At 43.6% G+C, this 144,179-nt stretch overlaps 2 protein-coding genes across 2 annotated transcripts; both read right to left on the minus strand.

Annotated features, from left to right (window-relative positions):
- Positions 1 to 7,397: 7,397 nt before the first annotated feature.
- On the minus strand, positions 7,398 to 112,773 carry piwil2 (piwi-like RNA-mediated gene silencing 2; the record flags this gene model as incomplete). The annotated part of the gene is made up of 20 exons (XM_084321990.1): positions 7,398 to 7,554; positions 9,443 to 9,550; positions 20,277 to 20,530; positions 29,512 to 29,617; positions 33,587 to 33,675; positions 35,364 to 35,480; positions 35,760 to 35,861; positions 45,157 to 45,345; positions 63,892 to 64,005; positions 68,532 to 68,672; positions 68,799 to 68,888; positions 74,144 to 74,228; positions 74,597 to 74,785; positions 77,543 to 77,656; positions 77,760 to 77,840; positions 94,479 to 94,603; positions 97,215 to 97,332; positions 97,458 to 97,557; positions 111,682 to 111,775; positions 112,315 to 112,773. The coding sequence occupies 20 exons, from the start codon at positions 112,771 to 112,773 to the stop codon at positions 7,398 to 7,400; spliced, it is 2,832 nt and encodes a 943-aa protein (XP_084178116.1).
- Positions 112,774 to 140,608: 27,835 nt separating this feature from the next.
- On the minus strand, positions 140,609 to 142,425 carry LOC311234322 (ependymin-1-like). The gene is made up of 6 exons (XM_084321457.1): positions 142,385 to 142,425; positions 142,223 to 142,254; positions 141,982 to 142,119; positions 141,390 to 141,576; positions 140,944 to 141,025; positions 140,609 to 140,801 (listed from the first exon to the last, which is right to left on the minus strand). The coding sequence occupies exons 1-6, from the start codon at positions 142,422 to 142,424 to the stop codon at positions 140,675 to 140,677; spliced, it is 606 nt and encodes a 201-aa protein (XP_084177583.1). The 5' UTR covers position 142,425; the 3' UTR covers positions 140,609 to 140,674.
- Between the last annotated feature and the right edge of the window lie 1,754 nt (positions 142,426 to 144,179).

Below are 144,179 nucleotides of genomic sequence, written 5' to 3' on the forward strand. Positions count from 1 at the left end.
TCGTGTATTCTGCTATCCTGCTCTATGTGTTCTCGCAATAAAGAGGACACATGTTTTGAAGAGCAAACCACTTCTCCGTCTCTTTCTTCCTCGACCATTGGAACTCTAAACCTACCTGCAATCGTAACATTAGCATACTACAAAAACCTAGGGGTCCGCAAAGACGAATTCAAACAACGGAAGAGGTACTCAAAAAAACTGAGCGCCCTCCAACTTGACAAGGCCACTAGTGGCCATGACAATATCCCCTCCAAATTCCTCAGAGACTCAGCAGCCGCCATCACCCCAGTCATCACACACATAATAAACCTATCCATAAGGGCGGCTAGGTGGTGTAGTGGGCAAGGCGCTCGCCACCAACGCTGGAGATGCTGGGTTTGAGCCCAGCTCTCGGCATTGCTACCAGCTTGGCTGGTCGTTCATACTAACACAATTGGCAGTGTTAGGGGTGGGAAAGCTGGTGGGTGGGTCCTGGTCGTTGTAAACAGCGACTCCTACAGTTCGGTCGGGGCACCTGCTCAGCGAGGAAAGGATCTAAGGGGGGTAGTGTGATCCTTCCACACGTTACACCCTCTCAGTGAGATTCCGCGCTGCCAGGTGAAAAGAAGCGGTTGATTGGCTACACATGTGTCGGAGGAAACATCTGATAGCCTCCACTCTCCCAGACCGACTGTAGGGGGTAGGTGCGCAGCGACCAGGAAGGGGATTGGGAATTGGCATAACGACTAACATTGGGATGGGAGAAAAACGGAGGAAAAAGGAGGGGGGGAAAAGATAAAAAAAAATTAAAAATTAAATAAATAAACCTATCCATAAAACAGGACACGTCCCCAAAGACTTAAAAATTGCGAGTGACCCCCCTGCACAAAAAAGGCAGCAAATAAGGCAGAGGCAACTACCGCCCTGTTTCTATTCTTACCTCCATCTCGAAAGTCATGGAAAAAAAAAATCTACGAAAAGGTCGAAAAGTACCTAGCAGAAAAAAAATCTAATCTAGGAATTCCAATCTGGCTTCAGAACATCCCACTCCACTGACACATGCCTTCTCTATTTGACATCAAACAAGAGGTGGACGCGGGCAAATACTGCGGCATGGTCATGCTGGACCTCCAAAAGGCTTTCGACACGGTCAATCACTCCATTCTGATTGACAAGCTAAAAGCTATTGGTTTTGATAGTCTATCAGTGAGCTGGATGCAATCCTACCTGGAGGGGAGAGAACAGATGGTAGAGGTAAACGTTACCCTATCCCCCCCCCTCCCAGTGAGCTGTGGTGTTCCACAAGGAAGCATACTAGGACCCAGGGTTTCCGTTGTCCGGTAATTACCGTTTTTTTACAGGGGAAATCTGTTGAAGTCCGACATATTTAAATATCTCCGGTCATAATGTCCTGTGAAAATAATTCCCTCTAAGCACAATTTGAATGTATTAAAATACCGCAAATCCTCAAATATAGGACGGTCTTCTATTTACCTCAGCTGCAAAGAGCACCAGGCCTTTATTAGAGAGAGGCTTATATAAGAGGCAGGCCTTAATTTCTAAAAATGACACTCATGGACATAATCCCTTCATTTTCAGACTTTTATTGCATTATTATTATTTTTATTACGTACATTGTCTGTCTACATTTATTTAGACTAGCATTGGTATTTAAATATTGAGTGCAGTTGAGTAATTGTGGGATTAACGTAATTCACACACTGAAGTTGGAACTGTCTATACTAGGTTGTGGGGTCCGGGGACCGTTTAGCGTGTGTTACCTTCTCGACTTCCTCAATCGAATCGACTTGTTGACATGCAGTAGCTTTAGCTACTAACGTTATCATAGCCATCATGGTCTGTAATGTGTCAACTGGACAACGCCAGCCTCGTCTGCCAATGCCATATAGATAGCGAACGTTAACGTTTGCAAACGAAGTCAACGTCATCCAGCTGACACCACAGATCTAACGTTAGATATTATGACAACGTTAGCTAGCGCTAAAGCTAACCAGAGGGAAACGTTAATGTACGGTAGTCAGTGTAGCGGGAGGCAGCACTTGATTTCCATTGGCAAGAGTTTATCTCATTCTATATCACGGCACAAAAAATTTAAAAAATACTTTTTTTTGCGACCTTATATTAGAGACCGGCCTGTGTTTGTCTAAATGCATCAACACCCCCGTCCATTATAAGAGGCCCCTCCTTTATTGGAGGTCCCTCCTCTATTTGAGGATTTACGGTAGTTACATTTGTTTCATTGTTGCTTCACCAAGCAGGTCTAATAATGACAACGATGTGTGTTCCTATATATCATATCACGCGCACAGCAAGTTTGCAGCGCGACCTGTGGTTTGCGGATGAGAATGGCGGGGCGGGAGCTTGATGCTGGATTAGCGAGAAGCATGCAACTGCAGAGCCGCAGAGCTCACAGTTGTGCCCGCAGTGCAATACTCCAATTCAGCCACTGGGTGGGTGGCGCTGCTGAGCGGTCCCCAGACCAGACCGGACCTGAAAGCGCTGCTGGCTCTGCAGTTGCATACTATTGGGATTAGTTTATCGCTTCGTTGAACGTTTCAGCAAACCCCACGATAATGTTGCCGTTTCTCTCTGCCAAATTTCTCAGTTCTTCGCTTGATATAATTAATAAAAATGTCCAATAACGGAATTCGTTAGCTCATAAAAATGTGATTATAACAGACTGCTGTTTAATGTCGGGCCGACTGCCCACAGACACCTATTTGATTTCAAGTCAGCAGCAGCACGGAGTCACGAGGGACTTATTTTATTTGGAATATAATGACTGTATACGCAAAAGTAGCCTAGTTTTAAGTTAAAATATTATAAATCTACATGCCTTGAGGATGTCATTCTTTATATAGCCTGCCTATCAATTGTTTTTAAGCTCAATAAACGGACCGAAATCTTCCAGGACACGGAGACCGGCAACAATATTTTCTAACGGAAACCCTGCTAGGACAGTTACTGTTCCTAATTTATGCAAATGACATGTCATCAGCTTGTGACTGCAACTTGTTCCTGTTCGTGGACGACTCAGCCCTGCTGGTCTCTGACAAGAACAAGTTACAGGTTGAACAAACCCTCAGCTCAGAACTCAGAATCTGCACCTGGCTCGCTGATAACAAACTCATTACACCTGGTGTAGAAGCAGAAACAGACTTGGTGGATTTGTATTGCTAGAATATCAGAATATCATATCGTTTAGACTAGTGTCTTATTTATGTTTAAACACTAGGGGGCACACCACTTCCATTATAGCCCCACTTCTATAAGTAACCTGGGTGATCACTGTAATGTCATGCACCTGCCCGAGGATTTACTTTCAAACCTGTCTCACTGTTGGAACTGCTTATCCGAAAACAAACAATTGACAACTGTTCTGTTCAACATCATTCACCTTTGGACAACAATAAAACCCTGTAAACCGTGCCAGCAGCAACTCGGGACATTCAACTCATTTAACATCCACAACTTTGGTACTGAGTAGAGAAGTAATTGCGGGTGCATCGTGGTACTCTGTCAGCACACCCAGGAATGACAGTCGGCCACTACACCTGGGTAAAACAGAGTCCATTCTATTCCGATCAAATAGCAAACTCAGCAAGACCAACGGCTTCTCTGTTACAGTGGGTGACAATATTGTCACAAGGAAAGATGAAATTACATACACGGGTTGCCTATATTCTAATACCAACGCAGTTGTGCGTTTTGCGAATCCGATTGGCCACTGACGTTTCTGGTCATGTGATGGCAAGTTCTTTCGACGGTTAAGCTTAGGCACTCTTTCGAAGTTGGTTAAGGTTAGAGTTTGTCTTAGAGCATGGCGATAGAACGCCAGGTACAGTAGTTTGCAGGCTGTTCCGACGCGGAAATGGGCAAAGACACAGCTCGTCACGCTATTGGGTGCACGTCACATGACCAGAAACGTCAGTGGCCAATCAGATTAGCAAATCGCACAACTGCGTTGGTATTCGCATAGACGCACCTGGGTTCCATCCTAGAGGCAAATCTTTCCTGTGACAAGATGGCATCCAATGTAATAAAAAGTCAACCAACGAACAAGATTCTTGTACAGGATCTCCTCTCTGGTAAACAAGAATACCACTAACAGGAGCACTCATTCAAGGGTACTACGACTATGCTTGCACCTCATGGTACCAAAGCACCTCAAAGGCACTAAAAACAAGATTACAAACATCACAAAACAAACTGGTCAGACTACTGCTTGACCTTCGTCCTAGAACCCACCACACCCCTGCCCATTTTGACAACCTAGGATGGCTTAGAGTAGACAGCAGAGTACAGCAACTTGCAATGGGCCTGGTCTACACTACACCACTAAGGTACCCATGTACATGTCGAAATACTTCCCAAATGTCAGTGAATACCACGACCACAACACGAGAGGGAGTTCCACAAATCATGTTCAACCCAGATTCGGCTCAAACAAGGGACTAAACACGTTTGAAATTATGCCACATCAATGTGGAACGCCGTAAAAAAAAATTTAATCCCTACCCACCTTCAAAACTGCTCTCAAAGAGCACCTACGGCCCACGGGAGGCTGCAATTCTAAACTGGCCCCTGTAAATGTCCAAACCTCCCCTCCCTATGCTTGCACTTTTTTCTTTTTTTGCCCTCATTTTCCAATGACATTTCTTTTTAGGGAAATGTTAAATCCTTGTAAATAGTTGAGCTGCAGACCTTTTTTTCCACTGGTGAACAAAAAAAGAGAAAATAAAAACAAAACACCGGTTGATGACAACCTGCCTCAAGACTATTTTGTTCTACCGCTTGACCACATCCTAACACTGAGTCATTAAAGATATCTTCAGAACGTACACTTGGCTGACCATTGAGGGGAAATAAAAGGCTTAGAGCCAGACAGGATGAATGTAACTTGGTTGTGATGTTTTAATGTCCCATTAAACCTTGTCCAGATATCGATTGCATTAGACATAATGGGGGTCTATACATAGGTGTAAGGATCTCATATATTGCAACCGGAAAATAGAAGATCCTGCAAACCTTGTTGTGTAGTGGAATCTTCATCTCAATGACAAGACCAGGTGTAATTCAAAATGAACGATTTATTCTCCAACACGCTGGTTTTACATAAAGGAGAGAAAACAGAGGACCACACACAGACAACAGGCACATACATTACTTCCTGTATAAAACAAGACATAATATATAAAACCAGTTGATCTTATAGCCAGAATAACAAATTCTTCAAAAATAGTGAGCCAGAGGAACAGAATTGTTAAAATACTGACAATACACCACACCATTCCGTCTCCAAGTCCCACTTTTTTATTGCTGTGATGTAGATGTCGTCACTAATCTTTTGAAGTATAGTCAAGGCGATATAGTATAGCGTAAATCCACCGTTGTCCTGTTCTGCCCCGGTCTCTTTGGGGCTGCCTGGTCAGTGATTGTGTACTACTGAAGAATAGTAATGCAGTGAATGTTTTTTTGTAAAGCCATAAAATAATTGTCTTTTGAGCATGGTACCCCTGTGTATATAGATTTGTCTTATTGTTTAATTGTACACCTGTATTAGTTTGTCTTGAACAAATAATGTACACTTCTTCCTACTCATTTTCAGCCATGTAATATTCACATCTTTATTAATGAAGAACATTTGCTATATGCATTTTATTGTTTCACGTTTGAAATAAAATAAAATCAACAATAAAACAAATATTATTGTGTGGCGGACTCAGATCGTTGTCAGGTAACCAATCAATTAACACCTTTACAAGATTAATTAGGAACAGCAACAACACTTAACTGTAAAAACGTAACTTGAGGGAAAAAATGTAATCATAACAAGAGGTGTAACGGTACACAAAAACCACGGTTCGGTATGTACCTCGGTTTTGAAGTCACGGTTCGGTATGGGTTTTCGGTACAGTGGGGGAAAGTTTGGTTTTCCATGTTCCACTCAGGGGTGATGTAGTGTGCAGTAACTAATAGTACTTGTAGGGCTGTCAACGAATATGCTATATTAAAATTAATAATCGACTTGTAAAGAATTATAATAATAATAATAATTATATTAGATTGTGAAAAAAACAGCCCCCGGTGGGCGGTTGTTAGTGGTTAACATACCGTTGTATTCGTTCGGTACACTACACAGCCGTTCGGTACGGTACACACTGAAACGGTTCTGTTCGGTACGGATACATGTACCTTTACACCCTATAACAAAACAATAAACTGGGTTTACAGGTCACCATTTTCTTTGTATTTTTTCTTTCCACCAACCCTACATAACAACACCACACATTACACAAATAGAAAAGGTAGGGAGGAAAGAAACAAATATTGTTTCAACTTGTTTATTATTGGCCATGATGAAATTTTTTTATTAGAATTAGAAGGATTCTCGGTTTGGCTTTAGGTTACGGTACAGTTTCCTTCGAATGAGCAACAAATGGGTCTAATTTGGCATTATATGCAGTTTCTATTTACAGCATAATTGAGGTGTATGGTGTCTAATTAGGGTAGCATACATTTACTGTCAGATATTATTTCTAGCTTTTGTCTACTTACAAAAGATACAAAAGTACAGCTTATTACGGGTTATTAGTTCTTGTTTTTGTTTAATTTGATACAAAGTACGGGTTATTACTAGGGATGTCCGATATTGGCATTAAAATGTGATATCAGAAAATATCGGTATCGGTTATATATTAAAAAAAAAAAAAAAAAAAAAATATATATATATATATATATATATATACCGGTATATATACTTTTTTTTTTTTTTTTACTTTTTACATGTCTATAACCTTTATTTACCCAAGTAAGCAAGTAAGAACAAATTCTGATTTTATTTATTGTCAAAAGTATGCACAATGTTGTGTTAATTCCACAACAAGAGATATGTAATGTTAATTACCTGAAATTATTCCGTTTTGGGGGGGGGGGGGGGGGGGGCCCTGCATATCTCGGTATCGGTTGATATCGGTATCGGAAATTAAGAGTTGGACAATATCGGTCGGTATCGGTAAAAAAGCCAATATCGAGCATCCCTAGTTATTACGTATTATTACCATGTGTACCATAAGTGTACCGTGAGTCTGCCTCAGGGCAGCCCTGTCTGCAATTGTAGCTTACCACCACCGGTATGACTGTGTATGAACGAATAATGGACTCTGTGAAGCGCTCTGGGTCAGTGAAGAGCGCTATATAAATCCAAGTCATTATTATTCATTATTATTATAAAATAAAGTGCAACTATTTAATAGTGCTGGTGTGTTGTTAATATTGTTGATGCTGTGTTTTTTGTTTTGTGAATGTTTAAAATAAAAAACATTTGATTAAAAAAAATAAAAGAAAAGTGCAACCACAATTTGCATAAACATGCCTTTTCCACAAAATTGTTCAGCTCAGAGGAAGTAAAGCTTGTCCGACAGCTGGATGGCTGGCTCTGAGTGCAGGTACTGACCAGCCAGGAAGGCCAGCTTGTGGGCGTACTTGCATGGTGCTGGCACTCTGATGGTCCCAGGCCAGTTCCAGTACATGTGGCACATCTTATAGGTCAACCTGGTGGGGGCGGGATGACATGTTGGACTTGAGTATCAACTACAGTAGCATATCCAAACAGGGCAGTCATCAAGGTCTGTGCAGTAGATATGTACCTTTGCAAGTGGTCTGGTGTTAGGTTAGCTGAGTTGAAGATGTGTAAATGGCTGCTTTTTTATATAGCGCTTTCATCCAAAGTGCTTTACAATTTGTTACTCACATTTTACCCATTCACTCACACATTCACACACTGACGGTGGAGGCAACCATGCAAGGTGCCAACCTGCTCATCGGGAGCAATTAGGGGTTAAAGGAAAACTCCAACATTTTGGGAAATTAGCTTATTTAACATCTTCCCCTGGAGTTAGACAAGAAGATACATACCTTTTTTGTCTCCGTGCGTGCATTTAGCTTAGGGAACAGTCGCTCCGTTAGCATAGCTTAGCTTCATCACTGGAAGTGAGGCGGGGCCGGAGCCTGGCGTTCCCTTACAGTGTATAGTTTGATTGATTGATTGAAAAGTGTATTAACAGATTGCAGAATACACTCCAAATACAACTCCAAAACGTTCATGTAAACATGTTGTGACCCGTGTATTCACCACGTGGAGAAATAAAAAATAATTGAATTAGACAATTACGTTTTATAAGCAAATATACTCTGAAATTTTTTTTTGCCAACCACTCCTCTCTGAGCGCAGCCAGTGATTGAAATTTATGGATACCATGACTTGAAATCCTCTTACCTTGACGATTAAAAGCCTCCCCAATTTAGAAAACAGTAATCCAATGGCTGGTATTGTTATACCGGACGCTCTGAGCTAACCGGAGCTAACGCAGATCAGGATGGTAAAGCATATATAATGACTTCCTTTCTGGGGTTGTCAAAATAAAAGTGCAACGTTTATAGCAGCGGAAAACGTTTATTTTGTACATTATCTAACGTTAACACGAACCTAAACTAACGTTACAACTAACCTAAAGTTAGCTTAGGTTCGTGTTAACGTTAGATAATGTACAAAATAAACGTTTTCCGCTGCTATAAACGTCGCACTTTTATTTTGACAACCCCAGAAAGGAAGTCATTATATATGCTTTACCATCCTGATCTGCGTTAGCTCCGGTTAGCTCAGAGCGTCCGGTATAACAATACCAGCCATTGGATTACTGTTTTCTAAATTGGGGAGGCTTTTAATCGTCAAGGTAAGAGGATTTCAAGTCATGGTATCCATAAACTTCAATCGGTTCGGATCATTTGAATGAATGAGAATGTCAACAATCACGACGACACGTTGAAATCACTGGCTGCGCTCAGAGGAGTGGTTGGGCAAAAAAATTGTTCCGAGTATATTTGCTTATAAAACGTAATTGTCTAATTCAATTATTTTTTATTTCTCCACGTGGTGAATACACAGGTCACAACATGTTTACATGAACGTTTTGGAGTTGTATTTGGAGTGTATTCTGCAATCTGTTAATAAACTTTTCAATCAATCAATCAAACTATACACTGTAAGGGAACGCCAGGCTCCGGCCCCGCCTCACTTCCAGTGATGAAGCTAAGCTATGCTAACGGAGCGACTGTTCCCTAAGCTAAATGCACGCACAGAGACAAAAAGGGTATGCATCTTCTTGTCTAACTCCAGGGAAGATGTTAAATAAGCTAATTTCCCAAAATGTTGGAGTTTTCCTTTAAGTATGTTGCTCAAGGACACATCAACACGCTGCCCGGGAGGAGCGGGAATCGAACCGGGAACCTCCGGATTGCCAGACGACTGCTCTACCTCGCGAGCCACTGTGCGTTACCTTTGCAAGTTGTCTGGCGTTAGGTTAGCTGAGTTGAAGATATGTGCGTTACCTTTGCAAGTGGTCTGGCGCTAGGTTAGCTGAGTTGAAGATATGTGCGTTACCTTTGCAAGTGGTCTGGCGCTAGGTTAGCGGAGTTGTACACAGTTATGTAGTGGGTGGGAAGACCACAACCCTGACGGATATGATGGGCCATCAAGAAAAAATCCACCCTGGGTTGGAGAAGGAAAAAAACATGTAATGCATCATCACAATGAGGCTCCATAAACTTTTTAACAGATTGAGTGCCAACAACGAGAAATCTCGTTGTTGGCCGCCATGCGTTCAGTGCCAATGACGAGAAATCTCGTTATTTAATCGTTATTTCTTTTATTAGCGATATCCATTCATTTTTCATCAATCCAGCCTCACGTTATGATTGGGACCGTCTATGAGCTCGAAAAGGGCAAATACCGCCCCCTATCGTCTCCCGGATGGTATTGCACCCATTGGAATGGACTCAATGAAAATGTATGTGAAAAGAAAACTCCGGATTCCACATATTACTTCTCAGGCATGTAACCGGAGACTATTTCATTCATTGGGGCAACTGAAAGCAGTGTGGATTATCCGTTTCGAGGTCTAATGTTGGATCAATAAACGCGATCGATATTTGGAATGGCGATCAGGAATTGGAATAATCTTTTTCACATATTTCACAACGTGTCTGTGTTGTGAGACAGTCAGCGAGCTGAGATTTTGTGTCTGACCAACGCACCTGCTTGATGCGCTTGTTCTGAATGAGCTCCTTAATGCTACTGATTTCCAACCCGAGTCTCTTTTCTGTGACTTGTTTCGTGGACTTGAGCGCATCGAACAGAGAGTGATTATCGGTCACACAGATTACAGGGAGTGTATTCAGCCCAGCATTTCCAGTAGTGAGCTCAGAAAATAGTGTGGCTAGAAAAATTGCATTGTCTACCCCATCTGACATGGCAAGTGTTTCCCCTGCAAGGGTACTGCGAACCACACGTCTGATTTTCTTTGAATGCCAACAGAGGGGGGAAAACTTCCCTCTTTCTCCCATAAGTGTTATAAAAGTACCTCCCTGTGTACCTCCGTCTGGGAGGTTTCCAAATGAAGCATCACTGAAAACTATCAAGTTCAGAGCATCATTGTTTCCCAGATGTTGAAATCTGAGTGTCACCTTTTCAGACTTTAGCTTACGGATTATCTTATTAGCATCATGAACATGTACTGTTGACCCTTTTATATTAGAAGCCAAACAACATGAATCAAACATTACATCAGGTCTCGTCTGTTTAGCAACCCATAGGATCTGTCCTATTTTTGATCGTAGCTGCTCTCAGTTTCGTTGAGGGGTTCATTTCTCTGTGTGGCCCGACTTGCTTGTATGGGAATAGGCTCCAGGTTCTCAATGTAACTTTGTTGATGTACCTGAACTTCACCTTTAACAGTTACAAAATCCATTCCTACATAGGAGAACTTTTCATGCTCCTCACTCCCAACCTTGAATGCAGACTGCAGTTGGGGGATCACATTGGATGAAAAGTTTGATGAGCCTGCCCAAAGAAAATCATCTACATGACATGCAAGCACCCCAGTGACCTTACATTGCTCATCCAACCAGTAAAAGACTGCCGGATCCACCTGTGACACTCTACCACCAGTACTCAGCATGATCTCCTTCACGTTGTTGTACCAATATAGTGATGCATCTGCAAGACCATATACACATTTCTTTAGTTTCCATACAACATGTTGACATCCTGCCTCTAGAGGGGGGCGGATATAAATATCCCTGGATAGCTCAATACCCTGCAAGAATGCAGATTTGATGTCCATAGAATGGACTTCCCACTGGTTAACATATCACTGATGTTATGTACCAGGAGCCTGATCACTCCTGTGTCACTGTTCAGGCAGGCCTGATCACTCCTGTGTCACGGGGCATGCAGGTGAGGGCTGCCAATTATCCAATTAGTGCTGATTGGTTACCTGCTGGGAGCTTTAAAGCCAGGCCTAGTAACACACATGCAGGTCTGTGCTTAGAGGAAGAGCTGTCAGGTTCTTCCAGTCCTTGTCCGTTGGGTTTACATTAGTACATTAGTTTACAATTACATTAATAGTTCCTTGATATAGTAGCACTTTGAGTTAGAGCACAGGGTTTTGGTGTCTTTTTTTCACATAGGTTGCGTGCCCATGAGCCAGGGTCGTAACAGTTGGGCGCTCGTCCGGGATATTTACCCCTAGAAATTTGTTTGGTGGTTTTTTTTTGTGTTACACGGGGTGTCATGGTATTATGGTTTGGGTGGTGTTCGTTACATATGGTGTAACGTGGGGGCTTGAGCCATTTCGTCAAACAGGTGAGTATGCCGTATTTGTTTGTAATTTGATGGGACTACTTATGCTGTTAAAATATAGTTTAGTGGGCACCACATGTAGATAGGGACATTATTCTCTGGTTGTTGGTTAGCGTCCTGTGCACCACGTACTCCTGGGGCAGTCAGGGAAGGGATTAGCACCATCTGCTTGTCTGGTACCGTATCATGTACTGGACGGGTGGATGGTCAAGTATGATCTTTGGCTGGTAGCAGGTGTGGTTGAAGATGGTTAGGTCTACAGGGCATTAGTTTAAGGGTAGGTAGATTAGGGCGGCCGGAAAACACAGGTAGTGTGGTAGGGCTTGATTTAGTGTTTCTTAGGGTAGACATGTGGTGGGCCGTTTTTTTCTGCAGTTTAGACGTAGAAGCATATGTAGTCATATCAGGTTAGAAGGCGCACCTGTTTGGAATTGTTTGTTGGATTTATTTTGTTTGTTTGAGTGTTTGGTGAGCATACCTGGTAGCACCTAACACCCTGCATGTATGACACATCTATTTAGGGTGGGTGTGTTTTATTTTTTATTTAATTTTTTTGCAACCTAGAAAGGTGTGCTCCGTAGAGCTCACATTTCCACCGCGTTCCCTTCTGGTTGTTATTATTGGCATTTAGCAATAATATTAGTGGCCTGATACATGGTTCTTCAGTGGTTCTTCGTGGTTCTTCAGTAGTTCGTTGGGGGGGGTCTTCGTGGTTCGTTAGTGGTTCTTCGTGACTGTGAGGTAGGGTGTGTAGCTTGGGGTGGCTGGTTCAGTGACAATGGCTTCCATCAGGGACTTTGTTGATCGCCCGTCTCATGACTTGTTAGAGAAGTTTTCCAAAGAACAACTGCTAGAACTTGCTGTACACTACAGGGTAGAGCTTTCTGCAGGGGAGAAACGTTTGAAGCCGTCTGCCTTGAGTGCGTTAAGGGTAGGGCTGGGCGATATAACGATAAATATCGCGATATATTTTAATAATCGATATCGAATATCGAAATAAAAAAATAAATCGAATTTTTTTTTTTTTTTTTTTGTGACCTGCAACAGGGCAGTGGACAGACTTGTCTTTCTTGCCTGCAACTTAACGTAATGGCTTTGCTTGTCCAAATGACAATACTGACCAAATTGAGATTTATTTTTCTCTTGTCCATTTATTTTGTTTGCTTTCTAATTTAAAATACATTTTGAAACCGTCTGTACACAGTAGGCTATGTGTGCTAGCAGAACTAGACTCCAGTCACGAGTCACAGTGCACATGTGCGGTGGTTTGTCCACCAAAAAAGCGCCAAAAGATCGAAAATAAACTAACAGAGCCAGAACTGTTCAACTTCTCTGGAGCCACAGCCAGCAGAGAAGCCGGTTTACTTTAGCTTTTAAACCAGCTGCAGCCTGAGAACTGGAGCGTGAGGGGATGTAACACTAAAGATGGCGGCAACGACAAAGAATTGCTGCAAAATAAACATACATCTGTTGTTAAATTTTTTTTATTTTTTTTTATACTTATAACAATTCGATAATTATCGATATCGAGAAATAAAATAAAATTATCATATCGTTATCGCGATATGATTTTTTTCCATATCGCCCAGCCCTAGTTAAGGGTGTTACTCGTTAGGGAGCAGGTGCTTGAGGAGAGGGTGGAGGAGCCTCCTTCGTCTGGCGCGTCTCCGCTATTACCTGGTGTGGAGGGTGAGTGGAGGATAAGGGAGTTGGAGTTTAAGGAAAGGCAGCTAGAGCGAGAGCGTGAGGAGAGAGGAGCGTGAGCTTAAGGAGAGAGAGAGGCGTGAGGAGCGTGAGTTTAAGGAGAAACAAATGTTGTTGGAGCACGAGCGTGCACAGAAGGAGCTTGAATATAAGCATGCTGCCTTGCAGGCGGGTGCTCTGCATCCAGAGTCACGTTCCGGGTTTGATGTAGGCAGGAATATTAGGATGGTGCCACCATTTTTTGAGAAAGACGTGGAAAGATATTTTCCCCTTTTTGAACGGGTGGCAACCACATTGAAGTGGCCTGATACCGCCTGGACACTGCTGCTGCAATGTGTTTTAGTTGGTAGGGCACAAGAAGCCTACACTGCTCTGTCCCTTGAACAAAGCGCTGATTATGAGCTGGTTAAAGCTTCCATTTTGAGGGCTTATGAGTTGGTCCCCGAGGCCTATCGTCAGCGTTTTAGAGGTTATCGCAGGTCGGAGGGGCAGTCTTATGTTGAATTTGGAAGGGAGAAGGAGAACCCGTTTGACAGGTGGTGCACTTCTCAGAAGGCAGAGTCAAGAGAGCAGCTTAGGCAGTTGATTCTCCTAGAGGAATTTAAAAGATGTGTTCCTGATACTGTTTCCACACATCTAAATGAGCGTAAGGTATCGAAGATAGGCGACGCCGCTGTCTTCGCTGATGAGTTTGTGTTGACACACAAGTCCGTGTTTTTGGAGGACTACCGTGTTGAGTCCGGGGATAGGCGTCCTGTTCAGGGGGGCCGTTTCCCAAAACCTGTGTCTGCTGGTCAGTTAACTTCACCTCCTAGGCGGGGTGGTTCTGCTGGTGCATTCCCAGAAGGGATTATCCGTTTCTACTGTAAAGAACCTGGTCATATCGTTGCTGGGTGCCCGGTGCTTGAGCAGAAAAATGTCAGAACCGTGGCTCTGGTAGAAACCATATGCAGAACGCCTATGCCAACGTTAGATGGGGATGGGGGAAGTATCAAACGTGTGGACAAAGAGCTCGAGGGTTCCTCAAGGTTTATGATGAATGGATTTGTTTCCCTGACTAATGCACTAGAGTCCAAACAGGCTATAACAATTTGGAGAGATACCGGTGCTTTTCAGTCCCTCATTCTGGAGGGGGTTTTGCCGTTTTCAGAAAACTCTTCTTTGCATTCCGGTGTCGTTGTTCGGGGCTTTGGGGGTGGATTTGTGGATGCACCTTTGCATGAGGTCACGCTCAATTCTCCCTTAGTATCAGGCAATGTTGTTGTGGGGGTATGTTCTCACATTCCCATAAAGGGGGTGTCCTTCATTCTAGGGAATGATTTGGCTGGTGACAAAGTGTTGGCTACTCCGGTTGTAACTCCCATTCCTGTGGTTTCTGAGGTCCCTAATGAGCTGGCACAGAAACATCCAGGAGTGTTTCCTGTGTGTGCTGTGGCTCGGGAAATGTCAAAGGACAAAAGTGATGTTGTTGATACTTCGACTTGGGACATTACACTTAGTGACAGTCTTTGTTGAATTAAAATGTGTACCTGTTGAGAATTTTGGAAAGCACACTGTGGATCTACCTCTGCATAATGATTCTCTTGATTGTGGCTTTGTGTTAGGCCCGGTGGTGAAACCAGAGTTGACATGCGTGCCGGAGAAGCATGTGGCAGGAGATGGTATGGCAGCGCAGTGTCTCAGAGTCTTCCCAGCCTGTATGGTGGCTGAGGCCACGAACGAATTGGAGGAGTGTGGGAAGGATGCTATGAGAGGTGCTGTTGTTTCATGTGACACCGTTCTAGTTGGAGAGGCTACTAAGCCTGACTTAGGCTGCCAGCCTTCCCACAGTAGCTCTATTGTCCCTAATGTTTCACTTGTGGGCAGGGATGGTCCCAGTATGTCAGTTGATGATTCTGACATTGATCCACATGTCCACACTGATTCTCTGCCATGCACTAGGTGTGATGGTCAACCTAGTTACCTGTGTCCTGTGGAGCAGGAGCCGCCTTCGCGACCTGGTCTGTTGAGTGGCAGCCATTTTGATCAGGACAATGTTATTTTGGGTGACGCCATTTTAGATGGTGTTCCAGACGTTTTTGTGACTGTCGTACTGCCATGTTCCAGGGACAGTGGGGCTGTACCTGAGGCGGTACATCCTACTCTGGATGTTCACGGTTTGCAGTATCCTGGACTGCCAGTGCCAGGTGGGATGGATATGGGCGCGGTGGTGGTATCAGTGATCTATGGTTTTTGTTTTGCCGTGTTCTGTTCTGTTGAGCACAGTTCTCAGGTTGATTTTGGTTTGCAGTCTATTTTTGACAGGTCGGTATCGGTGGAGGGGCCTGTTGAAAGGGAGCATACAACACGGTTGGTGGTCGTGTTCGACAGGGGCCGACCCGCTATCACTGTTGTGGTGGTAGACTGACAACTAATGGGTCACAGTTGTTTTTTTTTGTTTTGTTTATGGGTTGTTGTGTAGTGGTTGCCTCTGGGGCAACCAGTTTGGTGAGGGAGGTGTTATGTACCAGGAGCCTGATCACTCCTGTGTCACTGTTCAGGCAGGCCTGATCACTCCTGTGTCACGGGGCATGCAGGTGAGGGCTGCCAATTAGCCAATTAGTGCTGATTGGTTACCTGCTGGGAGCTTTAAAGCCAGGCCTAGTAACACACATGCAGGTCTGTGCTTAGAGGAAGAGCTGTCAGGTTCTTCCAGTCCTTGTCCGTTGGGTTTACATTAGTACATTAGTTTACAATTACATTAATAGTTCCTTGATATAGTAGCACTTTGAGTTAGAGCACAGGGTTTTGGTGTCGGTTTGCACATAGGTTGCGTGCCCATGAGCCAGGGTCGTAACACTGATAACATAAGTCTAAGTGAATCTGTGGCACATGTGGGGGAATCTTTCGGTAACTCTTGAATATTCCGCTCTTCAAAACCTCTGGCAACCAGTCGGGCTTTAGGCACGATACCCTTGGGAGTGTCTTTAAGACTACAAACCCATCTGGTGGAAATGCATTTCTGCCCTGCATCTTCAACTTCCTCAAATACATTATTATTGTGCCAGTTCTTTATTTCTTCCTGTTTAGCTACATCAAATGAGATGTCTTTGGTTACAAGTACATCAGCTTCTCTGTCTTCCGTTTCTTTTTTTTTTTAAACTTTGGCCATTCCGCTGGCTCTTTTTTGCGTTTATCGCATTTTCTCTGGTCAAGAATGACCGACAGACAGAAACAGGTTGAATGGGGGTACAGATGGGGGGAAGACACTCTGAGAAAGGCACGGCTGCAGTCCGGGAATCGAACTCGCTAAACCCCAGATCCGTGACGAGCACGGTTGTCCCCGGCGCCGAAATAGCGCTCGAGGTACGCGGTGAGCTACTGGAGCTCCCCCTCTGTCTTCCGTTTCAATGTTGAGATTATCAACCTGTGAGATATCAACTGATTCCTTTTGCCCATCACTACCATCATTGTCTAGATGTTGCATGTTATACCAGGTTTTATATTTCCCCGTAGCCTTGCCTGATCTCCCTAAGACTCTTGCTTTAAGTAGAGTGTTGTCACCTCTGTTCATATATGTTACCGTCTGTCCCGTTTTTAAACTCACACCTGCAGAAGGGGCAGGATTATTATGGGCATTAGGCCTATGCTCCATTTCAGTTAGAGTTACACCACTCAAAGTGTTTGGTGGATCGATCGCTTCACTTGTACTGGCTTCTTGTTCATGTTCATTCTCTGTATTTTGCTCACTGTCTAAACTACCAGTTGCATTGTTTATACCTTGCTCACTTCCTGCTTCTGTGTCAGCATCAGTTTGTACCATGTGCTCTTCACTAACCTTTGTGTTCACCTTAGAAAGCCTAGAGTGATGCACTCTCACTAGGCAACCACCATGCCTCACAAAAACAACAGCCCCATCCTGACCAATAACTATCCCTGGTCCTTTCCACTCAGTGCATTCAGCTCGTTTGTAATACACCTGGTCACCCATCTCATATTTCTCATCTGTGGATCTGAGCTGCTTACGTAGTGCTAGTCTTATCCTTTCTGAGCACTCTGCTTCAGTAAATGCTTTTCTAGAGGCATGCAAAGCTGAAATGTGTTCTCCTACTCTAGCACTCATCGTGGTACCTTCTAACGCATGTGGTTTATCAACCAGTACAGAAGGTAGGTTGGGGTTCTGGCCAAACACCAGTTGATGAGGACTGTAGCCGTGCACATTGAGCATACTGTTCTTAGCCATGAGAGCCCAGTCCAGGGCTGTTTGCCAGTCACATCCATTTTCCCGTCTGACCTTCAGGATGATGTCGGTTAGGGTCTGATTGTGTCTCTCCAGTAGCCCATTGCTCCAGGGGCTGTATCCTGCCGTGGTTTTTGTCTCAATGTTAAAGTTCTCTGCCATGTCACGGAACTCTGCATTGTTGAATTCTCCTCCATTGTCACTGTAAAGTCTCCGTGGCGGGCCGTGGACGCTGATCCATGTATGAAGAAAAGAGTTCACTATCACAGAGGAGTTCTTTGTTTTCACAATGCTTCCAGCGCTGAAACGTGTAAATTGGTCAATGATGTGGAGATACCATAAACTTTGTTCCAACTCGTGCAGGTCCACTGCCACTGTTTCATTGTACTCTGAAGCCAGAGGCAAGCCCACAGCAGGCTTCGGCTTGGTCTTGCTGTACCTCTGGCATATGTCACATTCCTGTACTATTTGTTGTAAAATAGTGTCACAATCTTTGTCTTTATTTCCCGAACTGCGAAGGAGTCGCTGTAGTCTTTCTGCAGAGGCGTGACCAAACTGTTTGTGTAGTTTCAGGAGAACTTTGTGTTTCTCATTTGAGGTCATATTTTCTGTGACTGTAAGGACCTCATCTTCATCTTGGCTGTTTTCTGTGACTGTAAGGACCTCATCCTTAATCTCAATTTGGTTCATTCCTGTGTCCTTGTCTCTGATATCTATACAGTAGTGTCCTGAACTGGTGAGTTCAAGAGGGATATTCTGTTTAAACATCACAGCGCTATCATTCTCCATGTCCAAGATGGTTCCTGCCCTTTTCAGTGATGTCTTACTCAGAAGTAGTGGGATATCAGCTTTGACTACTTCAGTTTCCACTCGACATTTTGTCAGTCCTATTTTGGCAGGCAGTTTCAGTATTCTGGAGGAATGCACTATATTTCCATCTCCAAACCGGAATGGTCTGGAGCTTGGGGTTTCACTTTTTACCATCTGGTTCACTTGACTTTGACTGAGATCAGCGACGAAGCTGTCCAACCATTTTTCTCCACACACTGTGCGGGTACATGCAGTGTCAATGATAGCCGTCCCTAAGGACTCAGTTAGGAATACCTCTGTTTCAGACAGTGCGGCAGTAAGCAGTGTGATGTCACATTCCTCTACCCTTGTTCGATCTTCAGTTAGCTTTACTTGCTCACTACTCTTGTGAGGACAGTCTTTAGCCCAATGGAACGTGCTCTGACATATAGCACATTTTGATCTCTTACCGAACCTATCCAGTGGGGGTTGGTACCCTGTGACTGTTGCCTTTGTTGTCCAACTTGTCCAAACTGCTGCGTCGTTGGACGTCTGAATCTTCCTTGCGAGCGTTGCTCCGTGAATAACGCTTCATAGTTAACGTGTATTCCGTTTGATGTGCCGCCGTGCACTCTCCCCCCAAAGATCCTCTTCAGCGCGGACTTCATTGCAGCAAACGTTAAATCTGTACACGCAGTCAGCGCCATTTGTCTGTTTTTCTCGTCTAGACAAGCCGTGTCTAAAAGTTTAAAAGCTAACACGGCGTCAGGAAGAGTCATGTCGTACCTTTTCATTCGGTTGTAACGCTGTTCAAAGTCAATCACATAGTCCGCCATGGACATGGAGCTCTCCTTTTTGATACAGTCAAAAAAGGAGTATGCATCGTATGCGCGGTCTCTCTCTTCTTTGAGAAATATGCCATCTAGTTTTGCTAGCAGCGTGTCCATACCATTGTTGGTGTTCAAGTCCAAAGCTGGTATTTCCATAGCGATGTCCCTTGCCCTTCCTTCCAGCCCCAGGACAACGGCGAGGGCTTGTTTCTTCTTATCAAGTTCAGTAACCAGCTTCCAAATGGCGATCTCATTTTTCCAACACTCGTATGGTCGAGACTCGTCGAACTTCGGTGGAACTTTGTAGTTAGCAGTAGCCATCTTCTGCTAACGATCCTCTGCTACCAATGTTAGTCTACTATAAATAAACACGACGTTTATCTTCAGTTTACTTGGTTTATTCAATCAACTTGCATAACACCATTACAGAGCCATTAACGAACAGTAGAACTCCAGCTCATGGTCGACACAGACTAACTGCGCATGTGTTTCACAGCCTCAAGAGGGCAACCTAGACTACCGTATTGCCAGTAGTAGATGCAAAGAGATTACATGTTAACAGTCTGTGTGTGCATGTATGACGTTAGTGCTGACCAGGTCATAGATAATCGATTTTTCAGCCCGCTTCTCTAGCGTGCATAAGTACACATATACTATCGATAATCTAGCGTTTATTTGAAAACGATTCATAAATCAGCCGGAAAATTACAAAGTGTTGTATGTATTCCCCTAAAGGGCGATTCCTGCGGAATATATATATATATTTTTTTTTTAGAAATTTTCAAAACTATACTCTTATTCAAAACGGCATAAAACGGAAATGTACAGATGAAAAAACAATCCGTTTCGTACATGTTGACCGCAAGCAAGTCATTGATAAGCAACAGGCGTATTAGACGCATAGCCATAATTTAAGATATAGTTTATGCGTTCACAAATGTGCTCGCACTCTCATTGACTAAAGCACTGGCACTCAAGCAATAAATAGCCCACCCCATGCTGGCAATCAAAGTGTTAATAGGGCTAGACTTACCAGTCCCTTGTAGTGACAGTGTGGTCCAGGATGGTCCCAGGTGGAGGAGTGCCAAAGCGGTCTGCAGAACAGGAGTAGAGAGTGGTGCTGATGCGCTTCTGTACCACGATGAAGACCAGTTTGGGCTCATAGTTGGGGAAGGTATCAAAGCATTTGAGCAGCTGTGGGATCTCATAGAGCTCCACCGTCTTCAGCTGGCCATCCGACACGCCGTCACGGTACACCACGATCTTCTCTGGGAAGTTGTGGTTCACCTGGAGACAAGGACACAGCACATGCTACTATAGACATAGTCATATATACAGTACCAGTCAAAAGTTTGCACACACCCTTCTCATTCAGTTCAATGGAACAGAATATTGACCAATGAAATGCTGTAGCCAGGTCACTGTATATTGACCAATGAAATGCTGTAGCCAGGTCACTGAATATTGACCAATGAAATGCTGTAGCCAGGTCACTGAATATTGACCAATGAAATGCTGTAGCGAGGTCACTGAATATTGACCAATGAAAGCTTTACTGCCATCTGCAGCGCTCCAGACTGCAACCATTTCGTCACATGTTTTGACCTTTTTTGAGATAAGTGAGACAAAACATTATATAACCGGTTTAGTTTTTTACATGATCGGATATTACATTCATTGTTCATCAGCAGAATGGAGAGAATATTTGTGTTAGAGAGACAGAAGGAGAGCAAGAGAGCCAAAGACAGACAGACTCTAGGCTCTCAACACAAATTCCTGGTCAGGCACACTGACAAAATGTGAAATGGAATATCTTGGCATCCTAATAACATGGACTACCAATACATTTTGATTGACTGCAATGAACAGTCAGTCCATTTCAATAGAATACATACATTATTAAAAAAAAAAAAAAATGAATTGGTGCTACTAAAACTTTCAGTAGCAGGGTTCCCACTCTTTTTGAGAAATAATTTTTCAGGACTTTTTCTTGACAATCCAGGATAGATTTGCTCACAAACGATCACATAATTTACTAGTATCGACACATTTAACCCCAATTTTTATTTATATATATATATATATATATATATATATATATATATATATATATATATATCTTTTCTTTTACTTATACTACTCTCCCCTCAACAAACAAACACCAACATGTTCTGTGTTACACTCAATTGAATTGTGGCAGCTACAATACTCCCTCCAAACAGACACTTTTCTGATATAAGTGTTGCAAACCACATGCCATTGGTATAAATTCATCACTCACTCAGCTCAGAGAATACTGTAATTCCTTGTAAAATACACACATAATTGAATAGTTAAGTAGCACTGTACAGTGTCATGAAACTCAACATTACAGTTAGTTTTAAAGCACTTTAACTCATTCTGCACCAACCATGTAATATTACGTGTTTGCGCGCCAACCTTTGAGCGCCAAGTAATATTACGTTTTTAGATCGTTTAAAAGAAATCGATTATAATATCCTATACACTCTCACAGACCTCTGTGTTATCATTGGAACTCATTCTGAGACCCCGAGAGTGCAATGCCGGCTGAATCCTGCTAGGTGGCAGTATCGCCCCCACCCTTTGAAACCTTATTTCACACTGTTACATTATATATGGTCCGGGCAGAGAATTTGGACTCAGGCAAGTTAAACGCTTCATCCGAGCACCTTGTAATGCGTTCAGCACACTTCATGCATATTGTGTGCCATTTCATGTCAGGGACCCGATGGACATTAATACTGGAAATCACGATCAGACAATTGGAATATTCTTTTTGGGATACCTCCTAGTAAAGGTAATGACTATATGACATCAATCCTACTTTGATCCAACAATGATTTCACATCGATTGCAACGATCATAATATGTAACATACTCGAATGTATGCTGTTGCCAACGATCATGCATTCATTTTTTTTATCTACTTTTTCTCCCCATTTTTCTATTTTTCTCCCTTCCCCAATTTCGTATCGTCCAATTCTACCCTCCCCTGTCTCGAACGTTGGTAGGCCATGCCTCCCACAAGCCAGCTGCAATGTGGACGAAGCCTTGCATCACGAGTCCCCTCCGGTACTCGAGGAGGCAGCCGTCGCATCTTTTCACCTGCACAGCGCGATCTCTCAGCGGCGAGGGTCTGCGTGGGAGGGACACGCCGCCCTCGTTGCTTCCTGATTCTACTGCGCAGGCGCCAGGGTTTCCGTCAGAAAATAGTTGCCGGTCTCCGTGTCCTGGAAGATTTCAATCTCCCGGACAAATGTGAGAAATTCCGGTCAGTTTATTGAGCTTAAAAACAATTGATAGGCAGAATAAAGAATATATAAAGAATGACATCCTCAAGGCATGTACATTTATAATATTTTAACTTAAAACTAGGCTACTAGGTGTCTGTGGGCAGTCGGCCCGACATTAAACAGCAGTCTGTTATAATCACATTTTTACGAGTAAACGAATTCCGTTATATTGGACATTTGTATTAATTATATCAAGCGAAGAACTGAGAAATTTGGCAGAGAAAGACGGCAACGTTATCGTGGGGTTCACTGAAACATTCAACAAAGCGATAAACTAATCCCAATAGTATGAAACTGCAGAGCCGCAGAGCCAGCGGCGCTTTCACGTCCGGTCTGGGGACCGCTCAGCAGCGCCACCCACCCAGTGGCTGAATTGCCAATGGCTGAATTGGAGTATTGCACTGTGCGGGCACAACTGTGAGCTCTGCGGCTCTGCAGTTGCATGCTTCTCGCTAATCCAGCATCAAGCTCCCGCCCCGCCATTCTCATCAGCAAACCACAGGTCGCGCTGCAAACTTGCTGTGCGCGTAATTATGATATAGGAACACACATCGTTGTCATTATTAGACCTGCTTAGTGAAGCAACAATGAAACAAATGTAACTATTTTAATACAATTCAAATTGTGCTTAGAGGGAATTATTTTCACAGGACATTATGACCGGAGATATTTAAATATGTCAGACTTCAACAGATTTCCCCGGTAAAAAAACGGTAATTACCGGACAACGGAAACCCTGGCAGGCACACCAACCGACCTGTAGGAGTCGCTGTCCACAACGTCCGATCCCCACCCACCAGCTTCCCACCCCCTAATACTGCCAATTGTATTAGTATGAACGACCAGCCAAGCTGGTAGCAACGCCGAAAGCTGGGCTCGAACCCAGCATCTTCTGCGTTGGTGGCAAGCACCTTGCCCACTGCGCCACCTAGCCGCCCTCCATTAATTCATAATCCCATGGGACAATGCATTGGTAACTTGTTTCAAATGACAATATATACCCCTGTGAATATTATTGCACGGATTGGAATACGGGCACGCGCGTGCACAATGATATTTTTGCAGCAGGTTGAGTGATATGCGAGTGCTCCCGACTGCGGTGTTTCCCCGCGCGCGCGGGGGGTGCTCCGTGTCCCCCCCCCTCTCCCTCTCTCGTTCTCTGCTTTCTCTGTCGGCACCCGCGCCACGTCAACCCGTTTGAGTAAGTGTCAGTATTTCCACTCGCTCTGTTGTTGAGTGCGCTACAACCATAGAGGGGTTATGCAGATCAGCAGCACCTACTGAGGTCAGGGAGCGAGTCAAATCAGAATGGCTTAGTTCAGTGAGGGAGGATCTCGTGAACTCGAGACTGGACTGATGAGCCAAAATGAGAATTAGAGACAGACCCCATTGATACAACCCCATATTGCTAGAAAACAATGCTAAACACTAGAAAAGGCAATTTATAAGACATGGGACCTTTAACTCTTTTTTAAATGTTGGACGAGAGATAGTGACTGTCAAATGAGCCATAGTATTGTCTCCATAGCTATAATATAGAATATAGATATAGCTCTGCAAACATCGTGACACATCGTGAAAATAGGCAATGGAAAGCTGGCACATTGACTACAGGATGAGGATAATAGCTGGCGCTCAAAGTGTTAATAAGCATGAGCTTGTCTAATGCCATGGTTGGCCAAAACATAGGATGCGTGGGCCAAACTTGGGCAGCGCTGCTATAATCCTACCAACAGTCAAGTTTCAAACTAAATACACACCTAGGTTTACATACGTAATCTGAAATTAAAATACAATTAACTCATTGGGCACCCAAAACTAGTATACTTGTGTTTCGTCGCCAACTAAATATGTGACAATATTGTCACAAGGAAAGATGAAATTACATACCTAGGTTCCATCCTAAAGGCAAATATTTCCTGTGACAAAATGGCATCCAAGGTAATAAAAAAAGTCAACCAACGAACTCGATTCTTGTACCGGATCTCCTCTCTGGTAAACAAGAATACCCTGAAGACTCTGGCAGGAGCACTCATTCAAGGGTACTACGACTATGCTTGCACCCCATGGTACCAAAGCACCTCAAAGGCACTAAAAACAAGATTACACATCACAAAACAAACTGGTCAGACATCTACTTGACCTTACCCCTAGAACCCACCTCACCCCTGCCCACTTTGACAACATAGGATGGCTTAGAGTAGACGACAGAGTACAGCAACTTGCAATGGGCCTGATCTACAAGATACACTATACGACTAAGTATAGTCTCCTCCCCACCCCCTCCTAATGTACAGTCTCCTCCCCACCGTATGTATATTTTCTCTCCCCACTGTATGTATATTTCTCTACCACCCACCCACCCCCTCCTAATGTACAGTCCCCTCCCCATCATATGTATATACTGTTGTCAGGATCTATGGGTAACAGTACTGTATATTTGCATATTGTATGTCACAAATGTAACAGTACTAAATACCTGTATGTCATGTATGTCCCCATGCCATAAATGCCATGTATGTCATAAATGTCACTATAAATTGAAAATGGGGGACCCTGATGTAAACAAGACAAACGTCTTTCTCTGGTCTGCATCCCCTTAACAATTGTGTGTATTGAGCCATACTGTATTGTACCCATTCTGCAATCTGTTAAATAAAGTTTTTCATTGATTCATTCAACACTTGAGCACCCAAAACGAGTTCTCGTTTTTAGATCCTTTGATATTTTTCCTTTGATCCCCATTCTAAACACTCGCGCGGACCTCCCTGTATCTCCCTTGCACCGCTGCATACGTTACAATTGCAATGACGATTGAATCCCCGCCAGGTAGCAGTATCGCCTACCTTTTGAACTGTGATAGTTTAGTGGGGCCACTTTAGTGTGGGGAGTGTCTGCAGGAACTCCTCCCCCTCAGAGGGAATCAGGACCGAGCAATCGGTAGGAGATTTTATCGCCTCAAACCTATTCTGACAGCATTTACTCTGACACTCAGGCCTTATGCTGGGGAGCAGACAGGGAAGACGATAGTGCTAGAACTCTCCATGTGGGTTAACCCCCTGAGGTCTAAAGTTTCTAGCTCCACCGTCTCAGAATATTATCTTTTTTTTGTTACTTAATGTAAAATTACAGATTCATACCTTCAAAATAAGCCATCAATTGTCAAATTTGAGACGATAGTTTTCAATCAATGTCCTATCAAACATTCTGGTAAAATCCGAACTACTTTTCAGGATAGGACTTGAACTTGATCCAAGTTCATTCAGCTATCTGATGAGAGAACTACACTCCCAGAATTCAATGTGATCATTGTCACTAGAACCATTTCACACCTGGAGCAAAGGCCCAGTCATTCCTTTGTTATTCCAGTGAATGGACCCAGCAGGAGGCCTAGCCTAGCGACAAGCGGCCACTACATAGTTGGGTATTGAAAAAATGCTCATATCCAAAAGTAGTAGAGAGAGAGAGAGAGAGAGAGAGAGAGAGAGAGAGAGATGGTATACTATTTACAGTACTGTACCATATCCAAAAAAAAGAAGCAAACCAATAACAATTTGTGGTTGTATTTCGCTAGAATGACTAGAAGACCTTCTGTGGTGGACGCCAAGCCTGTTCACACAACAGCAGGAACTTGCTGCACAGCCGCATGAATTTATTTTCATTGATGAGGCTGGATTCAACCTAAGCCAAACAACACACATTCAAATCCAACCCTAACTAACCTTACTGTCGTGCACTTGTCCTAATATACTAACCTACACTGTAGCACTCAACACTTTGATGAACATTGTTAGTTACTCAGCTGATAGAGTTGTGCCCTTCCTGATGACTTGTCGTACAGAACTTGTAAGTCGCTTTGGATAAAAGAGTCAGCTAAATGACTAGATGTAAATGTAAATGTGTAAATGTAAATGTGTGTGTGTGTGTGTGTGCGTGGGCGCGTGTGTGAAAGTAAGACATCCTTGACTTAGTAAACTCACTGACAGCACGTGTGGCAGATTTATATCCAGCTTTTAATTTGATCGTTTGTTTGTGTGTTTCTGTGTGTCTGTGTCTGTCTGTCTGTATGTGTATGTGTGTGTCTGTGAAACATGTCTTGTACTCATTTACCTCACTAAATACAGCAATGTGTAACTGTAGATTTCAAGAGAGAGAGAGAGAGAGAGAGAGAGAGAGAGAGAGAGTGAGACATTTATAATAATTATATTATTAATTAGTTTTTTTACACACACACACTAATAACATGATCATAACCAAACCAATTTCAAATGTATCATCAAGTACAAAATAGATTTGATCGTAATATTTATGAGAATGCATGTTTTTTCACACTACAGGAGGAGTATGTCACAGTATGATATCATAATCGAACATTCTAGAACATTTGTGTTCTATATATGCAACAATTCTCTGAGCATTTCCTGGCATTTTTTCAGACTACAACATCAATCCAGACTGGTTTGACCCTACTCAGATGGTATTTACAGTACTGTACCAACCACCGTTATAGTTGATCATGACACTGCCAGAAAGGATGTAGTATTCCTTCTAGATGGTTCTGACGGCACAAGGAATGGATTCCCAGCTATGCGTAATTTTGTTGAGAGAGTGGTGGAGAAACTCAATGTGGGAGAAAACAAAGACTGCGTCTCTGTGGTCCAGTACAGCAGAGATCAAGAGGTTCATTTCTATCTGAACACATACACCACAAAAGAGGATATTCTTGCCACGGTCAGTACTGTAAGAAAAAGAAGCAAACCAATAACAATTTGTGGTTGTATTTCTCTAGAATGAGAGAGAGAGAGAGAGAGAGAAAGCTCCCGTCTGGTAGAGATTTGGGCTCTACTGAGCCTACCTTTCTAGTTGAAACGTTGCAATTTTTACATCATGCGTAAGCTGTCAACTAGCGAGATGCGTTGTTACAGAGCTGGTTACAGAGCTGGTCCACACTGCTATTATGAAATGACCCGAAATGTATGTAAGCTTGTCAACTAAAGCGGTCCGTGTTTAATAATAATAATAATAATGACTTGTATTTATATAGCGCGACAGCGCGGGTGAGCAAACTCGTCACACAGCAGCCAGTGATCATTCATACCTCGTATACACAGACGCACTCTGCCATACAGTAGTTAATGTTAAATAAAGCCCATTTGAATTGAGAGAGAGCGAGAGTGTGTGTGTGTATAGTAAGCTTTTTTTTTTTTTATCCGAGAGAATGTCCGCGAATGTCCTCAGACTCCTCACGCAGGAGAAACGACTGCAAAAAGTCGAGTCCCGTGGATATTATTGCAACAAATAAGAATTAGAATAATTTGGATGGGGGGGTAGGCTCTGATACCAGTCTCACGCCTCTGCGGGGGTGTAACACCTATTCACAGCGCACACGCCGCTATTGTGTGTGTGCGCGCGTCCATGTATGTGCGTTTCGTGACACGATGTAGTTCTTATCGCAAATGGAGATTATTACAATCATACCATCTAGCAAGAATTAAACGTATTTACAAGTCATATTAGGTTTAGCAAGTTGGGGGACGTATACCTTACATGTCAAAGCACTAGAAATGGCAATTTTTCTATTTTTATCGATTTCTGAAAAGATGTCCTTTTTGAGCATTTAAGAGGGATTCTAATTCTTTTGTTGTCCGCCGACGGGTTCAAAGCTCCAGCGTGACCCCTAAGGGTTAAGTGCAGAGCTCAATCGCATCGGCGACTGAGAAAAGACAATGCAGATGTGTGTGTGTGTATTCCAGTGTGTGTGCCGTTCCATTGCATGTCCCAGTTCTTTGCATGCCGAATAAAGACATCTAAAGAGGTCCTGCATTATTATTATTATATTATTCTTTCCCGTTCTTTTTGGAGTACCTTCTGGCTAAGGTAAGGTCTATTCTGTCTATTTTACCGAACCTAAAACATGCTTTTGGTAATTATCGCAGTTTCGAGGTAAAACGAGTCAATGAGTTAAAGATGTCCAGAACAACAGATTTATTTTCCAAAATATTTAGACATTTTTGTAAGTTTCCAGGTTTTCCATGACTGGAACTCTTGTCTCAGAATGTCCAGGTTTTTTTCCTAGATGAGTGGGAACCCTGAGTAGGCAGCACCAGTGCTACTAGTGGAAAAAGAGCCCTTATTGCTAGGGAACATCAATTTAATTTAGGGATGCCCCGATCACGTTTTTTGCCACCGATACCGATCACCGATCGTCTTGAGCCATATCGGCCGATACCGATCGTTTTTGATAAAAATTTAATTATTTTATATACATTTTATTTAAATTTTTTATAAAATATATATATTATATAATTAGACTTGTACTTGTATTATCTGTGAGACATCGCCACCACGCAACAAGTCAAAATGCTCGCTATCTGCAAACAGCTCCACTGTCTGTGTGTACTCGAGTAGCCTCCAGCTACGGCCAGGATTCTCCGGCGCTGCAGCTGGACCCTAGTATTGGTATAAATCACATTCAGCAAGCCCTTAGCTCGAATACGTATCGAATCAATGTTATAAGACATTGATATCAGGAGCTATCTGTAGCATTTGTCTGGGCATTTTTAGCATGGTGTTATTCACAGTCAAAAATGCAAAGAAAAATCATAATTCATATTCTCCTTTGTTTCATCACAATTTAAGCAAGCCTAGTAATAGACACAATATTTCTGACACTGGGAATACATTCACTGAGGTCCATAGATGTCCCTAGATACCAAGAACATGCAAATAGACCTTGTAGAAGTGGAGCACTCTTCCATTTACTTAGGTATGTATTTTAGGTGGATTTTCAGAAAATAGGGCTCCGGGAAGTTAAAGAGAGACTTGTTCATGTTCACAAACTGAAACTAGTATAAAACAACAAAAGATGAATTATATTTTAGGGTAGATTGTCCCATTAAACATGCAGTCTAATATGATAAACATTGACTGGATTATCTAACATGGGTTGGTTACCTCGTAGTACTTCTGCAATGCAGCCAGCAGACACACTCTGAAGCCATTGATGATCTCCTCGTTAGGCATCTGGAAAGTTACCCTGGAATACCACCTGGTCAGCAGGCTGGAGAAGAACATGTCTACAGTGAGCTGCAGATGCTTTGGTAATCAGACAGTCTACGTCACCAGATACTATATGCGCACATTATATGTCTCTCTCCTCTCCATCCCGGTCAATCATTAGGGGCATCAAAGTACGTCTACTAAAAGTGTTTTTTTTTTGCCACTGACCGGTTCAGATTGTTATTCTCTTGCTCAATACAATAAGCGTGAACAATCTTTAACAACTGTCCCGCCCCTTAACACATTCGGCGCCAAAACCTGAGATAAGTCGTGTTAACTCGCCATGCGCGTTGGATGCCAGACAAGAGATATCTTGGGTTTTGGTCGTTATTTCTTTTAACTCATTCAACGCCAGTCACGAGTATAGTTGGGTTAACTAGCCAACCATTCAGCGCCAATCACGAGTATAGTCGGGTTTTAATCGTTATTTCTTTTATTAGCGATATCCATTCATTTTCATCCATCCAACCTGATGTTATCGTTGGGAATGGGTCTGAGCTTGCAAAAGGGCAAATACCGCCGCCTATTGTCTCCCGGATGGTATTGCACATCATTGGATTGGATTGGCTGGGACTGCATCAAAAAAAAAAGTCCGGTCCGGGTCTTGCTTCTCGGGCATGCAGTATCGTTGTACCACGTTGACTGGGGGGACTGGGAGCAGCGTGGATTATGTGTTTTGGACTATAACGTTGGATCAATGGACGCGATCAATATTTGGAATGGCATTCAGGAATTGGATTAATCTTTTTGCAGAACATCTGATGTGAGTAAGGACTCTATGTTACCAGTATTGGGTTAATCAGATGTTTTTTTCATAGCGATCACAACGTGTCTGTGTGTGTGAGCGTGCCGTTGGCGCTGAGCAAGGCACGGATAAGCGATATTTCAGCCCGCTTTTGTATCGTGCATAAGGACACATACCATCGATAATCTAGCGTTTATTTGAAAACTATTCATAAATCAGCCGAAAAATGTGTGTTTTGTGTATTCCACTAAAGGGCTATTATCGCGTCTTTCTCTGGAATTACTAGAAATCTCCAAAACTATACTCGTATTCAAAACGGTATAAAACGGAAATGTACCGATGAAAAAACAATCCATTTTGTACATGTTGACTGCAAGCAAGTCATTGATAAGCGACGGGTGTATTTAGACCCATAGCCATAATTTAAGATATATTTTAAGCACTCGCAAATTTCCCCGTCCTCCTATTGATTAAAGCGGTGGCGTGCTAGCCCTAATTTGGTCATATGGGCGTGGCGGTCAATGAGTTAATCGATATTTGTATTCATTATTCATCCACTGACCTCTGTGTTGCCATAGGAAAGGATTTTTATTTATTTATTTGTTTTCACTTTTACTGTATTTTTGCTCCCATCCCAATTTAGTCGTTATGCCAATTCCCTTCCTGGTCGTTGCGCGCATTGTCCCACTGTCGGCCTAGGGAGGGTGTAGAACTACCACATGCCTCCTCCGATACATGTGGAGTCAGCCAGCCGCTTCTTTTCACCTGACAGCGAGGACTCTCACTGGGGGAATGTAACGCGTCCAGAGGTTCGCTGAACAGGCGCCCCGACCGACCAGTAGGAACCACAGTTTACAACGACCAGGACACATACCCCGCCGGCTTCCCACCCGCTAACACTGCCAATTGTGTAAGTAGGGACGACTGACCAAGCCGGAGGTACCGCTGACAGCTGGATTCGATCCCAGAGTCTCTGCGGTGGTAGGAGAGTGCATTCTCCACTGCGCTACCCAGCCGCCCTTCATAAGAAAGGATATTAAGTGACAAAAAGTGCAATACCGGCCTCGTGAATATTAAAGGCAACAAACTTGTGTTCGGCTTTTCTGATTGGCCGCGCCCCCCCGCCCCCACGCGCAGGACTTCGTCCCACGTCCCAAATGAAATCCAAGGAGCGCGCGCGAGCGGCAGCGCGGGCAACCAACTTGTGGCTGCTGTTCCAACGCACTTGTGTTGGGCTGCGGTAGCAGTGGACTGAGCGCTATGAAATGCGCTGAACTAGAAAGCGTAACGTTATTATGTTTCGCGTTTTTAACAACCAACTACCAGATTCACTCGTGTATAAACAAAGCCCATACAGTTATGAAATGCGCTGAACTAGAAAGCGTAACGTTATTATGTTTCGCGTTCCATTGATTAACGCCATTACCTGCTGTGCTGTAGGAAGCAGAGGTACAGTAAGTTACAGTAGGTGTAGGTTACATGTTTAATCAAAGCCCATACAATTTTTTAGATTAATGATTGTGGATATAATATAGAAAACACATCATTATGATATTGTCAGAGGGAGAGGCATGACTTCGCGACAGCCATATTAGACACTCACTGTACATCAGTGTGGAACTGTAACGTTATATGTTATTTCGCCCGTGGAGGCTGCTGAGCCTGAAGCGCCAGCGGGGCGACGCGGTGGTTTATACCCGGCTTTCGTGCGCCGCCGCCGGCTTGATACAGCTTCAGCAGCAGCAGCGGCGGTGCTCTGTTGTAGGAAGCCCTTCAATGACAGCGGCGCGCTCTCATATTTTGCGAATGCATAAACTATATCTTAAATTATGGCTATGTGTCTAATATGGCTGTCGCTTATCAATGACTTCGCGACAGCCATATTAGACACATCGCCATAATTTAAGATAGTTTATGCATTCGCAAATATGAGAGCTCTGTCATTGAAGTGGGTGGTGGCAGCATTACTAACAGTAGCGATTTTTATTGTTTTGTCATGACCAAACATAATCCCAACATAGATAGGAGGTGTACTGTATGTCAAATGTCGGTCATGTGGTGGAAGAGTTTAGTACAGTCACACAACAGAACACCTCTGTAGTACTACAGTCACACAACAGAACACCGCTGGTTCGACCAGCGCTTCTGCCGCGCCGCAAGGGCGTGTGCTAGTGGATTGATTGATTGGCCGTGTGGCCAATCAGAGAAACGCTGAACGAAAAGCTGAACACAAGTTGGTTGCCTTTAATATTCACGCATACCGGCCGGATCATGCCAGATGGCAGTGTCGCCCACCCTTTGAAACCTTATATCTAACCCTGTGTTACACTCAAATGTCTCCGGGCGATATATTTAGACGGAGCAGAGTAAGTCGCTTCATCCGACCACTTCAAATCTGGCACACTCGATCCATAAGTTGTGCCAAATTATGTCCGGGACCAGATGGACACCAATACTGGAAATCGCGATCAGACAATTGGAATATTCTTTTTGGAATACTCCCGACCAAAGGTAAGGACTATCTGACATCAATTTCAGCTTGATCCAACAATGTTTTGATATTGATCAGCTTCTGTAGTGTTCAACACGAATGCCGTTACTGGCCATCAAAGCATAAAAAAACGCATTCATCATGAAACATAATAGCCATTATATACATTTGATTTGGAAATAGTAGCGTGTCCAGGCAATAAACGCCAACACTTATAGTAGAATACACGTAGCGCCCTATAACTCAGCATTTCAGGAATTATCCTGGATCACTCCTAAACTATAATTATATTCACCACGGGATAACGGGTGAATGTATGCATGAAAAATTCTCTTTTTTGCATGTTCAACGGAAGAAAGTCACTGTCAAATGACTATAGTATTGTCTCCATAGCTATAATATAGAATATAGATATAACTCTCCAAACATAGTGACGCACAGTGAAAATATGTTATGGAAACGTGGCACGTTAGCCACAAGGACCCAACTAATCCCTGGCGCTGAATGTGTTAAAGAATTATTTTTATTTTTTGTAATGTTTAAATTTTTTACCATTTTAGAAGTCACACCCCTAATATGCCTACAGTATATGTGAATATCCAATGTTTATTACAATTAGGGCTTTATATACAGTATATGATGGTCACAGCTACTGCTTAGAACACCTTCATTTAATCCTGAGGGGATTAATAAAGTACATAGACTTATCCAGATATACGAGTATAATGGTTTACTTGTTGAGACTTGCGACAAAGCCCATGACTGATCTGCTCTTGTTCCTGGCGTCATGATGGACATCAACTCCAATCACCATCAGGTGTTTCTATTGAAAGGAAGCAAAGACCCATTAGTCACCATTACTTTGCCATGGCCTGGTTTACCATTCTATATACTACTTTTCTCTGTGTTGCTTATTAATGTAATGTCAGCCAGCTACCTTTTTGAGGGTCAAATCAAGTTTTAGTTAATTTAACAAGAAACCCCAACTTTATAAATTCACTTTTACAGTCCCACTTGTAGTTGAAACATTTACTTCCATGTTATTTTGTTCTACTTTTATTTGATAAAACTACCACAAAGAAGTAGATGCCGTTTCCATGGTAGCACAGAATAATTGGTGGAAGCGAATGTTTAACAATAAATTGAGCTCTGAAGAGGATTTTTATAAAGTCAGGGTGATTTTCTTCTTTGCATTTCTTAACAGGAATATATACAGTATAATACTAATCATATCATATGGCACATTCTGTGGGCCAGGTATGCGCTAGCAAGCGACTAACTACAGGCAAAAAAAGCTGAAGTCAATGTGCATCATACGTGGCGGAAGACTCACCAGAGGGTAGAGCCATATGAAATCCGCGTTCACGGAATCGCGGACGGAATCGCGGAATTAACCAATAAAAATGGAATCAACTGCAAAACGTGGAATATTGCAGAATTTGGCCTAATCTGGACTGAAATTTCGTTTTTGGGTGGAACGTTTGGTGCACACGCGACCGGGGAGGCGGGGACGCTACAGCGTGTTACACACAACACAGCCGCGGTGCTCAAGCGTCTGGCTGCTTCAGTGTTAACATCGTCAAGAAGCTAAACAATTCCACAATAAGCCCTCAATTCAGAGCAGAACAGTATCCTAATGACTTTTATGCCTCCGGTGATAAGGTGTTTTGCTAATTCTGTCAACGTTCCGTGGACTGGACCCGCAAAAACACTTGCGACACTATTGTGATTAAATAGCTATAACGTTAGGACGTTTAGCTTCTAGCTAAATCTAGTGCACCCATCCATTTGTTTAATGCAAACGACTGCCCTTTATAAACTAAATACACTTAAATAGCTATGTAACGTTATAGGACTATCTATGGAAATGATAGCTTCTAGAAGTTCTAGCTAAATCTAGTGCACCCATCCATTTGTTTAATGCAAACTATTGTCATTATACACTGCCCTTTATAATCTAAATAAACTTAAATAGCTATGAAACGTTACAGTACATAGGACTATAGATGGAAATGATAGCTTCTTGCTAAATCTGGTGCACTCATCCATTTGTTTAATGCAAACGATTGCCATTATACACTGTCCTTTATAAACGAAATAAACTAAACTAAAGGTGCCTAAATTATGCATTACTATATTTCATCACAATATAATAGATATAGCTAGGTTACTGACATTGTCATTGTGATAATGTCAGTAGTAGCTAGCTGTATCTATTGTTTACACTTGAAATGTGTATTTTTATTTTGTCACAATATTAATTGAAAAATATTGTGTAAAATTGAACTGTATTTCTGAGTTGAAGCACTTAAAAACATTAAATGGACTGTTATATCTTATTCAATTGTGGACATTTATTCATTCCCACTTATTAGACACTATTTCTGATGGTAAAATGAGCATAAAAGGCAAAATACAGAATTCTGAAATATTAAAACGGAAAAAAATGGAATTTGGGAAAAAATAAAATGGAATTTGGAAAATAATAAAACGGATTTCATATGGCTCTACCAGAGGGACATTGACCGTCCACAGCTCTCCTCCTAGTTTGCAGTTTATCTGCAAGAGGATCTTCTGGGCAATGCTCCTCAGCTTCAGGGGCTGGGAAATGGTCCGAACATTGATGACCTTCAAGTAAATACAAACAAAATCCAGCGAAGAAAATATAAATACAATGAATGGTGATATTAATATAATGGTAATTCTCTCAAAGGCCTTTCACACCGGCCGGGCTCCGTGCGAGTTCACACCGGGAATAATCCGTTCAGAACATGACGGAGGCTTTAGTTTGGCCCTCTAAGAAAACACTGAGCACAGATTTTCCATGTTCCGAACCAATTATTCCCGGTGTGAAAGGCCTATCAGTGGCTCTTTCTCTTGGGAACCGGGCCGACACTAGTGACAAACCTGGGAGGGGACGGGGCTCTGGACACAGCAGAGCTTCTTGATGGCGCTGTAGAGGTCGTCTCGGTTCCCAGTGATGATGCATACTACCATCTGCACGTTGGGCTGAACCACAAAATGGAAATGGAATGAAAAAGGCAGCAAAACTAAATAAACAAATGAGAAAGTCCATTGAATCCTTAACATAATAAAACTAAGTCACTGCTGGGGTCCAGATTAACCTTTTCACTACCACACTACAAAGAGTTAACGCTTTCACTACCACACTACAAAAGGTTTAACACTTTCACTTAGGGGTGGTCGGTATGAATTTGCGCTACGGCCATTCTGGAATGCCCACGTCGCGCTAAAAACGTATGTAATGTTAACTGTTGATCTAGCCTCAGAAAGCTAACGTTAGCTGGCTCCACTCCTAGCAGCCTGTCGATGTACTAGCCTCAGCAAGTTAACGTTAGCTCCACTCTAGCAGCCTGTCGATGTACTAGACTCAGCAAGTTAACGTTAGCTCCACTCCTAGCAGCCTGTCGATGTACTAGCCTCAGCAAGTTAACGTTAGCTCCACTCTAGCAGCCTGTCGATGTACTAGCCTCAGCAAGTTAACGTTAGCTCCACTCTAGCAGCCTGTCGATGTACTAGCCTCAGCAAGTTAACGTTAGCTCCACTCCTAGCAGCCTGTCGATGTACTAGCCTCAGCAAGTTAACGTTAGCTCCACTCTAGCAGCCTGTCGATGTACTAGCCTCAGCAAGTTAACGTTAGCTCCACTCCTAGCAGCCTGTCGATGTACTAGCCTCAGCAAGTTAACGTTAGCTCGACTCTAGCAGCCTGTCGATGTACTAGCCTCAGCAAGTTAACGTTAGCTCCACTCTAGCAGCCTGTCGATGTACTAGCCTCAGCAAGTTAACGTTAGCTCCACTCTAGCAGCCTGTCGATGTACTAGCCTCAGCAAGTTTGTTAACATGTAATCTCTTTGCGTCTATACTACTGGCCATACGGTAGTCTAGGTTGCCCTCTTGAGGCTGTGAAACGCATGCGCAGTTAGTCTGTGTCGACCAGGTGCACGAGGTCCACCTTTTGTTAATGGCTCTGTATTGGTGTTATGCAAGTTGATTGAATAAACCAAGTTAACAGAAGATAAACGTTGCGTTTATTTATAGTAGACTAACATTGGTAGCAGAGGATGGTTAGCAGAAGATGGCTACTGCTAACTACAAAGTTCCACCGAAGTTCGACGAATCCCGACCATACGAGTGTTGGAAAAATGAGATCGCCATTTGGAAGCTGGTTACTGAACTTGATAAGAAGAAACAAGCCCTCGTCGTTGTCCTGGGGCTGGAAGGAAGGGCAAGGGACATCGCTATGGAAATACCCGCTTTGGATTTGAACAACAACAATGGTATGGACACACTGCTAGCAAAACTAGATGGCATGTTTCTCAAAGAAGAGAGACCGCGCATACGATGCATACTCTTTTTTTGACTATCAAAAAGGAGAGCTCCGTGTCCATGGTGGACTATGTGATTGACTTTGAACAGCGATACAACGAATGAAGAAGTACGACATGACGCCGTGCTAGCTTTTAAACTTTGACACGGCTTGTCTAGACGAGAAAAATAGACAAATGGCGCTGACTGTGTGTACAGATTTAACGTTTGCTGCAATGAAGTCCGCGCTGAAGAGGATCTTTGGGGGGAGAGTGCACGGCGGCACATCAAACGGAATACACGTTAACGATGAGGCATTATTCACAGAGCAACGCTCACAAGGAAGATTCAGACGTCCAACAACGCAGCAGTTTGGACAACAAAGACAACCGTCATAGGGTACCAACCCACTGGATAGGTTCGGTAAGAGATCAAAATGTGCTATATGTCAGAGCACGTTCCATTCGGCTAAAGACTGTCCTCACAAGAGTAGCGAACAAGTAAAGCTAACTGAAGATCGAACAAAGGTAGAGGAATGTGACATTACACTGTTTACTAAAGCCTCACTGTCTGAAGCAGAGGTATTCCTAACAGAGTCTTTAGGGACGGCTATCATTGACACTGCATGTACCTGCACAGTGTGTGGAGAAAAATGGTTTGACAGCTTCGTCGCTGATCTCAGTCAAAGTCAAGTGAACCAGATTGTAAAAAGTGAAACTCCAAGCTCCAGACCATTCCGGTTTATAAAAGTACCTCCCTGTGTACCTCCGTCTGGGAGGTTTCCAAATGAAGCATCACTATATTGGTACAACAAAGTGAAGGAGATCATGCTGAGTACTGGTGGTAGAGTGTCACAGGTGGATCCGGCAGTCTTTTACTGGTTGGATGAGCAATGTAAGGTCACTGGGGTGCTTGCATGTCATGTAGATTATTTTCTTTGGGCAGGCTCATCAAACTTTTCATCCAATGTGATCCCCCAACTGCAGTCTGCATTCAAGGTTGGGCGTGAGTGAGGAGCATGAAAAGTTCTCCTATGTAGGAATGGATTTTGTAACTGTTAACGGTGAAGTTCAGGTACATCAACAAAGTTATATCGAGAACCTGGAGCCTATTCCCATACAAGCTAGTCGGGCCACACAGAGAAATGAACCCCTCAACGAAACTGAGAGAGCAGCTACGATCAAAAATAGGACAGATCCTATGGGTTGCTAAACAGACAAGACCTGATGTAATGTTTGATTCATGTTGTTTGGCTTCTAATATAAAAGGGGCAACAGTACAATCTGTTCATGATGCTAATAAGATAATCCGTAAGCTAAAGTCTGAAAAGGTGACACTCAGATTTCAACATCTGGGAAACAGTGATGCTTTGAACTTGATAGTTTTCAGTGATGCTTCATTTGGAAACCTCCCAGACGGAGGTACACAGGGAGGTACTTTTATAACACTTATGGGAGAAAGAGGGAAGTTTTCCCCCCTCTGTTGGCATTCAAAGAAAATCAGACGTGTGGTTCGCAGTACCCTTGCAGGGGAAACTCTTGCCATGACAGATGGGGTAAACTTTTCTAGCCACACTATTTTCTGAGCTCATTACTGGAAATGCTGGACTGAATGCACCCCCTGTAATCTGTGTGACCGATAACCACTCCATTCGATGCGCTCAAGTAGGGGTGGACGGTATGGTCTAAAATTTATATCACGGTATAATTTGAAGCATAGACGGTAACGGTATATATCACGGTATCAGTGTTTCCGTTAGAATACTTTTTTTTGCCCGATAGGCAGGCTATATAAAGAATGACATCCTCAAGGCATGTAGATTTATAATATTTTAACTTAAAACTAGGCTACTTTTGCGTATAAAGTCATTATATTCCAAATAAAATAAGTCCCGAGTCCGTGCTGCTCCCATTGCAGCCGGGCTGGATGCTGGATTTTGCTAGAAGCATATGTAGCTGCAGAGCCGCAGAGCCAGCGGCGCTTTCAGGTCTGGTCACAGCTTTCAGCCGTTGGGTGGGGGGGGGGGGGGGGGGGGGGGGGGGCGCTGTTGAGCGGACCCGACCTGAAAGCGCCGCTGGCTCTGCAGCTGCATGCTATTCGCAAATCCACTGCTGCAGCCGTCCTCCCGTCCTCTCGTTATCATAACACTACACGCATATCATAATGTTTACAGCAAACTGTAGTTGATCACCAGGTATGTTTTATTAACGTAGAATAATTCATATAAGAAAAACGATAGGGACATCTCTTACCTTTCTCCACTGGTTAAAAATGCCAGGAACTGAAATTGAAACTTGCTGTGCGCCGCGGTGATATGTGTTTATTATGACATGACAATTGCGTGTTGACACGCCCACTGCGCGAAGCCTCCTAAATAACTTTTTCCAGTTTGCACATATCTATTATCTATGACTAATTCTATCTATTTTTAGGGGCAAATGCGATTGAAATAGTCGCGCTGTGGTTACATGACGTCATTGCTATTTTAGAGCTACTCTACCGGTTACACGGTATAGTCAAAATCCATACCGTAGAGCAAATTAATAGTTTATACCGTATACCGTTTATACCGTCCACCCCTACGCTCAAGTCCACAAAACAAGTCACAGAGAAGAGACTCAGGTTGGAAATCAGTAGTATTAAGGAGCTCATTCAGAACAAGCGTATCAAGCAGGTGCGTTGGTCAGACAAAACCTTTGTTTATGTATTTGTTTCTCAAATGTTTCCTTAAAGGAAAACTCCAACATTTTGGGAAATTAGCGTATTTAACATCTTCCCTGGAGTTAGACAAGATACATACCTTTTTTGTCTCTGTGCATGCATTAGGCTTAGGGAACAGCCGCTCCGTTAGCGTAGCTTAGCTTCATCCCTGGAAGTGGGTCAGAGTTGTAGCCTGACGTTCCGTTCCCTACAGTGCCCTACAGTCACGAAATACACTCCAAATCAGGGTTTCCGTTGTCCGGTAATTACCGGTTTTTGACCGGCAAAATCTGTTGAAGTCCGACATATTTAATCTCTCCGGTCATAATGACCAGTGAAAATAATTCCCTCTAATGTATTAAAGGGGAACTATCTTATAAATGGCCTTTTTCAGTGTTTAGCATTGTTTCCTAGCTATGTGGACTTATATTAATATGATCCATGTTAGGGCTGGGCGATATGACCAAAAACGTTATCGCGATAAAATGATAAAATTATTTTCATATAACTCGATATCGATAATTATCGTCGATATACATTTCTGTCAGTAATTAACTTCTTATGCCGGCGCCGACGGACGGGCTATTAATAGACTCACTTTGTTTGCTGCGCCGGTCACTACGAGACGAGTTGGAGAGCCGTTGCGACTCGCGTGTCGAGCCAAGTCAACCCTTTGAGAAGCGTCGTGGTCTCGGCTTGAATTCTCCATGAATGTGTCCAAGTCCATAATCCATATAAATCCATTTTGTTATATACAACTGTTCCAACACAGTCTGAATGAATGTTTTTTCTCTTGTGATTATGCCGCGTGATTTCAAAACACCAAAACTGAATGTCTTGTCTCGAGTTGATGTCGTCATCACGGTCATCAGTCCGCGCACCTTCTCCTACGCTGTACACACACGGCCCAGTGCATAGATTATTATATTCCACCAGGGGGCAACCTACCACCACTGGATCATATGCATAGAATGGAACTCTGTTTGGTCCAAGCTTGGGAAATCGATATATCGAAACTTTGCGACCACGTTTCATGTTTATTTCGAGGAAATAATTTATCGCGATGATTATCGTTATCGTTTTATCGCCCAGCCCTAATCCATGTCTCTAATTCTCATATTGGCGCATTCTTCCAATTCTCCTCTCACAATATTCACCCTCACTGAACTGAGTCATCTGAAAATGTGATGATTTGTGATGTCAGAGAGACTCAGCTGCATGATAATGTGGCAGATGCCACCAGGCCACACAGTGGTTTAGGAGCCCAGCCTCAAAACGGCTCGAGATCTTGAGGTAGAAAATGCTGTTTTTGAGGACTTGATTAGAAATACAAAAAAATTAATTAAAAATAATTATAATTACAGAGGTGTTCCATAAACTCACAGGAATTGTGTAAAAGTGCCCAAATAGTGAAAGAAATAGTAAAATAGTTCCCCTTTAAAATAGTTACATTTGTTTCATTGTTGCTTCACCAAGCAGGTCTAATAATGACAACGATGTGTTCTATTGTGATATGTGTGTAGTGTTCTGATAACGACTATTGGTGAAGCGATGTCGAGATTCATTTGCGAGAAGCATGCAACTGCAGAGCCGCAGAGCTGATGCAGTTGTGCGCACACAGTGCAATACTCCAATTCAGCCATTGGCAATTCAGCTGTTGGGTGGGGGGCGCTGCTGAGCGGTCCCCAGACCGGGATGCGCGTACCACTTCCGCAACGGATTTGATTTCCGGGGTTGCCCTGATTGGCCGCGACGGCCGTGTGACACGCGCGGCCCCGCAGCAACGCCAGGGCTGCTGTGTTTCACTGCCGCTTTCGCACTTCACCGCCGCAGCAAGTGCAGAGCTGTTTAATCACTTTTCCCACTGCGTTACCAGTGGCGCGACGATGGAGTTCACTTCGCCTTGCTGAATTAAAGAATGAATAAGTTAAACGTGTCAATTCAGCAGTCAAAGTGTACTGTATAAATCTAACTTCATTAGACGGCCGACGTACGGCTCTCTTGTCCATTAATGGATATATAATGGATATTTTATTTATCTGCCACCGTGGTGTAATGGTTAGTCCTGATACCTCTCACGCGGACGACCCGCGTTCAATTTCTTTTTTTTCTTTTGCCATGTAAATGCTTCAATCTGGTGCACTTTTAGAGCTATATAAAGAATGAGGCCCTCAGGCCTCAGGCGTGTCACGCGGCCAATCAGGGCAACCCCGGAAATCAAATCCGTTGAGTGGAAGTGGTACACGCGACCGGGATGAGAGCGCCGCTGGCTCTGCAGTTGCATACTACTGGTATGTTCTTCGTTGGGAGGGGGAGGGGGAGATATAATAGTCATCACGCAATGTTTATATTTCACGATAATGTTGCCGTCTCTCTCTGCCAAATTTCTCAGTTATTCGCTTGATATAATTAATACAAATGTCCAATATAACGGAATTCATTAGCTCATAAAAATGTGATTATAACACACTGCTGTTTATTAATGTCGGGCCGACTGCCCACAGACACCTATTTGATTTAAAGTCAGCAGCAGCACAGAATCTCTGGACTTATTTTATTTGGAATATAAAGTTTTAAGTAAACATTTTATAAATCTACATGCCTTGAGGATGTCACTCTTTATATAGCCTGCCTATCAATTGTTTTTAAGCTCAATAAACTGACCGGAATTTCTCACATTTGTCCGGGAGATTGAAATATTGCCGGACACGGAGAGACCGGCACCAATATTTTCTAACGGAAACCCTGCTCCAAATACAACTCCAAAACGTTCCTGTAAACATGGTGACCTGTGAATTTTCCACGTGGAGAAATAAAAAATAATTGAATTAGACAATTACGTTTTCTAAGCAAATATACTCTGAATTTTTTTTTTGCCTAACCACTCGTCTCTGGGCGCAGTCAGTGATTTCAACGTGTCGCCGTGTTTGTTGACATTCTCATTCATTCAAAGGCTCCGAACCGATTGAAGTTTATGGATACCATGACTTAAAATCCTCTTACCTTGACGATTAAAAGCCTCCCCAATTTAGAAAACAGTATTCCAATGGCTGGTCTTGATAGGCTGCTAGCTAACGGAGCTAATCAACAAACACAGAACCGGGCGGACACTAAAGTAAATAACGAGAGCAATGACTTCCTTTCTGGGGGGTTTCAAAATAAAAGAGCAACGTCTATAGCAGCGGAATACGTTTATTTTGTACATTATCCAACGTTAACACAAACCTAAACTAACGTTACAACTAACCTAAAGTAAACTAACCATAAGATATGCTGATGACACCGCTAGTCTGTAACTGTCAAGAAGATCTCCAGGACATGATGATTAAACTGAATGCCGAATGTAAAGAAATGGAATGTCGCTAAACACAAAGAAAACAAAAGTAGTGATCATTGAAAAAACACCAGGAACAGTTTGTAAAATACAGGTGGATGGAGAAAAACTTGAACAAGTGAAATAGTACATGCACCTTGGAAACTGGATCAGTGAAGGTGGAAGAGCTAACATGGACATCAAGAGAAAAACCGGAATTGCAAAGAGCGCGTTCTGGAACCATAAAGAATTATTGAGACGAAACATAAGTTGGAAAACAATGACCAGGATTTTGGAAACGTATGTTATGTCAGTCTTTTCATATGAAGCAGAGGCATGGACACTGAATAAAGATGCAAAGAGAATGATAGACTTTTGAAATGTGGACTCTGAGGAATATGCTGAAGATAACATGGAAGGATAAGATCAAGAATGAGGAGGTACTGAGAAGAGCGGGTATGCAAGGAGGACAGCTGCTTGAGAGGTTGAAAAAGAGAAAGATGGAGTTGTGCGGGCACGGGCTGAGAGGATCCAGTGGGGAGGCCTGAATACTTTTACCAACGGATTTCCAGTTCCACGTTCGCGTTCTGCGCTCTGATTTGGCCACTGACGTTTCTGGTCGCGCCAATCGTGTGACAGCAAGTTCTGCCACCGGTTAAGCTTAGGCACTCTTTTGAAGTTGGTTAAGGTTAGTTTGTCTTAGAGCAGGGCGATAGAACACAAGCTCTGATTCCAAACTCTAACCTTAACCAACTTCGAAAGAGTGCCTAAGCTTAACCGGTGGCAGAACTTGCCATCACACGATTGCCGCGACCAGAAACGTCAGTGGCCAATCAGAGCGCAGAACTGGAAATCCGTTGGTAAAAGTATTCAGGCCTCCCCACTGGATCCTCTCAGCCCGTGCAACTCCATCTTTCTCTTTTTCAACCTCTCAAGCAGCTGTCCTCCTTGCATACCCGCTCTTCTCAGTACCTCCTCATTCGCCTAAGCTTAACCAGTGATAAACTAGGCATTAGGTAGTTTGCTGCTGTTCGAGGCGGTAATGGGCGCGTCACGCGATTGGGCGCACAATACATGTCACATGACCAGAAACGTCAGTGGCCAATCAGATCGCACCAGAAACGTCAGTGGCCAATCAGATCGCAGAACTGGAAATCCGTTGGTAAAAGAATAGACGCAGTGAGGAGATGTTCAAGAAGGTGGTGATGGGGAAGGTGGAGGGAAAGAGAGGAAGTGAAAGACCAAGAAGAGGCTGGGTAGACGACGTCTGTGATTGGAGCGGAGTGAGAGGGAGAGTCACAGATTTGGAGAGAAGAAGTGGGGACAGAATGGGTTGGAGAGTGATAGGCAACCTTCGGAACGAAGATGCCACCTGATGATGTTATGTCCTAGACATTTTGGAGTGTTTGTATGTATGCCTTCTGTCTGCCTGCTTGTGTGTGAGTTTGTGTTGCAGGGAAACTGAAGCTGCTGTGGCCTGGTCAGCTAATCAATGAGGCACCTGTTGAAAGGTTGTTACAGTACATATTATCAATACTCTCAACCGACATTTAACACTTACTGGTTCTAACAATAGCAATACATAACCAAGCCAACGCACTGTCATTTGTAAATGTATTGACTGCACAACCTTCTGGGACTCGTTAATATACATTCCTAGCTCACTTTTGTCTAACTAACTGACAGAAATGTTCAATGTAATTTGATTGTAGTCTCTTTGTAGTGCCATTAGAAGCCAATTCAGATAAATCTACCCCCTTTCTACCCAGAAGAAAAGACCGTCTGCTTCTTCCTGAATTTGACACATTACTGCCAACTAGTGGCAAATGAGGGGATAATTTACCTCACTGCAGAATAAATCAAGAGCCTCTAGGTGAGAACAAGCCCCTACACATGTTGTAGAAGATCATGTTGAGGAACAGGCTACTTCAGAAGTGCACACCCTAGGCATATCTATAGTTGTACCTCTGAGGTGAGCTGGGAGTGGATGCTCTTGAGGTAGGTCTCCGTTCGATCGTCCCTCAGCTCCATGCGGATGGGCCGCTCTAGCCGCAGACCCATGGGACCGGCCACCTTGCCAAAAGTGGACACCAGTTCCTCGGCCTGCTCTGCACAGCGGCGTGGGTAGAAGATGGCCCAGATGTTCAGGGGGATCTGAGAGGCAGAGGGGGTACATTCTAATCACACAATAGGTGTATGTGCAGCCAGGGCCTTTTGAAGTGTACATGGTCACAGCTCATGAGGGCCATAAATCATAATTTTCCTTTTTGCCAAAATAGCAAAAGTGTAGGTTACAGATGTTACAACAAGTTTGAGTTACAGCTGATGTTAATGATTAGGATTAAGATACCAATAGTCACAATGGACCAATTTAAAAGATACAGACGCTATGATAATGCTCATAAATATTGCAGTTTATTGTAAATCATACATTAGCCAATACAAGATGACAGGTCAACAGGGGTGAAGTACTTTACTCAAATATGGTAATTATTGAGGTAGTTGCATTCGTTGTATTTTCATTGTTGGGGAACTACTCATACTCCCCTACATTTCCAAGGAAATATCCTACTTTTTACTCCTCTACATTTATCTGAACCTCAGGGGTAGGGCTTAGGGATGACCCCCGTATAGTGGAACACAGTCAGACAGGAAATTAAGAAACAAATCAAATATAACATTTTAAAAAAGCTGCAAATAAAAATGATCTAGCAGGCCTGCAGGTCAGCAAGATACAGTAAGGCAGCGGTTCCCAACCTTTTCAGACCCGTGGTGAACTTGAACATCTCAAATCTCAAAAATGCCCGACCACACAGTAAGTAATGCGGGAGCCAAACGGTGTGTTCTCAGAACACAGGATCAAACAAACACAGTGAGGGCCAGCCTAAAATAATTTCAACAGCATCAGTTGCATTCTCACACATAGCAGTTTTGACATAATAAAGGCTCGCAACTCGATCATAACCCACATGTCAAAACAGCAGAATCAAATGGCCTACCCTGCACAGTGAGTTTCATCCAGCACATACAGTAGGACAAGTTGCCAGACTAGTTATTTTAATACAAGCCAAAATACATAATTTCAACACAAGTCAAAATGCATAATTTCATGGCAGCTTATCAAGCTGCAGTGGACGAAATAACACAATGATGACTCACCTAATGAGGGGGCTGATGTTGCATGGCAGACACCAAAATGCTCAACCCCTCCAAAACCATGGAAATTGCCATAGACTTCAGGACTTCAAAAAAAACACCCATACTCCCAATAACCATCGCAGACCAACCCATAACCCTAACTGATTCATTCAAGTTCCTCGGCACCCACATCAGCAACAAACTCGAATGGGACATTAACACCACTGCCATCATCAAAAAGGCCCAGCAGCGCCTGTACTTCCTCAGACAACTGAGGAAGTACAGAGTCCAACAACACCTGCTGGTCCAATTTTACACTGCCATAATTCAAAGTATCCTCACCTCATCCATCACAGTCTGGTACGGTTCCACGGACAAACACACTAAACACAAACTCCAACGCATCATCAAGACAGCCTCCAAAATAATTGGCTGTCCCCTCCCCTCTCTGGACTCCATCTACACCTCACGCACAGTCAGCCGCTCTGTTAAAATAGTCAACGACCCCTCTCACCCAGCACACCACTTATTCCAGCACATGCCCTCAGGTCGCTACAGGTCCATCCTAACCAGACACACACGTTTCACAAACAGTTTTTTCCCTACAGCAGTCCGAACACTGAACACCCTGGCCCGCCTATAACCAGTGCTCAACATCTGTACCGAAATCAATTACCACCAACCATCGTTGTGTGGCATTAAAGTATCTTGAAAGTATCTTGTTGTAAGTCTTGTATGATGAAGATATGGCTCAACATCGTTTATTATTTCAACTTTAATACCACAAGCGCAGAAAATCCAGTCTCAGAGATATGTAGTCGGGAAGGGCATTCAAAATCTCACAGCTCTGTTGGAGTATGGATACTGAGGAAGCAACATGAAGCCAAAAGTTTGGTAGGTACTTGGGGAAATCAGTCGCATGCTAGATCTGCACGATCTCTTGCTCTTTTGCGCTCAGGTCTGCGAGGGCCTCGTCACTGTGGCTGGCGAAGAGGTTTTCTATCCAGTTGCGCTGCACATCTGGGATAGGGAAGTACTGGCGCAGCTTGGTCCTCAAACCTTGGAGGACTTCGGCTCAGCTTCTTCCCCCAGGCCATCAGAGCCTTGAACACCGAACTCTCCACACACAAGCACACATGAGCACACACACAACTAGTGATGCACAGATGTGAAAATTGTGGCCGATACCGATAACAGATATTAATATTGCTGTTCTGGCCGATACCGATATTTACCGATGTCAATATCTCTGTATAGAGAAAACTTTTTTATGATAATCAAATAAAGAGCTATTTTCCAAAATGCTTTTTTTTTTTTTTTTTTTTTTTTTAAGTTATTTTCAGAAATTACTGATATTTTGAAACGATTTAAGGTCAAAACATGTAAAAAACCTTAAAAAATAATTTTTTTAAATAAAAAATAAAGTATATCGGCCCTATATTGATATCGGACCGATACCGTTGTGTAAAAACGGCCATATCGGCCGATATTATATCGGCGGCCGATACATCGTGCATCACTACACACAACACACACACTGTACACACTCACACACTAGCAGTCACTTTAACATGAACACACACACATATGCTGCTCACACTATGGTCACTTTACACAATGAAAGGTCACTTTAAAAACAAGAACAGGAGTGGTTCTTGTATAGTAAATAGATGGATAGCAAGCTAGCATAAGGACACAATAGTATAACTGTAGATTGTATAGTAGTGCACATAAGACCCAGTGCCCCATACGCAGGGCTCTACGCTAACCTTTTTCACTAGGGGCACAGGTGCTCCTAAATGAAACGTTAAAAGCACACAAAGAAATTTAGGAGCACCCAAAAATATTTAGTAGCACAGTGAAAATATTTCAAGTAAGAGTTTTTTTTTCCAAAAATAAATGTATATTTGTACTGTGCGTGCATGTGTGTAAATTAGCTCTTGCTACAACCCTGCATGTTTACATTTTGTATTGTGTACTTGATGTTCATTAACATGTGCTGTCCCTATCAAATAAACTATCAAATCAAACTACTGCTACAAAAGTAAGTCACTTAACTTTAGCTTTTACCCCTTTTATGCATACAATGCCTATGTTTTGGCTGTGTTGCTCTTCTAGAGAAATAATCCTTTCAGGGTTGCCTATTGAAATACTGTACACCTGTAGCACCCACTCCACACACTTTATAGCACACACCCACTTTAAACAAACACACTGTAGCACCCACTCCCCACACTTTATATTTATTGATGAAGGATTGCACTACAACTCGTACACCTTACTGTAAATTGTACCTAAATTGTACCTAATCCCATTTCTGCTTTGCACTAGATAGTACTGTACATTAGTACACTGCATAGTATTGTATATTATATGGTAACTCAGAACATTGTACATATGTCTATACCGAACACTGTGACCTCATTTTCTTCTTCTAAATTACATGCTATACTATGTTATTTGATACTATCTTGTCTAGCACAGTCTCTGGAGCGTAACAGTAAGAAGCATTTTGTATGAAAGTATTCTGTACTTCTGTATGACAACTATTAAAGAAACTTGAAAAACTTGAACTTGAACCTCCAGTACAGAAACATTGTTTATGAGTTTGCGTGTCAGGCAGACTATTGATTGACAGTCGAGTCTGCCAATTACGTCACACCGCTTGCACTCCGGCCGTCCGGCGCTGCAGCTGGACCCTATTGCCCACCTCTGCTGTTCATAACGCTAGCCAAGTTAGCTGTACACACATACACAGTGGGCCAGTTACTTTGGTGTAGGGGTGTAACAATGCATCGATCCTAAGGGGAAAATTCAACTGCATCGATTTGAAAATGTTTTCGATTATCGCAATTTGAATGTGTACACAGTGTTATGTTGTTCAACTTATCATGTCCGTTACAGTCAACACAACGGCATACGCTACTGCATCAACGTTATGATTAACACTTTCTCTGCCAAGGACGCCTAAACTCGTCATTCCCCGCCATGCTAATTCTGCCAATGACGCCGTAACACGTCATTGAGATCAATATTTCAAAAATCTGTGATCGCAATCATATTTCTCCCGCAGAGACTTGAGATCTACTGTTGATCACCTCTCAACTCTCCAACGGTTCAAGAGCGCCATCTGGTGGCCGATCGGTGGATCGCCCAAACCGGAAACGGAAACTGGTGCTCATCCAAATTCGGTCCGATCACTCGCTATAGGTCCCGGGACTCAAGCTAGACACAATGGATAGCAATCCGTTACCAATAACTCGATAAACAACATGATTTGGACGTATATACTATTATACAACCTGGAGATGGATCGCATATTTCAACATCCCATAATAGGAATATTTTTGCTCCACACTCATCGCCCAACGGCCCGAGGAGACTGGGGTGAGTTTCAGCGTTTTTTTTTTTACTGTGTTCGATACAAACTGCTCTAATGATTAGGGATGCCCCGATCACGTTTTTTGCCACCGATACCGATCACCGATCGTCGTGAGCCATATCGGCCGATACCGATCCGATACCGATCGTTTTTGATTAAAAAGAAATTAAAAATTATTTTATATAAAAAGTTTTTTTTTTTTTTTTTTTATAAAATATATATATTATATAATTAGACTTGTACTTGTATTATCTGCGAGACATCGCCACCACGCAACAAGCTCCACTGTCTGTGTGTACTCTAGTAGCCTCCAGCTACGGCCAGGATTCTCCGGAGCTGCACCTGGACCTATACTCGAGTAGCCTCGAGCAGAGCTACGGCCAGGATTCTCCGGCGCTGCACCTGGACCCTATTGGCATAACGTTACTTAACTGTGCTCAGCAAGCCCTCAGCTCGAATACACATCGAATCAGTGTTATAAGACATTGATATCAGGAGCTATCTGTAGCTACTGCTAGCCGGATATATAACGTTAATACAACGCCTCAGTGAATTATTTAGTTCAATGGGACATTTCGTTTTGAACGGTGAACTAACTTGTGCTAACGTGAGCTAACGGGTAGCATACACGTCTCTACTAGACTTTGTGGAGCGTTTGTTGATGTCAGGAGCTATCGGTAGCTGGCCGACTAGATGTTATAAGACATTGATAAGACATTGATATAAGACATTGATATCAGGAGCTATCTGTAGCTACTGCTAGCCGGCTAGATGACGTTAAGACAACTATTTAGTTCAATCGGACATTTCGTTTTGAACGGTGAACTAACGTCAGCTAACGCAAGCTAACGGAGATATCAACATGGACCACTAGACTTCTGGGGCATTTGTTGATATCCGGAGCTATCAGTAGCTAGCCGGCTAAATACCGTTAGACAATGCCTACTAAAAGTGAATAGTTGACTGGGTAATTTTGTTTAAACAGTAACGATAGCTAGGTAGCTAACGTTAGCTCAGGTCGAATGCACTATCTAGACTCAGCAGAGGAGGTCCGCCTCCTCTGTGTTTACAAACTCTACACGGGTACGGGCGGGGCTAGGGAGGAGGAGCAGTTTGCAGGTCCTGTGCGTCTGAGACAAGCGAGTGAGATATCCACTTGATCAGTTTCCGCGATCGGCGAATATGACTAATTATCGGAATTCCCCGATCGCATATTTATACTAATTATCGGCCGATAACGATCGGTGGCCGATCGATCGGGGCATCCCTACTAATGATCATATCACCCACACTAGATGAATCATCTAACGTTGGCCACGGAATTATAAACGACCCCCCCCCCCCATCCGGTCAACATCAGATGATAAGTAGTAACTTCTAGAAGCACGTCCATTTGACATTTTTTATCTCACGCCGATCGCTATCAAACTGTATACAATAATCAATATAATGCATTTAGGGCTATAAATCACGTTCTGCAGAAAGCTGCAGAAAACGATAAAAACATATTTATACTTTAGACCGTATTTTAGTATGAATATGTGAATGAAAAAGTATAACGTTGCTACACCCTGAACAATAGATACTTGATGTTGAATGGGCCATAGTAATGTCAATTTAGCAATACAATTAAAAAAGTTATAGCCCTGCAAAGAAGGGGAACTTCTCCATAGACAAACAGAGCTGGCAGAGGATGGTATAATGATGTACATAAGCCTGGCGAAGAAAGTGTTAACAAAGCAAGGCATTCGTTTTGTTGCATTAACGTTATATTACTATTGCCATCGCTAAATCTAGGTGTTCTAAAATATATTGCTATTGTTAAGACTAGAAGTTACATGTCTCGGGAAACTCTCGCATATGGCAATGGTGGCGTTTCAGGAAGTAAACGAGCCAAATGAGCTTCCGATTGGTCATTTGCTTTCTTTCTCATGAAACCAGTCACGTCACTCTACTGTGATTGGACCGTTGGCTTGAGTGCAATGTGGGACTTGTATTTTTTTTTTTTTTTTTATCTTTCTTCCCCTCCTTTTTCCCGATTTTTCTCCCATCCCACCCTTCCTGGTTGTTGCGTACTTTCCCCTACTGTTGGTCCGGGAGACCGGAGACTGTCACATGCTTTCCTCCGACGCATGTGCAGCCTGGGGCAGGCCAACCTGGCCGCGCAGGTTCTCACCGGGGAGAGTGTAGCGTGTGGGAGGCCACACTATCTCTCCTCAGATCCAACCCTCGCTGAGCAGGCGCCCCGACCGAACTGTAGGGGTCGCTGTCCACAACGCCCAGGACCCACCCTTCAGCTTCCCACCCCCTGATACAGCCAATTGTATCAGCGTGAGAGGACAGCCAAGCTGATAGCAACGCCGGGAGCTGGATTCGAACAGGCGAATCCTAGTGTCTCGGGACTTGTAGTTTTTTAACGATTCTCGCGGCGGATGAAAAAAAAGACGAGAGGCTGTAATCTATACTCGCACAGCGTGCGCGTAATTGATTTTTACGGTTCGCACACATATTTTTAGGGGCATATGCGAGCAATTTGGTCGCACTGTAGAGCCCTGCCCATACGTAGCTAACAGTGTATTGCACTATCACAGGACCTAGCATGTCTTACCATGCTCATGCTTTTGAAAAAAAACTCATGTACATATTAAGGCTGAGCCCGAACCCTGTTTTTAGGGTTCGAACGTTCGCCAGGGTTTATCGAACGAACGTTCGTTTTTTTTAAATTTTTTAGTCATTTTTTTTTTTATAAAATTATTTCTCATTTTTTTAAATATATATATATATATATATTTTTTTTGTATTATTATAGATCCTGGGGCGGCTAGGTGGTGTAGTGGGCAAGGCACTCGCCACCAGTGTGGAGACGCTAGGATTCGCGTGTTCGAATCCAGCTCTCCACATTGTTTTCAGTTTAGCTGGTCGTCCGCAGTAATACACATTGGCCGTATTACGGGGAGGGAAAACTGAAGGGTGGGGATCGAACGTTGTGAACAAGCGACTCCTACAAGTCGGTTGGTGCGCCTGCGCAGTAGAATCAGGAAGTGTCGGGGGCAGCGTGAGCCTCCCACGCGTTACTCCTCGACACAGAGATCGAGCTGCGCAGGTGAAAAGATGCGACTGCTGTTACCTCAAGTACCGGAGGGGACTTGTGCTATGTATGACTTAGTCCACATTGCAGCCGGCTTGTGGGAGGCAAGAAACAGCGTTCGTGACAGGGGAGGGTTGAATTGGATGATACGAAATTGGGATGGGAGAAAATATAGAAAAATGGGAGAAAAAGTGGATCAAAAAAAGTATTATTATAGATCCTACGGAGGGCGGCATTGCATAGTCTATTGGTGAAAAACATGTTCTTTACAGTGGTGGCTGTTCATGTAAACATGTAATTAAACAAAGCACTCAGAAGAAAATAAACAAGCTACTGCATCAAAAGTTACTACTTATGATAAACAATAGCCCTTGCAGTCACGTAAGGGGCTAGATAAACAAAGGCATTCGTTTTGTGGCATTAACGTTATATAGTTAGTGTTACACGTTCAATAACGGGTATTCACTCTTGGTCGACGGGGAGCCGGGAGGAGAGGCGCACGCCTCGGCTCCTCAACAGACCCGTCCACCGGCTCCCAACACGCCTGCCGCCCGACCGCCCTACCACCGTTCCGAGGTAGACTGTGGACGGGTCTGTTGAGGAGCCGAGGCGTGTGCCTGCTGTTGTTTCCAACGCAACCACCTCCCGCCATGAAGCTCGCGCTCCGTGGCCGAAAAAGGCTGGTATTCATTAATGATCCTTCTGCAGGTTCACCTACGGAAACCTTGTTACCGATTACTTCCTCGGCGGGGAGCTAACTACGGCTCCCCGCCCGGTAGCTACAGTAAGTCTGTTGAGGCTTCTCGCAAGCAGATCAATGGCGACATTGCCTGAAGTAAAAAACGAATAAACGCTTGCCGATTGGTGGTAACAGCAGAGGCGGGTGCAAGCGGTGTGTGACGTAATTGGCAGAATCGCCTGTCAATCAAAATAGAGCTCTGGTTGAGAAATAGTATCCCGCTGCAGCCCGGCAGACCATACTGGTTGAGCCGAGCGCCTCGCATTCACATCACCTCAACCGCGTGCGCATCCTTTATTTTATTTTTTTACTGAACGTTCGAACCTATTAATTAAAGTCCAAATGTCAGCGTAACGAACGAACGTTCGAACGTTCGGGCTCAGCCTTAGTACATATACCTATCGTACTTTTCGCACTATAAGCCGCACCTGAATATAAGCCGCAGCAGCTAAATTGAATGATGTGTACATATATAAGCCGCACTGGACTATAAGCCGCAGGTGTTTTAATGTTTAATTACCATATGTAAGGGTTCGTGCACAGAGGGGATTGTCAGGAAAGAGATGGCTGTTTGAGGAAGCTCCGATTTATTAACATTTGTTTAAACAGGAACGATAGCCAGTTAGCCAGCGCCGGGTACAGTAGGTAGCAACGTTAGCTTTCATAACGTTAGCCAGTTAGCCTGCGACGGGTACAGTAGGTAGCAACGTTAGCTCTCATAACGATATCCAGTTAGCAGCGCCGGGTACAGTAGGTAGCAACGTTAGCTCTCATAACGATAGCCAGTTAGCAGCGCTGGGTACAGTAGGTAGCAACGTTAGCTCTCATAACGCTAGCCAGTGCTAGCCAGCACTAGCGAGCACCTGCGAAATCAAGTGCCAAACTGATGATATCAGACGTTGATATCAGGAGCTATCAGTAGCTAGATAACATTAGACAACGCCGCCTCATGTATAAATAAACTAAAGTGAATAGTTCATTGACTGGGTCATTTTGTTTAATGCTTCAGTTATGTTGAAAGAGGAGCCCTGAGCTGCTCATACACTAGACCAGTGGTTCTCAAACTGTGGTACGCGTACCACTAGTGGTACTTGGTGGTACTGCTGGTGGTACTTGAAAACATTTCCAAAAAAGCTAAACATTTTTTTTTTTTTTTTTTTGCAGTCAGGCCACTGAACTTAGAAGCAGGCCTGGCCAGTGTTTCTGGTTGAGGCGGCGCGATAGTTAGATAATCTAAGTGGGGAACAACCAGGAGATCACTGTGACAGAGAGTAATGCAGTCTAAACAGTCATAAATCTTTAATTCAACTTCAGCCCTGATCATAACCATTTATTTTTAGATTTCTTGTAATGTCAGATAAAAAATGAAATACTCCCACTTTTCTGAAAAGAGTTGGTGTTAAATCTGACATTACAAAAAATCCATCAAAATATGTGTTGCTGCTAATCATTGACACATGCCTAGCCTGTAATAATCCCCCCCAGAAAAATGTACTTTGCATTTGATATTGAAAATATTTAACTTTGTGTGTTTTTTTTAACAATAATTTGTGATGCCATCACACAAACTGGCATTTAAAGGGTAAACATTCAAAAATGTATTGAATATGTGTTTTATTTTCTTTTTTACAATAATTTGTGATGCCCATCACAAACACTGGCATTTAAAGGGTAAACATTCAAAAATTCATGCACCAGAATGCAGGAAATTAAGTTTTTGTAACAAAATAATTGTGTGTGTGTGTGTGTGTGTGTGTGTGTGTGTGTGAGTGTGAGAGAGAGAGAGAGAGAATGACGGACAATTGCTTGCTGTGTGAGAGAGAGAGAGAGAGAGAGAGAGAGAGTGAGAGAGAGAGAGATAGAGAGATAGAGAGAATTAAGTACATTTGCTGAAATACAGTTGTTCTTAATTTTCTCACTTACTATGTGAGAATGTTAGTTATTATGTTCTCAATGCCCCTTGCATGCGTTTGCTAGTTCTAGTGCTATCCCTTTGTACATTGTGGCTGTGTCTGACAAAAGTTAACAATAAATAATGGTATTAGGAATACATTTGCCTCCTGCGTGAACTGTGCATAGCTGAATAGACTGTATTTTAACGCCGGTCATATGGTGGTACTTGGAGAGCCAGCTACGTTCTCAGGTGGTACTTGGTGTAAAAAGTTTGAGAACCACTGCACTAGACTCTTGCCGTAATGGTTTGTTGACGTGGTTATGTGAGGCGGAGGAGGAGGGGCAAGGCGTGCACTGCTGCAGCAGATTTAGGAGTCAGACCCCCCCGCATTTCACTGTATGACTTGACTTGTGCTCTTTGATGTCCTTGGTCACAGTGATGGGAAGCTGCATTTCTTCCATTGTCAGAAAATCAGACAAATTCTTAAACGAGTTGTAGTTTGACTGGTCAACTTGCTTGGCCCACAAATCCCTTATGGATGCCTGTATTTTATTCTGGACATGGAAAATGGTCACTGCTCTTCATTGGAGACAAGAGATTAAGTCAATTTAAGTGGCTGAAAATATCATCAGGTCCACAGGTTGAGAATCACTGCAGTAAGGCATCGTTCACATTTCTTTTTCACTACCAATTCAAAACCACATTAAATTGTGGCACGTTGTTTGCCTTGCGTTCAGGGAGCGAAATTAACTTTTTGACTCACCGGCCAGTGGCGGGTAGATGGGAAGAATCTACCCGCCAAGCATATTTCTTACCTGCCAAATTCTTTTTGATTAAAAAAAATATATATTTTATTTAAAAAAAATAAAGTTTTATATAAAATATATATATATATTATATAATCATACTTGTAGTTGTATTATCTGCGAGACATTGCCACCACGCAATAAGTCAAAATGCTCGCTATCTGCAAACAGCTCCACTGTCTGTGTGTATACTTGAGTAGCCTCCAGCTCCAGCAAGGATTCTCCGGCGATGCAGCTAGACCCTATACTAATACTCTACATTCAGCATGCAAGGATTCTCCGGCGCTGCAGCTGGACCCTATTGGTGTATACTGTTACGGTTCTTTGGTCAAATCACATTCATCAAGCCCTCAGCTAGAATACGCATTGAATCAATGTTATAAGACATTGATATCAGGAGCTATCTGTAGCTACTGCTAGCCCGCTAGATAACGTTAAGACAATTTAGTTTACTGGGACATATAGAGCTAACGTGAGCTAGCTAACGTGAGCTAGCTAACTTGAGCTAGCTAACGAGGGAACGGAGGTATTATGCACTCGAGTCGACTATTGCTGGAGCATTTGTTGATATCAGCAGCTATCAGTAGCTAGCCAGCTAGATACCGTTAGACAATGCCTCGTCATGTATTAAACTAAAAGTGAATAGTTGACTGGGTCATTGTTTAAACAGTAACGGTAGCTCATGGAGGTCCGATCTAGACTAGAGCAGACTGCCTCTGTGTTGATACGAGCAGAAGCCAATAGTATCCCGCTGCAGGGCTGGGCGGATAAGACTTGTTGCCAAGTTTTTTTTCAAAATTTCAAAATAAGAGTATCATACGAACCGAATGTTGCTAACTGCCGGAGCCATCGATATGACTCTAGCTGCGCTTGGGGGCGGAAATGAGACCCGCACAGATTTTCAAAATAAGAGTATCGTTATGAACTACACGTCTACACGCCACACGGCGGGCAGGCCTCTCAGTGGCAAGCGCCAAAGGTAAAAACTGAGCGCCCCTGGCGTGTGGCGGTCTTAAATTTCGCCCCCTGCTTGCGTTGTGAAGAACAGCTGGCTTGGTCGCTTAGTCAAAGTTCAGATTAGTTCAACTTTGACCTGCAAAATAATTCTATACACCTATAGCCAACCAACTTGGGAGAACCGGAGAGTATTTCAACTGATGAGCAGTCGATGTGATTGATTGAACCCCCTAGCAGCATCATATCCAGTACGGTCCACTGTTTCCCCGGCAAGCGAGGGAACTTGGCGTCACATGGCCAAAAACTCAACAGTGACCTTTGACCTAGTGGATTGCAGTAAGGGACGGGGAGCGGAAAACTGACCGACTGCAAGGCAACACCCAGGTGAACTAGAAAGGTGCACTCAGTAGAGCGCAAATCTCCACCAGGCAGCAGCATAGACCAATGAAAGCAGATTTACCCGCATGAAACAGGGCTGCGAGTAAACAGGGAGTAACAAGACATAATTTTATTTTGAAAAACACCCGACCGGAAGACTTCCAAGAACAAAGCAGAGCGGAGATAAACAGGAAGTGGATGACATGAAGAGGCACAGGCAGAATTGTTCTTAGGCCTAAAAAAATTGTTTGGTTCCGGTTGCCGGCCGACCCTGCCGATTTAGGTGCGACCCAATTTATTTTATGAGTTTTAAAAAAATGAAAAAAAATATGATTTTTTTTTTTTTACAATAAAGTTTCATAAAGATCTTAGTCAAACCTTTAGTATTATGCTGGCAGAGTACATGCATCCATGTTGTCGTGAACATTTTAATTAAATAAAGAAATTCCCTATCCATAGTCGCCGTGGGAATTTTTTTTTTAAATAAAATAAATTCCCTACCTAGTACTACCCATGGCCTTAACTGTGACGTACCTGGGTACGTGGGTTGGTCAATACCATTATTACTGTATTTATGACACCTTCTGAACATCAGGTTAGTATATTTAATGTGTTATGTTTTGTATGTGATGTGTGTGTGTGAACATGAGAGCTAATGCTGTCTCTTTTCTCTCCCTGTCAGGTGCTGCCCATTCCTACTGAAGAGTGCTGATTGCCTAATGAACGACAGCTGATGGCAATCACCTCGAGAGGGATGGGTAGCCAAATACCTGACAGCACACACACGTCGGGGCGCCTCATTCTCAGTCAATTGCCAGTGACCAGAGTAGAGTGAGGTTGCCATTGTTCTCCACTGTTGTGTGGGAGATATATATATTGTTGGCCACTTTGGATTCATCCTACACCGTGAGCTATATGGTTAGAGTGGTGTTCATCCTACACTGTGAGCCGCATGGTTAGAGTGGTGTTTCTTTGTTTATCCAGGTGAGCTTGTACCTTTAAGTATATGTAGATCTTGTTGGCCTTCTTAGATTCATCCTACACTGTGAGCTATATGGTTAGAGCGGTGATTCATCCTACACTCCAAACATTGGGGTTAGAGTGGTGTTCATCCTACACTGTGAGCTGCATGGTTAGAGTGGTGTTTCTTTGTTTATCCAGACTTGTTTATTATTATACTTACCTTGTTTGTTCTCCCCTTATCCCTCTCCCTGTTTGTTAATTGTTTGTGGGTTGTTTTTTCCCTTTGTTGCCTATTTTCACATCAGTGGAGGTTTCAAACCCTACCCGGCATAATAAATATAATTTACTATTTTTGGAACAACGTCTTGTGTTTATTATTACCTACCTGCCCGGGACTATTTTGAAAGCATTTACTGAGAGAGGCTGTTTCTGTTCATGTACAGCCTGCTCCAGATACTATTCAGCTATTTATATCCACGTATATAAACGTGTTTGGGCCGCCTGAATGCCTTCTACAACAGAACTTTGTTTCCTGATGGGCCAGGTCATTTCTGGTCATGTGACATGTACGCCCAATCGTGGGACCGCAAGTTTCTACAGTGGTTAAGCTTAGGCGCTCTTTCGAAGTTGGTTATGGTTAGAGTTTGTCTTAGAGCATGGCGATAGAACGCCTGCCCTGATTCCGACGGTTAAGCTTAGGCACGCTTTCGAAGTTGGTTAAGGTTATAGTTTGTCTTAGAGCATGGCGATAGAAAGCCAGGTAGTTTGCAGGCTGTTAGACCCGGAAATAGGCGCAGAACTTGCTGTCCCACGATTGGCGCACAATGCCGCACATGTCACATGACCTGGCCAATCAGAGCGCAAAACTCAAACGCGGAAACGAAGTTCTGTTGTAGAAGGCATACACACGTTTGGGCGCCATGCTTAACACTTTGAGTGCCAGCCACGACAATTGTAGTCTTATCAGACCCCCCATTGAGTGCCGACGACGCGAAATGTCGTTTGTTTGCCGTATTTTTATTTATTGGCGATTTGAATTAATATTTCATCAATCGAGCCTCGGGTTAGTGCTGCAGAGTCTGAGCTCAATTGGGAAGATACCACCCCCTATCGTCTCTCCCTGTGTAACTGCACCCCATCAGCTCAGATTGATGCAGGGGGAGTGGTTAGTTTGCTCATTTAATTTTTCCGTCAAGGCATCTGAAGAGACCAAGTGATCGCCGGCCCTCAGAACAGCGACGATTATGTATTTTACAGTACCAACACTGTAATCAATAAGCGTGATCGATATTTGGAATGTCGATCAGGAATTGGAATAATCTTTTTGGATAACATCTGATCTCAGGTAAGGAATCTATTTTACCAGTCTTAGGATAATCAGACCCGTTTTCACGGAGATATAAGCGTTTGCCCTATGCTGTGTGTGGCTGTGATCGCTGATGAGGAAATAAGAGAATCGATTTTTCAGCCCGCCTCTATAGCGTGCATAAGTACACATACTATTGATAATCTAGCGTTTATTTGAAAACGATTCATAAATAGGCCAAAAAAGGAAAATGTTTGTATTCTAGAATATTCCAGTAAATGCCGTTTATGGGGGAATATATACATTTTCCGAAATTTTTCGAGAGAACGTTTGCTTTTCGAAATGCTATAAAAAAGGATATGAACAGATTAAAAAACAATCCGTTTCGACAATGTTGACTGCAAACAAGTCATTGATAAGCGACGGGCAGATTAGACACAGCCATAATTTAAAACATAGATTATGCGTTTTTAACGCTAACATTGAAGTGGATGATGGCATTCAATGGGGTAAAAAGGTAAACAAGGCACTGATTGTGTTAAAGGGCCAACCACGTATATATACGTGGTAAACTCGTATTTGCTTTTATTGCATTTTAATATCCTACTCCAGGGCTATTCAACTGGCGGCCCGCGGGCCAGATCCGGCCCGCGGGATGATTCTGACCGGCCCGCCAAAGATTACATTTCATGTCAACGTTAACACGCACAATTGAGCCAAAAGTCACTCAATTAATGACAGATTTCATTGATAAATTGAGGGAAAACTTTGCAAGTCGATTTGACATGTCCAGAGAATTGATGCATTTTGTGAGCAACCCATTTGCCAATGTAGCTGCTATTTCCACAAAAGGACAAGAGTTCCTTGCATCACTTCACATTGATGAAGGTCTCCTGCAACTTGAAATAATTGACATGCAAGCATCATCTGCTCTGAAGCAGGCACTTGAGAATGAATCCACCACAACATTTTGGATAAAGTGTATTCATGTCAAGACATTCCCCAAAATAAAAACGCTGGCAATATCTGTGCTAACAATGTTTGGCTCAACATACACCTGTGAATCCAGTTTCTCTCACATGAATGCCATTAAAACAAGCAACCATGCCTCCTTGACAAATGAGCATTTGCATCACTGTTTGCGGGTAGCCCTCACTTCCTATGAACCCTCTTTCTCTGCCATTGCCCAGTCAAAGAAGTGCAATCGCTCTCATTAGGTGTGTATGTAGGCTAGGCCTGTCTGCCCCCCACCCCCCTGATGTTTGAGAGTTAAGAGTCGACAATAAGTGCTAATAAGATGCTGTGATTTGCTGTTGTTGCACAGACATGAAGCACTTTTTCATAAGCTCAGCTGCACTATAAATGTGTTTTTTTGTTCAAGTGTTGATGTTAGAATGTTCAGATGCACATCATGCACTTGTTTGTTTTTTATTTTATTTTTATATTGAAATGTTGAAGAGGAGATGTTGCAGTTGTTGCACAGTCATAAATGAAGCACTTTCTGCAGGAGATGTTGCAGATGTGGCACATAAATGAAGCACTTTTTTTGAAAAGTATACTACTTTTGCAATGTAGTTAAAGGGGAACTATCTTATAAATGGCCTTTTTCAGTGTTTAGCATTGTTTCCTAGCTATGTGGACTTATATTAATATGATCTATGTCTCTAATTCTCATATTGGCGCATTCTTCCAATTCTCCTCTCACAATATTCACCCTCACTGAACTGAGTCATCTGAAAATGTGCTGATTTGTGATGTCAGAGACACCGCTGCATGATAATCAGCTGAGTTTCCACACAGTTCCCACTGTGGTTGGAGCCCAGGCTCAATACGGCTTAAGATCTTGAGGTAGAAAAATGCTGTTTTTGAGTACTTGATTAGAAATACAAAACAATGAATTAAAATAAAAAAAAAAATTACAGAGGTGTTCCATAAACCCACAGGAATTGTGTAAAAGTGCCCAAATAGTGAAAGAAATAGTAAAATAGTTCCCCTTTAAATAAAAGTTGTGAAAATGTGGTTGCGTGTTGTGTCAAGTGTACATATATTCATAGCACGGGGAGGCGCCGTGGCAGTCCGGCCCCTGGCCCCTTGGGTTTCTGACAATGTGGCCCCCTGAACAATTTAGTTGAATAGCCCTGTCCTACTCAATGTCATGGAGCAACACTGCAGCACTACTCTTGGAATTCGTAAGAGTGCATTACCGGCCAGATCCTGGTAGTGGCGCTGTCTCGAGAATGGAGTACTCGTTTCAGACCGGATGTAACTTTTTTTCATTCAGGCCTACTTTCTCTGTTAGCCTGAAGCTATGCCTTCATCAGATCGCATGGAATACCTTTTGCGACGCCGAATTCAGTAAGCAGTAAAGGAATATAGCATCAGGGCGGCTACGTGGCGCAGTGGGCAAGGCGCTCGCAACGAATGCTGGAGACTAGGCTCGAACAGGATGCCTCCTGTTCGCTCTCCACATTGCTTTCAGTTTAGCTGGTCGTCCACAGTAATACACATTGGCCGTATTACGGGGAGGGAATCGGGCGTTGTGGACAGCGACTCCTACAGGTCGGTTGGTGCGCCTGCGCAGTAGAATCAAGAAGCGACGGGGGCGGGGCCCCTCCAAAGCCCAGACCCCCGACGCTGAAAGATCGAGCCGCGCAGGTGAAAAGATGCGACGGCTGTTAGCTCGAGTATCGGAGGGGACTCGTGCTATGTATGACTTAGTCCACATTGCAGCCGGCTTGTGGGAGGCAAGAAACAACGTTCGAAGACAGGGGAGGGTTGAATTGGACGATATGAAAATTAGAAAAATGGGAGAAAAAGGAATATAGCATCAGCCAATGGACATATCGATCTACCAGATGGCGATCAATAACTGGGAAATCCTTTTTGGGATCCAACCGGCCACAGGTAAGAACAATTTCACGTAGATTTCATGCTGATCAGGCCTGGTTAGCATAGCCAACCAGCCTATCAGTGAATGAGGCTACAATAACGAATGCCGTTATTGGTAATCAATAATCAGAAACGACGTCCCCTGCCCCCCCTTTCATGCATTCATGGTGGAACATGATATCGATCATATGCATTTAGATTTTTATCTCTAGCTTGTCTAGGGCCGAAACGCCAATCGATTTAACGTTATTACAGTAGCTTAGCGCCCTGTAACTTGTTTTGCAGGAATTATACCAGACCAATCCCATATAACGCTTATATTCACGACGCTATAAAATGGGAACGTATTAATGAACAAATTATTTCTTTAAGGCATATTGAAGGGAAGGTTTATAGTGTCAATTGACAATGAGAATGGACACATAGCAATAATTTAAAATATAGATTTAGCTCTACAAACACCCTCACGCATAGTTAAACCGTGTTATAATAAACTGGCCTTATAGAGTGGGGCCCGTCTAATCCCCGTGGCCGTCAATGTGTTAACTGACAACCAACAGGAACCAAACAATTTTTTCTTTTATGCCTTACGCCGTCTAGCGTTAACATGCTAATGCTAATAACAATAATTGGAGATTAAACTATGGTTTGGCGGTCAGTGCGTTTGTCTCCGTCATAGGTATATCAACGACTATAGGTTTGCTGTGACATGTTGTAAACGGGTGCCAGAGAGCTGATTACCAGCTACGGTAAGTTGTATAGTATTGCCCTCTTGCGTTCAAAAGGTGCAACTTCACACTGAATATGTATTTCAATGGAACATTATGGAAATTAATTCAAATATGACCAAACCTAAAGAATATTCCAGAATTCAGGTCCTTGGCCTGCTGTCAGCCTATGTGCAACATTTCATCCAAATCGGCCCAGTAGTTTGCAAGATTAGCTGCGGATAGACAGACGCACACGTGCATGCATGCAACAGATTACATGATCTCCCCCAAGGCTTCCACCTGATGAAGATAATAACACCAGTCTGGTGGTAGCTTCCCGTGTTTTTCAGTTTGAACAAACCATACCTTAATCAGCTCAGTGCAGCCTCAGCACAAGTAGCTTTCCCTGATAACAGTAGTGGTGTGGTTGACCCCCACTCCCAGACTCACGCAACTGATGGCAGCGTCCCTGGTAACCTCCCTGGACCAGTTGACTTCTGAAGTGGTCATGAAGGACTTTGACTGCAGACAGATGGTTTCCAGGGGCAGGATTCTGCCTTGGGTCTGCAGCAACAGAGAACACAAACACACTCAAGTCCCCCACAGAGTAGTCTAGAAGTACAATTTAATCTAGCTGTCAAGTTAGCATCATAATAGATGTATGTAAACAAATTCATGGGACCAGTGTGATGAGTTGATAAATCAAGTGTTAATATGAACTGAATAGTAGCAAACTAGTTGTATTACTCATTTGTCTACTTACTAGCTAGCTCAGTGTTTCCCCTAGGGTTTTTTTCCCAGGGGGGGGGTGGTAGGCCCCCAAAACTACTAGTGTTTTCGCGGGGCGCGCGTGTCACGGATACGCGGTGTCAACAGTGTCGTCATAGAGGCGGTGCATTAACTGCATTTCTCTACACTGAAATGAAACGATTGCACATAAATTAGGTAAATAAATAAACAATATTTATTTACAACACATAAATTAACTTATTTACAATTATACATACAGTAGTGACAACACACATATGAACTATTTACAATACAGGAAGGCACATACAAAACTCATAACTATTTACAACCAGTGTCAGAGCGAGCTCGCGCACTCAAGTTGTTCGGAAATTCTGAAGGCTCAGAGTGCACACTGGACGCTCTGACCAAAGAGTCAGTTTATCAGAGCGGAGCAGATTTTCAGAGTGAATTTATTAACTCCCCTTAACTAGGGCCCTATGAAATCCGTTTTTATCTTTTCCTGTTTTCGGATATGAATTTTCCTGTTTTCGGATTTCTCTGTTTTTTATTTTCCCGTTATCAGATTTCTCTGATCTTATATTTTTTGGCGGGGCGCCCCGCCAAGGCAATGGTAGGGGAAACAGATGATATCCATTACAGATGTTAGATTTTCTGTGTCAGGCTGATTGACTCCCATTCATTCCAGCTGCAATTCTGATCCCATGACCCATGTAGAGGAATACTTCCTCAAGAAGCATGAGGAATATATATTTTTTTAATGTAAAATATTTAAGAAATATATAAAAAAATATATATACTTTTTTTCTGGTTAAAACAGTGACATTTCGGTCAGTTCGGACCTCCTATCCATTAACCTCTTATGCGCCGGGGTACCGCCGGGGGGTCGTCACGCACGTTGCACACGTCGCAGCAAAATTACCCTCGTCTGTTGGCTTCAGGCTATGTGTTATTGCGATCAACCTACACATCGTTTGAAAGCTAAAATGGCCGACGTTCGATTGACTTGACCTATAACGTGCTTCCAATCTCGGGTTATAAAACCAATCTCGGGTTATAAGACCAAACAGCCAACGAGCGTCAGTTTCGGAAAAGTGATGATTGACCGTTTTTGTAGCCAATGAAATTCTGGAGCTGATGGTATCTTACACAAGGAATGTTTAGTGCAATAAAGGGAGAGTAGAACAAGAAGGAGAATTACTCGCTCCCGGACCGTGAAATGTATTGGACCGGACAGCCATTTTAGATAGCGTTACCGATAAACATTAGAAAAACGTGTGTAAGATACTCATTTTCATTGGTACCTGACACCACACAGGCCCCCCCCGAACACCCAGAGTAGACATACCCTGCAATCCCAACCCATACAAAACCTCCCAAAGTACTCAGCCCCTCGTAGGAGGCCTGACTACCCGACCATAACGACTGTGCTCAACAGTCAGGGGGGAAGGGAAAAGGGCACAAGCCGGCGGCGAGGCTGGACTGGGGGAGGGTCCGGGGCTGCTGCTGGGGTAGAGGTAGACACGGGCCGCAAGCTTGCGGCAGGAGTGGGGTTGGGTGGACGGCCTCGCCGTCGGGGCTGAGCCAGCTCCACCGGCCCGTCCGGGGCCACGTGTGCAGGCTTCAAACTGTCCACCGATATCCGCTCCTGAAGCCCGCCTCTGTCCACCATAAAGCTCTTGGGTCCCGCTTCCAGGACCCGGAAGGGCCCATCGTACGGAGCCTGGAGTGGAGAACGGTGGGCATCGCGGCATCAAGTCCTTGGGAATGTAGGACAGGGGAAGACAGTGATGCGCGGGCACGGGAGCGAAAGTGCTGGCGGCGTCCCGGATAACCAAGCGATGAGTCTCAGCTGACCAGGGGGCTGTGGCACCTGGGAGGAACTCCCCAGGGACTCTCAGCGGCTGACCTAACACGAGCTCAGCCGAAGATGACTGCAGATCCTCCTTTGGGGCCGAGCGCAGGCCTAGCATGACCCACGGCAAACGGTCGACCCAATTACTGTCCGTAAGAGCCGCCCGGAGAGCAGACTTCATAGTGCGGTAGAAACGCTCAGAGACCATTTGCCTGCGGGTTGTATGCCACGGTGCGGTGGAGTTTCACCCCCAAACTCTCCACCACGGCGCTCCACAGCTCTGACGTGAACTGGGGCCCTCTGTCCGAAGTTAGATCTGCGGGGTACTGAAACGGGCCACCCAGGTGGAGATGAACGCCCGAGCCACGTCCGCCGATGTAGTGGATGACAGGGGCACAGCCTCCCTGTCCACCATGGTTAGTAGGTGAGTGAACCCCTGGGAGGGGGGCAGCGGACCCACCAGGTCCACGTTGACGTGATCAAAACGTCTCTCCAGGATGAGAAATGGCCCCAGCGGGGCCTTAGTGTGCCGATGCACCTTGGCGCGCTACACAAGAGGCTGCCCACCCCTTGATGTCCTTCCTTCCGTCCTTCCGGCCAGACGAACCTAGCCCCCACCAGCTTAACCGATGCCTTCACCCCCAGGTGCGACAAAGCATGTATAGCATCGTAAATGCGGCGGCGCTAGCCAGCGGGGACCATCGGGCGAGGTCGGCCGGTGGAGACATCGCAGAGGAGCGTGGCCTTACTGTCCTGGAACACCACATCCTCCAGTCTCAGTCTTGTCGTGGCCGTCCTGAATGCCTGGATGTCCATGTCCGTGCACTGGTCAACCGCCATGGCAGCGTAGTCCACACCCAGGTGCACAGTATTGACCCCCATGACGCGACGGGTGGTTTGTGCATCCAATGCAGCGACGACATGATAGTATTTTGTGTCGTCCACTGTGACACCGCGCAGATGGAATTGAGCCTCGACATGTTGGAACCATGGGTCCGGGTCGTGTTGCCAAAACTCCGGCAGCTTGACAGACACCGCAGCTGCCACGGCAGCGGGGTGAACAGCGTTTGTCGTTATTACTAATAATAATAATAATCCAACGATCAGGGTCACCAATGTGGGAAGTCGAAGGAAGAGGCAATGCAATAACGAGCGTGACAGGTACTTCAGTTACTTCCTACTTTATTCATTCACAAAATCACCGCTGTACACACACCTACCACTCTCCTATATCTCCTCCCCTGTGAGTGACCCTTCAACTCTGGAGTGAGAGACTCCCTCAATGTGACACCACAATATCATATTTCAGTGTGTTCAAACCTCTGTAACTCCATTACATTAGCACTGTTTAGCACCTGTTGTGGAAAGAAATTCTGAAAGTTTCCTTTCAAAAGAGTCCAGACTCATGCAAGTGGTTCAAGAATAGTGACCAATTTACTTTGGGTATGCAATCGACAGGCGTGTTATGCAAAATGTGCCCGGGTGGATAAGAGGTTAAAATGGTCACGTTTAATTTACATTTAGTAATTTAGCTGACGTTTGTCCAAAGCAACTTACAAGTTCTGTACAACAAGTCAGCAGCTAAGGGTAAGTAAGATTGTTGACATATTAGCGTAGTAATAATAGGCAAGGTAGATTCCTTAGTAGCAAAGTGCATAATAGTAAAGGACAGTACGAAGGTTAGTACCGTAATTTTCGGACTATAAACTGCGCCTTTCCCCCCCCATTTTTCGACCCTGCGGCTTATATAACGGTGCGGCTTATATGCGACTCGACGTGACCAAACCCGAAAATGTAAAAATCGAAATATTGCTTTTTTGACTGCATTGAAATGTTATTTATCTGTTCCCTTATTTGCTAAACTTAATACAACTTGTAAATGAGTTAATTCTTGTTATTTGTCCAACAGTATTGTGTCCCAATGCTAATTACATATGGTAATTAAACATTAAAACACCTGCGGCTTATAGTCCAATGTGGCTTATACATGTACACATCATTCAATTTAGCTGCTGCGGCTTATATTCAGGTGCGGCTTATAGTGCGAAAATTACGGTAGTTTAGCTTTTTCTTCATTTCAGATATTGATTGAAGACGTGTGTTTTTAGTCGCCGTCGGAAAATTTTGCAGGTTTTGGCTGTTTCAGTCGCTAGACCAGAATAAATATTTTTTAAATGTAACCGTTCGCGCATCCCTCATGAAGTCTACACATATCTAAGTAGCACCTATTTTTACCTACTACCGACAATAGTTCCAGACATTTAACACCTGAAGGCTGGAGCAGTTGGGAGTTAAGTGCCTTGCATATATATATATATACACACAGATGAAAAGAAATCTGTCCAAAGGCTGGCATTCAAGCGCTAAATCTGGCGCCCCCTGCTGGCTCTCAATGTGTTAAGCAGCTTCTCTGACCTATAGACTACTTTAGGTCCTTTAGTGTGAGAGTGTAGGTTGAGGGGGGGGGGGGAGCTGTGTGGGAACTCACCACCAGTATTTCTTTGTCGATATCAAGCCCCCATCGGGACACTTCAGTCTGGGCCTCTGGACTGCTGCTGATGTTATTCAGCAGCTGCTTTATGGAGTGGGTGTGCTGCTCGGGGCTCACATTGATATGCATGGTCAGGTCCTATGACACCAAGCAAAGCCGTTCTGTGATTATGTATGGTTAATACACCTATACTGTGCCTTCATGGACTGTGGATGTCAGATAACAGCCCTATGAGCAGAGCAGGCTGTGGTGATATGACTTTACCTTCATGGCACGAAAGTCTTTTCTCATTTTGTCAGGGATTCCAGTCATGAAGGAGAGCTCTGGCACAAGAAGGATCTCTCCTGTGATGATTTGCTGTAAGGCAAAAGGATTTATGTGATTCCTTGATGGCTCCTCAGATTAACTGCCACATTAAATACTTAGTATGTATACTACAACATAGGAAGCTATTAGGGGTGGAACGGTTCACAAAATCTACGGTTCGGTTCGTATCACGGTTATGGTTTCACGGTTTTCAGTTCGGTTCGCTACGTTTTTTTATTTAAAAAAATACCATATACATCAGCATAAGATATATAGCCTGACGATAATCCAACTTTTCAGTTATTCTCAAGGACGTAGTCATGCAAAAACTGAAAGAATGAGGCAGTTTGACATCAGGCACATTATTTTGACAGTGACAGTTAGAGCTAGGAGAGGGGAGGCATTGCTGATTTAAACATTATTGAAGATATAATGTTTGTTTGCAATGTTTGCTGGAGCCACTTCATCCAGAAGAGCACACCCCGATCAGAGAGCAGACACAGACAGAAAGAGTGCTTTCCATCCAGGTTGTAAGGCTGGATGGAACAATGAAAGATTGAGTGAGTGAGTGATAATTCTGCAACAGATAAGCAGAATATACAGGGAATTAGCAGAATACATACCTCCTAGTCATAACATGCTGGCATCTAGAATATTCACATAACTGAAACGATGCTATATCATATTAGCATTGGCATAGCATTAGCTCAATTAGCAGCTTGAAACAAACATAGCACCAAGTAGCAAACCCAAGCTATAGTCATATATAAGTCACTTAGCGACATAATATAAGCTACATATGACATTCATCTATCATACAACCATAGACATCACATTGAGGCTATTGACTTACTTCTTCACGAACACACTCATGTGATAGCAGACAGCAGTGGAAACAACATGTGGCGGCAAGATGGCCGCTGCATTTAATCACCAGACTAAGGACCCCTGGGGCGTCTATAGTTTCCGTAGCCGCATTTCTGGCAGACATTTCTGATCATGTGACATGTGCGCCCAATAGCGTGACGAGCTGTGTCTTTGCCCATTTCCACGTCAAACAGCCTGCAAACTACCTGGCGTTCTATCGCCATGCTCTAAGACAAACTAACTGTTACAAAGGGTCAGATTAAACCGAATATATATATTTATTGCTTGATATCCCTTGTATAATATTTGTATATCGTTTGATATCCCTTGTATATTATTTGTATATATACACGGAATATCCCTTTACCTGGGTACAAACCAGAGTAATATTCGCTCTCCTATTAGACAGCGACCCCTAGGCGCCAACGACCAAGCCCCCAACGGCAAGTTCAAAGGCAACACCGGGCATGTCTCAACATGTCCAGAGTCTGCGCAGTAATACGAGACAGAACTGAGGTTGGCACTAGATAATTCACCTTACGTATAAATACGGCGCAGGTGGAAACAGCAGCAATTCGTTCATTACTAGTAAAGCCTTCGCCACGAGACAACGTGCAGTGAAGTGAGCAACTTTGCCTCTAAATAGAGCCTTGAGAACCGCGTGTGAATAGATTGCTAAAGTGTCAGAGTTTAACGCAGTAACGTTGAGTTCGACTTATTCTAATGTGAAGTAATAGTCTATCATTTATAGTGTATCGTGCGGCTACAGTTCTTCAGTGACCAGCATTACCACCGGTTCGTCGTGTATATAGCTAGTGCACTTATCCAGGCTGGGCGGCCTAAACTCGTGCCCCCACCCGAGGAGTCCTAGACGAGAACCGTTGGATATGTACACCGGAGAACCTACACCGGCGACTGCAGAACCATTTCTGGTTGGATTATATTGCTTTGGGACCGTGACTGCTGGAGCAGAGAACCGTCGACCCCACTGTCGTTTGGGATCTACCCCCCGTGAGGATCATCACTCGAGCCCGCCTCTAGGAAGAGGCTGGCTAGCTGTCTTCCATGCTGTCGAGCATACTGGATTATAGCTGTTGCTTTGTCTACTGATCAAGGGAGTACATGCACTGGCTCCTGTATCTGGAGCCTCGTTATTCCTCGTTGACCCAGACTTTGTACCCGAACATTCCTCTACCCCTGCCGGCCTTACACCCGGAGGGAACCCCCCAGTGTCTCCAGCTGGTACCAGTGTGCCCTATGTAATTGCTATACCACAGGTGGCGTCAGCTTAGACCCATCCTAGTATTCATACTATTCTCATTGACTTACGCTCTTGACTTACTTTACGTGTGTTCTTCGCCATACAAGCGCGAGCCTAATTCTCAATCTGTAACCTAACGTTGCTTAATAATAATAAATACCCTTCAAATAGTACTTTATGTGTCAATGCCGTATTCTTGTGTGGGTGTTCACCATATATATTCATGTACTGTATGGCCAGTAATTAAAGTACATAACTAGTAGTGGTTTAATATATCATACTCTTTAATACAGTCAGGGAATTGTACCCCTCAGTTACACTAACCTTAACCAACTTCGAAAGAGTGCCTAAGCTTAACCGTCGAAAGAACTTGCCTAAGCTTAACCAACTTTGAAGATTGCCTAAGCTTAACCAGTGTAGAAACTGTCGTCGGCCAATCAGAGAGCGTCTGCCAGAAATGCGGCTACGGAAAGTATACAGGCACCCCTGGGCTGTCCAGAGAGATGCCTGACTAGAAAGTAATAATAATACACAGCATAGGAAATAATGGGGAATTTACAACAAACATGCTTCTAATTTATTTGGTAAAAAAAAATTGTTTACCTTTAACACTTTAATCGCCATGGGTTAAATTCATAATTTACCATCCCTCGCCAGCTCTATTTGTCTATGGAGAAGTTCCCCTTCTTTGCAGGGCTATAACTTTTTAAATTATATTGCTACATTGCCATTATTATGGCCCATTCAATGTCCTATATGTATTGTTCAGGGTGTAGCAACGTTAAACTTTTTAATTCACATATTCATACTAAAATATGGTCTAAAGTATAAGTATGTTTTTATCGTTTTCTGCAGCTTTCTTCAGAACGTGATTTATAGCCCTAAATGCATTATATTGATGATGAAATACAGTTTGGTAGCGATCGGCGCGAGATGATTCATCCAGAGTGAGTCATATGTTCATCATAGCAGTTTATATGGAATAGGTTAGAAAATAACGCTGAATCTTACCGTATGTTCCTCGCGCCGTTGGACGATCAGCGTGGAGTAGACCGTTTCGATTATGGGATGTTGATCCTGATGAACCATTTCCAGGTTGTATAATACTATATACGTCCAAATAACGTTGTTTATTGAGTTAGGGCGAGCGATTGATCATCCAGTGTGTTGAGATGGAGTCCGCTACCGATCGCGAGTGCCCGGATGGCGCTCTCGAACCGTTAGACAGTTGAGTGGAGCTCACCAGTACATCTCAGGGCTCCGGAAAGGAAATATGATTTCGATGACAGATTTTTGAAATATTGACATCAAAGACGAGTTACGGCGTCTTGGGCAGAATGAGCATGGCTAGGAATGACGTCTTAACTCGTCCCCGGCGATCATAGTGTTAATAATGTTTGGCACACAAAGACCGAACTGACTGAAAAATATAGGCAACATTTGTCAAAGTATTAACTTAGTGCAAACCAACAAAATAATTAAACCTTTTCTATTTTTGTGGCCACATTATAGACAATTCAACATAAAGTATGAATATGCTCAACCAGCACTAGACTTTATCAAAAAGGAAAAGTCACTGTTATTTAAAATAAATAAATCATGTGTACTAAATATATATTTACTTTTTAATTGCATGAAACATTATGAAGTATTCTCTTATGCCGCTTTTCACTGCATGGTACCTAATCGACTCGACTCACTTTTGCTATTTGAGTGTCCTGGTAGCCGTATTTGAAGTGACGTCACATGAGGAAGTAAATAGTCAACAGTAACACACAGCGTTGGAAGGAGAAGACCTGATGATATAATATAAACCAACAGCCAATAAATGTGAAGTTATCTTTGAACCTCTTCTCAAGCCTCGTCAATATACCCCCCCTTCCCCACTAATGGAACTAATGCAACACAGCGAAGTGACTCCACGGTTAGCTCGCGGCTAATGCCAGTTAGCTCACGGGGCTAACGCTAGTTAGCTTGCGTTATAACCGAACAATACACACATGCACCGAACCGTGGAGGTCGTATCGAACGGTGTACGGTTCGAATGCGTACCGTTCCACCCCTAGAAGCTATAGGACATGACTAAACATTAGGGGTGTAACGGTACACATATCCATACCGAACCATTTCAGTACTGGACCTTCGGTTCAGTATGCGCTGTTTACCGAACTAATGCAACGTTACGTTAACGTAACGCATGTGCAGAAACTTTTTTTTTGCGTGCATAATTTAATTCAAAACTCCAAATTCACCCCTTCCCAAAATATGTTTGTAACACAGCAGGGTCATTACTGAAAATGTTCTACATTTTGTTCGCCAAATAACTAGGGATGGGTACCGAATTAGGTACTTTTAAGGTACCTACCGAATCATGTCGGTACTACCGAGTACCGATTCACGTGAGATCCGTCGGTGCCACATTTCGGTACTGTAAACAAATATATATAAAAAAAAAATAAAAAATAAAGTTTCTTTTTCACGTCAACGTTTACACGCACAATATATGCTTACCTAGGATTTGACTAGATTCAACAACAAAGCAGTTGGGGCAATGGCAAGCCGAAAACGGTCGAAAGTGTGGTTATTTAAAGTTTGGATATTTTTTTTCACAACTGAGGTAGGTAGATTACATTTTTAGAGACTAAAGTACCGAAAAAAGGTACCGTTGGTTACCGGTATCGATTCACAGGCACCGGTACCGGTTCAAATGTGAAAGGTACCCAACCCTACAAATAACACAGCAACTTTCTTCACTCACATCTGATTAGAGAAAAGTAGGCAATTAATTTACTCAGTGGATGCCTGAACACAGAATGACACTGGTATGTATCACTGACTACCGCGCCAAGCCTAGGTGGAACTAAGTATAACTTAAAAGATAATTATATGTAATAATTATTATTATAAATATATAATATTTCCTGTTGTACCGAACTCGTACCGAACCGTGACACCAAAACCGAGGTACATACTGAACCGTGGCTTCCTTGTATCATTACACCCCTACTAAACATCCATGGGCTGATTATGTTACTCCTTCTGTCCACAAGAGGGCATTTTGCTGCAAGGTTTCAGCTTAGGTCTGCTGAGGTGTTTTATCAGAGACTATGCCAAACCCATGAGCCTTGAAAATTACTTCATTAATTGTGAGCTAATTAGCACTAAGAGGTGTTACCTTTCCCCCAGGCTTGGCCCTCTCTTTTGGCCGATGGACAAGCATGGGTTGGTCCATCTCTTTGAGGGTGATCCCGTAGTTTTTGCTGCTCAGAGAGTAAGGCAACATTTTACAGTGTGAGCATGTGTGGTTCAATTATACAGGAGGATCTCTTCAAATCTATTGTTTAAATAAAAGCATATTTATGAATATTATTGTGATGCCAGAGATGCGTTTTTAAATGTTCTAGTTAGCATCTACTGGACCACAACAATCGCTTAGCCGAATAAGAGGCCCTGAGATAGCACTGAATGTGAAGCCCCAGAGCTGGGCTACCTGTAGTAGTCTACACTGAATGTGAGGCCCCACAGAGCTGGGCTACCTGTAGTAGTCTACACTGAATGTGAGGCCCCACAGAGCTGGGCTACCTGTAGTAGTCTACACTGAATGTGAGGCCCCACAGTGCTGGGCTACCTGTAGTAGTCTACAAAGGTGGTCTCTGTCCCATTGAGCAAGGTGAAGGTGTCCTTGGGCGACTTTTGCCAGTTGATGTCATCGATGCGATATGTGCGGTTGTTGTAGCGGGTGAGGACGATGCTGCCTATCAGTTCCTTGGTGCACTCGTCTTGGAAGCTCTCTCTGCTCTGCTGGTAAATCCCATTCCTGGAGGGTGACAGGGGTCAAAGGTCATAGTTTAGAACTTATAGCACTTTTCCACCACATGGTACCGGCTCAACTACATTTTCCTTTAAGTTGTTGATAGGTATTATTTCTAATGTTGACTATTTGGAAAACAAGATGGCTGCTCTGGCCAGTGAGAGAGACGTGATTTCTGGCCAGAGCAGCAGTCTTGGTTCGCCGAATAGTTAACATTGGAAATACTTCACATATAAGCACAAGCCTGCTTAGCTTAGTCAGTACCATGCGGTGGGAAAGCAGCATTAAATATATAAATATATTTCTTTATCAATCCCGATAGCTTGGCATACTGTATGTATACATTTACAGCATATACTGTGTGTATATATGCATTGTCTGAATATACCTGCATATAATCCTTCTATATACCTACTTACACCTGCATAAGCCATATAACTGTATAATAGCATGTACAATAATGCTGTATATACTATATATATTTATTCTTACCTATATTTATATATATATATACACACACACACAGGTGCAACTCAATAAATTCATGGAAGTACATTCAATTCAAAAAGTGAAACTCATTATATTCATTACACAAAGTGACATTTTTCAAGCCTGATGTCTCATCTTCCTCTTTGACAGTGATCTATGGGGTTCAGGTCAGGCGAGTTTGCTGGCCAATCAAGCACAATAATACCATGGTCATTAAACCAGTTATTGGTACTTTTGGCAGTGTGGGCCAAGTCCTGCAGCAAAATGAAATCAGCATCTCCATAAAAGCAGAAGGAAGTGCTCTAAAACATCCTGGTAGACGGCTGCGTTGACTCTGGACTGAGAAAACACCGTGGACCAATATCATCAGATGACACAGCACCCCAAATCATCACCGACTGAACTTCACACTGGACTTCAAGCTACTTGGATAATGTGCCTCTCCACTCTTCCTCCAGACTCTGAGACCTTGATTTCTAAATTAAATGCAAAATTTACTTTCATCTGAAAAGAGGACTTGACCACTGAGCAACAGTCCAGTTCTTTTTCTCCTTAGCCCAGGTAAGACGACACTTCAGACGTGGTCTCTGGTTCGGTGCATGGTGGCTCTTGATGCACCGACCTAGTCCACTCCTTGTGAAGCTCCCCCAAATTATTGAATGGGTTTTGCTTGACAATCCTCTCAAGGCTGTGGTTGTCCCTGTTGCTTGTGCACCTTTTCCTACCACATTTTCCTTCCACTGAACTTTCTATGGATATGCTTGCATACAGCACCCTGTGAACAGCCAGCTTCAATTACCTTTTGTGGCTTACCGTCAAGTCACCAGTCTTCCCCATGATTGTGCAGCCCACTGAACCAGACTGAGAGACACTTTAAAGTCTCAGGAAACCTTTGCAGGCGTTTTCAGTTAATTATCTGATTAGAGTGCAACACCGTGAGTTGAGTCTACAATATTGAACTTTTTCCACAATATTCACATTTTCTGATACTTAATTTTGGGTTTTCATGAGCTGTAAGCCATAATCATCCAAATTAAAACAAATAAAGGCTTGAAATATTTCACTTTGTGTGTAATGAATTTCTCTTTTTTTATTGAATTACTGAAATTGATGAGCTGCACTTGTATATCCACATCTGTCTGTACATACAGTACCTGCATATAATCCTTTTACATATCTATAGATACTATATCTATATCTGTACATATCCCTTACAAGTTACACTGCTGGCCAGTATGACTACTACCATACTGTCTTTATACCTGTATCACTGTACATATCAATATTACAACTTTGTACATACATCTGATTAGCACTATACACAGTAGTACTAATGTACAGTATATATTGTATACCCAGTAGAGCTGTCACTAACGACAATTTTGTTATCGATTAATCAGTTGATTATTTTATCGATTAGTCGATTAATCTAAACCATTAATTTACCAGATTAATCAACAACAATTGATTATATTTGCAATTATCCTCATCCTTTTTAGCTTTAGATTATATATTTTTTTTAACTACCAGCCTGAGAGCCCCCCCACCCACCCTTTCCTCACTATTAGAGCTCGAGGATTTATCCTGTGCCTGTAAGCTAGCTTAGCTTAATTAGCAGCTAACATTAATTAAGGTTTTTAACCGCGGAGGGCATACAGGAATGGCGAGGATATGAAGCATGTTAAGACGCATTTATTGGACCCGTTGCTCGCGGAGTTTACATAGAAACAGCGCGAGTCGCAAGAGGAGTTATCACAGGAGAACGCACGGCTGAAGAGCTGCCATAGCTTCTAACATGTACGGTGTGGGTATCAGGCTCAGCCCCTCGCTTCCAGCTGGTGTGTAACACGGAAGTTATCAAATGTGACCGTCGAGTCCTGGCTCTAGGCAGAATCATGAATAGTGGTTTAAGAGAAGTTAATTCTATTTTGAACGTGATTCACTGCGCATTAGTTCGATTACACATTGCGCATGTTATGACTTTGAACGTCTGCCATTTCCACCGCAAAAGGCACGTACAATTAACAATACGACACATCGATCATGAATATGCAAATGGCGCAATTAAATTGTTGACGATGTCGACTAATCGTGACAGCCCTAATACCCAGTTTAATCATTGCTATTGTACTTTACTGTTACATTTGCACTGTTAGGAGGCAAAACCGCCTGTCGTTGTACTGTTGTAATGACTATACATTTTAATCGAATCTAAAGAAGGGGAAAGGGGGGGGTTGTTATTATGGTGTCATTACAGCTGCAGAATGAACTAACATGATATCCAGGACAGAGTCGTTCCGCAGCACTTTGTGGGACACGTCCACAGACAGGTACAGGCCTCCATCTGTACGCTTGATGGCAGTTGCGTAGCCTGGCCACACCTGCAGCCTGCAATAACAGAGACCATGGGATTTTGAATGAAACCAAGCAGCCCAGTGTCAGAGATGTCACTTCCGGTCACGCCTCTTGAAGGGTAAACGCCAACACTCACCGATGTTTTCCAAGAATGACTGCACTTGTTGGATCATAGTGATTCCGCCCCACTTCCTTCAGTCCCATGATCTTCATTATCCTTCACAAAACCAGGGGAGAGAAATGTCACTTTTATACTTGGCTGAATTTATATGTAGGGGGATATGATTAACTACATACTTGATTTGAATAATTACGTACTTTGGTTAGTCTTTTAGCATTTAATGAGAAAATGGGCCGGGTCTGGCTTTGTGTTTAAAAGCCGAGGCCTCTCTAGGGCAGATATTTTAGCTAGAAGTCATTGAGTGAGCACAATGACTTCATGTGGAAAAGAAAATAGGGGATTAGCTTATTAACAACAACAAAGCTATACTTCTGTCTGCCGTCAAGATATACCAGACTGGCCATAAGCTAGAAGCCCTTTAACCTATTTAAATGTCATGATGGATGGTAGTGGATCAAAGGACGTATTCACTCCGCAGCCATACTGGTCGAGTGTGATGCAATGAGGGGTACAGATGAGGAAGTGCCCCTTCATTTCAACGTTAAAACTTTGCTATAAAAATGGCACTTCCAAGACCCAGATTGGCCAAAAGAACAAACAGAATACACTTTCTGAATTGCAAAGTAACCATTACCTGATTCTAAATATGAGCTTGTAAAAAATCTCTGCGCATTGCACCGGAAACCGGATAATTTAGACGTGAGGACATGACAGTCATGAAATCGTTGTAGTCCTAAGAAAGAGGAGACCCAGGGCTTTCGATGGACGTCGACATTTTATAAAACTACACTACCCAGCTCACACCAGCCGCAGTCAAAGCTGCAGCCGCTTGACGTGAAAAAAGAATATTGGCGTGATTTTCCTTTCAATGTATATTACCTATCTGTGAACGTCTAGAAATAAATTGCATTGCAATCTGATGAAAAATGGTGGAGCTATGGACATTATACAAAAGTAACTGTACTTACAGTAGATTTCATTCACGGTCTTTGCTGCCCTATATCGGGCGCCTGGTGGTATTAAATCCAGATTTACCTCTGCCATTGGAAAGAGGAGATTTGGCCTGATCCATAGATGTATGACTTGGCCATAATAAGGTAATTTATAGGCCTGATATTCTATATTCATATTTCATATGTGTCCGGATGGCATAATTCAGTACTGTATCTACAACAACAAAAAAACTGTAAGTCATCAGGCTTAGTCCACATTGCAGCCGGCTTGTGGGAGGCATGGCCTAACAACGTTCGAGACAGGGGAGGGTAGAATTGGACGATACGAAATTGGGATGGGAGAAAAAGTTGATAAAAAAAAATGAGTGAGCTCAGTGGCATTTAATCACTTTTGGTCAATGTTAGCATGGTGTTATCAGGGATTAAAGCAAAAAAAATCTCCTGACTGAACTTTTTTCAGGCCAACCAAGTCACATCCATTTTAACCTCCACTGTACATTTTTATTTAATAGCGTTAGTGTTTTAAGGGAACTAGATTATTTTGAACATCTTTTCTATTGCCAGTTTGATTTTACGTAATATCAATGCCTTTTCACTTAATTAAATAATAAAAACTGATACTTTTTGCAAGGGTTGACTCTGACTTTGTCATACAAATAATCAACATACTGTAACTTTTCAGTGCACGTTTTTCAGCTGATTTTGCATGACAGTGCTTGCTTCAGAAAAGATGAATCACTATCAGGCTAAATCCAAACTTTGATTTGATTGCAATCTTGATTAGGCCATTTCAACTAGCTATTTATAATGCTTGCTGCACATTAAGACACTCCTATAGGCTAATTTGCTTGTGTGACATTTATAGATGTAGGCTATATAGTTAGGCCTAATAACCTCGTCTTGTGTGCCTATTTGTGAGCTCCCGCACAGACTGGATGGAATTCAAGTTTCCTCACTAATTGAACCGTTTTCTCTGTGCCTCTGAGCCGGGTTAGCTTAGCTTAGTTACCGTTAGCAGCCAACGTTCGTTTTTGGCGAGGATGCAAAGCATGTTAGATGCATTAGATGGGACTTATATTGGGTCGCAAAATGCGCACTCTGGCGCGAGCTATGCTGTAAACTAAAGTCTACACACTGTTGTTGGGCTGACGGAGCTGCGCTTGGGCGGAAATGAGACTAGCCACAGGATTTAAAAAATAAGAGTATCGTATGAACAGAAAGGCTATCGCACGGGTGCTACTGGAGTAAATTCATTAATCGCACAGACCGATTTTTCCGTAGCACGTGACTGTACAGCCCTGTGTAACATATAGGCATATATATATTAGGGGTGTAACGGTACACAAAATCCACGGTTCGGTACGTACCTCGGTTTTTAAGTCATGGTTCGGTATTTTTTCGGTACAGTGGGGGGGGGGCGATACCAGTGCATGCATTAATTTTTTTTTTTTTTTTAAATTATATAAATTATACTTTTTTATATATATATATATATATATATATATAGCTACTGTTTTATATATACTGTTTTTTAGTAATAACTAGAAAGTAATGGTATTTATTCAACAACAGGTGATTGATTAATGATACTGTATTATGGGGCTGCAGCACTGCAGATATACCCTACTCCAATGATCCACTCACTTTGCACTCGCTACCCAGTGGCTCTGCAGATATACCCTACTCAGTCTACAGGCTCCGGTGAAGTAGCACAGAGGATCCGTTGTGATTTTTGCACAATAAATATTCAACATTCTCTTTTGAGACTCCGCCTCAGACTCTTATCATTTGGCACTAAAAGCTAAACATTGTCACCGATATGGCTGTCCGCAACATGTCATTAATTGTGTGCGAGAGGTCGATCAGTGACCACGTTAGCGTGAGCTAAGTTAGCATGAGCTAACGTTAGATGGAAACAAGACAATATAACGTTACTGGTGAAAAAGTGATTTACCTTGGAATACTCCTGTGCCAACTTGCTGTACTTTGCTTGCAGGTCTGCAGCCATTATTGCTGGATTATGAATAGCCCCAACTTTAGTCATGGTAACATTAAAGCTAAAACTAGCTTTTCGGTTAGCTCTTCAGCTAATGCTAATAACACCAGCAAGCGAACCCATCAGAGCTCCCCGTCAACAGCGCTCTGTCGGGAGGATGGCATTTAAGAAAGTATCTGCTGTTAAAATGACAAACAGCATTGACACTTTAATTCACGGTCGGTTAAACACACGTTTGTTTTATAATGCTCACAGCAGACCGCAGTGTTGTTGATAAATTACGTGGGGCCGGGGGGATTTAAGTTCAGCAAAAAAAGGTTGACCATACCGTTGCAATCGTACGGTGCACAGCCCGTACTGTACCGGAGGACCACATTGACGCGGTACAGTACGTATCTGCGTACCGTTACACCCCTAATATATATAGTAGCCAGTGTTGGGGAAAGTTCCCTTTCTACATGAACTAGTTCAGTTCAACATTTTTAAAATGAACTAGTTCAGTTCATAATAAAAAATGTTGAACTACAGTAAAGTTCATGGTTTAAAAAATGAACTAATTTATAGTTTAGTTATTTTTTCAATACGTTGCTGCAAGCTATTATTTATCAAAATTATTGCCACAACCCATATAGAACCACAGACAGCAATCAGAATACTGGCATTTCCATAACGCTTTGCTGCCGCCCATTCAGTCCACACTAGTAGCAGCTGCACCTTTCATCTCTACAGTATATTTTCAAAAACATGAGGAAAAACGTGCTGCTTGAATGGTCTTTATTAAGTATAATAATCCAAATATACTTAAAGTACCAAAAGTGAAAGTAGTCATTGTGCAAACATATAACATAAACATGTGCCGACATAACTCTGTACTAACACAACACGAGGTAGGAACCAGGCTGAGGTATGAAACTAAGGTTGTACCTCAAAGTTCAATATTCAAAGTGCAAAACATTAATTATCTTTTCATTAAGTCAGTCGCATTCTTTTTTTTTTAAGGCTAGTCATGTGCTTATTCTCAATGGGCCGTTTAAGGTTCGCTGTCGACGTCGATGTACGGACTTGCTTTTTCAAACCGGGCGGACACAGTTTACAGACAAACGTTAGATTTTTTCCGTCTGAGTCAGTACTGACTTTAACGTAAAACACTTTTAAATGCTCATACGCCAACGCCGTAGAGTCTGACTCTGAGTGAGTGCTGCTGCTCTGCTCTCGGCTTCGTCCATACTAATGCTCGCCGGTTCCACATTGTTCTTGTTTTGAGGAGTCTAGGGCTGTCCCCGACTAAGGATTTGGATAGTCGACTATGATTGGCCGAAATTTGCCATTAGTCGACTATACAAAAATTTTAATTAAAATAAAGTAATATATATATATATATATATATTTTTTTTTAATCATTACATTTGGGCTGTGGGGGGTGCTTAACACATTGGGCGCCATGGGTTATATCCATCAATATACCCAGTCTGCCACTGTTGAAAACCTATGGAGATGGTTACTTTCTTTGCAGGGCTATAACTTTTTAAATTGTATTGCTATATTGACATTACTATGGCCCATTCAACATCGTTCAGGATGTGGGAACGTTATATTTTTTCATTCATACATTGTTGTGTTAATACCGTCTAGAATATAAATGTTTTTAAGCTTTTCTGCTGCTGTAATTCCAAAAACGAGTTATAGGCCCGACGCATATGATAGATTATCGATTGGCGTTTCTTTCCTATACACACTATATTAAAAAATTCAAATGTATATGATCTGTATACATTATGCTTCATCATGCGTGAAGGAAAGGGGGGGGGGGGGGGGTCGTTTATAATTCCTTGATCGTCAGTAACGGCTTTATTTAGTATGGGTTGATATTGATCAGATGGTTTGCATCCGAAATTTGCCATTCGTCGACTATAAAAAAATTAAAATTAAAATAAAGTAATATATATATTTTTATCATTACATTTGGGCTGTGGGGGGTGCTTAACACATTGGGCGCCATGGGTTATATCCATCAATATACCCAGTCTGCCACTGTTGAAAACCTATGGAGATGTTTACCTTCTTTGCAGGGCTATAACTTTTTAAATTGTATTGCTATATTGACATTACTATGGCCCATTCAACATCGATTATCCATCGTTCAGGATGTGGGAACGTTATATTTTTTCATTCATACATTGTTGTGTTAATACCGTCTAGAATATAAATGTTTTTAAGCTTTTCTGCTGCTGTAATTCCAAAAACGAGTTATGCCGTATTAGCTATCGCGTTCCGCTCTGAGCCTTATGAGATATACTATCTCCTATGATACCTAATGTATCTCCCCACGAACAAATAATACATGCACCACACCTGTATGGGGCTCCGCCCCCATGGTGGCACCGCCCATATAGCAGTGACTCTAGTCACCACACACCCTTCCTCTATTTTCGTCCCAGCGTACTCGGATGCGTGCACCGTACGATAACTAGTAGGATGAAAAGATTAAAGAAGATTCGTAATGTTGAGGGCTTACCGGAGGATTGTGTTTCCCTGGATTCTCCGGAGCTTGTCTCGACGACACAGACCTGTGCTGGTGGTTCCTCGGCTGACGGCGACGGACCGGGGGGCAGCGTACAAGGTTTGGCTAACGGGTCGGCTTGTACAAAGGTGAGGTCTGTGTCAGTAGGCATCGATGTCGGTGTTAGTCGTGCTGTGGAGTATGTTTCAGCACCGGGGCCAGGGCGGCTTGGCGATCGTCCCACTGTCGTGGGCGATGTCTTGGCGATCCTGGAACATGCTGTTAACGCTAATGCTACTACTGTTTTTTCTGCTAACACTGATGTTGACGCTGGAATGTCTAGTAATCCCCGCCGCGGGTTTCCGCTTTTCCCTCCTCTTACCAGCTTCATTGATGAAGGTCAGTCGGTGGTGGATGTGGGGGGGTTTGCTGAGCTTTATTTACCTTTTTTACGGGTGAAGGGGCTGACAACGGGGTGCAGGCCGGGGGTACCTTGGCTAAGCAGCCAGGTAGCCTTTTTCCTGTGCCCAGGCGGGGATGAACGGCGTTCCGCCCGGCCGATGCTTGATAACATATCGGCTCGGAGGGTGGCAGTATGGACGAATGAGTGGTATACTGCTGCAGGATGGCATTTAGCGGCGGCCAGTGTTGTGGCTCAGCTGGCTACTTTCCTATCCAAGATGGCGTCGGGTTGTGGGTCTTTGGGTCAGACCGACATTGTAAACGTGATTCATGTTTGTGGTGTTATAGAGATCTTGACTCGCAAGCTATAACTGCGGGGAGGATTCGGATGCTATCAACTTTAGTTGTTAGGCATGTTTGGTTGGAGCAGTCTCCTCTTGGGGAAGAGGATAGGTTTTCTCTCCTCATGACTCCTTTTTCCACAGATAGTCTTTTTGGGCGTTCTGTGGAGGCGCAGGCGGTTATTGATCGGGGTCCTACACCGTCTCACGCTGTGCAGCCAGAGGTGGGGGCACGGTCTCGTCAACGACTGTGGCGAGATCCTCGACAGGCGGCCATTTTCCCCCCGCCAGTGGTGCCCTGGTTGGAGTGTCAACAGGGTATCGCGAGGCCGACAGCCTTGGCGGCCGAGGGATCGGCCATTTTGGGTGATTTCGGGTTTGGTATACCAACCCGTCGTCATTTTGCCGCGAGCAGCCCGCTCCCCGTTCGGTCCGCTTTCTGTTACCCTCAGAAGCGGGGCTCTGAGCGTTCTCCTTTGGCTGCGGGCCGCGAACCTTCTTTGAAGCGTATGCGGCCCCATTCTTCGCTTCTCATGGGGGCAGGGGCTGATACCCAGTTGATGGCTGAGCCTGGGTCTGTCCGTGAGAATGTTCCGTCGTCGCGTGGTTCCTACAACGCAGGTTGTGGGTGGGTGGAACCTGGTGTTACAGCTGCCACTAGCTCCGGTGGTCAGCAGGGGGATTCGGTGCCTCTCTGTTGAATGCTCAGCAGGGGTTACCCCGGCTTCGCCCTCGCCAGGCGGGGTGTCGCGCTGTTGCCTCCCACTCCCGTCAAACCGGCAGTGGTCTGCAAAGAAGAGGCGAGCGTGATTTGAGTGGTAGCAATATCACTGCAGGGCTTCGGCGTGTGGGAGCCCATGGGGTCCTCATGCCTTGCGTGTCTAGCTGCGGAACAACTCCTCAGCATACGCTGGTGGGGTGTTCAGGGGGCGAGTGTGTGTCCACAAGTTTGGTGACAGCTCCTCCCGTATCAAACCGGCCCTTTCTGTCGGGGTCCTCCCTTGGGTGTTTTGCACGACGGGGGGGACCGGGCCAACTATCTACGGTTCCTTGCGGCCCAGCGTCAGTTGGCGGCGGGGGCACTGTGGGATTATATTCACATATGGCGACGGGAATGCCTTTTGAATCGGTGGTTGCAGAGAACGTTAGAGGCGGGGCTGGTTTTGCAGTTCGCACAGCCCCATCCTCCGTTCTCAGGTTTGGTACCGACCCTATTGTCAGGGTCGGACGCGGTGACAGCCCTGGCCGACGAGATCCAATCTCTGTTGGCAAAGCAGGCCGTTGTTGTGGTCCCGAGCGAGGACGCAATGTCAGGCGTCTACTCCCGTTATTTTCTGGTGCCCAAGAAAACAGGGGGGGGTCAGACCTATACTGGATCTGTCCGCGTTCAATCGGTTGATTGTAGCGAGACCGTTCAGAATGTTGACCGTCAAACTCCTTCTGCTTGCTGTCAGGAGGGGGGACTGGTTCACCTCCATAGACCTGAAGGATGCGTATTTTCACGTTCCTATTTTCCCTCCTCACAGGAGGTTCCTACGGTTCCTGTTTCAGGGCGTAGCGTACCACAGAATGCCGTTCGGGTATTCTCTGGCTCCCCACACATTCACCAAGTGCGTGGCGACTGCACTGGAGCCTTTACGTCGTCGGGGGATACGAGTTCTATTCTATCTCGACGACATTCTACTCCTCAGTCGTTCGGAGGAGTTTGCCAGGTCTCATACCAGGCTGGTGGTGGAATTCCTCACCAGCCTGGGTTTTGCTGTGAATTGGAAGAAGAGTACACCTCTTCCCAGTCGACAGGTGGAGTACTTGGGCTTGACCTTGAGGTCGAGGCCCATGTTTGCGACCCTCTCGGAGCAGCGTCGGGGGGATCTCCGTCACGCGCTCGGGGGTTTCCGTCTGGGAGGGACGGTTACGGCGCTGCAGGTGATGAGTCTGCTGGGCCTTATGTCGGCTGCTCACGTGGTGGTTCCTCTTGGCCTCCTCTTTATGAGGAGGATACAGAGGTGGTTTGTCTCTTTGAGACTGGATCCAGTGAGGGACAAGAGGAAACGGTTGACGGTTCCTTTGTCGATATGGGGGGACCTCACCCATTGGAGGAGGCTGGGTATCCTCTCCGTTGGGGTCCCCATGGGCGGCAGGAGCTCACACGTCACGGTCTTCACCGACGCCTCTCTCACGGGTTGGGGAGGGGTGCTTCGGTCTCATGCAGTGGGGGGCAGATGGACGGGTCATGCTGGCCAGGTTACACTGCATATCAATGTGTTGGAGTTGAAGGCGGTTCTTCTGGTCCTTCAACGGCTCCACCACCTTGTGGTGGGCAGGCACGTTTTGATCAGGACGGACAATGTGACGGCGGCGGCGTATATCAACAGGCAGGGTGGGACTCGTTCCGCCCGCCTGCTCCAGGCGGCGCGCAAACTGCTGCTATGGGCATCCCGCAGGCTGCGCAGTCTGAGGGCGCTCCACGTTCCTGGTACGGAGAATGTGGGGGCGGATGTGATGTCTCGGGGCGGTCTTCGTCACGACGGGTGGGAACTCCGCTCCGACATAGTCAGGCAGATTTGGGATCGGTTCGGGGGGGCCTCGGTAGATCTGTTTGCGTGCCGACGTTCTCACAAGTGGCCCTTGTGGTTCTCGCTCAGTCAAGCAGATCGTCCCCCCTTGGGGGTGGATGCCTTCGACGTTTCCGTGGCCGCCCGGTCTTCTGTACGCCTTCCCTCCTGTACAGCTGTTGAGTCAGCTGTTGGAGCGGATACGGAGGGAGCGCAGGACGGTGATCCTGGTCGCGCCGGACCGGGGCACGTCGGTGTGGTTCCCGGTCTTAATCCAGCTTCTGATCGCTCCCCCTTGGGTCATTCCGTGGTCGGAGACGGCCCTCTCTCAGCACAACGGGGTGTTTGTCCGCCCTCCGGTGTTGGGTCAGCCCCTGATGGTGTGGCTGGTGGGGGGGTGAGTCTGGAGGGGATGGAGCCCTCTGTGGTTGATACCATTCGGTGTGCGTTTGCTCCCTCCACTGTTGCGGTTTACGCGGGCAGGTGGCGTGCGTTCAAAGAGTGGTGTAAGGGGGGGGGGCTGGGACCCAGTCTCCTGTCCCCTGGATGCTGTTCTGAGTTATCTCCAGTCTCTTCTTGATGGGCTGTCGGCTTCGACGGTGAGGGTATATGCGGCAGCTATATCCTCTTATCATGAGGGTTTTGAGGGGACTGTTTTGTTCAGCCACCCTCTTGTGAAGCGTTTCCTGCTTGGCGCTCGACGCGTTAAGCCGGTGCAACGCTCCTTGGCTCCGACTTGGGATCTTCAGTTGGTCCTCGGTCGGTTGTCCTTGGCTCCGTTTGAGCCGCTCGAGCAGGCGCCTTTGGGCCGGCTGTCCTTCAAGACCGCGTTTCTACTGGCTGTCACTTCCGCTAAACGCGTAGGTGAGCTCTGTGCTCTCTCGGTACGTCCAGAGTGCCTGTCTTTTCGGACCGATTGCGGTGCCACTCTGCGACCTAATCCTGCTTTCGTGCCTAAGAATATCCGGAGTTCCTTCCGCTCCCGGGATATTGTGGTTCAGGCTTTTCGTCCTCCTCCTCACGCTAGTGAGTTGGATGCGGGCCTTCACCTGTCATGTCCAGTCCGTGCTTTGGGGTTTTACCTCAGCCGTACTCAGGGCTTCAGGGTTACCGATCAGCTTTTTGTCTGTTACGGTGGGGCTCATGCTGGTAAAGCGCTGTCGAAGCGGCGTCTGGCCTATTGGTTGTGCGAGGGTATTGCCCTCTGCTACACGTTGGCTGGGCAGGATCCCCCTGGGGGCGTCAGGGCGCACTCAACTCGTGGGGTGGCTGCCTCTGCCGCCCTCCTGGGTGGGGCCTCGGTGGAGGACATCTGTGCTGCGGCTTCTTGGTCCTCCCCGGGCCCCTTTGTTAGGTTTTACCTCATGGACATGACCGGGGGTTCTGTCTCCCAGGCGGTTCTGGGGTCTGTGGCCTTTCCTGCTTCCCTTCCTTTGGTTGGGTAGCAGGGGTGTATGGGTATGGGCCACAGTGTGTTGGGTCACACGTGGTTCCGCCTGTACGGTGTGTTCAAGGGGTTCTAGTTTCCCTCTTGTTCGCATTTCAGGTGGAGTTGACTGCGCCCCCCCTTCGTTAGGGAGGATGGGGTGACAGGGCTCCCCGCACCCCTTGATGTGGGCTTACGGGTCCTCAGGGGGTACATTTGTCGGGCTTCGCGTCCGCTCTTCCCCATATCTCATAAGGCTCAGAGCGGAACGCGATAGCTAATACGGCATATAACGGTAGGTTATGTAGATAACCTAGTTATATTAGTATTGGCTGAGCGTTCCGCTCTGCGCGGCCCTGAGTTCCCTCTTGAGGAATCTTTTCCTGGGACGGGTTTTTGGCGAGGAAGGGTGTGTGGTGACTAGAGTCACTGCTATATGGGCGGTGCCACCATGGGGGCGGAGCCCCATACAGGTGTGGTGCATGTATTTTTTGTTCGTGGGGAGATACATTAGGTATCATAGGAGATAGTATATCTCATAAGGCTCAGAGCGGAACGCTCAGCCAATACTAATATAACTAGGTTATCTACATAACCTACCGTTATAGGCCCGACGCATATGATAGATTATCGATTGGCGTTTCTTTCCTATACACACTATATTAAAAAATTCAAATGTATATGATCTGTATACATTATGCTTCATCATGCGTGAAGGAAAGGGGGGGGGGGGTCGTTTATAATTCCTTGATCGTCAGTAACGGCTTTATTTAGTATGGGTTGATATTGATCAGATGGTTTGCAGTGAAATGAATAAACAATCGGGCTGAAAATAACGTTACTGTCCTCTTACCATTCGCAGATGACTGGAGGAAAAATATCCCAATTATTTGACGTCAATATCCTACATCCATTTCCGGTTTGTATGGCGCAATAAACGCCGAAATCATATCGATTATTAAGTTTAGAAAGCGATCCAAATGCACTATAGTGTTTGTCTGGATCCACGTAACAAGATGCGACTGCCGGAGGGATTTCCTCGACGCACCGATCACCACTTCCGGTTTTGGCGAGTGTAACTCGCCCGACCAACCACCAGGCGGCGGTATTGAGGCGTTGCAATCTCATACAGGGTCCCACTGCAGTCCGGAGGTTGGCTGGATGAATTATGAATGCCATGGCGAAAAAATTTAATATTGATCCCAAAAACGGAGTAAGTCGTTCAACGCATGGCGGGCAAAAACGGCGTAACTCGTTCTTGGCGCAGGATGTGTTAATGTCTGACTGAAGGCTTCTTGTCCTCTGCAAAATCATGCAATTGGTCCACTGATGGATACGTAAGGGATAATGTATAGCTACGAGGTCATTGTCGCAAAATAATTGACCGACACGGAGTTTAAAATACCGAGCCGCCTCGGCGAGGTGTTTTAAACATCAGTGAAGGTCAATTATTTTGCGACAATGATCGAGTATAGCTATACATTATCCCGCTTATTACATGGCTAACTTACTAACAATATACCTAATTCATTTTACATCGACTCGCAACACTGGTTCTGGCTCCGCTCGTCGCTCCGCCCGGTCATCGCCTGCAGCTTCCCCGGCAGCCGGCAGTGTCTGATTGCACTGATGTCAGTGGGCTTGATTGCGAACAGCTGCGCACAGCGGTCATTATTGTTCCACAGAGGTCCGTTATTGGGTAATATCGGACCTCTGACGCGCGCTATTGACCAATCACAAGCAAGCATTTCGGCGAATGTGAAAACGCCATGTAATAAATCTTGATATTTGTTTAGTCTAGTGTGTTCATTAGATGGGTGAAATCCTCTTTTCAGTGCCTCTTTGCCCGTTTTCTTAAGCAGTTAGCCTCTGGTATGCGTGCCATTAGCGTTAGCCACGCTTCTAGGCCTCTTTTCTTTTGGAAAGAATGATACAAAAAAAACAATTATTATTATAATTACGGCTCCTTTCGACTGATTAGTCGACTATTCGACTAATAGGGGTCAGCCCTAGAGGAGTCCGACAGCCAGGGGTGACGGGCGCGTACGCGTCACAGGCAGCTTGCTGTTGCCAGATTGGGTGGTTTTCCGCATTATTTTGAAGCCTGTTTACGGTGTGTTTTAACTGGGTTTTCGGCTGAAAGGCATATGAAATCTGGCACACTTTTGAATGCAGTTATAATACAGTGCTGAGAATGAACGCGTTCTCAATTATGTTCATCTAGTGGAAATACAGTACGCTCAGTTCACGTTCACCCAAAATAAACGCGTTCATGAACGATCGTTCATTGAACGCGTTCAGGTACATCACTGATAGTAGCACAGATTATATCACTTATCTGAATATCCATCACATAATGTGCCGGGTTACACAGTAAAATGGCGACATTGGGTTAAACAAATTAAAAGTAACGTCTGCACAGCGGCACAAAAGGCACTACACTGGCTAGGGGTGCACCGATGTATCGGTCGGGTATCGGTATCGGCCGATAAGTGCCTTGTTGACTGCAATCGGCCTATCGGCCGATAAGCTCGAATGTACCGATGGCAGTAGCCGATAAATTCAGTCGCGTCCTGCATAACGGCGCCGCCCCCAGTCCCCCACACACACACACAAGCTACTGCATCAAAGTTACTACTAAATATTCAACATTCTCTTTTGAGACTGCGCTTCAGACTCTTATCATTTGGCACTAAAAGCTAAACATTGTCACCGATATGGCTGTCCGCAACATGTCATTAATTGTGTACGCGAGGTGGTCGCTCAGTGACGACGCTAACATGAGCTAGGTTAGCTAGCATGAGCTACCGGGAGATAGAAGACTAACGTTACTGGTGAAAATGTGATTTACGTTGGAATACTCCTTTGCCAACTTGCTGTACTTTGCTTGCAGGTCTGCAGCCATTATTGCTGGATTATGAATAGCCCCAACTTTAGCCAAGGTAACGTTATGGCTAAACCTTTAACGCTAGTTAACGCTAGCTTTCGGTTAGCTGTTCAATGCTATTAATAACACAACCAAGCGAACCCATCACAGCTCCCCGTCAACACCCCTCTCTCGGGAAGATGGCATTTAAGAAAGTATCTGCTGTTAAAATGACACAAACATTCGTTTTGTGGCATTAACGTTATATAGTTAGTGTTACACGTTCAATAACATCAGCATATTATTTACCCGAAGATAGCAAGTAAGCAAGGCATTACTCCGTTCATAGCTCAGTTCCATTCCGTTGCTCATTCCGTACCCAACTACCCATTCTGCAATCTGTTAATAAAGTTTTCAACCAGACAAATGTATAGAAAGGCTTTGTTTTATTATAACATTTGTTGCAGTAAAATCATTGTGTCTCGTTTGGTCATCCTGTGGACTCTGGAGCGCTGGTTGGCGGGCAGCTAACGTATTAGCTTGTTGTGGTTCTCGCAAGCAGATCAATGGCGGCATGCCCGGAAGTAGAAAATGAATAAACGCTTGCCGATTGGTGGTAAGAACAGCAGGAGGTGGGTGCTAGCGGTGTGGCGTAATTGGCCGAATCGACTGTCAATCAAAATGGTTCTATTGCATTGGTTGAAAGCTCTGGTTGAGAGAATAGTATCCATCTGCAGGACGCCAGACGATACTGGGAGAGGGATAGTGCTACATGGCATTGCTGAATTAATACCATAAACATATTTCTTGATGTTTCCTTTTTTTAAGTAAGAAAAGAGGCCTACAAATACAAACATACAAATATACAGTAGTTTCATTAAAAAAAAATTATATTAAAAAAAAATATTAAAAAAAATTACAAATACTTTATTTTTTGCCACAAGTATCGGTATCGGCCGATTGTGTTAGTTGAACAATCGGTATCGGTGGCCAATTTTCATATCGGTGCATCCCTAAAACTGGCTTATACATGAAAAAAGGATAACGACAGTTGGTACATTAGCTCAATCATAGGAAGGATCACGTTAGCCAACTTAGCGCCTCTTCCAGTCAATCACACTGAACAGTTAAATTTGCAGGTAAACAATAAACTGCGTCACTTACATCATTGACTCAACAATCTGGATATCAGACTGGATCCCACATGAAAGAAATAACTATATTAACGGTCACTTTTCAAACTAGCGTATGTCTCAAACTGAACTTCAACTCTTGTTCTGAGCTCACAACACTCGCGAGGTACATAACAGATCTTAAAGGGATAGTCCGCTAAATTATTTCCCAGCCTTTTGTACACAGGTAGCCAATTGACAGAAAATCCGTCGCGACTCCGAATCAAATTGATGGAAATTCGTCGTAGGACGGAGCGCTTTAATTAGGGATGCACAATAATTATCGGGCCGATATCAGCAATTATGACGTCATCCCGATTGATAGCTCCGATAATTAAATGCGGTGTGGGTGAATTGGGAGGAAGGGCGTTTGTTTTTACTGTAGGCTCCTCCCGTTTTGCAAGTACAGTGGTACGACTGATAGCATGTGGTTTAGGAAGAGGGCGTTTTACACAAATCCAGCGCTCCCTTTCTTGGCTGTGACGTAGCCACGTAAGTTTCAGAGGCAGCGCGGATGTAAACAAAGATGGCGTCAGTAGTGTGGGAATAGTTTCAGAGGAAAGTTTGCTTGCTATTTGTAACAAATGCAATGCAGAAGTTCCACGAGGAGGGAAAAGGGCAACAACTTATAATACATCCAACCTAACAAGTCACCTGCAACATCACCACGATGGTGTGTTAAAAGCCTACGACGAAGCGCAAGCAGCTAAAGCCTATTGCTCCGTAGTAGCCAGGTTAATTTGCACCACCAAGCACTGCTTAAAAGCTAGCGGCTTGAGCCCTTGGGTCATTTCTGTCAAACTTCTTTAATTTAGCAAACGCCTCGTCAATAGGTACAAACGCTGCAGGTTCCTTTGTAGCTGGCTTTGGATTCACAGCAGCTTTAGCTGCTCGCTCATCGTCGTAGGCTTTAACACACCATTGTAGCGGTGGTGATGTTGCAGGTGACTTGTTAGGTTGGATGTATTATAAGTTGTTGACGGATTGTGAATTTTCTGATTCAAATTATATTTGGAAAAATAAATATAGTCACTTTATCAGTCAAAACTGTGTCTTGGCTTTGTTTTGTTCATAGTAGTAATGCTCATGTCATGATAAATCTGGTTACCGGTAGGTCAAAACTACAGGAATATACATTTAAAAAAAACTTTTATAATACAATAAATATCGGTATCGGTCTTGAGGAGCAGAAAGTTATCGGTGTCAAAAAATCAATATCGTGCACCCCTAGCTTTAATCCCTGTGTTATTCACCATCAAAGATGGAAAAAAAAGCCCTGATCAGTTTTTTTTTATTAGTAACCTATACATAATTTTAAAAAAAGACTGCTGTTTGAAATCGAATTGAGCCGAATTCAATGAATTTCAACCATTTTCATATGTATCATCTGTATTATCTGCGAGACAACACCAACACACAACTCTCTCTCAACACTCTCTAATGCAAGCAGCGTCTCTGTCTGCAATGCATGTCCGACTGGAGCCACTGTCTGTGTGTGACTCTGCTTTGGTCCAATCACATTCCCCCACCCAGTCTGCGAATCAGAGGCAGAGTAGGGCGGGTCTTCCCGGCACGCTTGGTTGTCTCAGCGACCTGCACGGCAGATACACCCTAATCACCTGGGGCAGTGCAGCGCATAATGTTTATATTAGGGATGTTCGATATTGGCTTTTTTACCGATATACTGATATTGTCCAACTCTTAATTTCCGATATCAACCAATACCGATATATGCAGGGTCCCCCCCCCCCCTTTAATGCACAACATTATGCATACTTGACAATAAATAAAATAAGAATTTGTTGTTACTTGCTTGCCTGGGTAAATAAAGATTAAATAAATGTAAAAAAAATATATATATATTTAAAGATAAAAAAATTTAACCGATACGGATCATTTCCGATATTACCGGTATGCCGATAATATCGGACATCCCTAGTTTATATATATCTATGGTGTAGCGGGCTCCGTCGTCTCGAGTCTACTACACTTAGTAAGTAACTTACTCTCATGCTCGCTCACACGCACGCTCGCTCTCTCACGCACACACGCTCTCTCTCACAGTCGCTCTCATGCTCTCATTCCAACTCCGCTGAGAGTTGTGTTTCTGTTATGTTTTTTGCACACGTCATCGATCAGTTTCCGCAATCGGCGAGTAGAAAGCATTATCGGAATCTCATATTTATACCGATTATCGGCCGATACCGATCGCTGGCCGATCGATCAGGGCATCCCCTAAATGAGTCTTGCTTTATTTCATCATCATCCAAAGTTGGCATGTTGTTCATGTGGTCCACTATAATACAGAATATGCTGCCGTTTTCAGTGTGTGCACCTCCAGCCACTCAGATGCTATGTCAGCAGGCTACATCACCCACGCATGAGTGTTTCAACAATGGGGAGTAAGTCACTCATTCACTCACTCCGTAAAGAGATTGTTTTAACCAGAATAAAGACCTGTACTGGCCGGCCCCTGGGTCTCCAATAAAGATGAAGCGGTGAAGTGAATATGGTGAACTCTACCTCCTTAGCACCACATTGTAGAAGGGAATGCATAGATCTGAGAAGGGCGGCAGTATCTTTGTCATCTTGATAGTGATTTGGACTTCCTGGTTGTCGGTTCGTCTCTCGCTCTTCAGGACAACCACCTGTACAGATAGGGACCAGATGCCACACGTCTTAAAACAAGCTGCTGGGAGTCTGGGCCTGAATTACCACCTTCAATTCTAAACAAAATTGCTGGACAATCTCTAATGAAACACACAGAAGGCATGATTCTCTCGCTAAGTGAAGTACAAGTTGTAACTGATCACCAACTATGGCCAATGTCAAAATCCTGTGCTATGCTGCGTTCAGAGGAAATGTACGCACACGCACATCCAAAACAATTCCACAGGTGCAGGATAGAAAATGAAAGATATTATCTGCACACCATCTCATATGCTCCCATGGTGCATTTAATGCATAATATTTTTACCTAAACAGGTCTTCGTCAGATGTATCTACACCTGTATCTACACCTGACAAAGACCTGTTTAGGTTGAAACGTTGTGCATTAAATACACCATCGGAGCATAATAGAGAGGGTTGCCGCGGTGATGTGAAATGTCCCATCAATAATAAACTCCGGTGACACCAGACATTTTATAAATTTTTTGTTGTTCAATATCTGTAGAGCAGTTACTTTGAACCTTAATGTTATGAGGCGACATTGTTCCGCTGTGTCTGTCCAAGGCATGGGCCGCTTACCGGTTCCACGGTTTACCGCGGTTTGAAAACATTGCGGTGTCAAAACCACTAAAATTACGTTCAGACGGTAGGTGCTGATGGTATAAGTTACACTTCAAATCATGAACTTAACATGCCTGTCAGAAATGTCAACTGGAATAGCTTGGAGTTACCATGGCTAGCTAGTTATAGTTGTATATATGTATGTAGGATAATACATGACATGGTCTGCTGTCATCTGAAAAGTATGCTCAATGCACGGGGGTAATTAGCGTTACCCCTTCGCAGAGTGGTTTGCCTGGAAAGTAATATCTAGCAAGCTATACAAAAAGAAAGTTTAATGCGACTGATCTAGAATCAGAATATTCCACCCATAAATAGCTAATTTCAAGTATAAATAATGTACGGTTTTGGCGGGAGCTAGCTAACGTTAGCTAGTAGTACCGGTGACATGTTGCCAATTCTGGTCGACTAACGTTAGCGAGATTGGCCTACGTTCAGTTACATATTAAAGCGTAGTGCAGAATGATAGGAGTCTGAGGCGGGGTGTCGAAAGACGACGCTAAACATTTATTAAACATCAACACAATGTTGACGTGGAGCTCGTTTGCCGACAGGAAAGTGCGGACAGGAAAGTAACAAACAATATGGTCCGTGGGCGGCTAGGTGGTGTAGTGGGCAAGGCACTCGCCACCAGTGTGGAGACGCTAGGATTCGCGTGTTTGAATCCAGCTCTCCACATTGTTTTCAGTTTAGCTGGTCGTCCGCAGTAATACACATTGGCCGTATTACGGGGAGGGAAAAACTGAAGGGTGGGGATCGAACGTTGTGAACAAGCGACTCCTACAAGTCGGTTGGTGCGCCTGCGCAGTAGAATCAGGAAGTGTCGGGGGCAGCGTGAGCCTCCCACGCGTTACTCCTCGACACTGAGAGATCGAGCTGCGCAGGTGAAAAGATGCGACTGCTGTTACCTCAAGTACCGGAGGGGACTTGTGCTATGTATGACTTAGTCCACATTGCAGCCGGCTTGTGGGAGGCAAGAAACAGCGTTCGTGACAGGGGAGGGTTGAATTGGATGATACGAAATTGGGATGGGAGAAAAATATAGAAAAAATGGGAGAAAAAGTGGATCAAAAAAAAAAAACAATATGGTCCGTGCGGAACCCTTATCCCCAACACACACGTTCCGTGGGTGAATTATGTTGAACCACCACAAAATATGAATTGTTTAAATGTATGTTTAATCCAGTAAGAATAGTACTAGGCTATATAACATACATCGGTGCAAGTATATTGCATTAACAAAAACGTATTGCCCTTTTGACATGTAGCCTACATATTCATAATCATGAACGTTTATTTGGAAGTATTTTTTATTCTGTACTTAGTTTGAAAGTGGTCAGACAATTCCCTGTGTGTAATACAGACCGTCTTCACATATTCATAAATAACACTTACAGAAAAGCTGATTGTGCGTGTTTGTGCACTGTAATAAAAGAAGTGTTGTTCAATGGGGGGAAATTGGCCCTTTCTTTTTTACAGAATACCGTGATATACCGTGAAACCGTGGTATTTTTAACCGTGGTAAGGTTATCATACCATCAAAATGTCATACCGGCACATGCCTAGTCTCTGTCCATCTTTGTCCGTTCTTAAATCATATTTTATGACGAGTATCCATTTGTAGGACAGAGTTGATGTTAGGTTCTAATAAAAAAATAAATAAACCAACAGACAGTAATACCTTCCGTATTTAGTGAATTGGGCAAACACACTGTTGCTAGTCTGGACTCCTGCTGGTCGCGCAGACACTTTAGGTTATAATTATTTAAGTATTGATAACACGCTTAGTATTTTACAAATTAGCGGTTTTTATTTGATGAATGTGGGCACTGATATGTGAAAATTAACTAAATGGGTTTTATTCATATAAAAAATAAATATAATATACTCAGTGGATGCCTGAACAAGGCAAGCCTAGAACGCAGCATTAATCACATACAATAGTCAATCAACCAAAGTGATACCCACATCATCCATCTTGACAGGCAGGTAGAGTATCGAGCCATCAAAAGCCACAACTTCCCCTGTGACCGATCGATGATCTTTCATCATGCCAAACCGCATTCCCATTGACTCAATGTTTGGACTAAATAATATCATTGGGGCAAAAAAGAAAAAAAGATTACTCCTCACAGCATGATAAACGTTCCAATTCAGGTTACAGAAAATGTTTGTCTTACAAGTAATAATGAAAGAGGGGTGTTGTCATACCTGAAAGTAACATGATACTGATAAACAGCTTCATTCTTGCAATTAATGGGGATTTGATTGGAGCCTATAGTTAGAGCAGTCCCTTTTGTACCAATCTTATCTAGTGTTGAACTGACATGAGGGGAAAATACACAGAAACATACATGGTACAACATCATTTAAATGTTCATATCAACACATCAATAGCAGACTGAACAATTCCAAGTGTTGACAGATTAAGCTTCCGAATTCTATGACATCAGCATTACTGTAAAGTTAAAAGAACGATACTCACCGATTTGCCTCCATTTGTATGTCTACCTTGGTCGGTGGGCTAGCTGGATGCTGTGGGGCCTCTACAGGAGGGGGTAGGGGTGCTAGTGGGTCTGAGGTAGGAACAGTAGGTGGGATGGGATCTGGAGGCAGACCAAGCAGTGCAGTGGGTCCTCTACCTGCACCCATCGCGGCTCTTCCAATCCCCATCATCTGAGAGGTCAGACCTCGGCTGTAGAAGCTGCAGATGGATCAATGGCAGCTAGAAATAATGGGATTCTACTCAACAGAGGACTATTGAAACTAGGGGTGGGAAAAAAAATCGATACGTAGTAGTATCGCGATACTTTGCATGGCGATACTGTATCGATACAGGGACGCCAAGTATCGATATTTAATTATTCATTAAAAAAAATTGTATAAGGAAGTTGCATTGTTCATTTCAATACCCTTAATAGTACAGTAGTCCACACACACACACACGTGCATTCAGTTAAGTTGGAATATGACTGTAATACAAACAGTTCAGTTTGTCAGGTACATGCAACACAGATTACAGTGTTTACATCCGTCTGCTTGAGAAAATACCATGTTCTGCAATACAAATTATTGAAGTGAGATGAACAGACTGATTTATTTTATTAGATAAAACATGTTGACAGTTTTACTTTACAGTTGAAATAAATATAAAAATTTGACACAAAAATAATAATCACAATATTCGCGATAGTATCGTATCGCGAGGTCTCTGGCGATTCCCACCCCTAATTGAAACAGTCTCTGAATTAGTCATCACCAAGAGGAATTGATCAGATTACTGCCCTCATGGCCCGTTAACACTATGGCGTCAGTCCACGTATATATACGGGTTTTGAAAATGCGCGATGTGGACCAGAGCCACGAGTATATACGTGACGAGTTGTTATCGTTTTATTCCTTATTTATAGCGCTTCTTAGGTACCCGATCCACTACCAGCCTCTTTGCAGATATTTGATTTTCGAAACATGCAGTACCGGCCAAACCCGCTTAGGGGCGCCATCGCTCCACTGCAGTATCATTGTGATTTTTTTTTATTTTTTTTAAGTATAGTCCTGTGGGCGGATCATAGTTCCCTGATCCCATCCGAACATCCTCCATCTTGGATTAGTTTGCCGAGCGTTTTTTTCAGCGTGGCATAATGGGATTTATGATTAGCCTACCAATGTGCATATCGATCTACCAGAATCCGATGAGTGGTGAGGAAATGCTGCCGGCGATCACATGGCCTGACGGTAGGATAATATTACCCCAAATTACAGCTGGATTGGACATTGTTTTATAACGTAACGTGATTGGTCAATGAAAATGCTATATTGAACGCACACTGTATTGCAAATGAATAATAGTAATCAGCGTTCCCCGCCGCCCCCATTTCATCCATAGATGCTCTGTAATAGTCCGGATGCTACGCAGTTCGTTTTATTTCATTCGTATATATACAGCAGAAATGGCGTTTGATATAACGGCGCCAACGTTTAGCCTATTATATAAGCTCCCGGGAAAAAAGCCTAGACAAAAAGTGTGTTATACCTTATATTCACGACGCTATAAAATGACAACCAACCGATGGATTTTTATTTTCTTTAAGCCATTATGAAGGCACGGTTTATGCACTCAAGTGACAATGAGAATGGACAGATAGCAATACTATAAATGATATATAAAGCTCTTTGTAAACAAACCTGTCCTCTGGCACCATAATATGTATTATTAGACGGCGCCGAACGGTCGTCAAAGTGTTAACATATTATGAATGATATAATCAAGTAATAATGAGACACGTAGAGGTGTGGAGGTAATCAAAAGCAAGTTGTAAACCATATCATTCCATGTAGCCAGTAGCAATTAGGGATGCACCGATCCGACTTTTTCAGTCCAGACACCGATCCGATACCAATTGTTGAAATAATAAACTGTATGCCTCACTAAACATTTCTTTCCTAACTTAGTGAAACAAAATGTAACAAATGAACACAGATATAAATGTACTGAATTGTTAATTATTTAATGTATTATATTATTATAAAAGAAAATGTTTAAATAATGCGATTTGTGTCACCCACTTTGCGTCGGGTATATTACTGTGCACCGTTATATCAACGGAGCAGGACATAATAAAATCGGTAGCGTGTATGTGTGTATTAGACTCTGTGCAATATCTCATTATTACTGCTGCTATGTGCTTTAACAGGTTCAGCGCCAGAGGTCGCTGTGGGCGTATGGCCATGTGTGCCAGCGCTTTGTTCAATGGGGATAAATGCCGGTGTTTGCAGTGCTAAAACTATATTAAAAGGGGAACTATTTTACTATTTCTTTCACTATTTGGGCACTTTTACACAATTCCTGTGAGTCTATGGAACACCTCTGTAAGGTTTTTTTTCCAAAAAATTCATTGTTCTGTATTTCTAATCAAGTACTCAAAAACGGCATTTTTCTACCTCAAGATCTTAAGCCGTTTTGAGGCTGGGCTCCAACCACTGTAGCCCTTTTACACCGGCCAGGCTGCGTGAATACTTTCGACAACAAATGTTTGTTTCCGCGTTCGAGTTTTGCGCTCTGATTGGCCAGGTCATGCAACATGTGCGCCAATCGTGGGACGGCAAGGTTGGCGCCTATTTCCGGGTCTAACAGCCTGCAAACTACCTAACGCCTAGTTTATCACTGGTTAAGCTTATGAAAGCTTATCTTGCGCAGTTAATTTTTCTATGCTTCGATCGCCACCAACGGAATATACGCGGTACATTACAGACACACTCCGATCGAATTATCGGATCAACGCAAGATTGATAACATATAGCCCTTACCTTGTCTATGATGTACTGCAAAAATAATAATCCAATTATCTGATCGCCATTCCAAATACTGATCGCAATCGTGTTTCCAACGTAATCCAGCATTGAACATGAACGGGGGGGGGGGTGTCGATGCATCCCAATAACCGCTTGTCTTGCCCGAGTATTTAGACCTCGCTTGCACGCCACAGCTCGGCCCAGACAAGCCACAGTTTCAAATGGAGTGCAATAGCGGCCGCAAGGCGTTAGTCTGCGGTATTGGACGTTTGCGATCTCAGACCCATTCCCAATGATAACATCAGGCTGGATGGATGAATTATGAATGGATATAGCTAATAAAAGAAATAACGATGAAAACCCGACTTTTCTCGGGTTTGGCGCCCAACGTTCGGCGAGTTAACCCGACTTATGTCGGGTCTGGCGTCCAATGTGTTAAGATGAGTTCTAAAAATAGATTTCCCAGTAATTCATGCGAGTACTCGATCTGGGAAAATATTACTTGTGCTAATCCCTACTACAGAGTGGCATCATTCAAACTAGATGCACCGAAATGAAAATAAGGAAAACCGTGGCAGAATAATAATAATAATAATAATAATAAGTTATTTCTTAATTTATTTGCCTTATTTATTCTTTAACCCCTTAACCTCTTCTACCCGAGCGGTCCATCGGCGGACCGCAAATGACATCACATCATAAATCACTCTCTCCAGACTGTAAGTAGTGTTTTTTTTCCCAAATGTATCCAAGAGTGAAGACCCTAACCATGTCACAACAGCAGTCATAGTGTATATTTTCAGCAATACGTTTGTTTACCAATAGGTTAAAGTGTTAGTGAGATTTTAGTTTATGGAATGCATTTATTATTTCGCGAATTAGTGACACGTCGCCTGTTGTAGTCATATGAGCACAAGGCATCCAGAGCTCTCAATGAGCGTTGAAATTTCGAAAAACTACAGTACCCAGTGAATTCTAGCTTCCTGCAAGCAAATTACTTGTGTATGAATTTTCTTTATTTCTCTTATTTCTCAGGATACTCTACCACAAAACTGAACGTTATTGGCATAGATTGGAGCGCAGTTAGTGTGTCTACTAGGGATGCACCGAATATTCGGCCGCCAAAAATTATCGGCCGAAAATTGCTAAAAAGGCTCTTTCGGCCGAAAGGGTTTTAGCACCGAAAATATATCACCGAATGTCAAAGAACAGGGTTACGTAACGTTCATAACCTAAAGTGTTGTTGTGATGACATAATCAAAACGTGCAACGTGTAACATGAGCAGCTTGGCAGCACTTCCTGCGTTCTGCAGCCTGTGATAACTAACTCCTCTTAGTAAATACAACAGTCCTGTGTGTGTCTTTATGCAGATCGTTATGCAGTTTTGAAGCACCTTGGCTTTGTTCTGAATGCACTTTGTTGTAGTTATCCTACAGAGAAAAGAAAATGCACTTGACTTTAATGCACATTTTGTTGTATGCAAAGAGAAAATGTTTAAATTGTACAATCTTTGGAATTAATTTGGAAATGCAGTCTGGAATTAATGTATGCATTCAAAAGTGCTGAATAAATGTTTTATGGGCCCATAGTGATTATTAATATTATTTAAGTTAAGCCATAATCATGTCTTTTGCCATAATCAGGTAGCTAAAAAAAAAAAAAAAAAAAAAAAAATTATATATATATATTTATATTAATAATTTTCTGACTTTCGGCATTCGGTTTTCGGCCAACTGTTTACTATTTTCGGTATCGGTTTCGGCTAAGAATTTCCCATTCGGTGCATCCCTAGTGTCTACCTTCTGTGAAGATTGAGCAACAATCCGTGTTACTTAACTCAACATTACTTAACTCAAACTCAACATTACTTAAAAGTATTGATCTATTTATGACGTGAAATAAATCTTGGCCTGATACCCGGCCGGTTGGGCTTAAAATAACTCCACACAGCTGACATGATCACGGTGCACTGCTAACACGTTGACTCACGTTTAGCTAACATTGTTGTCGCACTAATACTGTTCGCGTGATGGCACGCTTTACGGCATATCAGAAAATACTAGGGATGGGCATTTTTAAGAAGAATCCAGATCGATCGATCGCATGCTATACTCGAGTGATCGTGTTTTACTCGAAAAGGGGGATTTTTTTCCATAAAAAAATACAAAATAAAAAGAATTGATTATTATTATTTTTTACTTAATTTTGTTCATTCACATATATGTTTAACAGTTTCAGTGCCGACCTTGTTTACATTTTTACCCCGTTGAATGCCATCATCCACTTCAATGTTAGCGTTAAAAACGCCTAATCTGTTTTAAATTATGGCTATGTGTCTAATCTGCCCGTCGCTTATCAATGACTTGTTTGCAGTCAGTCGAAACGGATCGTTTACATTTTTTATATATATTTTTTTTAATAATCGGTTCATATCATTTTTCTTTTATCCCCTTTTTCTCCCATTTTCTATTTTTCTCCCATCCCAATTTTCATATCATCCTATTCAACCCTTCCCTGTCTTTGAACGCGGTTTCATGCCTCCCACAAGCCGGCTGCAATGTGGACTAAGTCATGCATAGCACGAGTCCCCTCCGATACTCGAGGTAACAGCAGTCGCATCTTTCCACCTGCGCAGCTCGATCTTTCAGCGTCGGGGGTCTGGGCTTTGGAGGGGCCCCGCCCCCGTCGCTTCCTGATTCTACTGCGCAGGCGCACCAACCGACCTGTAGGAGTCGCTGTCCACAACGGCCGATCCCCACCCTTCAGTTTCCCTCCCCCTAATACGGCCAATGTGTATTAGTGTGGACGACCAGCTAAACTGAAAGCAATGTGGAGAGCTGTGCTCGAACAGGGAGGCATACCTGTTCGAGCCCAGTCTCCAGTATTCGTGGTGAGCGCCTTGCCCACTGCACCACGTAGCCGCCCGGTTCATATCCTTTTATATAGCATTTCGAAAAGCTATCATTCTCTCAAACTTTCGGAAAATTGAAAGATTCCCCCATAAACGCCATTTATTGGAATATTCTCGAATACACTAGACTAGACACGTTGTCATTTGTCGGCCTATTTATTAATAGTTTTCAAATAAACGCTAGATTATCGATAGTATATGTGTACTTATGCACGCTATAGACGCGGGCTGAAAAATCTATTCTCTCGTTTCCTCAAGATCACGCACACATAGGGACACGCTGTTATCTCAGTGAATACAGCTCCGATTACCCCAAGACTGGTAACATAGACTCCTTACCTTAGATCAGATGTTCTCCAAAAAGATTCCAATTCCTGATTCGCCATTCCAAATATCGATCACGCTTATCGATTGATTATTGGCTGCTGTAAATATATATTCCAGGCTGCTTTCCGTCTCGCGATCAGATCCCTCTTGATCAGACGGCTCGCCAGCACAAGATCTACAGATCCCAGGTCAGTCTAATCGACTGACCTGCAGTTACACAGGGATAGACGATAGGGGCTTTTTTCCCCATCTGAGCTCCTGGAGGGGCTGCTGTACCAACGGGAGACTCGGTTGATGAAATATGAATTCAGATCGCTAATAAAAAAAATCACCGGGGGGGCTGATAAAACGAGTTATGTCGTCGCTGGCATCCAAAGTGTTAAGGAAACCAACAAACAGATATAATCTTACATATACATGTGAAACAAATATGTAAAAAAATATATATATATTTTTTTTTTCATAAAAATTATTAATAATTTAAGATCGATTTTTCTCATAGCTACGAGTAATCGATTACTCACGCCCATCCCTAGAAAATACTTCTTGTTTTTGCGATATCCGATCCTGTGAATTTGGCCAGTATCGGACAGATACCGATACAGAGTATCGGAGCCATCTCTAGATTCCTTAGTAGCAAAGTGCATACTAGTAAAAGACAGTAAGCAGGTTAGTATTCTTCATTTCAGATATTGATTGAAGAAGTGTTTTTAGTCGTCTATTGGCACAACAGCAGCAATGTGTGGAAACCAATTCTACAGTTTTGTCAATTAAATTAACTATTCAATTAATACATGAATCCTGTTTATTATTAGTCAACAAAGATTTTCTTGAGGCTGAGTGGTCAAACCTCCTACCTGCTGCCTCTGCCAATCATTTCCTCTGGTTGACCAACACCTGTTGGGCTGATGAGGGTACCTAATGGGCCAGCCTGCTCCTTGAACTCTGCTCCCAAATCTCCAGCTGCACCCCTCCCTGCTCACAAACAAATAATAAATAATCAGTACTCCAGTGGGATGGGGACAAACTAGAACAAATAAAACAGATTATTGCACATAACATATTGCTACTCCCGTGCTCAACTTTCTCACACTAAAGATCAAAGTTTGGCCTCTTTATTGTGTAAGAAACTTCAGAATGTTACCTTTCAAAAGAGACCAGACTCATGCATGTTCTATAAGTATAAAGTATAATAAATCGCTTTGGGTATGCAATCATCATCATCAAAAAAAATAAAAAAAAAATAGCCGCATTTTTGCCCGATGCATAAGTGGTTAAAGGGATCATTTGTTGTGTAGTCCTACGGGTTTCAACCGGCGTGCCGTGAAGCAAGATCAAGTGTGCCGTGGAATCAAATATATATATTTTTTTTTACAAGGCTTCATAAATTTTTTTCTAATTTACATACAATTAAAAATAAATATCTGTCAGCACTCAAATTTCATAAACTAATCTTTTTATATACGTAATTAAAGGGGAACTATTTTACTATTTCTTTCACTATTTGGGCACTTTTACACAATCCCTGAGAGTCTATGGAACACCTCTGTAATTTTTTATTTTATTTTATTCATTGTTTTGTATTATTTTATTTTATTCATTGTTTTGTATTTCTAATGAAGTCCTCAAAAACAGCATTTTTCTACCTCAAGATCTTAAGCCGTTTTGAGCCTGGGCTCCAACCATAATGGTAACTGTGCGGAGTGTGTGAGTCTCAACATGCAGCTGAGTCTCTGACATCACAAATCAGCACATTTTCAGATGACTCAGTTCAGTGAGGGTGAATATTGTGAGAGGAGAATTGGAAGAATGCGCCAATATGAGAATTAGAGACATAGATCATATTAATATAAGTCCATATAGCTAGGAAACAATGCTAAACACTGAAAAAGGCCATTTATAAGATAGTTCCCCTTTAATGTGTCCTCTATCTACATTCGCTAGGGGTGTAACTAGAGCTGCCGCGATTACCGCATTACCGTGGTATCGCTGTTACATCACGGCCACCGCAGAGTAGGCTGAATACCGCGTCACCGCTGTTTTTTATAATAATAATAATAAATTACCCTCCTCTCGTTGGGCTTGCGGCTCTGCAGATATACCCTACTCATCTATCGAGGTTCCAAGCGACCCTATTGGGTACCAGAAAAGTCACGTGAAACATTGCAGACCACTGATTGGTCAGAAGAGAGACGAGTCACACGTTGTAGCGTCATGCAGTGTGTTACCACCAATCGGCAAGCGCGTATTAGGTTTTTACTTCCTGAATGTCAGATCATCACAACACGGCTAATAACGTTAGCTTTAACTCTCCGCCGGAGTGGACTATCATCGCTCCTCAGGAGTACTAAACAAGACATAATGATTTTACTGTCTGCAACGAATGTTATAATAAAAGCCCTTCGTTCTATACACTTGTCTGATTGAAAACTTTATTAACAGACCGCAGAATGGGACAACTCAGCACGCTCTGAGCAAAGAAAGGAACTGAGATATGAATAGAGTATTGCTTGCCTTGCTATTGTCCGGTAAATACTAGGGGTGGGACGATACATCGATCCAGATCGATACATCGATGTAATTATCAACAATCGAATCGATGCGATGTAATAAGATCGATTCATATCGATACTCTTATTTTGAAAATCCTGTGGCGAGTCTCATATCCGCCCAAGAACAACAGCAGTAGCTCCGTGTGTGTAGATGTTACAGCATAGCATTCTCCCTTTCTGTGTGTGTGTGTGTGTGTGCGCGCGTCTTTGGAAAGACCAGATGAGGTCAGAGAAGTTTGATGTTTAAATGTTATTTAAACATAAACAATATAATACATAATAAATGTAGGCCTATACATGATCATGCAACATCAACAAATTGTTGTAGGAACGGTTTGGGAGAGGGAGGTTGTGAGTTTTGAGTTCCAAAAAATGTAGCTTAAAGTTTAAAGCTCAATATATAAAAACGTGGCACTTTACAGTGAACAGGAGGTCTATTTGTATTAAAAACAATAGATTGATTTTCCTTTAAATGTCTGGAAGAGCTCAAAAATACAAATGTCAAATGATATTTTCATTACATTTTTTTTGTTGATCTAAATGTTACTGATTGTGTTAAATGGGCATATGATATCATCTCATATCGATCGCAGGCACCTGAATCTAATCGTATCGTATTGTATCGTGAGAGACTTTGTGATATCGGCAAATATCATATCGTTGTCCAAAGAATCGATATCGTATCGTATCATGATGAAACTGGTGATTCCCACCCCTAGTAAATACGCTGATGTTATTGAACGTATAACTATATAATGTTAATGCCACAAAACGAATGCCTTTATTATAAAGTAGTAACTTTATAGTAATAATAATAAGAAAGGGTCGGGGGGGTTAGGGGTAACCACCCCTGCCCGCGACACCGAGTGAACGGCGCACGACCAGATGGGAAACTTCGAATCCGTGTTTCACTTTCAATAACTAATGCGTGCTTGCCGAATCCCAAACAATATTCATGCTGCAAAGTCATCCTCTAAAAATAGACATTTAGACTAGAGGCAGGCTATATGCTATAAAGAGTAGACTACTACTAAAAAGAAAATGCATTCAAACTTTTTTTTTTAATTTTTTGTGTGCATGCGGTAATAACCGCGGCGGTAGGAAATATTTTGCAAATTTGTGCGGTAAGGAAATAATAAATACCGCGGCAGCTCTAGGTGTAACGGTACACAACAACCACAGTTCGGTACGTACCTTGATTTTGAAGTCACGGTTGGGTACAGGCTTTCGGTACAGTGGGGGAAAGTTTGGCTTTCCATGCTTCACTCAGGGGTGATATAGTGTGCAGTTACTAGGGGTGGAACGGTTCACAAAATACACGGTTCGGTTCCTATCACTGTTTTCGGTTCGATATAATAAATTTGCATATTCTTGGCATCTACATCTATGGATCTCAGGGAATGTATTACCAGTGTCAGAAATATTGTGTCTGTTACTAGGCTTGAGTAAATTGTAATGGACCAAAGGAGAATATCAATTCTATTTGAATTATTTTATTTTGCATCTTTGACTGTGAATAACACCATGCTAAAAATGACCAGACATGAAAAACTGCCAAACTCATTCAGCACCTTCTTGAGATCACGTGTACAACTTGCCTGTAGTAACAAATGAACAATAACTAGGGATGCACGATAATTATCGGGCCGATATCAGCAATTATGACGTCATCCCGATAAACTCGATAACGTTATTGATAGCTCCGATAACATATAATACATTTTTTGGTTAAAAGAAATCCGGTGTGGGTGGATTTGGATGAAGGGCGCTTGTTTTTATTATAGCCTCCTCCCGTTTTGCCAGTACTGTGGTAAAACTGATAGCGTGTGGTTTAGGAACAGGGAGTTTTTCACAAATCCAGCGCTCCCTTTCTTGGCTGTGACGTAGTCACGTTACATTCGGAGACACGTTACATTCGGAGACAGACAGTCGATCTGCCAATTACGTCCCACGGCTTGCACCCACCTCTTCTTCTTACCACCAATCAGAAGCTCTCGTTCGTTTATTTACCTCCGGATTGTCAGCCATTACTCTACTCGGAGCTAACGTTATCTCCCCGCCAGCCACATTGACAAGTACCAGCGCTTATACATGACTGGCAAATGTCTTGTTGCACTTGTGGCAACGAGCGTTGTCAGTAGGGGTGGACGGTATGGTCTAAAATTTATATCACGGTATAATTTGAAGCATAGACGGTAACGGTATATATCACGGTATCATTGTTTTTGATAAAAAAAAAAAATAATTATATATTTTTTTTTTTTTTTTTTTATATAAAATATATATATTATATAATTAGACTTGTACTGGTATTATCTGCGAGACATCGCCACCACGCAACAAGCTCCACTGTCTGTGTGTACTCTAGTAGCCTCCAGCTACGGCCAGGATTCTCCTGAGCTGCACCTGGACCTATACTCTAGTAGCCTCGAGCAGAGCTACGGCCAGGATTCTCCGGCGCTGCACCTGGACCCTATTGTATTGGTATTATAACGTTAGCAAGCCCTCAGCTCGAATACGCATCGAATCAGTGTTATAAGACATTGATATCATGAGCTATCTGTAGCTACTGCATATATAACGTTAATACAACGCCTCAGTGAATTATTTAGTTCAATGGGACATTTCGTTTTGAACGGTGAACTAATTTGCGTTAACGTGAGCTAACAGGTAGCATACACGTCTCTAGTACTAGACTTTGTGGAGCGTTTGTTGATGTCAGGAGCTATCGGTAGCTGGCCGACTAGATACCGTTCGGTTAGACAATGCCCCATCATGTATTAAACTAAAAGTGAATAGTTGACTGGGTCATTTTGTAACGGTAGCTAAGCTAACGTTAGCTCAGGGAGACGCCGACAGCTCCCGTGTCCCGTCCCACTAGACTACTAGACCCGTGTTTACATGCGTGCGGTAGGGGCTGGCACGCCCACTGCGCGAAGCCTCCTAAATAACTTTTTCCAGTTCGCACATATCTATTATCTATGACTAATCCTATCTATTTTTAGGGGCAAATGCGAGTGAAATAGTCGCGCTGTGGTTACATGACGTCATTGCTATTTTAGAGCTGCACTACCGGTTACACGGTATACTCAAAATCCATACCGTAGAGCAAATTCATACCGTTTATACCGTATACCGTTTATACCGTCCACCCCTAGTTGTCAGCATCGACTTTAGTAAAATAGACCCAGACTTTTGAACATTTCGTTCTGTCCGCCATTATGAGAGCAGAGCTGTCTGTAGCCTACTCGGCAGCGCAGCACCTGTGTCTGTCTGTGTGTGTGTGTGAGTGAGTGAGTGAGTGAGTGTATGGGAGGGGAAGAGAGGAGAGAGCACAGCAGGCAGAGAGCACAGAGCTCCCCACGCAGACAACTGCCAACAAGATTAGTTTGCGACGTTTAAATTCCTAAAAAAAAAACTCCATAATTTCTCGAGTACCGATAGCAGTACCGATGACGTCGGAGCTTATAAATACTAAAAAAAAATATATATATATATATAGTTAAAAAAAATATTATAATACAATAAATATCGGTTATCGGTATCGGCTTGAGGAGCATAAAGTTATCGGTATCGGTGTCAAAAAATCAATATCGTGCATCCCTAACAATAACGCAACCATTGGTCGACGTAAAGACAGTGATTTGCATTCTAAGCAATCTCAAGCTTCGGTTGGCGGATTTTGATCATAAAAAGCCAGTTTTATGCAAGCTATGTAAATTACAGCTGGCCTACCTTATTTTCTTTATGCCAACGCTATTTTGAGAGTTCAAGTATCAAGAATGTAAGTAGCCTACTTTTCCGTTTTTAGCACATAGCACTTTATTGTAAATCATCCCTCAGGGTAAAACTGTATTGAATAGAGAAAGAAGAGTCATGCAGGTCCCTAATGGTATGATTACCATTTCCCGTTTCATGCCAAGGAAAATATATTGTTTTCATGTTTATCACACCTTGTTCAGAGGCGCTAGTTCAGTTCTAAACGGTTCGGTACGAATATGTGTACCGTTACACCCCTAACATTCTCATACATTTTGGTAACAGCGTGTGGAATAATTATTTAGCCTGCACATCAAATGTCAGGACACGCATAATGAGTTGCTTGCAAAATCATATGAATTACTCTTCATTACATCCATTTTGTGGTGCCAGAATGGGCAGATTTCTCACACACACAGGCCACCCCAACTACTAATAACAATGGAGGCAGTCCACATCAAGAAAAAAAAGAAGCTTATTGTTACTTGGACTGTCGATAGCCCTCAACCCGAGTGCGTCATCTGCAGGGGAAAGTTATGCTAGCTAACTTCGCTAATGCCAACAGCGCTGCCAAGTAAGTTGAACAGGCTCTTGGAACAAAATACACAGTACCTTCCTCAGATAGCTCTGCACAGTAGATTCAGCTACCGGTAATTCCCTTTCTCCCTCCCTCACTCTTGTGACGTTAATGAGACAGTTCAAATCAATAGCGATTTTTCAGTTCCTTCAGTCCACTAATTCTGACCTGATCTAGCCAGATAATGCATGAGCTAGTATCTTTGTAAACTGAAGAGTTCAATTATACCCTGAAGCCATGAAAGAATAGGTTTCCCTGGGTCTGATTGTGTATTTTGGAACAACAGAGCTAACCAAAAAAAACTCACCCCTTGTCTCACGGTCTGTCAGTTCTGGATTATTACAGGCATTGGTGATATGAACATGTTACTCATTTAATACAGGTAAGAGATGCAAACAAATACTGTACAATATCTGCACTTGTTAATCAGATGTCTATTATTTCAACATACAAGTGTGTCTTGTGCCGTTCTTGACATTGCACTGGTCTAACCATCTATGTTTTCTGCTATCTCTGATTGCACATCAACAAGGCATAGTTATCTTGATAGGCCTTGATATCATACCCAAATCATATACATTGGCTTATTTATTATTGTCATAATTATTTATTGTTCTTATTTAGTCTGAATAATGTTTTTCACACTTGTCTTGAAAGCTCTGGCACCGATTCATATAAATACTAAATAGGCCTACATATTGCCCATCAAATTTGTCAATAGGGAAATATCTCAAATGACAATATGACACTTGAGACCATCTGCATAATTGATTAGAGTCTGTAAATTGGTGTGCCTTGAGATTCCGGTTTGACTTTTGGTGTACCTTGGGCCCAAAAAGGTTGGGACTGGGAGCCACTGGTGTGTAGTCGATGCAAAGCCATTAAATTAAATGCCAACCACGGGACTAAGTAAGCCAATAGCTTTGCATACACAACTGGCAAGTATTTAATTTCATACAAATTAATGTCGAAAAAATCCTAACTTTCCCTTTAATTCAAGATTCTGAGCCACTCACCCACTGGAGGCCCTCCGCGGCCCCAAACAGCCCTGGAGGGATCAATGCCCAGGCCTCTAATCATGGACGCCAACCCTGATTCTTGGCCTTCAACCTGTGAATACAAGTTTCAAGTTCAAGTTTGTTTATTAAATATCACAATACAATACAATACAGGTACTTTACGGTGAAATGCTTGGTTCTATATGAGCCCCTGAGAGTGTGCTTCATACATTATAAAAAAAGGTAAGTGTAAGAAGGTAAAAAGTAAGTAAAGAGGAATATACATATAGTGCAATATACAATCTAAAGTAGTCAAATTTTGTAAACAGTGAGGTAAACATCATATCGCTGCTGGCGGGACAAAACCTCAACTCCAAAAACCCAACTTTTCAGCAGATGAAAAAAACGAACACAGATTTGAGGGCGAATAGAGTTACGAGGTTTAGACAGATGATTGGTTTAATGCTTTCCCATTGTGTAGACATTGTAAAACCACACACACATGGAGGATGATCTAATGAGTTGATAAAAAAAAATTATAAAGAAAAAAAATGGAGTTAGGAGGTTTTGTCCCGCCAGCAGCGATATTTACCAGTTCCAAAGAAAATCTGCCAACACTTAAGTAAATTTCAACTTGGAAATAACTCAAACCTGTTTGGTCACAACTTCCACTTCCTTCTTCAAAGTCATCTGTTCGGTCACCTTCGTGGTATGACCTGGGGGGGCTTGCGCAGGCTGAGGCCCCAAACTCGACAGGGACAGTCCTCTTGCCACCCCAACCCTTGGATCACCCGCTGCGAGGAGGAGCCCTCTGGCTCTACCAAGTCCCCATTCATCAGATGGCACAGGAAACCCTCTGGCGAATCCTCCAGCAGCAGGCTCAGTCATGGGTAAAGTAACTCCTCTCCCATATTGCATTACTGGTGTATCACCAGGGATCGTGAAACCTCTGGCTCGTCCAATGCCAGGCACCACTGGGGCTGGGAACATCAAGCTTCTGCCTCGTCCCACCATCTGCATCTGTTCTTCAGACCAGACTCCTCGTCCGTGCGCCTGCTGCGTCAGCCGAGGAGGCGTCGCACCAGGGAATGGAGGCTTGTTTGGGTCCATGCTGGCAACTTCTGAAAAAGAAAATTGTATTCAAATCAAATCAAATTTATTTATAAGGCCCAACAACACACGTTAATGTCCCCATGGGCCGTACAGGTCTTCTTTAAACAAGTCAAGAAGAAAACATAACAATAAGTCAAGAACAGAACAAGAACACCATAAGGTCCAACAAATATTGAGTTTGCAAATGAACATTTTAAAGATTGGTTTTGATTGATTGAAAACTTTATTAACAGATTGCAGAATGGGTACAATACAGTACAGCTCAATACACACAATTGTTAGGGGGATGCATACCAGAGAAAGACTTTCGTCTTGTTTACATCAGGGTCCCCCATTTTCAATTCACCAGGAATTCAATACAAGTCTATTAAAGGAAACTGGCACCAGCTGGTACTTCTGCAGATAGATGGCTGTTAAATTAACACGCCAACATTATGGCAAATGCGATATAGAAGAAGATACGATACCAATTGTACAGCAAGCTTTAGCCTATAGCACAAATTTAATGAACTAGCACTGCTAGGCTCTAGCTGCCTGGTCCATATCCACTGCCATATTAAGTTTTGCTAAACTAGAGTCCAGTTGGGATAGCTTTTCTACTGGAAATAAAATGTTTGTTTTGTACTAGTGTTGTGGTTTATGTTCCCTCGTCATTACATGGATAATAATCCAAACCTAAATTACAATGTTCGTCAGTTTGTTGGTCAATATAACCTGCCGGGAGTGACACAGCAGCTCCATTTTAAAGAGCCTGACATCATCACTATCCACGGGAGTGGGGAGGAAACATTTATTTGTTACGCTAATAATGCCAATTAACGTACATTTATATGCAGCGCATTATTACTACTAGCATTATACCCATTTCCAAGCAGAAGGTCGGATATTACAGCCGAAGTTAGAGAAATTACTAATTTCGCGTCCAGTTTTTGTTAGCTAGCGTTACTTAATTATGATGCAATGAAACACATTTGAATGGGGAAACAACAACAGATAATGGCCAACATGTCATTCAGAATAAAGAAAACATTGTATATGCATTTGGAATACATAGCGTTATGAAGAAATCCACTTAAAAAAAAACATTATCCACTAAGTTATCCCGTTTTAGCAGGTTAACAACACATACTAGCTGAGACCGGCGACATGTGCTCAACGTTAACACGGCATGTTGCAGCCACGTGTTCAAAAGAAGGACAAACAGACAGACAGACTAGCATTAACCTAAAAAACCATATCACTGTATATATTATCTATGGCCTGAACGTTATTTACAACTCAAACAAAACTAAACAACTACACACCTTTATTTTTTATTTTGACGGCGTTTTCCGCTGTTGTTGTTGCTTGCTGCTGCTGGCTTAATGATGAGACGCCTGCAGCTCCAGGGGCGCGTCGAGAGAAAGGCAGGTATGAGGCAGAGACCACACCGGGGACCTGGTTACCTGCTAAGATCTACCCACCGGCACCAACCAACAGTCACTATTGGTTATTAATTATTCCAAACTATTAAATGTAACGTATTGGATTACTGTAGCTGTCAATCTTTTTTACAAGAAAGGTTAAAGGTGCATACTACTGTCATATTTCACAAAAGGACTGTAGTTTATTTATATTATTTATTCAATTCATGAGTCTGTATTGAATCCCAACCCATACACAACAGCATAGTTTACATCCTGGTCCCTGCTGGACCGTCCCAACTCACACACCATTGTGGGGGGGTTTATATAACAATCCCATTCTCTTGTAACATCTAATTTTTTTTTAGATAACAACAGTTACAACCCCTTAGTGCAAATTATTATTATTACAAGAAACCCCATAAACGTCCTTATTTAAAACCCTACCCATCTTTTAAGTGTGTTTTAATTTTACACCATACCATACCCATTAACCAGTCTCTATAAGTCCAGTCTTTGTGGCACTCTCACCAGCCTACCACTGGACGTCCTGTACTCTGGCACCGGTGGAGGGTCCACCACAGGCTGGTACAGGTCGCTCCACCTGAACGGCCTGACTTCCTGGGTGATAGTGTCATTGCCCGTGTTACTGTCCATCCCTTCGCTGGGCGGACTGCTGTGTGGCTCCTCAGGTGGGCCGCTGTGCTGCACTCTGTGTTGCTCCGGGCGGCGTCCAGTCACATCCACCTCCGCTGGTCGCAGGTCCACCCGGTTCCGCCGGTAGAATCATGTCCCCTCGACATCCACCAAGTACGATCTGGGGGCCACCGGTTGCAGGCACACTCCTCTCCTCCACTTGCCCGTCCTGTCTCCAGGCAGGGGCTTCATTCTTATGTCCTGGCCGATACACAGCTCGGGCAGATCTCTGGCCGACTTGTCATTACCCAGCTTGGCCGTTTTATGCTTAACCCGCAGCTTCTCAGGAACCCCCGTGACCACGCTGGGGCCCAGGAGTGTGTCAGCGACCGGAAGTGGGGTCTTCAGTCTCCGGGACAGCAGTCTCTGCGCTGGGCTGCTAAGCATGCCCTCTGTGGGCGTGTTCCTCCACTGCAAGATAGCCAACCATGGGTCGTTACCTGCACTAGCTGCCTTCTTGCACAGGTTTTTTACTATCCACCGCCGATTCAGCCTTTCCATTAGACCTTGGGTGCCTGGGTGAGGACATGATATGGTCGAAATCCCATTCCTTTGCAAACTTTCTAAATTTCTCACAGTCGAACTGAGATCCACAGTCTGTTGCCACCCAGTCAGGCTGCCCGTGGCGTGCAAATTGGGCCTTACACCTTAACACCGTGGTGTCTGCTGAGAGGTCAGAGAGTAGCTCTAACTCTAAATCCGAATAATGATCAACCATGAGTAGGAAGAGTCTTTGCCCGCTTGACTGAACAAATCCATACTGACAATCTGCCATGGCCGTGTTGGGAGTGCATGCAACATCATGCCTGGGCTAGCTACAGGGCCAGTGCTAGCTGTGGAGGCTGTGCTAGCAGTAGAGTCCTTACTTGTGATTTGGGCCATGCGGCCAGTAGAGGCTGGAGCAGGAGGGAACCGGTCCCGGATGGAATCCTTCTCAGCCTGGGTGTTGGCCCAAAACTCACCGCCCTTCAGGAATGACCCAATGGTGGAAAGTGCCACGCTTGTTCTGTCCGCTGGGTCCTTGGATGGTGGATTCATTCTGTTAAAGTTGGGGGGTGTGTTGGAACCCAAACGCAGGACAGAACTAGGAGAGAGCAGGCAGGAGTCGGCGGGGTGTGGTTCAAAGTACTTTACTTGAAAACACAAACTAGAAACTGAGAAACACTTATAAACATAAACTCAGAAAGGCTGGAAAGGCTACAGACGATGGAACAGGATACACAGGACAATTCCACGAATTACAGGATACCATGAACAGAGACAGAGTAGCAACCGGGAATGACAGAATACAGGGGTAGGCACACATATATACAGAGACTGATTGGACGAGGGACACCTGGGGGAACACAGACTAGGCTAAGGCTAAACAGAGAAACACAATGCGACTAGAAAGACTAGACAGCAACCACAATACAAGGAGACTAACAATACCAGGGACTAAAGGCCTCTGCATGCTACAGAAACTTCAAAGCAACTTCAACACAACATCGACAAAGCAACGGTGTTGCAGACACATTACCTTTATGCTTCTGCAAAATCAACGCGCAGCCTATGATGCAACAAAATGTACCCCGGATGTGCGGCTCGAGCGCGCCCAGCCCGCCTGAATACTTTGGGCAGCCGAAGGTGCGCACTCTAGCAATTACAAACGGATTTCCCTTCTCAACCATACATCGTTAGTATAATAATAGCCCTGTTTATGTTTGTTTTCGCTTGTGTTCTTGTATATAGTGTAATATAGTTATATCGCCACATCAACCCAGTCCATCCCCATTGTTTCCCCAATCTCCTTCCACGGATTCATCGTCATAATGCTATCCTTGTAGTCTTTAGACCCGCTATTATATAAATGTTGGTACTTTCGGACCTCCTCTGCAATACGTTCCTGCATTTGATTCATTTTAAACAAACAATTAAACAAGTGTAATGAAACAATACACTAGCTATCGAGCTCCTGTCAGAAAGTTTTCTTTTGGTCTCGAGCTCCTGTCAGAAAGTTTTCTTTTGGTCTCGAGCCAGGAAAACACTAGAAGTGACAGACAGCCCCGCCCCCATTCACTACCAACCAATCACTGCTACGCAATACCAACGCAACGGGTCTTTAGATTAGATTTTGGAGACAGGTACGCAACGTCCTCGCAACACAGTCTACAAGACTGTCTGCAACAAGCGCGCTGAAATCGCGCCGATGTTGTGTTGAAGTTGCTTTGAATTTGCTGTAGCATGTAGAGGCCTTAAGACACTCAACACAGGCCGGGGAACAGAAATGGCAGGAGGCACACTGGGATACAAAGTACAAGAGGAAGGATACAGAGGAATATGGAAATCTTGACCAAACACAAATGCATGAGGAGCAGTGGGGCAAATTGTCCAGCAGGTGGGGGTACAGGACCGGGATGAGGTGTCACAAGTGTATGGCGGTGCAACAGGACCCAAGAGCAGATAAGATGAGGCGGGCAGAGAGTCCAAGGGTGTTTAACCTGTTCCACACAATGTGAAAATCCGCATTAAATTTATACCTAGGTAAATGGAATATTGCTCCACTTCTACAAGGGCTATTTGCATATTCTTGTTATCTAGGACCTCAGGGAATGTATTCACAGTGTCAGAAATATTGTGTCTATTACTAGGCTTGTTTAAATTGTGATGAAACAAAGGAGAATATGAATTATGATTTTTCTTTGCATCTTTGACAGTGAATAACACCATGATAATAATGACCAAAGTCACCAAACTTAAGAAACTGCCACTGATCTCGTTCAGTACCCTCTTGAGATCATGTGTAAAAAAAATCGAATGAAATTAATAAAGGGAAGATGATAAAACCAAAGGTTCTGTAGATACAGTACTGAATTCTCCCATCTGGACCAATGCAATTTGAAATATTATTATAGAATATAGAATAGATGCTTATACATTACCTTATTATAGCCAATTCGCACATTTATATATATATATACATATATTATCTTTCAAATGCCCGAGTTCAATTTGGATTTAGTACGTGCATAAGAACAGATAATGATATCTACTGTAATCTAGTGTACTTTTTTATTTTCCCCACAGTGCAACCGTTTTGAAACTAATTTCAGATCTAATTGTTCCTACATGCTAACAATAGGGAGGAGAAACTAACTGCGTTTCAATATTTGTCAAAAACGTTACCTTTTGCAGCTTATTATCGCGAATCATAACAGTTATTGATATGATTCATTCAGAACGCTGAACTTTGAAGGGTTGTGGAGGAACTTCCTCCAGCGGGGCACGAGTATATCGGTCCCGTCTCTCACGCTCACGTTCTCTGATCCGGTTATCGACGCGTATGACGTAGTGACCAATGTGTCAAAACTGTCTGCAGATCCCACAACCACCAATGCATCTTTAACCTGATCAGATAATGCGTTGGTGAACAAAGTAATGGCTGGGGTAGTGGGTACTGTGTGTTGTGCTTGAGGGACGTTGGAAGATATTTGGGAAGGGACAGAGACTTGTGCATTGGCTATGCTGTCAGCCAGATTACGCATGGAACCTTCCATCTTGCACAACCCTTCATACATCTCCCCACGCTGTTTGATATTGTTTGATAGCTTCCTCATGTGAAAGTAATCCTTGATGCTGTGCAGCAAGTGCACGTTCGAGACCTGTATCATCTGCTGACCCAGTCATGGCTTTTTCATTCTGTAAGGGCTGCGTGTGTGTGTGGGTCACGAGCAGATAATAGGGACTATTTATGTTATCCGTGTAACGAATAACCACTAAACTGCTTACGCAGACATTAACTCATTCAGCGCCACAGGCCTAGCCCATCTTTGTTCCTACTGCGCCACCGCAAGAGATAGGAATGCGTGGCGGTGTTTGCAGGGCTATATCTATATTCTATATTATAGCTATGGATACAATAATATGGCTCATTTGACTCACATCATATACTCATCAACTATCCATCGTTCAATATGTGAAAAATAATAAAATGTTTCATGTATATGTTCGCGTGTTATACCGTGGTGAATATAAGTATAGTTTCAGAGTGATCCTGGCTAATTCCAGAATGTGAATTTTACTAAAAGCGTTGGCGTAATTTTTGGCGTTGGCGTAATCTTTTTATGCTTTGATCCTCACCAACGGCATACGTTCTGGAGTACGTTACACATGGTTGTTGCGATCGATGGGAAATCATGGTTGGATCAAAGCAGGATTGATGTCATATAGTCCTTACCTTCACTAGGAGGTACCCCAAAAAGAATATTCCAATTGTCTGATCGCGATTTCCAGTATTGGTGTCCATCGTGTCGCCAACATAATCCACCACAACACATGCATCGGGGGCATTGGACGCGTTTCAATGTCAGAGTGAACCGCTAGACTCGCCTGACCAAGAAAACTGTACCCGGAGTGAATTAAATGTAAAACCGGGTGTGAAAAAAAGGTTTTGAAGGGTGGGCGATACTGCCACCTACCAGGATGCAGCCGGTATTGCACTCTGGCGATCTCAGAGTGGTTCCCTATGGTAACCCAGAGGTCCCTGTGAGAGAAATTAATAAAAATATCGAATAAAAGAAATAACAATGAAAACCCGACTATACTTGGGTCTGGCGCTGAACGGTTGGCGAGTTAACCCGACTTTCCTCAGGTCTGGCGCTGATTGAGTTAAGGAGAAGGGGGAAAATAAACAACAAAAAACAACCTTTACAGGTGGAAGCCTCAAAGTGAGTATTTAACCATCATGGCGCCGTGATCTAGGGCAGTGGTTCTCAAACTGTGGTACGCGTACCACTAGTGTACCACTAATTTACCAAATTTTTTTTTTTAAATTATAATTTCTTTTTTTGCAGTCAGGCCACAGAACTTAGAAGCAGGCCAGGCCAGTGTTTCTGGTTGCGGCGGCGCGATAGTTAGATAACCTAAGTGGGGAACAACCAGGAGATCACTGTGACAGAGAGTAATCTAAACAGTCATAAATCTTTAATTCAACTTCAGCCCTGATCATAACCATTTATTTTTTTTTAGATTTTTTTGTAATGTCAGATAAAAAATGAAATACTCCCACTTTTCTGAAAAGAATTGGTGTTAAATCTGACATTACAAAAAACCCATCAAAATCTGTGTTGTTGCTAATCATTGACACATGCCTAGCCTGTAATAATCCCCCCCAGAAATGTTTTCTTTGCATTTGATATTGAAAATATTTTACGTTTTGTGTTTTTTTTAACAATAATTTGTGATCACACAAACTGGCATTTAAAGGGTAAAACTTCATCTTTCAAGATCTTTCATTTGTTATATATATATATTTTTTTATCTAATCTAGTTTAATTAATTAATTAATTCATAACTTTTGAACAATAGATGCCATTTCTAATCTGTCCGCTTTTCTATATTGCCAACAAGATTGTCTACATTCCATTCATTACACATACATCTAAAATAAGCAAGGAAAGTGCTTGAAAATTTATTTTTATCTTCCAAGTTTAATTTCAACAAGTTCAAGTGCAACTACATATGAACCATAATAATAATTATGATGATAATCATACACTTATTTTATATCATTGGAAAGCCCTAGTTGTTAGCTTCAAAATGGTACCAAATATGAGGTACTTTGAAATACCCAGTAATCTATCACAAACCAATGCAATATCATGTTCAGGGATTTCCTAAATGGGAAAATAAGTCAAGTCCAAAAAACAGGACGACACTCAATAAAGAGGTATTGTAGAAAAAGAAATAAGCCACAAAGGCAACTCCTAAAAACAGTTTATATTGAAAACATAAAACAATAAACCTCCACCAAGGGAGTTTATGTGCCATAGTGGGCAAAAGACAGTTCCAAAAGAAACACAAGAAAATGACCATAAAAGGCTCAGCCTCTATAAAACAAAGTGTAGAATAAAGCCAGTAGCCCAAAACAAGAATGGCTACAAATAAAGGCTAAATTCTGAATAGGGCAGAGATCAGCACTACACTTCGATATAACAAGCGTGACCAGAAGGAAAGCCAAAAATATAGGAAATGAAAAAGCCGTTAACACTGCAAGATTCAAACTTACCGGTAAATAGACTCAGCCTCTCCATAGGCACAGCTGCACTGAATCAGGTGCAATCAAGCCCACACACCTGCCGACCCATGAGGCAATTAACCACAGAGACCAGTGATTGACAGCTATCCCTCACAGGAAGACGAAATAGACAGCTGTCCCTCACAGAAAGGAAAAATAAAGCAAAAACCATGACAGAAAGGGCCCTTATAAGGTTCTACGAGCATTTTGGGTAAATGTTTGGAACCAGACCTTCAGGTATGTTGAATCCGATGAACCTGGTTCCCAAGCGAAAGTTTGAGTTTTTGACCTTTTAATTTGCATAACACAATGGCCACCAAATGTCAAAATTTCTCCAATAGCTCAAAGCAAAGATGACAAATAAAGTGTCTATACCTATGTGTTGAGGGTCGTATAATGTGATTAAGACATCTTTAAAGTAATCCGTTTTAATCCTACTCTTAAAATATGCATTTTAGCAGCCCTCAAAAGAAGAATGCCTCATCCTGATGTCTAGTAGTATAAACTTTGTTAGACTAGAACAGGGGTGGCCAACCCGCGGCTCGCGAGCCGCATGTGGCTCTTTGCCCGTCAATGTGTGGCTCTTCCATCCATAAAAAACAAAAAAAATATTATATATTTTTTTCTTATTTTTATATATATATTTTTTCATATGTCACTCATTCCATAAGGACGTAGAATAAACATTCACAGATTCTTTTTTTAAATGGCCCATTTGCATATTCTTGGTAGTCGAATCTAGGGACATCTATGGATCTCAGGGAATGTATTCCCAGTGTCAGAAATAGTGTGTCTGTTACTAGGCTTGAGTAAATTGTAATGAACCAAAGGAGAATATCAATTATATTTAAAAAATATTTTTTATCTTTGACTGTGAATAACACCATGCTAAAATTTACCAGACCTGAAAAATCTAAGCAAATGAATAAAGGGAAGATGATTAAACAGGTTTTGTAGATACAGTACTGAATTCTGCCATCTTTTTTATAATTTGTAAATTTCTCCACCATTTTTCATCATATTGCAACACCGTTTTTTGCTAGACATTCACAGAAAGGTAGAGAAACTAACTGCGTTCTGTTTTATGGCAATAGCGTTCAGGTTTGTGGGAGATAATCCCAAAAAATAAGAGAAATAAAAAAGTAAATCCAGAAGTCAGATGATTGACAGGGGCTGGCGTGAACTGGGTAGGGTAGTTTTTTGAAATTCGAAAGCCCAGAGTCTCTTCCTTCAAAAGACTACACTCACTTTTGGCTGCTCCACTTCCTCCTGTCAATATGCGCTGATTTCCGACTCAATGCCCTGAGATTTCTATAATCTTATATTTCACTAATAACAGTTAAAATCATTGGTAAACAAATGTAATGCTGAAAATATACACTTTTACTGTATATTTCGGGCATAAGAGGTTAACCCTGTGAGGCCCAAATTAAAAAAACATTAGAAACTACAGAGGGTGGGACATATAAACAAATTTACACATTTACAACAGGACCAATTGACTATACATGTGCTTAACATTTTATAAATAAACATTTACAGACTTTTTTTATTTTTTTTTAATGGCTAAACATGATTTTGTAATTTTGCAACCAGGGGTCTCACAGGGTACTTTTAACCCTGTGAGGCCCAAATAAAAAAGACATTAGCAACTTCAGAGGCCAGAGGGTGAGACCTACTGTATAAACACATGAAAGTTTGCCGTGACTGAAAAAAAAGTTGAGAAACGCTGGTATATGGTGTGGCTCTTTGTGGTACCACAGTAATTTTTGTGGCTCAACTCTTTCAGTGCCACTCACGAGATTTCTCGTGTTTTTTTTATAGGTGGTTGCTAGCCACTCACGAGATTTCTCTGATTTTTTTTTTTTTTTTTGCGATCTGAAAAATTATTGCATCACCCGAGCCTACCCGAGTATTGCCGAGCTGCGCCGGTGATCACTGTGGAAAAAAGCGCCCCCTGTCGTCTCCCAGATGACATAAGTGATTTTGGAATGGACTCAATGAAAATGAATGGGGAAAAAAATCCGGTACTCCACATTTTCCAGTTCACTGATCCAGCCGGGGTTACTAGAGTTCATTCTGGAGCCTCAGATCCCCGCGGATCATGGAGATCCACTGTGTCGCGTTGGATCCATACACGTATCGATTTTTTCGAATGGTGATCAGGAATTGGAATATACCAGTTGGATACCATCTGATGTCAGGTAAGGACTCTATGTTATCAGTGGTAGGATAATCAGAGTAAGTTTGATGAAGTTATAAGCTGTTTTGTGAAATGTCTTCTTTCGGTTTCAATGTAAAACTCCGAGAGGAAATCAACGAGGCGATTATCCGTGCGCGGCCGTAATGTGCGTGCGTGCACGTATAATATTGATCATCTAGCGTTTATTTGAAAACGATTCATAAAAAGGCCGACAAATATCAACGTTGTGGAATATTCTACTAAAAGACGATTTTCATAGAATGCTCCAGAATGAGCTGTTTTTTATATCAAAACGGGGGCTTTTCTAACTGCTCTGAAACGGCAACGACGCGATAAAAAAACAATCTGCCTTCACAGCACTGTCTGGAAAATAGTCTTTGATAATGCGATGGGCAGATTAGACACATAGCCATAATCTAAAACATAGATTAGGCGATATTAACGTTAACATTGGCGCGGATGGTGGCATTCAAGCGGTAAAATGGAAAACCAGGCGTGGCACTGAAAGAGTTAATCTCTGACTGGTTGGCCACCCCTGGACTAGAACAGTGCAAGGAGTTTTATTATCACACATAGTTGTGCATTGTAATCCGGATTTGCAACGACGCATTTTCTAGCATGCACATAAAATAATTTCCAGGCAACCCGATTGTAATCATTGACATCAGAACAGGCTGTAGTCCTTCTGAATCACTGTTTCCTTCCCTTCTCTACAGGTGCAGGAAGCTCAGGAACGCTACAGTGAGCATTTATCTAAACCATTGATAGTGTACTCACATCAAATGGAGCTGGAGAGCATCACTTGTTGGTGGCATTGCTTCTGGTTCACCAGTCTTGGAGAGCAGTATATGCCTTGCTGCATCAACAGAGTTTATTTTGTGCACATCATATATTCTGCAGACAAATGCTCCTGAAGATCGAATGGTCTCCACTCAAATGTATTTGAAGACTTTCCATGGTGACCTTTTGGTGTGATGTAGGACATGGTGTCACACCCGGTTAAGACATGAAATAGTAACAGAGCTGTTAAAATAGCTAAATAAAAAAAGAAGTTATACGTTGTCATTTACAGAGATATTGGAGAAAATTGGAAATTTGGTGGGCATTGCTTTATGAAAATTAGGTCAAACACTTCTGATGTTGCTTGGGAACCAGGTCTATCAGATTCAGCATACCTGAATTATGAGGAAAAGTCTGGGTCCCAACTTTTACCCAAAAATGCTCATAGAAGTCACATTTCTCATGAATCCCACTAGACTAGTAGGTGGCCTACAATATCCACAATGGTTGTCAAAAGGAAGCAGCCCACAGTTATATTCTTTACCAGCATATCTGAGTGTGGCTAATGGCCTTGTGCTGAGACCAAACAGGATTGTCATCCCACAATCTCTCTGCCAGGACTTGCTTTGTCGTATCTATGAAGGACATCTTGGCCTGGAAAAATGTCAACGGAGAGCCAGAGAAGCAGTTTATTGGCCAGGTATCAACATGGATATTGAGAAAATGAATGTGAAATGTCTCTATAAACAAACATAAGAGCCAATGCTGATCGCAGACCTACCAACTGCACCATGGCAAAAGGTGGGCAATGATCTATTCCATCTGAATGGCAAGGACAATCTTTTGGTAATAGATCATCATTCAAACTACCCTGAGGTAGCACAGCTCCCCGGTACATCAGCACAGTCTGTCATCACACACATATGAAAGGCTTTTTCGCCAGACATGGAATCACACAATGTGTGATCAGTGACAACAGTTCCCAATACATTACCTCTACGACACATTACCTTCAGCCCACTGTATCCACAGGATAATGGGGTCCAAATGGTAACGAAGGGCGTCCAAATTGTAAAAAAAAAAAAAAAAGAACTGTTGAAAAAGGCAAGTGACAGGCTTTGATAAGCTACAGGGTGGCATCTCTGGAGTGTGTGAAAAAAATAAAGAAGTCTTTATTTGTAGCACACATTGTTACATTGTCATGCAGCGAATACATGCGAGATGGGCGACACATAGGAACACACACACACATCCATTTTTGGGGGAGTCGCCGATTAAATTTCCTCTCTGTTTTTGACCCATGCCGCCGTCCTTCCCCCCAAGGGCAGCCGGGTTGTGGCGCGGGCCCGGGGACCAATCCAAGCGTTCCTGTCCATCTTCGCCAGGGACGCGACAGCGTTAGTGATCTGTTCTACATGTTTTTCCATTGGGTTTATCTCTGGAGGGGAAACCCTTGCGAGCACAGGGGGAACATGCAAACTCCACACAGAAAGGCCCGGGAGATACCCAACCTGGGTACCTGGCAACCCGGCAACCTGGTCCCCAAGTGGGAATCGAACACAGGACCTTCTTTCTGTGAGGCAACAGTGTTAACCACTGCACCACCGCACCACCCCCTGCTGAGCTCCTCATGTGTCGCAAGCTGCCCAAAAGAAAGCAACGACGATGAAAACAACAACAAAGAACTGACTAAGAAGAGGATGAAAGTCAAACTCAAACAGAAAATGAACTATGACAAACCAGCAAAGAAGACTGTAAACCATGGGTCTCAAACTCGCGGCCCGCGGGCCAATTGCGGCCCGCTGGATGATATTTTGCGGCCCCCTACTTGACATCAAAGTAAAAGATATATATAAAAAATCTTTTTTTTTAATGTTGTGGGTCTTGTACAGCACTTTGTTCAACTTTGTCAGTGCTGTAAAGTTGAAACCTTTTTCAATCTTAGACAAACAAAACACTTTGCTTTCATGAAATATTGTAAGCCGTCATTTGAGGCTTTATAAAAGCAGCACAATGAACACAAATCTGTCAGTGCCGAGTCCGACCTCATCTTAAATAACAAACAGCATTGCTTGTTGTAGTTAACAAAGAGAGGCAGAGTTGATTTTGCAAAAAAAATAAATCACATATAATATTTGATGCGGCCCAGCCTCACCCAGACTCTACCTCCAGCGGCACCCAGGTAAATTGAGTTTGAGACCCCTGCTGTAAACTCTTCAGGAAAGGGATGTCTTGAGAATCGAGGATCCTTATTCCTGGACCAGATCGGCAGGTGTCCTCAGTGAAGTAGGTCCTAGAACATTCACTATGAAGACGGAGAACAGACTCGGGAGAACATTGGGGAACATGCCCGGGAGACAGAGTTCGGAAAGCGAGTTGGTGACGTGACACTAGACTTGCACCAAGCCTCCTTCACCTTACATTTACATTTAGTAATTTAGCTGATGCTTTTATCCAAAGCGATTTACAAATTGTGTACAACAAGTCAGCAGGAGGGGTACGCCTCTGGCGGCAGCGGTATTGTTTGTCTAGCACTACTAGCAGTACCGAACTTGAGTGCCGAACTTGAGTGCATGCATAGTAGTATAGACATAGCAGCATAGTAGATAGTAGTATAGACATAGTAGCATAGAATGTAGTAGTTGTATAGGCATAGTAGCATAGTAAGTAGTAGTATAGACATATTAGCATAGTAGATACAGTAGTAGTATAGGCATAGTAGCATAGTAGGTAGTAGTATAGGCATAGTAGCATAATAGTAAAAGTCAGTAAGTAGTTTGTTTATTTATTTATTTAAATTCAGATATTGATTTAAAAATTGTGCGGCTAGGTGGCGCAGCGGACTAAGCGCTCGTCACCAACGCGAGAGACACTGGTATCGAATCCGGCTGTCAGCGTTGCCTCCGGCTTGGCCGGCCGTCATACTGGCTCAATTGGCAGAGTCAGCGGGAGGGAAGCCGGTGGGGTGGTATTCTGGTCGTTGTAAACAACGACTCCTACAGGTCGGTCAGGGCGCCTGCACAGCGAGGGAGGGAGATGGTGAGGGTAGTGTGACCTCCCACACGTTACACCTCACCAATGAGAGTCCGCGCTGGCAGGTGAAAAGATGCTGCTGGCTGTCTCCTATGTCTCGGAGGAAGCATCTGATAGACTTCAGGGCTCCCTTGACTGACCAGTGGGGGGCACATGTGAGCAACGACCAGGAAGGGGAGGGAGGAATTGGCATAACGACTAAATTGGGATGGGAGAAAAACACGGAAAAACAGGAGGAGAAAAAGTGGATAAAAAAATATATATATATTGGGGCGCTCCAGTAGCACGAAGCGGTCGCCCCGGGTTCGATTCCCCGACCCGGTGGCCATATGCCGCATGTCTTCCCCTCTTCTCCTCCCATTTCACCCTCTCTCCTCTGCCGGTCCTGCGTGGCCAAAAGGTCCTGCGTTGACCAAAAAAGCTGAAAATGCTATAAATAAAATCTTTAAAGAAAAATTTTATAAAAAAAAGATATTGATTGAAAAATGTATACAAGAAGTACTATGAGGTTTAAACTAAGCTGAAGTTGGTATCCAATTCACAGCTTCTGATTTGCCTTCAGCTGTGAACAACTGATGGTGCATTCATAAAACCTTGGGAATTTCAATGTCCAATACAGAAATATTATAACTGGATATAAAAACGGCTATACTTAGACTCATAAAACCTGGACTAGATTAACAATGAGAGTCTAAAGATGTAATTTTCTGAAATGAAAACAGAGTTCAGGTTGATTTCACAGTTGTTTTCTCTGTACAGACCACATCAGACCAGGTCTAGATCAAAAACTGATATACCTTGACTCAGCAAACCTTGACTCCTAAAGCCTCTTTATCTTCTTCTTTGTTTTGTTCTTCTTCATCCTATAAATTCCCTCATCTTCCTGAGAAACTCTCAGGATTATTAATGTCATTGGGATTATCTTTTTTTTTATCAATTTTTTTTATTATTAATTACATGAAACAAGACAACACATTAACCAATGTCATTGGGATTATCAAGTGAGCACCTCCTGTTGTGAAGGATCAGATTAAACCGAATATATATATTTATTTATGGATATATATTTAATAGTATTTGTATATCGTTTGATATCCCCTGTATATTCCTTGTACAATATGCACTGAATATCCCTTTAGTCTACTAACAGCCCATAATAGTTTCATTCTACCATTGGACGAGAACCTGGCGCCAGCAGCCATGCCCCTTGGTTCAAGTTCAATCGTGCCGCCCAACATGTCGTGGCAAGCCCGGTTCCGCGTAGGAATACGTCTGGCGAAATACGAATGGTACTATTTGTTCACAGCGCATATATATATGGCGCAAATAAAGTAGAACTTTCTTTTAGTCCATTAGTTCTTTACCCTCCAACCTAGTAACAGACGCAAAGCCTCACCCACGACGCACGTGTGGTGCAGTAAGGCCTACTTGGCCTCAGAATAGGCATTGAGATATCGTGTGGATTAATAGTTGAATTGTCATAGTTTGGCACTATACCGTCGAGTTGGACGTATTTCTATTAAGCTAATAATAGTCTATTACGTATGGTGCATCGTTCGGTTAGAGTTATAAAGTGAGCAGTACCCCCATCATTCCTGACGTTATCTGGAGTCTTAACCAGGCTGGGCAGACCACGTGTGGTGCTTGCATCCGAGGAGCTCCGGGCCAGGACGAGTGGACCTGTACATTGGATTACTTTACCCGGACGACGGCGAGCCTTCCACGGCTTGGATTATCTACATGCTTTGGGTGCTTTGATTATTCCATGGATAACGGCCAACACTGCTGAGTGTTGGAACTACCCCCCGGAGAGGAGTCCAGGTGAGACGGCGCTCTACCCCGAGTGAGGTCGCCTCACGTCTCTTCATCTGTGGACCGGCAGCTACCGTCCACCAGAGGGTCCAGCTGTATTCATCTGCGGACCGAGGTTCTGTGGGCATCGTGTTCAGGACTCTGAATTCTCCCAAGAAATCGTCGGCCAGATGGGATACCGCCAGCGGCTCTTCTAACCCCCCCCCCTACTGTCTTACAACCAGCGGGACCCCCCCCCCCCCTTAGTGTATCCAGCTATAATCATTTAAGTACCATCGCTATAGTTCCCTAAAGAACCAGGTTGTATATTTACTCCCTGCGTAACCAGAGATTGGACATTCAATGTTGATTTACCTACGAATACTCATTTGCCATACAAGTGCATTTCAAATCATAAATGTCATTAAGTGAACGTTGTATATACCCTTTGCTATATAAAATATTCGATTTATACATTTGTGTGGACTTCGTTTCATCAGGTGGGAAAGTGTTCATCATATCTATATCATGTACTGGATGGCCAGAAGTTAAAGTACAAGCGGTAGTGGTTTAATAATACCATACTTATCAATACAGTCAGGGAATTGTACCCCTCAGTTACAAATTGGTCCTTCGAGCCGGAGGGTAACTAGTGTAATATTAATATAGTGTTATTAATATTGAAATGGCCTATGATGAACACTCCACGAAACGGTCCTCCTAACGTAGAACGCCCGCAGCGCAGACGACAGCCACCTCAGTACTTAGAGGATTGCGCTGTCAGTCAACTACCTAGCCTTCGGCAAACGGTGAACGCGGTGGGAGTGGAAAGTAAAGTTGTGTCTGGCCTTGACGACCAGGTTTCCCCGACCACAGAGGCCCTAGTGGGTTCTAGTGTGGCTGACCAGGCTCACGGTGGGGACCAGGAGGGAGCTGACGTGCCTTTGCCCCCCGCCAATGCCGAAGAAGTGGTCCCCGACCAGCCCCGGGAGGAAGACAACCCTACAGAGAGAGAACTCTGCACGGAAGAAGAGGAGGAGAGCGCCGAGGAAATAGAGCTCCAGGACTCCCCCACGAGCGGCTCACCCAGGAGCGGCTCACCTCTACAACCGTCTTCCCCCAGCGAAGCGGAGAGGATGCTACAACAGGCGTTCCTCGTCAGCCTGACAGCTTCTACCGAACGCGATCGACTTCAGGGTGAACGCGATCGACTTCAGGGCGAACGCGATCGACTCCAAGCACAGCAACGGAGCGAAGAAGAGCGCATACGCCTGGAGATGAGACGCCTTCAGACGGAAGAGAATATGGCAAGAGACCGGGCCGACGCCCAGCGCGCCGCTGCCGGTGCCCAAAGAGAAGCAGATCTCACCAAGCGCGAAGTCGAGCGCGACAAGTTACAAGCGCAGCTAATGGAGCAGCTGATCCTCAAGGCAACACCCTCTCCCTCCGCCAGGGGTTCAAGGAACTCGTCGAGACAACAGTCAAGGGCAGCGTCTCCTAACCGAGCAAGCGACCCTGAACTTGACCAACAGACAAAGCCTATACCCCCCGCAGACCCCCTTCCCAGACCGGTCCAAGCGAGACCCAGCTACAAGGAAGGAGCGGCATACACTGCGGAGAAGCTAAATAAACGACTACAGGATCTAGAGGACCTGATAGAAGAAGAAGAGGGAGAGGAGGAGAACCAAGCCCGACGACAGCACAGTACTCCACCGGACCAGGAGGTCCAGTACAGCCCAGGCTATACCCCCGCGGCGCTGCGCTACAGACCCCCGACTCTATTCACGGGTGAGCACGACGCACGACCAGCCCCGAGGAATAGCACCTGGACCAGCGGGCCATGGTACCCTGTCGGTACCAGCCCACAGAGAGGCGCAAGAGGAGACTCGCCTAGGAGGTCTCTCCCCCAACGCTCGCCGATGTATCAGCCATCCACGGCGTCATACATTACCACCACGCCGTCGTTTCCAGACTTCACCTATGAGAATCGAGCACAGTACACGGAGCTCCGGATGTGCTTAGAGACAATGATGGTGGATGTCGCTGATGAACGCCACAAGTATGCAATATTACTGAAGCACCTGAAAGTACCGCGAGCGCACAATATAGCGCTAGCCTATGCCACCTCTACGACCCCATACACCGCGGCTCTAGCAGCGCTGGACCAGAGATATGGACGTATATGGGATTACGTAATCCAAGAGATAAGGCATATTGATCGCCTACCCCCAGCAACAGACAATCGCTCATTAGACGACCTGTCAATCAAAGTGCAGTCCCTGGTAGGGATGCTGGGAGCGCAACGGGAAAAGGGCATGCATGAGCTATACGCCAACTCTAACGTCGAGAGGATTTTGGAGAAGCTGCCACCCGCAAGACAAGAGCGTTTTAGGCGGCAGAGAGACCACCGGGATCCTAACGGCCCCGAACCATCCCTCCTTGATCTAGCCGACTTCCTGGCGAGAGAAGTCAGCAGCTTACGACTGGATACGTTCGGGCGGAGCACGCCAAGCTCCAGAGAGGGACCCAGGAGAATAAACGATGGAAGAAGATCGGTGACTGTCATGCACCAATCAGAGTCAGTACCGAGCAGTAAGAGCCACAGTACCCCCTCGAGAAAAGAGAAGTGGAAGATGGTGTGCCCCTACTGTGAGAAAGAACACTGGCTGTCACAATGTGACCTGTTCACAAAGATGAATGCAGAAGAAGTGAGTCAATGGATAAAGTCCAACAGGCGCTGTTACCGATGTGCGCGCAGTCACATGGCAGCCGAATGCCGCCTAAAGAAAAGGTGCAGTCGGTGTGATGGAGCCCATCTAGATATACTACATGACAGTAACAGAAGACGGCCTTCACCCGCACCATCGAGCGGCACCAAGGCAAGTGTCATGTACATTGACCCCGCCAGCAGCAGCGGCGCCCAAGTGCTCTTAAAGGTAGTCCGTGTGACATTGAGCTACCAAGATAAAGTCATGGACACTTACGCCGTCCTTGATGACGGGTCAGAGAAGACCCTTCTGCTCGCGTCCGCTGCGGCCCAGCTGGGACTGCGGGGGAGCGAGAACCAAATGACGATTCGGACAATAAGAAGAGATTTAAAGACGATAAAGGGCGAGAATGTCTCCTTCACTATCGCAGCAAGCGGGCAGCCAGAGCGACGGTATAGGATTACAAATGCTTTCACCAGCCAAGAAATAGGACTATCGCAGTACACCTACCCCATCGCCAAGCTGATGGATAAATATGTGCACCTGCGTCAACTACCTATCCCGCTCATAGACGGCGCCACCCCGACCCTGCTGATAGGCTCCGACCATGCAGAACTCATAGTCCCGATTGACCGGGTCCATACAGGACCCCGAGGCTGTCCTGCAGCAGTCGAGACCCGCCTAGGGTGGACACTACAAGGCCCCCTCGCTAAATCTCTCAACCGAACAGCAGCCACTAGCTGCCTCCACTCCAGAACGACAGAAGAAGACACCACTCTCCTGCAGCATGTCGAGAGGCTATGGACACTAGAGACAATGCCCTTTAAGAACGAAAAGAAAGATATTCGTTCTAAAGAAGACATTTACGCCATCAACCTACTCGAGCAAGGGACAAAGAGAGTCACAGTCGGCGGAGTGATGAGATACGCAACTCCACTCCTGAGGCGAGAGGGAATGCCCACCTTTCACGCAAAGAAAGACGCCACGGAGCGCTATCTATTGAACACAGAGCGGCGCCTAGCCAAAGACCCCGCTCAAGAGAGTGTGTACCGCGCTGAGATTGAGAAGCTAATCACAGCGGGACACGTGACAAAGATTGACATTAAAGAGGCCGATCAGACGACCGAATCATGGTACGTGCCGCATCACAAGGTCCACCACAACGGCAAGGATCGCATTGTGTTTAACTGCAGCTACCAGATCGGATCCCAAAATCTGAATAAAGAGCTCTTGCCCGGCCCCACACTCGGCCCCTCCCTACTGGGCGTGCTACTGCGCTTCCGCCAGGACAAGGTGGCTATCAGCGGGGATATCAAAGGGATGTTCCTGCAGGTGAGACTAGTGGAGGAGGACAAGCCCCTGCTGCGGTTCCTATGGAGAGAGAGGATCGGAGATGAGAACCCAGCCATCTACCAGTGGGAAGTACTCCCCTTCGGAACCACATGCAGCCCGTGCTATGCTACATTTGCACTACAGAAACACGTCGCAGAGGACCCAGCAGCAGATGAAGAGGTCCGACACAGTGTGAAGAACAGTTTCTACGTGGACAACTGTTTACAAAGCGTTTCGACTCAAGAAGAAGCCGAGGCTCTCCTAATCAAGCTACGCGCCTCCCTGATCAAAGGCGGCTTTGATCTCAGGCAGTGGGCCAGCAGTGACCCGCACGTATTGCGCAGCCTCTCCCCCGCGGACAAGGCTGCCAGCAGCGAGACCTGGATGGCGACCATCCCAGGAGAAGCCCAAGAAATGACACTAGGACTAGTCTGGCGCTTCAAAACAGACTCGCTCCACTATAGACACAAACCCCTGACTCCCGAGCAGGGAAGGTCAACGGCGACACCGACCACCAGACGGAGTGTGTACAGAACACTCGCCAGACAATATGACCCGTTGGGATGTATTCTACCTTACACCACCAGGGCAAAGATGATTGTACGAGCACTATGGGACAAGGACCAGGGCTGGTACGACCCAATACCCGCACACCTTGCCTCCACATGGAGAGAGTGGGAGACGGAACTCCGCTCACTCCCAGGCGTCAATATACGCCGCAGCTACTTCCCATCCACAGTGAGGCCAGAGACATGCAAGATGGATCTACACGTCTTCAGCGACGCCTCCGAAGTAGCCTATGGATCGGTGGCCTACTTGCGTGCCCAAGAGAAGGGAGGAGAGATACACACCGCTTTCATCCTGGCTCGCTCAAGAATAGCCCCACGAAAGCAACAATCTATCCCGCGTCTAGAGCTCTGCGCAGCCCTAGCAGGAGCGCATCTAGCCACGTTAATCCAACGTGAACTCACCATTCCGGTGCACAGAACAATCTTGTGGTCAGATTCCACGACAGTACTCACATGGATCAAGTCTGATTCATGCAGATACAAAGTCTTCGTGGGAGTCAGAGTCACCGAGATTCAAGAGTTAACAGAAGCAGCGAGCTGGCGGTATGTGGACACCAAACACAACCCAGCTGACGTCATCACCCGGGGAATGTCCCTGGATGACCTCACCCGTCGCAACATCTACAGTGACGGACCAGAATTCCTCAAGCTCCCGGAAGAAGAGTGGCCTACGCCCACCCCACGGGAAGCAAGTAAAGAGGAGGCTGAGAACAAGAAACCTATGTTCTGTGGACTGAGCACAGTCGCCTCCACAGACCCCAACATAGATGACTGCATTACCCTACAGAGTGCGCAGCTAAAGACATTCCTGTGGCACCACCCAGAGATTCAGTCCACCACTGACATTTCAGCAGCCGACTACGAAGAAGCAGAACTTCTTCTACTACAACGAGCCCAGAGAGACTCGTTCCCCGATGAGCTAGACTGTCTACAGGGAGGAAAGCCCGTCCCATCAGACAGCAGACTGCTCCACCTGGCACCCGAGAGTGACGCCCATAATCTCATCAGAGTGGGTGGTCGCCTGCGGAGAGCCCCCGATCTACCGGATGACATTAAGTACCCGATAGTCTTGAACAGCCGACACAAGGTCACAGAGCTGATCATAAAGAAATACGACGAGGATGTACACCACGCAGGAGCAGAGAGAGTCTTCGCGGAGATCAGACGTCGCTATTGGATACTTCAAGGAAGAGAAGCGGTGCGACGCTTCCAGCGAACCTGTCTAGACTGCCGAAAGTGGCGCGCGCAGCCCAGCATACCACGGATGGCTGACCTACCCCCCTGTCGCCTCCGACTCGGCGACAAGCCATTCCACTCCACAGGCATGGACTGTTTTGGCCCGTTGTATATAAAGAGAGGAAGAGGAACCGAGAAGCGGTGGGGTATTGTATTCAAATGCATGACCACCAGAGCGATCCATATCGAACTCCTTCCGACCATGAGCACAGACTCATTCCTTATGGCCTTCCGAAGATTCACATCACGGAAAGGAAAACCGTCTACATTGTTGTCTGATCACGGGACAAACTTCAAAGGCGGAGAAAGAGAGCTGAGAGAGAGCTTCCAAGCTATGGGCCCAGAACTTAAGACCCACCTCGCTCCATCCCAGATTGACTTCCAGTTTAATCCCCCGAACGCACCCCACTTCGGTGGAACCTGGGAACGAGAAGTACGTTCTATAAAGACAGCCCTGTACGCCGTGCTTGGGGCCCAGACTGTGGCGGAGGAAGTCCTAATGACAGTCCTCACGGAGATCGAGGGAGTATTGAACTCCAAGCCCCTCGGTTACGTCTCCAGTGATATAGCAGATGTCGACCCAGTCACCCCCAACACACTCCTAATGGGCCGGCTGGACCCCGCGCTACCCCAGACAATGTACAGGCCTGAAGAAGCGAACGGCCGAAGAATGTGGAGGTACAGTCAAGTACTAGCTGACAAGTTTTGGAGCAGCTTCCTACTCCACTACCTACCGTCTCTACAGACCCGCCAGAAGTGGGTAAAAGAGAGAGACAATTTGACAGAAGGAACAGTCGTCATGATTATCGACCAGTCACTACCCAGAGCTATGTGGCCGGCTGGCCACGTAAGCAAAGTGATCACCGGTGCCGATGGCAAGGTCCGAGCAGCTGAAGTGCTCGTCCAGGGGCGAACCTACACACGACCCGTGGCGAGGCTAATAGAACTGCCCCGACTCCCAGACACTATCGATGATGACCATGACCCCATGACTTTGTGAGTTGACTGACCCTTACAGCGGACCTTGAGTGGTAGACAGTGCGGTTAATCTGTCTCTGCTTAGCTAATTAGGTGGGACTAATTAGGGGGCGGCTGTTGTGAAGGATCAGATTAAACCGAATATATATATTTATTTATGGATATATATTTAATAGTATTTGTATATCGTTTGATATCCCCTGTATATTCCTTGTACAATATGCACTGAATATCCCTTTAGTCTACTAACAGCCCATAATAGTTTCATTCTACCATTGGACGAGAACCTGGCGCCAGCAGCCATGCCCCTTGGTTCAAGTTCAATCGTGCCGCCCAACATGTCGTGGCAAGCCCGGTTCCGCGTAGGAATACGTCTGGCGAAATACGAATGGTACTATTTGTTCACAGCGCATATATATATGGCGCAAGTAAAGTAGAACTTTCTTTTAGTCCATTAGTTCTTTACCCTCCAACCTAGTAACAGACGCAAAGCCTCACCCACGACGCACGTGTGGTGCAGTAAGGCCTACTTGGCCTCAGAATAGGCATTGAGATATCGTGTGGATTAATAGTTGAATTGTCATAGTTTGGCACTATACCGTCGAGTTGGACGTATTTCTATTAAGCTAATAATAGTCTATTACGTATGGTGCATCGTTCGGTTAGAGTTATAAAGTGAGCAGTACCCCCATCATTCCTGACGTTATCTGGAGTCTTAACCAGGCTGGGCAGACCACGTGTGGTGCTTGCATCCGAGGAGCTCCGGGCCAGGACGAGTGGACCTGTACATTGGATTACTTTACCCGGACGACGGCGAGCCTTCCACGGCTTGGATTATCTACATGCTTTGGGTGCTTTGATTATTCCATGGATAACGGCCAACACTGCTGAGTGTTGGAACTACCCCCCGGAGAGGAGTCCAGGTGAGACGGCGCTCTACCCCGAGTGAGGTCGCCTCACGTCTCTTCATCTGTGGACCGGCAGCTACCGTCCACCAGAGGGTCCAGCTGTATTCATCTGCGGACCGAGGTTCTGTGGGCATCGTGTTCAGGACTCTGAATTCTCCCAAGAAATCGTCGGCCAGATGGGATACCGCCAGCGGCTCTTCTAACCCCCCCCCCTACTGTCTTACAACCAGCGGGACCCCCCCCCCCCTTAGTGTATCCAGCTATAATCATTTAAGTACCATCGCTATAGTTCCCTAAAGAACCAGGTTGTATATTTACTCCCTGCGTAACCAGAGATTGGACATTCAATGTTGATTTACCTACGAATACTCATTTGCCATACAAGTGCATTTCAAATCATAAATGTCATTAAGTGAACGTTGTATATACCCTTTGCTATATAAAATATTCGATTTATACATTTGTGTGGACTTCGTTTCATCAGGTGGGAAAGTGTTCATCATATCTATATCATGTACTGGATGGCCAGAAGTTAAAGTACAAGCGGTAGTGGTTTAATAATACCATACTTATCAATACAGTCAGGGAATTGTACCCCTCAGTTACACCTCCCATCGCAGATGTTTCCTTGAGTTAGAACCATGACACCTCCAGAAGGTTCAACGTTTATACCGCGTCGCATTATATACCCTCTCCAGTGTTTCTCAACTGGTGGGTCGCGACCCAAAAGTGGGTCACGGGGCCATTTTTATTTTTATTTATTTTTTTATTTTTCCCCCTCCATTTTCCTCCGATTTTCTCCCATCCCAATGTTAGTCGTTATGCCAATTCCCAATCCCCTTCCTGGTCGCTGCGCACTTACCCCCCACAGTCGGTCTGGGAGAGTGGAGGCTACCACGTGCTTCCTCCGACACACGTCCAGCAAATCAACCGCTTCTTTTCACCTGGCAGCGCGGATTCTCATTGAGAGGGCGTAGCGTGTGGAAGGATCACACTATCCCACTCAGGTCCTATCCGCGCTTAGCAGGCGCCCCGACCGAACTGTAGGAGTCGCTGTTTACAACGACCCGGACCCACCCGCCAGCTTCTCCCACCCTCTAATACTGCCAATTGTATTAGTGTGAACGGCCAGCCAAGCTGGTGACAACCCCGGAGCTGTGAGCTGGATTCGAACAGGCAAATTCAGCCGCTCCGGGGTTTGGTGACGAACGCAATCTCCGTTACGCCACCTGACCGCCCTGTCACAGGGCCATTTTGAGTGGCTCGCGGATGTGTGTAAATCTTTTTTTTTTTAATATTATTTTATTTTTTTTACTACCTATCTTTGTGAAAGTGGCTTCTGGCCCCTGGATCAGATTAGCAGGTGGAGTGTGTGAGAGAGAGAGAGAGAGAGAGAGAGAGAGAGAGAGAGAGAGATTTGATTTTAGAAAAACATTTATTTACATAATTCTCATTACAATGCGTGTGTCAATACAATTAAATAACTAACTACACATTATATCGGGCAACATGTGTCCCCATCACACTTAAAACCACCTGAGATCTCACAATATTTTTTTTTTTTTAAATACACCTGTCCTTCTGCAACACAACAAAAAAAACATTGAAGCTCCACCCAAACAATCCATTTGTGTCCGTTTTTATATTCAGCGCATGAAATAGATCCCCTTCATCAGGACCTTCCGTTCCACAGAAATAATCCTGCAACAGGTATTGTTCCCCGATGCTCCGTGCTTCAGTCCAATCGTCCAGACAGACCCTGTTGTGACAGGCTGTCCTCAGCCCCAATAAAGAAGCCACTTCCTCTGACCCGGCTACATCCACAACATCTTTCAGTGTCATTGTCCCGTCACTGTCCAAGCCCAGGTCTACTCCCTTCCTGAATGTCCAGCCAGGCTCCACACATCAGAGGCTCCATTATCATGGTAATATTACATTATTCAATTGTCCGAGCTTCTGCACAATTTTTCTCAGTCTAAAAACTTCCTGGGAAGTGTACCCCCCCATTGTTCTTCAACCTCATTTGGGTCCTTGCTGAAAAACTAAACATCTCTAAATCTTCAAAAAAATCTTCCATTTTTACCTTACCTTGCTACCTCTCTATCTTTTTTATGCTCGCTTATGCCTGTATTTTTTACTGCTGTGAAGCACTTTGAACTGCAACTTCTGTATGAAAAGTGCTATACAAATAGTTATTATTATTATTATTATTATTATGGAGGCACACACATCCAAAACCAAAGAACTGAATGTGAACAAATCATCAATTTTTTTTTACCTTTATTTAACCAGGCAAATCAATTAAGAACAAATTCGTATTTACAACGATGGCAAGAGACAACGCCTCTTGAAGGGAGGAAGGGGGGCTGGAAAGGAATTCAGGATTAAACATTTCCGACATACAATATATGTTATTACAATATAAATATACATACAACAAGCAATATAGCAAAGAAATAAACAGAAATGGATTGCACACTGGACAGATAAAATAGGAATTGGTTAGTGTGGTATGGGGGGAGGGGTTTCATTGATACCTTTTGAATGAAAATACATTTTATTTGGAAAATAAGATAAAATGCTGCTTCTTTGTTTGCACTACTTGTTTTTTGTATTAAGTTCAGTCGCACTTTTTTTAACAGACCTTTGACAAAATTATTGTAATTAGCCTATATGACAGCAGTTTTGTTTTCGTTGTCATATTGATGTGCCTTTCTTATGGCTACCCATGTATTTCCATGGAATTATTGGAAGTTTATTTGGAAAGTAATACACATTTTAAAATGTGTAAGTGTAATATATTATTACTCTGTTAAAAGGGTACTACATTTGGTGAAGCGCGCATTATGACTTGTTTAGGACTCGAAACTAAGGTTAGGACTAGTCAGTCTTGACTTGTGACTTGACTCGGGACATGCCTGTCTTGACTGATCGATCGCTCCATCTACCATAAAAATAGGCTATTTGTCTGACTGGTCAGCTTAGCGATATCAATAACAAACTCCGCCATTTTCAGACTTAACTTACCTTGTTTTATATAAAATAACATTAACTACCAAGCGTATATATATTTATAAAAAATACGTCAAGATTCAAGAGGTTTTAGTCACATACACAAGACAGTGTATGTCACATTGCACAATCAAGGCGGGCATGGCCACCTTCATTTCACTACATGTCTTGTGTATGTGACGAAAACCTCTTGAATCTTGACGTATTTTTTATAAATATATACGCAGGGGTGTAAAGTACTTGAGTAATTGTACTTAGTTACAATACCTAGTACTGTTTTGGGGGATTTGTACTTTACTCGAGTATTATTAGGTTTGTATACTTTTACTCAATTACATTTGAGAAAAAAAACACTTTACTCCTTACATTTAAATGCAGACCTACAAAGTACAAATCTCGCAGGTCCAACCATTTTAATTATTATATTTGTTTCACTGGCCGAACTAACGTTAACGTTATTTTACTTTAGTACATTTAAAAGTAGAAACTTGACTTTTTTTTTGCCACATACTCTTGACTTTTACTTGAGTGAGATTTTTTCACTCAAGTATAATTTGTGGGTACTTTTTACACCCCTTTATATACGCTATACTCTGCTTGGGTGGTTTTATTGGTAGTTTTCTCCTCACTGGTGAATACAAATGACAAAACATCTTCATCAACAACTATAAAATTAGGCTGAGATCCGCTAAAACAAGTGTAAACACAAAACTAGTTAAAGACAGAGTAAAAATGTGGCCGAGTCTTTGAAGATAGTGACTTTAGGGAATAAGCACATTGTGTATACCGTTTATTGTAACATATTATAACTGATAAGGCAGACCCTCAATTGTATTGCCTATATTTATGTCTTTCTTCTATCCCATACCTGTATCCCCCTCCTCCAGGCTGCAATGACTCAGAATTTCCCCAAGGGGATAAATAAAGGGATATCTCGTCTTAATTTCAAAGAAAATACAAAAAACAGGAAGACTTCTTGGTTGATTGACGAGTAACAAAAGAAAGACTCATTCGATTAATAATTTACAGGTTTTGAAGCAGTGCCAATTTATTCATTCACATTCCATCTCTTCACAGGGTAGTGCATGTATATGATGCAAAACACTCAAGATTTAAGAAGGAGGGACATGTCTATAAATGGGGTTTGGTCGACCGCTCCCATAAGGTTTGGCTCTTCTGCTGGCGAGGTTCCCTCTAGGTGAAGAGGTTGTAGAAACTGTTCACCGTCCCTTCAGGCGTCTCCTCCAAAGCTACGCCCTCGCAGAAAGGTGGCAGGGTGAGGAGACCGGGGTCCTTAATACCAGTCTCTGTGTTCAAGTTGCTGTGTGAGAGACGCATGATATCGTTACCATTGGGGCAGACGATACAACCCGTTTCTCCTGGACTGAATGTATTACAGCAGCACAGCAGATCCTGGAACCAAGTTCCAATAATATTCCTGGTGATAATAATAAAAAACTAACCTGATAGAGAGTGCATTTCCTTCATAGATGTAGAGTGTGCTGAGAGGCAAGCATCCCACGCTTACAGACATGGAATAAGTAGCTGAAACACCACAAAGAAACAAAAACACATTATTTATCATCACTGATCTGTTTCACTGATTTATTGTCAAGTCTCCCATCACTTGTCTGAGAAGCTCAGAAATCCATCAATTTGTCTGTTGGCATCTGAAACCTCCAGACAAAGAATCATAGTCGATTAATTGTATTGCTTAATTTGTTTTTAAAAAGCAGTTAACATACCGACACAGTATATTAAAAACTCAAAACAATTTAGAGGATCAACGTTATACATCACTTTAACTATGAATAAAACACAAACGTAGTGCCCTTTTATGAATGTTACTCACCTTAAAATGTGACTCCTGTGGCGTTTCACCTGAATGAAACAATGTGCCTCGTCTTACCGTTTGCCTCTGGAACGGCCCCCGTCCATATGGAGAGTTTAAGCCCGTCCTCTGCAATGGTTGGACTCCCTAAATTAATTTCGACAGACATATTGGCGTCGGAGGGAATCTCCAGAGGATGCAGGTCTGACTGCAGAGATTTCTTCGCACAGGTCTGGTTACTGCCGTCGATCACATAGAAAACCCCCTGCCGGGGATAAGAGGACAGAATCTCTGAGCAACACAAATATAATAATTCGATCATACAGCACAAGTACAGTACAACAAAAAGAGTCCAACTAGAGTGCGAATGTAAAAGTAAAGCGCAGAGTAATATACAGGTGATTAAACTGGGTATAATATTTATAAATTCGTACTACTGATTAATAGTGCTAATCAGATGTACAGAGTTGTAGCATTAATATGTACAGTGATACAGGTACTGTATAAAGACACTACGGCAGTAAGTCATAGGCTACTGGCCAGCAGCGTAACTAGTAAGAGTAGGTAAGTTGTACAGATATGTAAAAATGATTATATACAGGTATGTACAGAGATATGTGGATATACACAGTTTTATACATAAGCGTATTTATATATATTTAAGTGTTACCTCTTTGAAAAACATCAGCACATCCAAACTCAGTGTAAAGTTGACGTTGTAGGGCTCAGTATATTTGAGCCGGAGCTTCTTGGCCACATTATCGTACGTATAATTACCACCTGCATGTTTCCCAGTCCTCAAGTTGAACTGATTCATTGAAACAAAGAGGGAATTTGATAAAAGAATTACAAACAAAAAGTTTAAGATCAAGACTGATATCTGGTTTGAAATTCCAAATAGGGAAACTCACCACACACAACATTCCGGTCATACTGGGTGAATCTAAAAGAAAAGATATACATTACCGTTACTGAAATAGCTGTAAGTAGCTAAGGTTAAATAAACATTGGTATACATACAAGATATAGCAAACTAAGCATTACAAATTACAGTTGAAACCAAACATCCTTACGGCAAGGCTGGTCGTGGTCTGCAAGGGTGGTGGCACCCATACACAAGATGAAGGTGGCGACAGCTGCATACATCTTTCTTGAGTGGAGATGATCACTATTCAGAGAACACAATTAAGAGTTGACAAACTCAAAAGCAAAAAGAACGAGCCGCCATTTTATGTTACAATCCCATATGTCAAGGGGAAGGGGTGAATAATAAAAGGATGATTTTACAGGAAAAATAAAATGCCCACAAGTTTAAGTGAAGGAAAATAATATTGTGCCTTTATATATACAAACAAAAACACAGACTAATATACAATGACAATGGTGGATTTGAGACACAACCCAAGGGGAAAGGGGGGGGGGGGGTATGAAAAAGGAGCTTGAATGATGCCAAAAGGAATGAACCGAGGCAAACGAAACAAAACTAACTCTACACAAACACAAAAGGTAAAATAAAAACTACTCGAGTCCTCACTACCTAACCAAACATATGTCCAAAACATACAATGAGTGGCATCACTTCTGACCTAGACAATACTATCCCTACGTGTAGCACCAAATGTATTGGGCCCCTTACCTGCTCCAATTCCCAACACAGAACACACACAGACACTTTTACCAAGTTGGCTAACTAAGTCACATACCTACATTTAGTCAACAGCAACGGAGACAAAAAGAAGAGGAGAAACAGGAAGTGCCACATGGGTTTTAAAACAAGGGGAGGGCTTCCGATTGGTCAACTGGTGATATGATTGATGGCTGGGATGACTGGCTGGTTTCCAATTGGTCTCTTGATTGATGACAACAGGGGCGGAGCTAGGGGGTGGCTACCTGGGCTCAAGCCCCGGATGTATTCTGAAAAGCCCCGAATCTATTTAATTTTTTACAATTCATCATTGTTACATGAAAATATGTTTGCACCAGATTTAGCAGAAGCTAATTTCCATCTGTGGTCTATCCAGCTGCTAACTGTATTTGAGTGAGTTAAGTCTTGGTGTTATGGTAGACTCAGACCTAAGCTTTAAATCACAATCAACAAGTTGACAAAAACGTAATTCTTCCACCTTAGAAACGCTCTAAAGTACGGCCATTTATAAATCAAAAGGACGCTGAAAACCAGATCCATGCCTTTATCTCAAGCCAACTCGACTACTGTAATGCACTCCTTACCGGCCTCCCGAAAAAATACGATGATAACTATTTTATTGCAATGCACTATTGCATTATTTTATTCTATTTTACTAACTATTTTATTGCACTGCACTATTTTACTTTGTATCAGTGAATCATAGACGCCTGGCCATAAGAGCATTCGGAGCATCTCTGCTCTCCCACTATTGAACTTGGGGGAGCAAAGGTATGATCTTGCTCCACCACTTTTTGATTATATGAAAAATATGATATATCCCCCCCCAATATATAAATCTAATCATAACTACGTTATGGTTAACTGAGTTTTATAGTGAAAAGAGCAGCTTTATTGGTCAAGATTGAAGGCTCTATATTGCAGGAAATTGCACGTACAGGTTCATTAAATTCAAAAAAAATCTGTCGTGGAGGTGGTCGTGCCGGACACCCTCCAAACCACCCCTTGCCTGCCAAAAAAAAAAAAAAAAAAAAAAAGGAAAAAAAAAAAAAAAGAAAAAAAAAAAAAAAAAAGGGTCCCATCTGGGCTAAGCCCCGGATCTCCTACAATCCTAAATCCGCCCCTGCTTCTCAGCTCTGGTCCAGCTGACGACAAAGCAGAGGAACAGATTGGACATTGAGCATGACCTTAGAGTTGCTTTGTCTCACTCTCACCCCAGACTT

The sequence above is a fragment of the Notolepis coatsorum genome (genome assembly GCF_963971535.1).
Source record: "Notolepis coatsorum genome assembly, chromosome: 9".
Lineage (NCBI taxonomy): Eukaryota > Metazoa > Chordata > Actinopteri > Aulopiformes > Paralepididae > Notolepis > Notolepis coatsorum.

Excerpts from the sequence above, each read along its gene's own strand:
- LOC311234322 (XM_084321457.1), bottom strand. The coding sequence starts at position 142,424 with ATGGGTGCCACCACCCTTGCAGACCACGACCAGCCTTGCC. Across the intron at positions 142,120-142,222 it reads TGACCGGAATGTTGTGTGTG|TTCAACTTGAGGACTGGGAA; the intron begins GTGAGTTTCCCT and ends TCAATGAATCAG. Across the intron at positions 141,026-141,389 it reads GGCCGTTCCAGAGGCAAACG|CTACTTATTCCATGTCTGTA; the intron begins GTAAGACGAGGC and ends GTGGTGTTTCAG.